Genomic DNA, 144,179 nt, shown 5'->3' with positions numbered 1-144,179 from the left:
TTGGTTCATTATTTGAGATAAAATTAACATAGAGTATTAAGATCATGCATGATTTTTATAACTAAATATGCCCATATCACCAAGGTATTTAGGGTTGCATGTACACAATAGGAGTGTTAGAATGCTCAAAACCCAACGGTGGTATTAGAGACTAGGCTTGTCTTCACTTATACTTGATGCAGACTTGTTTTTTCAAAGCTAAAACTGTCCAGACCATAAAACTCGACGAGTTTATGCAAAAAACTTGATGAGTTCCTCAAGGAACTCGATGAGTTTTGGGTGCTGACACCTTGCTGTTTGATGTTTTTGGATGGAATTGGACTAGGAACATAACCCTAAGCTGTTTTTGAACTTGTAAACCTGTTTTTTGATGTGGTAATGTTCATGCTAATCCAATTTCATATATAATTGTTAATAGATTCATGTTTTGTATTAGTTTAATGGTTAGGCTAATAACATGAAAAAGTTTGATATGAATTATCTTGTTCTTTTGAGTTTGCTTAGATTAATAGAAAAGTTATGTGATAATATGTTTTCAATCCAAATTGATCTAAATGGTGATCATAAAATGTTTTTTTGTAACTTGTCCTCAAGTTATATGAAAAGTCACATTTAAGATTCATAAAATTCATAAAGATTTCCATGAGTTATGAATAAGGAAGAGTCACATTCTTTTAATGGTTTGAAGTCTTCCATAACTTGTTCTCAAGTTATGGAACTTGAAGAGTTTTTAATTAAAACTACTTTAAACTCATAAGATATGGAATTGAAAAGTTTTTGAATAGTTCAAAACTTGCCCTCAAGTTTTGGAATTTATAAAGTTTCCCCTCATGAATACTTTAATTCCAAGTTAAGCTCTTAGAATTTTAAAAGTTAAAATTCAACCCTTATACTTTATAATATTATAAGTTAATTATATATACATACATATATATATATATATATATATATATATATATATGTATGTATGTATGTATGTATGTATGTATAAGAGTAAAGTCAGTTTACCATTAGTAGGCCTCATTTACGAAGTCGGTCTATAAAGTGGGTATAAGGTTACTGCCTATAAAATAACAATTTAATGGGTGTCGACTCTCACCCACCGCTTCCTTGACTGGTAGAGGGTTGTTAGACGAATAAGTAGGACAAGGATTATAATTCTCCCTTCATTAAAAGTATTAATGATAAATACTAAGTACCTAAACTCTTATTAATACCCAACCTTAGTTACTTACAAAAATGTGAATTTGGTGCTAACCCATGAAATTACACTTTGCAATTTGCTTAATTCGGTTAGTGGAGCGTGTCTGCTTAACTGACACACTAGCTAGATTTAACAAGGTAGGCAAAGGGTAACTTAATGTTTATCATAGTATCAGTGGAGTGCGTATGGTTACTGACACATCGATTGAGGGGTAAACATTAAGGGTACCAAGTATATTTGCATGGTTATTCACACCTTGTTTTGTGATCGTCAGCATCCCAGTCACAAAACATGAGATGGCACAATCGAGATTGAAACATGCCATTGAAAAGTTCAATGAATCTTAAAATATCTAGGAGTTTCAAATCCAATTAAAAACCCTATAACAAATTATTTCATTTTTCATGGTGGAAATTGGTGAATCGTCATTCACCTACCTTCAAATATTTTGTAGCTTGGATTACGGCATCCCTCTTCCATGTTATAAAATATTGTGTTGGGTCCTAGCCTGAATATTTCAAATTGGGTATTATATTAAGGATTTAAATCAACTAACTTGAATTTCACCCATTGTAGATGTCTGGTTCAGAAAACAATGATCTTCCCAAATCTTATGGAACAAGCTTTCCTAATGAAAATGACTTCCTGAGTTTGGCTCATGGAAATCATACTTCTCTTCCTCCTCCTCCTCCAATTATTCTCCCTGACCTACAAGCTCAAATACTTGAAAAGTTCAAGATCACTCAAGCCCTGCTAACAATGAAACATAGAGATGGAAGACATGTTTGCACTCATGTCTTAAGAATGAAGTAACACATTGATAGGTTAAGAATGTTAGGTGTCATTGTCCTAAGGAAGTTGGCTATTGATTGGGTCCATCAGTAACTTCCTGAGTCATATAGTAAGTTTATTAAAGACTATTATGTGACAAATCACGACATGACCCTAATAGATCTTTCTTATTTACTTATCGCTGCTGAATCAAAAATGATTTGGTGCACTAGTCAAGAAAATATGGGTGGAAAGTCTATTTCTCAAACTGTCATGGATATAGACAATGGTAGTCCAGAAAAGCTTTCTCTTCCCAATGGAAATGGATCGGCCTTGGTCAACCCGGTTGACCGGAAGGTAAAGAGAAAGTTTAAGTCTAGAATAGCCTTTTGTACCATTCCTGAAGAGTCTATATGTTTTTGTTGGATAAGGTGTCTAAGTCCATAACTATTTCTGGTATGCACTTGACCCGACCCGACATGGTCCATTTGGGTTGCATGGCACCATGCAATTGGATAGACTAAATGAGAGAAATAACACTTGGAGATTATTAATATATTATAAGTTCTAATATATTAATAATATTATTTGATTAGTTTGATCAAGAATTAATTTAAAATTAATTATGTGATCAAAAGATAACTAATTAAATATATGGGTTGATTATGTAAATCATCCATATCTTGTATAGTGGGCTAAAAGGCTCCATGGACTATCAAGTTGGGTTCCACCCATAGGATGCTCCATGGATGCTCCATGGGAGTTACAAACCCATGGATCATGGAAATGAAGAGTCATGACACATTAGGGTTTAACCCTAGATGTGTCAACACTATATAAGTAACATGTTCTCCACCTAAAATCGGCTACACTAAGAAACAAGAGGGCTTGGCCGATTTTGAGAAGTGTGTGTTCTCTCATAAGTTCTTCCAAGAGCATTTGGTGTTGTGTGAAGCATTTGAGGCATCACACTTGGGGTGCTAGGCTCACAAGGTTTCAAGGAACACAAACAACAACAAGGTAAGTTATTCTATCTATACTTTAAGTTAAAATTGTTCCCCATGTATGCTAGATAGGAATATAACCTTGGAATTCAACTTTGCATGATAATTAGACAAACATAGATCCAAGGTTATTAGGGTTGCATGTACACTTAGGAAGTGTTAGAATGCTCAAAACCCATCAGTGGTATCAGAGCCTAGGCTTGTTTGCTCTTATTTGTGCTTAAAAGTTGAAAACAGAATCGGAAATCTTGCTGTCTGCGAATGGACTCGTCGAGTCTATAGGGGGGACTCGTCGAGTTCATGAGTATCTTCAACCAACTCGATGAGTGAGTTCATGCACTCGGCGAGTAGGGTCGACTGATTGCAGAATTTCGATTTAGTTGCTGGAAATGAATTAGAAACATTACCCTAAACTGTTTTGGTAATTGAAAACTTGTTTTTGGTGGTGTAATGGCTTTGCTAATTCATTTACAAACAACTAGTTATCAAAATTACAAAGTTTTAAATGTAATTTTTGATTGTGTTCATATTCAAGTTCTTGTTCTTATGATGTTTTAGATGATCATAGGAATTATTTGTAACCTATTTGGTAGATTAATTCTTGATCATAATGTGTTTTAATGGAGTCCATAACTTATCCTTAAGTTATGGAAAACCAAGAGTCACACTTGAGTTAAAACCATTAAAACAAATACAAGAGTTAGAAAAATGAAGAGTCTTCATTTTATTACTCTATTAAACTCATAAGTTACAAGAAATGAAAAGTTTTGAAAGTTACAAAACTTGCCCTCAAGTTTTGGAACAAGTAAAGTTAAGTTAAAACTTTAAGTTCCAACCCCTAGAATTTTAAAAGTTAAAATTCAACCCCTATACTTATATTATGATGATTTAATAATTCTATATATATGTATAAGAATAAAGTCGTCTTACCGCTAGTACGCCTCATTCACGAAGCCGGTCTATAAGGTGGGTATAAGGTAGTTGCCTATAAAATGGTGACTTAATGGGTGTATATTCTCACCCACCGCTTGCTTGACTGGTGGAGGGTCGTTAGCCGAACGGGTAAGACAAGGACTTATAAATTCTCATTCAAAGTATGATGAATATAATAAAGTAACTAAATGTTTATTAAATTCCCAATCTTAGTTACTTTAGGAAAAATGTGAATAAGGTGCTAATCCATGAAATTACACTTTACACTTTGTCTAAGTCGTTGGTGGAGCGTGTGTGGTTAACCGGCACACTAACTTGGACTTAACAAGGTAGGTAAAGGGTGACTTAAGGTTTATTATAGTATTGGTGGAGCGTGTGTGGTTTACCGGCACATCGATTGAGTGATAAACTTTAAGGGTACTAAGTGATTTGCATGGTTACTTCACACCTCGTTTTGTGATCCTCGGCATCCCAGTCACAAAACTTGGAGGGCACTCTCGAGATTGAAACATGCCTTTGAAAAGTTCATTGGATCTCAAAGAATCTACGAATTTCTAAAACCAATAAAAACTAAATATCTAATATTTCGGTTTTCGTGGTGGAAATTGGTGAATCGTCATTCACCTACCTTTCAAATATGGTATAGCTTAGATTACGGCATACCTCTTCTAAGTTATATTATATTGTGATTGGATCCTAGCCTTAATATTACATTTGGGTGTTTTATTAAGGACTCTCTTAAATCTAAACTAAAGTTGTTCTTCTCTTTCAGATGTCTTCAAATAATGCTTCTGGCTCGAATCCTAATGGCTCCTTTACTCTTATGAGTTTGTGTGGGAAAGTCACCTTTGATGGATCCAACTTCAATAAATGGATCAGAAACATCAGGATGATTACCCGCTACGAGGACAAAGAATATGTCCTTGACAAGGAGCTTAAGGAAATTGATGAGTCCACTGCAACTCCCCAGGAGATCGCTGACTTTCATACTCATGAAAGAGATGCAACCAAGGTGGCTTGCATCATGTTGGCCACAATGACAGCTGAACTCCAAAAGTCTTATGAAGATTTCTACCCTTATGAAATGCACCAAGATTTGATGGAAAGATACCATCAAAGTGCACGACAAGAGAGGTACGAAGTCATCTGCTCCATGATAACAACCATGATGAAGGACGGAGAGTCCGTCACGAGCCACATGCAGAAAATGCAAAGGTATGTGGATCGTTTGCTGAAGCTCAATGTGAACTTCCCTGAGGAGCTTGCAATAGATATCATTTTGCACTCCTTACCATCGTGCTATGATCAATTCCGCATGACATATCACATGAACAAGGAAGAGGTCACCCTCAGCAAACTTCAGGGACTTCTCAAGACCGCAGAAACAGGTCTTAAGGGGAAGTCGGTTGCTATCACTCCTACTCCAGACTCAACTCCGGTTTTGGAAATCGGGCAAAGTCGAGGGAGGAAGAGAAAGAGATCTTCGAAAGGTACCAAGGCCCGGACCCTTGATGGCTCTTCTTCAAGTGGAACCAAGAAAGGTTTCATTACTCCTTCTTCTGACCCAAAAGAGGCTGAATGCTTCTATTGCCATGAAAAAGCTCATTGGAAGCGGAACTGCCCAAAGTACCAGCAGGATGTGAAGGATGGGAAAGTCAAACCCAACCATGCAGGTATTTACACTGTCATTTCTAATAACTCACCCCATTCGAAATCTTGGGTCCTTGATACCGGTTGTGGTATTCATATTTGTTGTGACTTGCAGGGACTAGGAAGAAGTGAGAATGTGGAGCAAGGAAGAATAAACTTAATCATGGGGAATAGGAAAGTTACACCTGTCACCAAGATTGGAGTTTATACTTTATCGCTAAGTAGTGGGTTAAATTTAGATTTGAATAAATGTTGTTATTCGCTAGAAATGGCTAGAAATATTATTTCCTTTCATGCATTGTACAAACAAGGTTTCACCTTTTCGTTTGATAATGAAGTTGGTTCGATTAATGCTTTCTTTAATAATGTACTTTATTTTAAAGCATTACCTTGTGATGGTGTGTATGAAGCTGTATCTGTTGTAGATAACTTAGGAAATAATGTTTTGTGTATTGATTCTACTACTAATAATAACTTGGATAAAGCATCATTATGGCATTGTCGTCTTGGACATATAAGCAAGAAACGCATAGGCCAACTCCAAAAGGATGGAGTCTTGGAGTCGTTTGACCTAAAGTCAAATGATAGTTGCGAATCATGCTTACTTGGAAAAATAACAAAGTCACCCTTCACAGGCTCGTGTGAAAGGGGTGAAGGTTTGTTGGACCTTATACACACGGATGTGTGGGGGCCATTCAAACATGCCACAAGGGATGCTAATCGTTATTATTTGACTTTTACTGATGATTACAGTAGATATGGATATGTCTACTTAATCAAGCATAAGTCAGAGACTTTCGAGAAGTTTAAGGAATTTAAACGGGAAGTCGAGAATCAATTGGGCAGGAACATTAAGATGCTTCGATCCGATCGGGGTGGTGAGTATCTTAGTTCAGAGTTCCTCGACTATCTAAGGAAATGTGGGATTGTCTTACAATTGACACCTCCCAGGACACCGCAGTTGAATGGTGTGGCTGAGAGGCGTAATCGAACCTTGTTGGACATGGTTCGTTCCATGATGAGTCGAGCTTCGCTACCAATCTCATTCTGGGGGTATGCCTTAGAGACTGCCGCCCATATCCTTAATCTAGTCCCTACAAAGAAAGTTGCCAAAACTCCTCACGAGATGTGGACTGGTAAAGTACCTAAACTAGACCACATCAAGATTTGGGGTTGTGAGGCTTTCGTGAGACGCGAGACTCATGATAAGCTCGAACCCCGAAGCGAGAGGTGTATTTTCATCGGCTACCCACAACAATCCTTTGGTTACCTCTTCTACAGACCTAGTGACAATGTGGTCTTTGTAGCAAGAAGAGGAGTCTTTCGAGAAAGAGAGTTTATAAGCCAAGGAGACAGTGGGAGGCAACTTGATCTTGAAGAAATTCAAGAGTCAAGTGGTGAAGGAACTTCAAACTCTAGCCCTCAACTTGAGGAGGAAACTCCTGTTGAGCCAATTGACGAATCTGTACCTCTGAGGCGTTCCACGAGAGTTGGGAGTGCACCTGAGCATTACTATGGATTCCATATTACTGCAGAAGGTGAGACACTTATTAGTGATGAGACACTAGTAAGTCAAGATGACCCTAACAGCTACGAGGAAGCCATGGCAGGCCCCGAGTCTGCTAAATGGAAAGAGGCTATGGATAGCGAGATACAATCCATGTATGACAATCAAGTTTGGAACTTGGTTGAGAATGTACCAGGTCGAAAGACTGTAGGGTGCAAATGGGTATTCAAGAAGAAGACCGACATGGATGGTAAAGTACACACTTATAAGGCTAGACTGGTTGCAAAGGGCTTCTCTCAAATTCCTGGAGTGGATTATGATGAGACCTTTTCTCCGGTAGCCAAGATTAAGTCTATTCGGATTCTGTTAGCCATAGCCGCATTTCATGACTATGAAATTTGGCAAATGGATGTCAAAACCGCTTTCCTTAATGGAAAGTTGGCTGAAGATGTTTACATGAGTCAGCCAGAGGGTTTTGTCAGCAACGAGTACCCTAATAGAGTGTGTAAGCTTGAGAAGTCCATTTATGGATTAAAACAAGCACCTCGCAGATGGAATCTTTGCTTTGATGAAAAGGTCAAGGAATTTGGCTTTTCTAGGAGTGAAGATGAATCTTGTGTATATGTCAAGGCTAGTGGGAGTATAGTTAGCTTTTTGGTATTGTATGTGGATGACATACTACTCATAGGAAACGACATTCCAACCCTGCAGGAAGTAAAGTCCTGGCTTGGAAAGTGTTTCGCTATGAAGGACCTTGGTGAAGCTGCCTATAATTTGGGGATAAGGATCTTGAGAGATCGGAGTAAAAGACTAATTGGTCTTAGTCAAAGTACCTACTTGGAGAAGGTGCTGAAGAGATTCAGAATGCAAGACTCCAAGAAAGGAGAGTTGCCCATCCAGAGTAACGCCAAACTGAGTAAGACACAAAGCCCTAGCACTGAGGCTGAGATAGCACAAATGAGTCGAGTACCTTATGCTTCGGCTGTAGGATCGATCATGTATGCTATGACGTGTACTCGACCTGATGTAGCTTTTGCGCTGAGCATGGTTAGCAGGTTTCAGGGGAACCCTGGCAAGGCACACTGGACTGCGGTAAAGAATATTCTCAAGTACCTACGAAGGACTAAGGACTGGGTCCTTACCCTCAGTGGGAGTGATGACTTGAGAGTTGTAGGGTATAGTGATGCTAGCTTCCAGACTGATAGGGATAACTTCCGCTCTCAGTCGGGCTGGGTCTTTACTCTAAATGGAGGAGCAATTTCTTGGAAGAGTTCCAAGCAAGAGACAGTGGCAGATTCTACTTGTGAATCAGAGTATATTGCAGCTAGCGAGGCGGCAAAGGACGCGTTATGGCTGAGGAACTTCATTGGAGACCTTGGAGTTGTACCAGCTATTAAAGAGCCAATGGAAATTTTCTGTGATAGTGAAAGTGCTGTTGCCTTAGCCAAGGAACCAAGGGATCACGGGAGATCCAGACACATCGACAGAAAATACCATTTCATCAGACATCGGATCGAAGAAGGACTCCTCGTGGCAAAGAGGGTATCATCAGATGAGAATCCGGCAGATCCCCTCACGAAGGGACTGACTCGGGTTAAGCATCTCCAGCATGCTCGGAGCATAGGGCTGAAGGATGATATTAGATTTAGTAGTTAGATAACCTCGAAATTTGTAAAGTGTAATTGACATTTGATGATGAATAAAAGTGTTTTATTTATGAGTAAAGTGTTACTATCTCTTGTTGATCGTTTACTATATTTCTTTTGCATGTTTTGACTTCCAGAATAATTTTGTTTGGTATAACATATTATTCAAACCTCCACAGTCGGTCATATGTCGGAAGTAGGTATGAATCAAGACTGTCATGTTTGGTTGTAGAGGTCTTGGACAAGGCTACAACACTCATGAGTGCTCATAAGTTCTGAGCATTGGACTCAACCCACGCTCACTGGAATCACTTCATGGAATTCTATCTCAAGTGATCGTGAGACGGTAATATCATATAAGTCTTTAAATCTAGAGATATGATTTGTTACTTACAAGTTGGTTATGCATTGATTGTACGAAAAATGCATTGGTAACTCGATGTTATAAATCGCGCTCTTGTGTGTAATTCAATGAGTAGTAGAACAAACATATGAGTCGAAGTTTATCTGTTCTTTCTTGGATTAGAAGCTGATATCTGGGCCCCTCGATGATTTTGTTTTGACCTATGTACCGGGCCCGGTCAAAACTAAAATTGATGTGTTCATTGAAGTTCTTTGTCAAACAAATCGGAAATCGGGAAACAAATTGTTGGACAATAAGTAAGACATTGTTCCATGTATTTGTCCGACTGATATCTAGAACAGAGGATTATATGATCACTTATCTTAAATGGCGTACCATCATCTTCTCAGTTTCGAGAAACCTTGAAAAGAGCTACGATTGTCGATCGGTTCCTGAAGTCATACTTGCAGTAATAGTTATTAGACTTATCCAAGTGGGAGACTGTTGGATAAGGTGTCTAAGTCCATAACTATTTCTGGTATGCACTTGACCCGACCCGGCATGGTCCATTTGGGTTGCATGGCACCATGCAATTGGATAGACTAAATGAGAGAAATAATACTTGGAGATTATTAATATATTATAAGTTCTAATATATTAATAATATTATTTGATTAGTTTGATCAAGAATTAATTTAGAATTAATTATGTGATCAAAAGATAACTAATTAAATATATGGGTTGATTATGTAAATCATCCATATCTTGTATAGTGGGCTAAAAGGCTCCATGGACTATCAAGTTGGGTTCCACCCATAGGATGCTCCATGGATGCTCCATTGGAGTTACAAACCCATGGATCATGGAAATGAAGAGTCATGACACATTAGGGTTTAACCCTAGATGTGTCAACACTATATAAATAACATGTTCTCCACCTAAAATCGGCTACACTAAGAAACAAGAGGGCTTGGCCGATTTTGAGAAGTGTGTGTTCTCTCATAAGTTCTTCCAAGAGCATTTGATGTTGTGTGAAGCATTTGAGGCATCACACTTGGGGTGCTAGGCTCACAAGGTTTCAAGGAACACAAACAACAACAAGGTAAGTTATTCTATCTATACTTTAAGTTAAAATTGTTCCCCATGTTTGCTAGATAGGAATATAACCTTGGAATTCAACTTTGCATGATAATTAGACAAACATAGATCCAAGGTTATTAGGGTTGCATGTACACTTAGGAAGTGTTAGAATGCTCAAAACCCATCAGTTTTCACTGTGAAGAAAAAGGGCATTGGAAGCGAAGCTGCCGTAGCTACTAGAAGGATCTAAAAGGAAGAAGAATCAAAAAGTTTGACTCTGATTCAGGTAAGTCCACTATCTAACTCTGTTAGGTTCCTAATTGTTGATTATTAATACATGATGTGACTAAGTCACTTTTTGATGTTTGGCATGATCAAGCAAAGGGGAGGAAACTTAAAGAAAGAGTATGTTGAATCTCATCGCAAAGATGGATTTCTATCGCATAGTTAAAGATTAGATTTTTGAGCTACTACTTAGGGGTTATGATAGATTGCTAGGAAACATGTAATAACATAGTTTTCATTTCAAGTTACATTGTAAGGAAAAGTTTTCCGTATTCTATAAATAAATAAATTTTTTTTATTTTAGTTAATATCACCTTGCAATGGCTTTTATTGAAAATTGATATTTGTATGTTTCTAGCAATAATGGAAATGTGAATTTGATTCTTTCATTTGTGGTAGTGTCTAAATTTACCAAATAAGGAAAGATTCTCATCACCCAAGTTCTTAATTGGACTGAAACTTGGAATCATGCAAGTTGTATAGTATGATGAATTAGAATCTTTGGAAAATTAAGACTATTTCCTTGTTCACATGTATATGTGACTCAAGTGAAAGACTAAGGGATCAGGTACACATTCTTGTCCACTAGTCAAAGTCCACCACAAAAGATCAATACAACTATTCTTCATGAATTAATAAAGTTTAGTAAATATGGTTATACTTACAAGTTTAAGTATAATATTGAGATATTGGAAAAGTTTCAATGTATGGCAGAACGAATGAGAAGAATCAAATTTAGCAGAAGGATAAAAGTTTCTCAAATCTGAAAAGATGGGAGAGCACTTTAAGTATCATGTGTTGTGATCATCTTAATGATTATGATACCTTATCACAATTCATCCTCTAAGTGCATTCTTGTGACTAAGAAGAGGAGTCATGAATTGTTGAAATGGTTAAATCAAGAAGGTGAGTCACACTTCATTCCAAAAACAATTCTTAGAGTCATAGTCCAATATTGTAACTTGAGTGACACATCTTAAAGAAAGTTTATAACACATGTCAAATGTAAGAGTAAACTGTGTTTCTACTCTTGTACATTTAAAATTGGTAAGTTGTGATGTTTTGGATAAAACAAAGGCCAATTAAGGCCAATTGTGTGAAGTGTTTGTCTTGATACAGAATCCGCACTAACTCTTGAATATTTGGCAAGTGAGTCTTATATGTCAAGAGGACAGTGGGAGTCTTAAAGATCGTGAAAAAAGTTTCAAAAACTAATTAAGAACAAAAACCTGTAGTTTATCTCTAGCACACGACCAGAGGTTTATAACCTATCATGTTGACATTTATGTGCCCATTCCAATTAAAGTTGGCTTTGCATAGGAGTTCTGAGAGTTCTCAATTGATTGCAAAACTACTTGGAAGCAATGGTAGGACCTTGTGCTGCCAGGTGGCAAGAATTTAAGATTGCGCAAGTTCAATCCATATGAGTTTGGGTTTGTCATTTACCTTGTTCTGTGATAAAGGTTTTGACAAATTCATATGGATAGGAACTCATATACCATAAAATCTAAGTGTCATAAGGTTTCTCTCCGATTCATGAAAATGATGGTGAGGAAACATTTTCACTAAGTAGATTTTAAGTAGATAACAATTGTGATCTTTGCATTTCTCAAAGTCGTTAGTGGAGCGTGCATGGTTAACCGACACACTAACATGGACTTATTAGAAATGACAAAGGTCTGAACAATTGAGACTATGATTATGACATCCCTTTTCATAGCTCTCTAAAAATTGTTTAGATACACATGTGTGCTATCTAAGGAAAGGTGTATGATTTTGATAAAGTTTTATCAAAGCATCTCGTATCAGAAATCTGAACTTTGGTAAGAATGTCAATAAAGTATTGATTTCTAGAAGTCCAGCTGATTTCTGGATACATGTCAAAGCTAGTGGGAGCATAAGTGTTATGATAATAATCATCATGTCAATGGGAGCATGATAATTATGATAAGTGTTGCAAGTTAGCAATGTTAATTATAGAAAAAAAAAAGTTCAATTGGGAAAAGTTGTTTTTCTATAATTAAGGGAGATGAAATTATGGTTCATTTCAATTCTAAAAGCTTAGATTGAGGTTTTAATCATCTTCAGTCAAGGATATATAATATATATATATATATATATATATATATATATATATATATATATATATATATATATATATATATAATGTTGGAATGGATCAACATAAGGAAATTCTATATATGGGTCCATTATTTGCGTTCTAAAATTCGATTATGATTACAACATCCCTTTTCATAATCTAAACTTTGAGAACTTTGTGAGACATCATGAATCGTGTCCCATATGCTTCGGATATAGGATCGATTACATGTGCTATAATATTCATATGTTCTAATTTTTTCCAAATGCCTAGAGCATTAAGAGGGAAAAGTACTAGAACTGGATATGACTAATTTGATTAAGCAATTGTCGAGGACAATCTAAGGTTTACGAAAAATTGGTTGCTCATGGATAGTTGGAAGTATAATGTAAATTTTAGAAGAAGACCATGTTGACATATTCTGAAAAAAGGCAACTCTTTTCAGAAGTAATAGTCAAAATGGGAAAAATGGAGATGTCTCCATAGATGGAAGTTATTCAATTTGTGTAAGATTAGAAAACTTAATTCAAAAAGAATGTTCAAAGCATGTACTTTGAATATGAGAATTCGTTTCCATAGAGTTGATCTTCATTGGAATAATCTGTAATGGCTGTTCACAAGTCTTTGCAACTTTGTGCATAATCATTACGAGAGGATCAGTGCATATAAGATTAAAAATCTAATAGATTTTGGTAAATGGTAGGAATTTGGAATTCTTACATTTACGATAAGGATTTAGGATTGTGAAATGAGTATCATTGGAATTATGTTCAATCGATCTATTTCACAAAGTAAATAACATAGACAAACTTAGTGTGCATAATTGGTATATGGCATAACTAAAGTTTAGAAAAACATAGTGTGCATACTTGGTGTATGGCATGACTAGTGGTTAGAAAACATAGTGTACATGCTTGGAGCATGGGACAACTAGTGTTCTAATTCAAGTATAAAATTGATAATTTGAAACAGTATGCAATGAATAATGTGTAATCAATATGGTGATAAATAAAAGTTGTTCTATTTATATTCATAAGTTCTGAGAGCATATTGGATTCGATTATTCTTGTGTTTCACTTTGCATATTTTAACTTCCGGAATAACTAGGTCGTTCTTCTCGAATGACTAAGTTATTTAAACCATCCACAATCGATAATATGTTGAACATAGGTATTAAGGCAAGACTGTCATGAAGCTGGTTTGTAGATGTCCAAGGTAGTGGACATAACACAAGTTGCTACAACATTCATGAGTGCTCATAAGTTCTGAGTATTGGATTCAACCCATGCTCATTTTATTCACTTCATGGAGTTTATCATAAGTTATCATGAGATGATAATATCTTATATTCTTCAAACCTAGAGATATGAGTTGTTGCTTATGAGTTGGTTATACATTGATTGCACGAAAGCGCATTTTGTAACTCGGGGTTATAAAACGTGCCTTTGTGTATGATTCAACAAGTAGTAGAAATATCCATATGAGTCAAAGTTTATCCATTCCTTTTACCCATAAAGGGTTAAAAGCGATATATGTGGGCCCCTCAATGATATAGTGATGACACATGTGACTGCTTGGCCAAGCCAAGACTGATTTGATCTGTTCAATCAGTCAATCATCATAAATCAGAAATCAGGAAACAACAAATGGACAGAGAGAATGATTGTAATCCATGTCTCAGTGCATATGAAATCTAGAATGGAGGAATATATGACCCTTATCTAATGGACAAGTCATTGAAAAGGTCAGAGTCCGACAACAACTTTGTTCAGAGTTCGATATCAGCTTTTAAGAGCTACAATTGCCAGTTAAGTTTTGAAGTCACACTCAATAATAGTTTTAGACTTATCCAAATGGGAGATTGTTGGATTAATGTCTAAGTTCATAACTATAATTGGTATGTACTTGACCTGACTTGACATGGTCCATTCGGGTTGCAAGGCATCGGAACAATTGGATAGATAAGATGGAAAAAAGGATACTAGTGATTTATATTAATATATTATAAGTTCTAATATATTAATAAGAAATCATATTATTTAATTATTATTGATGAAGTATTAACTTGGAATTATTTTAGTGATCAAAAAGAGACTAATTAAAAAATGGGGATTGATTGTATGTGGACTTATGATCCAAGATTCCTTATGTTGGGTTTAACCCATGTGGTGACCCATAGATACTTCATGGAGGTTAAAACGCATGGATCATAAGGAATGGGTAAATTCATGGGTTACATGGTGTAACCCTAATGTGCACACTATATAATGACCCCATTGGTTGGTGAAATTGGACTAGTATATATAATTTAGGGCAAGGCCGATTTCCAAGTGAGAACCTAAGTATCCTTATTCTCAAGGTTATTCCAAGTGTTAATGGTGATGTGTGAACCATTTCAGGTGTCAAACTTGAGGGACTAGACTCTTGAGCTCCATGGAATCAAGCTACATCAAAAGGTATGTATTTATCTAGTTTTTGTTATCCTAGTACATATGATTGTATGCTAGTTAGGGTAATACCTTGGAAACTTCAAGATTGCATGTATAATAGAGAATACATAGATCCAAGGTATTTAGGGTTGCATGTACACCATAGGAGTGTTAGAATGCTCAAAACCCAACATATATATCCTTATACCTTGTATTTTATCATCTTTTGTTACAAACAATGAGTTAGTGTTGTTGGATATAGTGTCTAAGTCCACAACTATATTTGGTATGTACTTGACCCGACCCGGCATGGTCCATTTGGGTTGCACTTCACCCGAACAGATTATGGATAATATTTGAGAATAGTACAAGTTATGATTTATTAATATATTATAAGTTCTAATATATTAATATAAGATCATATTATTTAATTAGTAGTGATCTATAATTAATCTAGGATTAATTTAGAGATCAAAGATATTACTAATTAAATATGGGCTTCTATATTTATATAGTGTGGGCTTGTGCTTCTTTGGAATGGGCTAGGCTTGCATGGAAAAGTCCATGGATACTCCATGGAGCTTTAACCCATGGATCTCATGGAAATGAAGAGACATGGGTATTAGGGTTTACATGGATGTAACCTTAATCCACCACATTATATAAAGGAGGTCTTGGTTCTTGAAATGACACTAGTTGACACTTGTTGAGGTGAGGGAAATTTCAAGATAGTAGTTACTATTCTCTCAAAGTTCCAAGTTTGTGGTGATTTGTGACTTTCATTTGAGGCATCCACACTATTGGTGCTAGGATATAAAACTCCAAGCAATCAAATACAACTACAAGGTAAGTATTTCCTCTAGCTTTATTTGATTCATGTTCCCCATGCCATGCTAGTTAGGATATGAACCTTGGAAAATTAATTATTTGCATGTATCTTAGAAAAACATAGATCCAAGGTTTATTAGGGTTGCATGCACACTTAGGAAGTGTTAGAATGCTCAAAAACCCATCAAGTGCTACGTTCCCTTCCTAAGTTACTAGGAATGTAAAGTATAAATTTGTGAATCATGATTTGTTCTTCTGTTCTAGAATATAGTATGTTCCTTCCTGTTCTTGTTATAGTATTTTCCTCCCTATCCTAGTTATTATTGGATAATGTGTCTAAGTCCATAACTATTTCTGATAAATACTTGACCCGACCCGGCATGGTCCATTTGGGTTGCATGGCACCATGCAATTGGATAAACTAAATGAGAGAAATAACACATATGGTTTATTAATATATTATAAGTTATAATATATTAATAATATTATTTAATTAGTTTTGATCAAGAATTAATTTAGAATTAACTAAGTGATCAAAAGAATAACTAATTAAATATATGGGTAGATTATGTAAATCTTCCATATCTTATATAGTGGGCTAAAAGGCTCCATGGATTATCAAGTTGGGTTCCACCCATAGGATGCTCCATGGAGTTAACCCATGGATTGAGAAATGAAGAGTCATGTTACATTAGGGTTTTACCTAATGCAACACACTATATAAGGACCATGTCTCTCCCCAAAATCGGCTACACAAGAGAAATAAGAGGGCTTGGCTGATTTTGAGTGTGTTAGAGTATTCTCTCAAGTTTATACTTTGCATTTGCTGTTGTGTGAAGCATTTGAGGCATCAACTTGAGGTGCTAGGCTCACAAGGTTTCAAGGAACACTAACAACAACAAGGTATATAGTTCTATCTATTACTCAAGTTAAAATTGTTCCCCCCCCCCCCATGTATTCTAGAGAGGATCATAGCCTTGTAAATCAACTTTGCATGATAATTAGACAAACATAGATCCAAGGTTATTAGGGTTGCATTTACACTTAGGAAGTGTTAGAATGCTCAAAACCCAACAGTGGTATCAGAGCCTAGGCTTGTTTGTTTGTTATTTGTGCCAAATAGTTGAAAAACGTCGATATTGTGCAATCTGCCTGATGAACTAGCTGAGCCCATGGGGGGACTCGCCGAGTTCATGTGTATCTTCAACCTACTCGCCGAGTAGGTGCATGCACTCGGCGAGTAGGAGCCTCAGATTGCAGTTTTTCGACTTTAGTTGCTGGAAATGGACTAGAAACATTACCCTAAACTGTTTTGGTACTTGAAAACCTGTTTTAGATGGTGTAATGTCTTTGCTAATCCATTTACAACAACAAGTTATCAAAATTAGAAAGTTTTAAATGTAATTTTTGTTTCATGAAAGTGTTCATATTCATGTTCTTGATCTTATGATGTTTAGATGATCATAGGAATTATTTGTAACCTATGTGGTAGATTCATGATCATTATGTGTTTTAATGGAGTCCATAACTTGTCCTCAAGTTATGGAAAACAAAAAGTCACTTTGCTTTAAAACCATTAAAAGAACACATGGGCTATAAAAATGAAGAGTCTTCATTTTTAATACCCTAATAAACTCTTAAGTTACAAGAAATGAAAATTTTGAAAGTATACAAAACTTTCCCTCAAGTTTTGGAACAAGTAAAGTCTTGATTAAAACTTTAGTTCCAACCCTTAGAATTTTAAAAGTTAAAATTCAACCCTTATACTTATAATATTATAAGTTAATATATATATATATATATATATATATATATATATATATATATATATATATATATATATATATATATATGTATAAGATCAAAGTTGTCTTACCGCTAGTACGCCTCATTCACGAAGCCGGTCTATAAGGTGGGTATAAGGTCGTTGCCTATAAAATGGCAACTTAATGGGTGTCCACTCTCACCCACCGCATGCTTGACTGGTGGAGGGTCGTTACCCGAACGGGTAAGACAAGGACTTATAAATTCTCATTAAAAGTATGATGAATATTATAAAGTAACTAAATGTTTTATTAAATTCCCAATCTTAGTTACTTTAGGAAAAATGTGAATAAGGTGTTAATCCATAAAATTACACTTTACACTTTGTCTAAGTCGTTAGTGGAGCGTGTGTGGTTAACCGGCACACTAACTTGGACTTAACAAGGTAGGTAAAGGGTGACTTAATATTTATCATAGTATCGATGGAGCGTGTGTGGTTAACCGGCACATCGATTGAGGGGTAATTTATTAAGGGTACCAAGTAATTTGCATGGTTACATCACACATCGTTTTGTGATCCTCGACATCCCAGTCACAAAACTTGGAGGGCACACTCGAGATTGAAACATGCCTTTGAAAAGTTCATTGAATCTCAAAAGAATCTAGGAGTTTCTAAGAACCAAATTAAATATTTTTAAGATTTCGACTTTGGTGGAAATTGGTGAATCGTCATTCACCTACCTTTCAAATATGTTATTACTTAGATTACGACATATCTCTTCTAAGTATAATATATTCTGATTGGGTCCTAGCCTTAATACTACATTTGGGTATTTTATTAAGGACTATCTTTATTTCTAAACTAAAATTTTCTTCTTTTCAGATGTCTGCAAACACTGCTGCTTTTGGCTCTAATCCTAATGGCTACTTTTCTCTTATCAACTTGTGTGGGAAAGTCACTTTTGATGGATCCAACTTTAATGAATGGATCAGAAACATCCGAATGATTACCCGATATGAGGACAAAGAATATGTCCTCGATAAGGAGCTTAAGGAGATTGATGAGACAGTTGCTACTCCTCAAGAGATCACTGACTTTAGGGCACATGAAAGGGATGCCACCAAGGTGGCATGCATCATGATGGCCATTATGACAGCCGATCTCCAAAATTCCTCCGAGGACTACTACCCTTTTGAAATGCACCAAGATTTGATGGAAAGATACCATAAAAGTGCATGACAAGAGAGGTATGAAATCATCTCCTCCATGATAACAACCCGAATGAAGGATGGAGAACCCATCACGGGCCACATGCAGAAAATGCAACGATTTGTGGACCGCTTGCTGAAGCTTAATGTGAACTTCCCCGAGGAGCTAGCAATAGATATTATTTTGCACTCCTTACCTTCATGTTATGATCAATTCCGCATGACATACCACATGAACAAGGAAGAGGTCATTCTCAGCAAACTTCAAGGACTCTTAAAGACCGCAAAAAGTGGTCTTAAGGGTAAGGCGGTTGTTACTACTCCTACTCCTACCAACTTTACCCTTGTCTTGGCAATCGGGAAAGGACTAGGGAAGAAGAGAAAGAGTTCTTCGAAGGGTAACAAGGTTAGGACCCTTGATGGCTCTTCTTCGAGTGGAACCAAGAAAGGTTTCATTACTCCTTCTTACCTAAAGGAGGCTGAATGATTCTATTGCCATGAAAAGGCACATTGGAAGCGGAACTGCCCAAAGTACCAGCAAGATGTGAAGGATGGGAAAGTTAAACCCAACCATGCAGGTATTTACACTATCTTATCTAATAACTCACTCCATTCTAACTCATGGGTCCTTGATACCGGTTGTGGTATTCATATATGTTCTGATTTGCAGGGACTAAGAAGAAGTGAGAATGTGGAGCAAGGAAGGATAAACTTGATCATGGGAAATAGGAAAGCTTCACCTGTCACCAAGATTGGAGTTTATACTTTATCGCTAAGTAGTGGGTTTAGTTTAGATTTGAATAAATGTTGTTATTCGCCAGAAATGGAAAGAAATATTATTTCCTTTCATGCATTGTATAAACAAGGTTTCACCTTTTATTTTGATAATGAAGTTGGTTCGATTAATGCTTTCCTTAATAATGTTCTTTATTTTAAAGCAGTACCTTGTGATGGCGTGTATGAAACTGTATTTGTGGTTGATAACTTAGGAAATAATGTATTGTGTGTTGATTCTGTTAATAATAATAACTTAGATAAAGCATCACTATGGCATTGTCATCTTGGACATATAAGCAAGAAACGCATAGGCCAACTCCAAAAGGATGGAGTCTTGGAGTCATTTGACCTAAAGTCTGATGATAGTTGCGAATCATGCTTACTTGGAAAAATGACAAAGTCACCCTTCACAGGTTCTTGTGAGAGGGGTGAAGGTTTGTTGGATCTTGTGCACACGGATGTGTGTGGACCATTCAAACATGCCACAAAGGATGCTAATCATTATTATTTGACTTTTACTGATGATTACAGTAGATATGGATATGTCTACTTAATCAAGAATAAGTCAAAGACATTCGAAAGGTTTAAGGAATTTAAACAGGAAGTCGAGAATCAATTGGGTAGGAACATTAAGATGCTTCGATCCGATCAAGGTGGTGAGTATCTTAGTTCAGAGTTCCTCGACTATCTTAGGGAATGTGGGATTGTCTCACAATTGACACCTCCCAGGACACCACAGTTGAATGGTGTGGCTGAGAGGCGTAATCAAACCTTGTTGGATATGGTTCGTTCCATGATGAGTCGAGCTTCGCTACCAATCTCATTCTAGGGGTATGCCTCAGAGACTGCTGCCCATATTCTTAATCTATTCCCTACAAAGAAAGTTTCCAAAACTCCTCATGAGATATGGACTGGTAAAGTACCTAAACTAGACCACATCAAGATTTGGGGTTGCGAGGATTTTGTGAGGCGTGAGTCTCATGATAAGCTAGAACCGCGAAGCGAGATGTGTATTTTCATCGGCTACCCACAAAGATCCTTTGGTTACCTCTTCTACAGACCTAGTGATAATGTGGTCTTTGTAGCAAGAAGAGGAATCTTTTGAGCGAGAGAATTTATAAGCCAAGGAGACAGTGGGAGGCAATTGACCTTGAAGAACTTCAAGAGTCAAGCGGTGAAGGAACTTCAAACCCTAGCCCTCAACTTGAGGAGGAAACTCCTGTTGAGCCAATTGTCGAATCTGTACCTCTGAGGCGTTCCACGAGAGTTAGGAATGCACCTGAGCATTACTATGGTTTCCATATTACTGCGGAAGTTGAGACACTTATTAGTGATGAGACACTAGTAGGTCTGGATGAACCTAACAGCTACACGGAAGCCATGGCAGACCCTGAGTCTGCTAAATGGAAAGAGGCTATGGATAGCGAGATATAATCCATGTATGTCAATCAAGTTTGGAACTTGGTTGAGAATGTACCACGTTGTAAGACTGTAGGGTGCAAATGGATCTTCAAGAAGAAGACCGACATGGATGGTAATGTACACACTTATAAGGCTCGACTGGTTGCAAAGGGCTTCTCTCAAATTCCTGGAGTGGATTATGATGAGACTTTTTCTCCAGTAGCCAAGAGTAAGTCTGTTAGGGTTATGTTAGCCATAGCTGCATTTCATGACTATGAAATTTAGCAAATGGATGTCAAAACCGCTTTCCTTAATGGAAAGTTGACTGAAGATGTTAACATGAGTCAGCCAGAAGGATTTGTCAGCAACGAGTACCCTAATAGAGTGTGTAAGCTTGAGAAATCCATTTATGGATTAAAGCAAGCACCTCGCAGATGGAATCTTTGCTTTGATGAAAAGGTCAAGGAATTTGGCTTTTCTAGGAGTGAAGATGAATGTGTTTATGTCAAGGCTAGTGGGAGTATAGTTATCTTCTTGGTATTGTATGTGGATGACATACTACTCATAGGAAATGACATCCCAGCTCTGCAGGAAGTTAAGTCCTGGCTTGGGAAGTGTTTCTCTATGAAGGACCTAGGAGAAGCTGCCTATATTCTAGGGATAAGGATTTTGAGAAACCGGAGTAAAAGACTAATTGGACTTAGTCAAAGTACATACTTGGACAAGGTGCTGAAGAGATTCAGCATGCAGAACTCCAAGAAAGGAGAGTTACCCATCCAGAGTAATGCCAGATTGAGTAAGACACAAAGCCCAAGTACCGAGACTGAGATAGCAGAAATGAGTCAAGTACCTTATGCTTCAGCAGTAGGCTCGATCATGTATGTTATGACGTGTACTCGACCTGATGTAGCTTTTGCCTTGAGCATGGTTAGCAGGTATTAAGGGAATCCTGGCAAGCCACACTGGACTGCAGTAAAGAATATCCTCAAGTACCTACGGAGGACTAAGGACAGGGTCCTTACCCTCGGTGGGATTAATGACCTGAGAGTTGTAGGGTATAGTGATGCTAGCTTCCAGACTGATAGGGATAATTTCCGCTCTCAGGAGACAGTGGCTGATTCCACTTGTGAATCAAAGTATATAGTAGCGAGCGAGGCAACAAAGGAGGCAATATGGCTAAAGAACTTCATTGGAGACCTTGGAGTTGTACCAGCTATAAAGGAGCCCATGGAAATTTTCTGTGATAGTGAAAGTGCTATTACCTTAGCCAAGGAACCAAGGGATCACGGAAGATCCAGACACATCAACAGAAAATATCATTTTATCAAACATCGCATAAAAGAAGGAATCCTCGTGGCAAAGAGGGTATCATCGGATGAGAACCCAACAGATCCTCTCACGAAGGGACTGAGTAGGGTTAAGCATCTCCAGCATGCTCGCAGCATAGGGCTGAAGGATGATATGAGTTTTAGTAGTTAGATAAATTGTGAAATTTGTAAAGTGTAATTGACAATTAATGAGGAATAAAAGTTGTGTTTATTTATGAGTAAAGTGTTACTATCTTTTTTCAATCGTTTACTATAATTTCTTTTGCATGTTTTGACTTGCAGAATAGTATGTTGTGGTTTCACATATTATTCAATTTTTCCACAGTCAGTCATATGTTGGAAGTAGATATGAAGTAAGACTGTCATGAAGTTGGTTGTAGGTGTCATATATAAGACAACACTTCATGAGTGGTCATAAGTTCTGAGTATTGTAATCAACCCACGCTCACTGGAATCACTTCGTGGAATTTTATCTCGAGTGATCGTGAGATAGTAATATCATATAAGTCATCAAACCTAGAGATATGATTTGTTACTTACGAGTTGGTTATGCTTTGATTGAACAAAAACGCAGTGGTAACTCGGTGATATAAAACGTGCTTTTGTGTGTAATTCAATGAGTGGTAGAACAAACATACGAGTCGAAGTTTATATGTTCCTTCTTGGATTAGAAGTTGATATATGGGCCCCTCGATGATTTTGTTTTGACCTATGTACCGGGCCCGGTTTAGAACTAAGTTGATGTGTTCAATTAAGTTCTTTGTCAAACAAATCGAAAATCAGGAAACAAACTGCTAGAAAATAAGTAAGACATTGTTCCATATATTTATCCGGCTGATATCTACAACAGAGAGACCTTAAAAGAGCTACGATTGCCGATCGGTTCCTGAAGTATTGCAATTATAGTTATTAGACTTATCCAAGTGGGATACTGTTGGATAATGTGTCTAAGTCCATAACTATTTCTGGTAAATACTTGACCCTACCCGGCATGGTCCATTTCGGTTGCATGGCACCATGCAATTGGATAAACTAAATGAGATAAATAACACATATGGTTTATTAATATATTATAAGTTCTAATATATTAATAATATTATTTAATTAGTTTTGATCAAGAATTAATTAAGTGATCAAAAGAATAACTAATTAAATATATGGGTAGATTATGTAAATCTTCCATATCTTATATAGTGGGCTAAAAGGCTCCATAGATTATCAAGTTGGGTTCCACCCATAGGATGCTCCATGGAGTTAACCCATGGATTCAGAAATGAAGATTCATGTTAAATTAGGGTTTTACCTAATGCAACACACTATATAAGGACCATGTCTCTCCCCAAAATAGGCTACACAAGAGAAACAAGAGGGCTTGGCCGATTTTGAGTGTGTTAGAGTATTATCTCAAGTTTATACTTTGCATTTGGTGTTGTGTGAAGCATTTGAGGCATCACACTTGAGGTGCTAGGCTCACAAGGTTTCTGGTTCGGGTGCAGCCTTCTGATCTCGAGCTAATACTTCAAAACACTCAATCCATAAGTGTACTAGGCTTAGAACTTATTAGAATGTCCCTTAACAAGGCTAAAAGGCAATAGAATTTACTGGTTGTCACATCATCTCCCCGTTAGATGGAATTTCATCCCGAAATTAGCTTTCCTAGCAGCACTCCTGGGGTTGTGCTTCTCTGAATGGAAGAATACCCACTCATAGACCTGGTCAACATTTCCCTAATGCTCATGATAAGATTCATACTTGGTGTCACACCCCCAAACCAAGGATGGCGGAAACGTCTGGGGGTGGAGGACTTCATGTACAGTATCACAACAACGTGTATAATAGTGCTCAAAGTAAAAACAACCACCATAAATATAATTGCAAAAGTTACACCAAAGTATATGTTTACATGTTTCAAAAGCAATTACATTATGATGACAAAATAAATTGTTGACGGTTTAGCGTCCCATCCTCAAAGCGATGAAGTTTTCCTGTTTCACTGATTTCCTGAGAATACAAGTAGTTTTAAAGAGTGTCAACACAAAGGTTGGTGAGTTCATAAGAGTTTTGTTTGAAGTAGAAACCGTTTTTCCTTGTAAAATCGATTTAGTTTGATTTCCAGAAAATCCAATATTTTCTTAGTTAAGTATGAATAGAAATAATCCTACATGATGCTGTAATGAACCCTAGAGTAATCCGTAGAGTTCCTCTATAATCGTCCAACATATAAAGTTATATAAGACTTAACTTAGATAAAACGTTGAATATAGTGGGTCTACCCTAGGTCCACAACCCAACGAGGAACAGGAGATGAGGCGGGCACCACCAATTCTAGGCCAATCAAGACTAAATTCTTATATGACTCAACATATACGCTCAGCGACTATAGTTGAAGTCTAACAATTTTAGAGGATGTGTAGTTTTAATATCATAATAGCTTTGTATAGAGACCCGGTACTTCGTATTTGTACCCATAGAGATAAAAGGTGATTTTAAATCGACATAAAACTCATTTAGGTTTTAAAAATAAAATCCCGTAAACTTATGGATTGTTCCCTATGTGAGCCGTTATAATCATACTATGACTATGTGAACCTGCCACGACGTTCTCAGTGTCGCGAAAAATGAAATGACATTTGTCACCCGTAGACCTGCAGGTCCAACTGTAGCTAGCAGAAAGGTGTGGGGTGTCAAACCCAATATAGATCTATATACAAGTATCACGTTCTCCCTCCAGGAGATTCTGATTATAACTACCAGGAATTATATCCCGCACTCGGACGTACGGGGAGAGATAGAGAAACTCACAATATAGGATAACAAGTTTACGTTAAATGTTTGTGAATATAAATATTTCTTGTATGAATGTACCCTTCTTGTACGAGTGCGTAGAGTGATGTATCATAAACTATACCTATTATAGTTTATCTAAAATGTATGTACTATGTATGAACTCTTTTATGGAAAAGTATTAGTGTTGTGAATTTATCGAACCATAGATTAATAAATTTACGTGAAATGTGTGCGAATAGAAATCTTTCTTGTATGAATGTACCCTTCTTGTACGAGTGCGTAGAGTGATGTACCATAAACTATACCTGTTATAGTTTATCTAAAAATGTATGGAATATGTATGAACTCTTTTATGGAAATGTATTAGTGTTGTGAATTTATCCAAACTATACTTTTTATAGTTAAATAATACGTGTTCCAAAATGAATGGGTAATATTTAATATGATTGTCTTAGTTTCAGTTCATAATGATAAACTAACTAGGAAACACATTCAAACATTAAAACTTATGATTATACACTTTGCTCAACATAATACAAAGTGTTATGATATTTACATGTTGTTGGTAAAATTTAGCAATTCTGCCCTGTTTTGGAAAAATCATAGAAAAATCATACGAAGTCGAAAACTAGATCCGTAAATTCTGAGAGTTCACAAAATGTGTCTAGTTTGCTCATAAATTTTATCTCAATTTATAATGACCTCTAACTTGGGTGAAAAAGTCCAAGATCACAGACTGGTCCGGATTGTTGTTTGAAATGATAGGCAGTTTTGTAAAAATCGTCATAAATTGTAGAAAAATCGTATGGAGATGTGCAAGTAGCCATTTTAAAGCTAAAAACTTGAACTATTTGCACCTTGTACAGTTTTGAAAACAAAAATGTGTAAGATGCCCAAAACAGTCCGTGAATGGAGTTGAACTTTTCTGATGAAGGCTGTTAGAAAAATCTAGTTATGTTCTTAGTGTTTTAACTTGTATTCCCCCCCTGAAAACTTGAGAAAACATGAAAATGTAGGGGTATGAACTCACCTTGAGTGATTTCAGTAGATGATTGTTGAAGAATGGAAGTGTTTAATTCAAGCACACTTGGAGATGCCTTGAAGGTTTTCGAGAATCTAACATCATAGTTAGGGAGTTTGTGTAAGCAACCAAAGATTTGAGTAGAATGAAGTGAAATAATAATAGGGAGGATGAATTTTTACTTACTAAGTGTGGAAGAACACTTGAATCCAGCCTTGGATCTCGAAAATTTGAGTAGAAGAGTTTGAGAGAAAAAGTGATGTTTGTTACTTAGTGGAATGAGAGAAATGAGAGAAAAATGAGGAGTGTGGTTGATTGTTCCAGCTCAAAAACGTGGGAGTGAGTGAAATTTGAGTGTAAGGGAACATTGAAGTGACATAGGTAAGGTGGGGAGGTATGGCTGGTCATAGAGTGGGTGTGGGGTGGTTGCTTGTGATCATACATCTTTGGACTCAAAAGTCAAGAACAATGTCTTATAATAGTCTATATCCCATTTTTAGTTTAATTTTCTAAATATATGTGTGGTTGTCTATGTGTGTGCATCTCTTTAAAAATTCTGCAATTTCATCATTATATGACCCCCATTTGCGAAGTTGAGTATTTATTTCCAAAAATGCGAAACTCCAGGGACAATATTTGAAATCTTCTGTTTTCTTCCCCAATTCGCATTCTACTGTGAAATACTTCGCATCTTCATTCTTACACCCTTCGCATCCCTTCGCATTAATCACCTTCGCATTTTCATTCTTACACCCTTCGCATCCCTTCGCATTAATCACATTCGCATTTTCATTCTTACACCCTTCGCATCCCTTCGCATTAATCACCTTCGCATTTTCATTCTTACACCCTTCGCATCCCTTCGCATTTATCACCTTCGCATTTTCATTCTTACACCCTTCGCATCCCTTCGCATTTATCACCTTCGCATTTTCATTCTTACACCCTTCGCATCCCTTCGCATTTATCACCTTCGCATTTTCATTCTTACACCCTTCGCATCCCTTCGCATTTATCACCTTCGCATTTTCATTCTTACACCCTTCGCATCCCTTCGCATTTTAACCTAATTGACTTCAAATTGATTCATAGATGCGAACACTCGATTGTTTTACTTTCGCAAAATGAGCATCAACAACTCCACAATCGAGTTTTTAAATTCTTGCAACCAACAATTTCATAGTCCTTGACTTCGCGTTTTTCTTCACGAATCATCCCTCAATCATCAATCCAAATGCGAATCAAAAACTCATATGTTCTTGCTTTATCGATTCATCGACCTAATACACAAGGTTAGTTGAGCTGACCGGTTTGACTCGTTGACTTTATTTGACTTTGAATTGACCAGAATTTGACGGTTGTCACATCATCCCCCCGTTAAAGGGAATTTCGTCCCGAAATTTGCACTTCGAATGGGGATCCAGGAATTTAGAGGAAAGATGGGGATGACTTTTCGTAGTACCAGAATTTGATTATGGCGAGGAATAACTCGCCCGATGTCACATGATTACTACTATGCATGCTTTAATCGATGCTAGATTTATCATATAAAGAAATTCGGGATTTAAATGTCGATGTTAGAAACACGTACTGATATTTGCGGGCAGTTCCGGAGTGGTTTCTCCCTCGGTGATTGCAAACACCCTCCCGCCACCACCAGCATCTCTTGTTCTTGGGCATTCCCTTTTAAAGTGTCCCGTTTCTCCACACTCGTAACAGGTTGGGCTTGCTCCAGAGTCGGGTACCTGGTTGATGGGTCGTGCTGGTGCCTTACAGAAACGAGCAGTGTGCCCCTCTCTGTCGCAGTTGTTGCAATGCAACTTTCGGCAAGCCCCAGTGTGATGGAAGTTACACTTGTTGCATTTTGGAAGTGTTCCTACGTATGGTTTCATGGGAGTTGGTGTGGTGAGGGTTGTGGCAGCATGAACAGCAAGGATCTGTTGCTTCTTAGCGAGGCCTTGGGTTGATTGATCTTTCTTGTTGTCCCAAAACTTTCTTTCGTTGTTCCCTCCTCTTGCTTGGGTATGGGTGGTTGCCATAGTGTCATGGTGGGCATGATGGTCAATGAGTTGTTGTGCTAACTCCTTGGCGCTGTCGAAGGTAGTTGGTCTTGAGGCGAGCACGCTATCTTGAATTTCGGGGGACAATCCCCAGAGGTAACGCTCCAACTTTTTGTCTTCCGGGGTGACCATAGCGGGACAAAGGAGTGCTAGATCACAAAATCGGTTGGTGTAAGTTGTAAGGTCGGAGCCTGCCATTCGGAGATTCCATAGCTCTTGCTCCAGCTTTTGCACTTCACCTCTTGGGCAATATTCCTTCAACATCATCTTCTTTAGGTCCTCCCAACTTAACGAGTTAGCCACTGCAAGCGTAAGCGACTTAACTTTGCCGTTCCACCAAGTGAGAGCTCTTCCGATGAAGGTGAATGTCGCGTACTTGACTTTGCTCGCTTCGGGGCAAGCACAAATCTCAAAGATTGCTTCGGTCCTTTCGAACCATTGAATTAGTGCGAGGACACCCCCTCTTCCATCAAAGGAATCGGGTTTGCCATTTGTGAAGTCCTTGTAAGTGCATTCCCTTGTGCGTCCTGCACTATCCCCGTGGTTAGGGTTTGTGGCTCCAGATCCAGCACCACCAGTGCTATTTGTGCCAATTTGTGACATTGCAGCTACCACGGCTGCTGTCACTGCAGCTTGGAACATTTCAGGATCAAACTGGGGAGGTGGCGTTGGAGGTGGTGGCGCTGTGCTGCCCGAAGGTCTGGGTCTTTTCCTTGGTGGCATCGTTCTGTCATGAGTTTGCAAAAAGGAAAACTGATCAGATGGTAAGCTCCTACTAGTAAGGACAAGTCAGTTGTTATAGAATTTGATTTTTCCTGCATTTTTCTTCGATTTAAGAATTCCTTATATATAGTTCATAAAGGAAGTCCATATGAATGAACTTCACGAGTTAGTGGGTTTTGTGGTCTCTCTTAGATTTTTCACGAGTGTGCTCAAGGCGATTGGTGCGGATCGTATGTATTCTCGTTATTTGCATCAACCTCTGCGATACTATGGAGAGTTGTTCTACCCTGAATCTCGTTTCGGGCAACTCTATAGACTAGGATTGGAAAAATTTTATCTGCTGAGTTTCCTTCGTTTATGTTGTAGAAGCTTCGTTCTCTATTAAACGACATATGTTGGTTTTGTTCTTTGCTCCAGGTTTCCAAGCACTCTACCCAAGGAGGCATCGGGCCTTGAAAGCCGGCCAAGGGTTGGGATTCGGAACAAGAGTCATCGGGGTTAAATTCTCCACTTCAGGGTCGGAGTCAGAACCATCAGCATAGTCTTCAGCTTGGTGACCATCTACAGGGGTTGGGTAATCATTCTCTGGCTCCTCTCCGAGCCGTTTGGTATTGTAGTGGTTAGGGTAGTACGGGTCATCGTGTGGATGGAACTCCAGCCATGATATCTTCGCGAGAAATGGGGATATAAGAAATAATTAAGCAAAAGTACTAATTGGCTAATTATACGATGATCTTTATCAGGTACTTCAACAAATTGTTTAGTGCATACTAATTATATGTATTCGGGACAGGATAGACCTTCGAATAAGCGACCCTAACTCTAAATCCCCAATCCAACGAGAACAGGAAGTAGAGCAAAGATCCACAGATTTTAAGTCTATGACGTCCTGGATACATAAAATTTTAATGTATCCACTAAGCAACTATTGACCTATTGATAAAGATCTACTTAGTTCTTGCAGATGTAATTTTTTTTTATAATGCCAAAATACCCCTATGGTATTTCATTGTGGTAGTGTTGGTAAGTTTTTAGACTTGTTGCCACATCACAACCATTCTTGGGCATATGCTAATCACTCCTCGGACCAGCATAGTTGATCAGGCTATGCTATTCCCAAGACTGATCATACATCCCCAGGCTTAACTGTGATATCCAACAATCATTACTTTTGTTTTGTCCTAAAATGATGCTGACCTTAGTATGTATGCATGCATGTATACTTTTAACAAAAGTTATTTATTCTTAAAGGTATAGTGGTTTTGAAATCTTAAAATCAGAGACCTTAGTCCCAATGCATTTATAGTTTGTATATCTTATGTGGTTCGATATACTTAGTTCACTATAAACAATGCTCTGATACCAATCTGTCACACCCCCAAACCAAGGATGGCGGAAACGTCTGGGGGTGGAGGACTTCATGTACAGTATCACAACAACGTGTATAATAGTGCTCAAAGTAAAAACAACCACCATAAATATAATTGCAAAGGTTACACCAAAGTATATGTTTACATGTTTCAAAAGCAATTACATTATGATGACAAAATAAATTGTTGACGGTTTAGCGTCCCATCCTCAAAGCGATGAAGTTTTCCTGTTTCACTGATTTCCTGAGAATACAAGTAGTTTTAAAGAGTGTCAACACAAAGGTTGGTGAGTTCATAAGAGTTTTGTTTGAAGTAGAAACCGTTTTTCCTTGTAAAATCGATTTAGTTTGATTTCCAGAAAATCCAATATTTTCTTAGTTAAGTATGAATAGAAATAATCCTACATGATGCTGTAATGAACCCTAGAGTAATCCGTAGAGTTCCTCTATAATCGTCCAACATATAAAGTTATATAAGACTTAACTTAGATAAAACGTTGAATATAGTGGGTCTGCCCTAGGTCCACAACCCAACGAGGAACAGGAGATGAGGCGGGCACCACCAATTCTAGGCCAATCAAGACTAAATTCTTATATGACTCAACATATACGCTCAGCGACTATAGTTGAAGTCTAACAATTTTAGAGGATGTGTAGTTTTAATATCATAATAGCTTTGTATAGAGACCCGGTACTTCGTATTTGTACCCATAGAGATAAAAGGTGATTTTAAATCGACATAAAACTCATTTAGGTTTTAAAAATAAAATCCCGTAAACTTATGGATTGTTCCCTATGTGAGCCGTTATAATCATACTATGACTATGTGAACCTGCCACGACGTTCTCAGTGTCGCGAAAAATGAAATGACATTTGTCACCCGTAGACCTGCAGGTCCAACTGTAGCTAGCAGAAAGGTGTGGGGTGTCAAACCCAATATAGATCTATATACAAGTATCACGTTCTCCCTCCAGGAGATTCTGATTATAACTACCAGGAATTATATCCCGCACTCGGACGTACGGGGAGAGATAGAGAAACTCACAATATAGGATAACAAGTTTACGTTAAATGTTTGTGAATATAAATATTTCTTGTATGAATGTACCCTTCTTGTACGAGTGCGTAGAGTGATGTATCATAAACTATACCTATTATAGTTTATCTAAAATGTATGTACTATGTATGAACTCTTTTATGGAAAAGTATTAGTGTTGTGAATTTATCGAACCATAGATTAATAAATTTACGTGAAATGTGTGCGAATAGAAATCTTTCTTGTATGAATGTACCCTTCTTGTACGAGTGCGTAGAGTGATGTACCATAAACTATACCTGTTATAGTTTATCTAAAAATGTATGGAATATGTATGAACTCTTTTATGGAAATGTATTAGTGTTGTGAATTTATCCAAACTATACTTTTTATAGTTAAATAATACGTGTTCCAAAATGAATGGGTAATATTTAATATGATTGTCTTAGTTTCAGTTCATAATGATAAACTAACTAGGAAACACATTCAAACATTAAAACTTATGATTATACACTTTGCTCAACATAATACAAAGTGTTATGATATTTACATGTTGTTGGTAAAATTTAGCAATTCTGCCCTGTTTTGGAAAAATCATAGAAAAATCATACGAAGTCGAAAACTAGATCCGTAAATTCTGAGAGTTCACAAAATGTGTCTAGTTTGCTCATAAATTTTATCTCAATTTATAATGACCTCTAACTTGGGTGAAAAAGTCCAAGATCACAGACTGGTCCGGATTGTTGTTTGAAATGATAGGCAGTTTTGTAAAAATCGTCATAAATTGTAGAAAAATCGTATGGAGATGTGCAAGTAGCCATTTTAAAGCTAAAAACTTGAACTATTTGCACCTTGTACAGTTTTGAAAACAAAAATGTGTAAGATGCCCAAAACAGTCCGTGAATGGAGTTGAACTTTTCTGATGAAGGCTGTTAGAAAAATCTAGTTATGTTCTTAGTGTTTTAACTTGTATTCCCCCCCTGAAAACTTGAGAAAACATGAAAATGTAGGGGTATGAACTCACCTTGAGTGATTTCAGTAGATGATTGTTGAAGAATGGAAGTGTTTAATTCAAGCACACTTGGAGATGCCTTGAAGGTTTTCGAGAATCTAACATCATAGTTAGGGAGTTTGTGTAAGCAACCAAAGATTTGAGTAGAATGAAGTGAAATAATAATAGGGAGGATGAATTTTTACTTACTAAGTGTGGAAGAACACTTGAATCCAGCCTTGGATCTCGAAAATTTGAGTAGAAGAGTTTGAGAGAAAAAGTGATGTTTGTTACTTAGTGGAATGAGAGAAATGAGAGAAAAATGAGGAGTGTGGTTGATTGTTCCAGCTCAAAAACGTGGGAGTGAGTGAAATTTGAGTGTAAGGGAACATTGAAGTGACATAGGTAAGGTGGGGAGGTATGGCTGGTCATAGAGTGGGTGTGGGGTGGTTGCTTGTGATCATACATCTTTGGACTCAAAAGTCAAGAACAATGTCTTATAATAGTCTATATCCCATTTTTAGTTTAATTTTCTAAATATATGTGTGGTTGTCTATGTGTGTGCATCTCTTTAAAAATTCTGCAATTTCATCATTATATGACCCCCATTTGCGAAGTTGAGTATTTATTTCCAAAAATGCGAAACTCCAGGGACAATATTTGAAATCTTCTGTTTTCTTCCCCAATTCGCATTCTACTGTGAAATACTTCGCATCTTCATTCTTACACCCTTCGCATCCCTTCGCATTAATCACCTTCGCATTTTCATTCTTACACCCTTCGCATCCCTTCGCATTAATCACATTCGCATTTTCATTCTTACACCCTTCGCATCCCTTCGCATTAATCACCTTCGCATTTTCATTCTTACACCCTTCGCATCCCTTCGCATTTATCACCTTCGCATTTTCATTCTTACACCCTTCGCATCCCTTCGCATTTATCACCTTCGCATTTTCATTCTTACACCCTTCGCATCCCTTCGCATTTATCACCTTCGCATTTTCATTCTTACACCCTTCGCATCCCTTCGCATTTTAACCTAATTGACTTCAAATTGATTCATAGATGCGAACACTCGATTGTTTTACTTTCGCAAAATGAGCATCAACAACTCCACAATCGAGTTTTTAAATTCTTGCAACCAACAATTTCATAGTCCTTGACTTCGCGTTTTTCTTCACGAATCATCCCTCAATCATCAATCCAAATGCGAATCAAAAACTCATATGTTCTTGCTTTATCGATTCATCGACCTAATACACAAGGTTAGTTGAGCTGACCGGTTTGACTCGTTGACTTTATTTGACTTTGAATTGACCAGAATTTGACGGTTGTCACACTTGGTCCATCTATCTTCACCTTGTGTATACAAGTCGTATATAATTAAGATTAGTAAGACGGTCGAATGTGTGACTCTGCCCTAGGTCCACAACCAAACAAGGAATAGGAGATAGGGCGGAAACACACATACTAAATATGCATAATCATAATTATATATCACTCTCGCGTATACACTTAATAGTGATAGGTGGGCTGTATTCGTCCTTAGCCTCTATGCTTAAACATGATCTGTTGGGTGAGTGGTAGTTCGGGAAGTTCTGCTGAGTTTACGGTGGCAAGGTTTCGAAGGGCAAGGTACTCCTCGCATGAGTACTTTGGGGTTTAGAAGATAAAAGACAATACTAAGGTCTAGGTCGTGTTGTCCTTATGAATGACGAGGGTTTCATTAAATTGTCAGTTAAGGCGTTGGGTTTTTTGAAACACATTAACTTGCTAAGGTGAGGACCACACCAACCCATGACGAATGATGACAACAGACTTTTTTACAGAAACAAATGTTATGCCGATTTGAAAGAAATGTTTGTTATACGATGCTGTATCTCGAGTGCACTCGACAATGTACTCTGTGTAGACTTTCTATTGCTTTAAGTTTTCTCCCTGATATTACCACTACCACAAATAGTACCACGATGAGCGGGTACTAACAGTGCAAGTGTTTTGATAACTAGTGTTGATACTCTATATTATGATCCTCCTCGGCACCTCTATGATCGCCTGGCATATACAAGTTATGTATAATTAAGATGAATAAGACGGTCGACTGTGTGACTCTGCCCTAAATCTACAACCAAACAAGAAACATTAATTAAGTCGGAATCACTCACTCTAATTCTGCAAAATCTTAGCTATGCACAACCCTGATGTACATACTAACCCATTATAGCTCACCTGTACGGATCTTTAGTTCTCGTGTGAATGTTGTGACTTGTTCATACGAGTGAGTTATTTTAATTACTTTTAAATGTTTCCCTAAGTTTTAATCTTATATAAATATAAATTAAATTTTAAAGTAATTCTAATTTTGAAGACGTGTCGCTGGTTTCTGGAGACTCCGAGGTAGTTTCTCCTGCAGTGATCATCAGAATTCGTCCATCCACTCCTAAGTTCTTCGTTATCGGGCAGTCCCGCTTGTAGTGCCCTATCTCACCATAGCCATAGAAGGTCTGATTTACTTACACTCCAGGGACTTAGGATTGGTTGTGTCGGTTCCCTACAAAATCGGGCAGTGTGCCCCTTCCTGTGGCAATTCCAGCATTGCATTTCCCGACATACTCCAGTGTGGTGGTAGTTACACCCATCACACTTTGGGAGAGTTCCAACATATCGAGTGGCAGGTGCAGGAGTAGCAGGTCTTGTGGTGGCGTATATAGTAACCACTTGTGTTTCCTGCGGGGTTTCTTGTGTTGTTCGCTCCTTCCTCTTGTTCCCTGACTTTCGTTTATAGTCCCCTGCCTTTGATGGCCCGGGAACTGGGACCACCCATCCATGGCAGACTCTATGGTCAATGAGTCATTGAGACAGGTGTTTGACACTATTGAATGTAGTTGGATTAAAAGATAGTACATCCCTTGAATTAGGGTAGATAAACCCCAGATGTACCTTTTTATCTTCTTACTCTCCGGGGTAACCATCTCAGGGCATATTGCTGCCAGGTCGCTAAACTTGTCAGTGTAGGTCACTATGTCTGAGCCGACCATGGTGTGCTCCCATAGTTCTTGTTCTAGTTTTTGAACTTCTCTTCTTTGGCAGTATTCTTCCAACATAATCTCTTTTAGGTTCTCCCAACCTATGGAGTTAGCCACTGATAGGGTCAGTGACTTAACATGGCTATTCCACCATGTTAGGGCTCTGTTGGAGTAAGTGCAGGCAACAAACTTAACTTTGCTCCCTTCTGGGCACAGACAGATTGCAAAGACCGAATCTTTTTTCTCGAACCATCGCATCAAAGCAATGAATCCTCCATTTCCATTAAAGGATTTGGGTTTGTAGTTCATGAAGTCCTTGTACGAACACTCTCGTGGGTGTCCGTGGGTAACTCTGGGGTTGGTTGTGTGGGTACACTACCAGTTTCGTTGGTACCACTTTTGCTGATGTGAGTTAGAGCAACTGTTACTGCGGCGGCTATCGTTGCTTGGAGAGCAGTAGGATTGAATTGTGGTGGGGGATTCTCTGTTGCATTATTCACTCCACGCCCTATAGGTCTACCGCGATGCATCTTGTGCTAAAAAGAATACAAAGATGAGACGGTAATAAGTCTATAGCAGTGGTTATAAGCTGAAAGTTGAATGACAAAGTTATCCTAGTTCTGGGTGTATTTGGTTCTGACTTTCATAGGGTCCTGGAAATAATTCGTAAATGGATTCTATATAAAATAAACTTTATGAATCAGTAATGGCTATTCTCGAATGAATTTCTGTGAATTGAATAACAGACACTGATCGCATGAAAAGAAATAATCCTAACACATAGTGTGAGTAGTGAAATAATTAGCTCACTATGTCAATTAAGGTTATTATTTATTAGTGTGCGGCATAAGACGTTTTAGTTTCTCCGGATGATCACTTCTTGGAAAACTCTTTTTGAATCTCTTTTTGTTTCTCTCTGACTTCTCGGCTGACTGCTCTGATGGAGTGGTTACATCTATCAGGGTTTGTTGTACGAGAATGGAAATGTCTAAAGAATCTATGAGATTAAGGGAAACATTATGGGGTGACCCTTACCAGGTCCTCCTATAATTATGCAATTTATACAAGTTGTATATAATCTAATATTAAATAAACCTTCGAATAAGTGATCCTACTCCATGTCCACAACCAAACAAGGAACAAGAAGTGAAGCATAGATCACAAATTCTAAGTCTATAAAATCTTAATTATATAAAACCTTGGAAGTATACACTCCGGAATCATAGACCTACCAGGAGGGTCTTTTAAGTTCTCACATAAGTTATTTATAGTGCCTAAAATACCCCTATAGTATTTTAATGTAATGAACTTGGTATGTTTTAAACTTGTTGTTGTCTTATAGTATCATAAAATACTCCTATAGTATTTTAACTTTATGTTCTAATCTAGAAATCCCTTGAATAGAATTTGGTAAGTTTCAAGACTGTTGCAACACCACATCACTCCCAAACATATGCCGGTCACATCTCAAATGAATATAGTTGAACAGGCTATAATGATCCCAAATATGATTACATAACTATCCAGGTTTGACCGCAGTGTTCAACCTTTAAATACTTTTGTTTTGTCCTTCTTGTGATATTTGTTCTAGTATGTATATATGTATAAGCATGTATGTATACTTTTATAAAATATTGTTATATTTGTAAAATATACTTTTAGTCAGAGCACTTCGACCCCATTGCATTTACAGTTGTATATCTTTTATAGGTTGATATACTTAGTTCACTATAAACAATGCTCTGATACCAATCTGTCACACCCCCAAACTGGAATGGCGGAAACGTTCGCGGGGCGGAGAACGTCATGTTTAGTATCATAAAACTTGCATCATAGTAATCAAAGTAACAAACAACCATTGAATTAATATGAAAGTTTTTACAAAGTGTGTGGTTCACATAAGATTGGCTCCAAAAGTAAATAGCAAACCAAGACATGAACCTACTATACTCCATCTTCTGAATCCCAGTGCGCGTACCTGTCTACTAGTTTCCTGAGAATCATGTTATTTTGAAAGTGTAGATCAGCATTTAAGCTGGTGAGTTCATAAGTATTTAAGTGATGAAAAGTAAGTTGTAAGTTCTTTTTAGAAAAGTCCGCCTTTTCCTCCAGAAAATCCTATATTTTTTGATATGATGATTGAAAGTAAAAATGACTCTACAATTCCTTCTTTGAGTACTCAATGGATACAAGTTATATACAATTTAGAGTAAACAGACAATCAATTGTGTGAATATGCCCTAAGCCCACAACCAAATAAGGAACATGGAATGAGGCGGAAGTCACCCGTCCCATTGTTTGTTAGATCTTCACTGTATATGACCCCGACGTATTCATTTGGTACTTACAAAGTTAACTGTAATAGTTCTTTATATTTGATGAAAACATTCTTTAAGAAAATCATATATTTACTTTAGTAAAAATGGTAACCACAATAGTTCCTTCTGTAATCACTTAGTTTATATGTCACAACTGGCAATTCAGCTAGGATATTCTATGCTTTGGAAACATTAACAATGACAACAATGGTAACCCCAACTTGATGATTCATATGATGTATTTCAATAACAACAAACTTCTATTAAAATCCAATTGTAACGCCCAAAACTTCATGTAGAACATTATAAACAGTCAAATAAAGATTTGGAAACCCTACAAATCCTGGTTTAAGTCCATTATGGACTTGGATTTCCTTATCGGGCTTAATGGACCAATAAGTTTCCAATTTAACTATTTTGGGCTTGGAACGCTTCAATAGGCTCTAATTGGACCCACTTTCATGAAACTTAACATCTTTGGGTCACGTGGGCCTCAAATAATCCATCTTATCTCTAATGGGCCTGTTGGGCCATAAAAGATTTCATTTGCCCTAATGGGCCGTAAACTCTTTAATTGGGCTTCATTGGGCCGAGAACCTTAACAAGGGGCCCAATGGGCCAAAAAAATTCTTAAACTTCATAAAAATCGATCAAAGCCAAGATTGATCCCAAATCACTTCAACTCCTTTCTCCTAGCCCAAATTCTCAGCCTAAGATGTTTATCAGACAAAAAAAATGAAAAATTATGTGTAAGTGCCACCTTAATATTGCATGGTGGTCACCCATGCACCAAAACCCCACATACAACAAGGTAAGATCTCATGTATCTAGGCAAGTCTTCTCTCTCCCTCTCCCCTCTTCAAAACTCACGACCATAAGGCCTCGTCACGATTTTTTTTTACTTTCTCAAACACTCACGAGAAGTCTCTTATGAACTCTCCTACATTTTCCCTCTAAATTTTCGAGTTTTGGTGTGGTTTCAAGAGGAGTTTTCATCAAAGATCATCATCCTTGGTAATATCTCACCAACTAAGTTGATTTACTACATCTTTAAACTCAAATCACTCCACTAACACCATATTTTTGTGGATCATGATTCTTAGAACCATCCAAGTTTGAAAACCTCTTCAAGAGGCTTGCTAAATCGATATCTCCTTCAATCTCTTCATCAAACCGAATCCAAACCCCAAAGGTGATTTCATACCCCCTTGTTTTTGGTTTTTACTTGTTTTTTTTTTTTGGAGGGGGGGGGGGTGGGGGGAATACAAGTATTATGTGATGATCTATGTGTGTTTGCATGCTATATGTGATTTCTTTAGTTGTTGGTTGTGATAATGTGTAAAATTTGTTAAGTTTCGAGATCTATAGCAAAAAGGATAAAAGAATCATAAACAAAAAAATAATAATAAACAACATACATCATAGATCTAAGAGTCTTTAAGTTTAAAAAGAGAAAAACAAAACCAAAAGAACCTTACAAGTGTCATATTTGCAAAAAAAAATAACAAAGATTGGGTATAAATTGTAATTTGTTGGTTTTATGAGGGTTATAAGTTGGTTATCTGTATAAAAACTGATTTTTATAAAAATAACACCTTCCAAAGGGTCAAAAACATAAATTTTAGCTTGATGGGCTTAAAAATGGGACTAATAGGTTTTGGGCCCAAGTTTGCGAAAAATGGGGTTTTAAGGGGCTAAATTGGAAAAACTCAACAAACTATGGGTCCAAAGTGTAAATAAACTTTTTCAGGGATTAAAAATGAGTTTATTACCAAGTTTGGACAAAAAATGCAAAGTTTTTGATTTTGGGGTCAAAATTGTAAAACTTACGGAAATTGGGCTAAAAATGTAAACTTCTTACAAATAAAGGCTGGAAATGACATATACAATAGTTTTGGGTTGAAATTACCATTTAAACAAAGTTTGGGTCAAAATGGTCAAGAAAAATGGTTTAAGGACCAAAAATGTCAATTTTAATAAAAAATGACTAAAAGTGCCATTTTTATAGAAAAAGGGGCTAAAATGATCAAACTTAATGTTTTTGGACAAAATAAATAATTATAAATTTTTGGTTTAAAAATATCAAGTTTAGAACGCACGGTTATATATATATATATATATATATATATATATATATATATATATATATATATATATATATATATATATATATATATATATATATATATAAAGATTCGTTATAAATCAAATGTTAAGATATTTTTGTTTTATCATTGTAAATAAGCAATTAACATACAACAAATACCAACACTACGAACTTAAACTCGACAAACCATAAACGATTCAATGATTGGGCTCAAATATCTCTTACTCGTGCTATTGGGCCTTATGACCCAATATCATGATTTCTTGGGCCCAATATAATCACACATGTTTATTGAGCTTCCAGTGACCCAATAGCATGCCTAACGGACCCCCAATGGCTTTTACATGTTGTCGGGCCTTAGTGGCCCAATTGCATTGCTAGTATGGTCCAAAAATCAATCATATGCGTGATAGGCTAACGCGACCGTCGCACACTCGATAGCCTATAATAACATACATGATTAGTGGGCCTCTGTTTCCCTCTTCTCTTCGAATGTTAGACTTACCTTTTGGTTCAAGTAAACATAAATCGGGTTGTTAAACAAGGTTATTCATATTCAGTTGGATTTAGTGGGAAATAACAGGTGACACCAATGAGTGTCGGTCGTAGTCTGTAGTTATAACCAGAGTCTCCTGGAGCGAGAGCGAGAGTTTGTGTATAGATCTATACGGGGGTGACTCCCCCACACCTAAGTTGTTCGCTACATTTAGACTCGGCCAGTCTAGGGTGACAAAATCTTAATTCAATATCAGTATTCGCAAGAATGCCAAGACAGACGAATTAGTAATTATTATGCATGGTTATAGCGACTCACAAAGAGATCCAACACCATCTAAGTAATCATGGGGAATCATATTCATTCGATTGTGACGATACAATAATACAAAAGATCATACTATTTTAGTCGAAAAACATCGGGTTTTCCTGGGGAACAACATTATTAACTTTTACTTTCAACAACGATAATACAAGAATTTATTATGGGAAACGTATCACTTTTACACATTTGAAATCATTCATGCATATACTTATGGATCATCGCACTTATTTCGTAAACAATTGTTGTTTCAGAAAATATCGGATTTTATGGGTTTTACAAACAATACAAACTATTTTTATATCAAACTTGCTTATGAACTCACCAGCATTATATATGTTGACCGTTTTAAAAATAACTTGTATTCTCAGGTAACCATTAGAATGAAGAATCATCAAGTGTGTTTTTGAAATTTCTTTTGTGAGATGTCAGTCATCAAACCATTTATGCTATGGATGTGTAATATTTAAACAATGTACTTGATGTGAACAATTACAGTTGTACTATGTAATGTTGGTGATGTATGTGTTTGTTTCATCTATAATCATTGTGATGATATTTCAATTTAAGTCACACGAACCCTCGGACGTTTCCGCCGTCCGTTCGAGGGTGTGACATTATACAAGCTATATATAATCTAATATCGAACAGACAGTTAAATGGGTGAATCTGCCCTAAGCCCACAAACATTCAAGGAATAGGAAGTAATGCGGAAAGCACACATCCAACTGCCTATCGGATATTAATTATATATAACCCTGATGTATAAACTAAGGTATTATAGAATTAACCACTAAAGGTCCTTTAAGTTATACTGGTTTAATAAAAATGTATTAAACCCTTTTACTGATAAGTTTCTAGTTTAGCGTAGCAAATGTTCTATCTGAAAAGTATGTTTTTGTACTAGAAAACGGTATATTAAATTCGTATGCTATGACCTAACCCATACCTGGTACTCCTTATGATTACTATAAACTAACATCTTTTTAAAAGAGCTTTTTGAATTAATTTGATCACTTATAAAAGTATAAGTATTCCTTTAATGTGATGGTTATCACAGATAAATATATACACAATATCATTGTGTTCAACTTGTATCACCCCCCCCCCCTCCCCCTCCTTAAAAGCATTTAAAACATTTAACAGATTGGTTATAGGGATATGAAGTCTCCTTATGTGGGTGATTCAACTGAAGATTCGAGTAAGGATGAGAAGCTCCACGAATGAAGTCCCGAGGCACAAACAAGTCCTAAATGACATATATATATACATATATATATATATATATATATATATATATATATATATATATATATAGTGTCAAGAACAACTATCATGAAGGGAAACAACCTTAGGAACTAGGAAACACTCTTAATGGAGTGTTAGAATCACATGTGATTGATCACAAGGAGTTCACGGCCAAACTCCATGAGTTTGCGGCCTTGGGAGGAGGGTTCACAGTCATACAATGGTTCACGGCCCAAGATCTTTTGAAGGGTTTATGGCCCTTATGAAGGGTTTACGGTCGTAAACCCTTCAAGATCTTGAAGATGGTGATGAAAGGTGATGAATCAAGGCTAGAATAAAGGGGTTGTTAAGCATAAACAAGTAAAGGATGAGATGCTTAAGTTTTGGGAGTGAAATGAGAGCTTTCACTTGATGATACTTAAGAGAGAGAGAGAGAGAGAGAGAGAGGGTAGTTCACGGCCAAGAGGAGAAGAAGTGAAGGAAAAGTGACAAAATTTCATATATATGCATGATGTTCACGACTAGAAGAGTGTTCACGGCCATGAACATGGTTTACGGCCGTGAACCTCAAGTGTTGGTTTTTCTGGTTCAGGTGCAGCCTTCTGATCTTAGGCTAATACTTCAAAACACTCAATCTGTAAGTGTACTGGGCTTAGAAATCATTAGAATGACCCTTAACAAGGCTAAAAGGCAATAAAATTAAGTCTGACTTTTGGTTGATTGGATTGACTTTACAAGATAGAACTTACGGGTTGTCACAAAATCTTTCTAAAGTTTAGGTTGGTACATGTACCGTTGTCATGTCTATGATACCATTAATATTTGAAGCTCATGTACCATCTTTTAGGACTGACATAAAAACAATGTACTTAGAAGTTGCTTTGGATGGAAATCATGAACCCATTCTCGTAGCAATTGGTTTAAGAACTATAGAGTGTGACGAGTCTTAGGCATGGTTCATGAGGAGGTTGAAAGAATGTATAAGGGACAGTACAAACATTGGTTTCATAAGTCATATATCTGATTCAATAGACTAGGCCCTTCACGTGGTATTACCTGATTCATACCATGAGTATTGTTGGAAGAATTTATTTGAGAAAATATGGTCTCTACGGGAAGTAATACTGTTGTGGAACAGTTGTTCTAGGATACATGCAAAACATATAGTGTGTCTAACTTTTACATGTGTTCGGAGAGGTTACAAAATGAGGTTAATGGGAATGAAAATTTTTGACTTGACAATATTGTCATTGCAAAATAGGCACGAGCCTTTTCTCCTAAAGTACGTTACAATGTGAAACTAATTGATATTCCTGGTGTCGTGAATTGGTTAAGAATAAACAGGCATGAGCTACCAATAACGTCGGTCGTTGAGATTGTCCATCACTCCATTGCACATGTGTATATACAAAGAGGTGAACTTAGAGGTAATAAGTATATGTTATATTACTTTATCAAATATCATGTACTCTATGTAGTTCATTTAATTTAATAGGGGGGGGGGGGGCATTTATGGGGATTTGACCACTTATGCTGAGAAGGTGGTTCAAAGAATAATAAATCATGCTCAAAGTTAGGAGGCTAGACATATTTCCGAACTTGACGTTGCCACCATTTGCAAGCGATCTGTACTCCCTAAGCTCTTCTTTCCTTCCTGTCATGTGACGTGAGCAGCCACTATCAATGTACCATTCTTCGTCGAACTGCTCGTCACTTATAATCTGCAAAATTTAGAGAGATTTAGGAACCCAAAGTTTCTTGGGTCCACGTGAGCTTTGCATGAAAACGGGAGCAATAATAGAGATATCAACAAGATAAGTTCTTTTTACTAGAGTTGTTTTATCTTTCCTTTTAATGGTGTACACTTTTATTTTGTTAAGATTAGTAGAGTTAGATTCGGTCTTTGATGTGGATTTATCGACTTTCTGCTTCCACTTTTGCTCAGTTGATGAATGAGATTTAGAACAAGATTGATATGAAACTGAGGATGAAGAAGAATTGGAAGAATGAAAAGAATCAGACTTAGAAGGAGACTTTAGGTGACCCTTTTGTTTTTGATCATTGGAGTGACCGACCTTAGAGTTTTGAACTCTTTTGTCTTCAGAACCGAACCTTTGTGTTTGGTTCGAGCCACTTTTGGAACAGAACCTTTGGTTCTGGTTGATATCCTTTTCAGAACCGAACTTCTGCTTTCGGTTGTTGTCCTTTTGTGAACCGAACCTCGGCTTTCGGTTTTTGGGACTTTCATGCTTTTCTTCAGGAATGTCTTCATACTTTAGATTCTTGTTTTGATGAGTGAAGTATGCATTCTGGGAACGCCAAAATTGTTTCCTTTCCGAAAGGTTCTTCCGGTATCTGATGTTCCTTTCTATCTTCCTGTTCCGCATCTGAGATGGTTGATGATGAACATTTGCTTTTGTTTTTGCTGACCCCTTGATTGATTCCATTTGAACTGCGGTGGAATTACTTTGAGCTGAAGAAGCCGAAGGAATGGTTTCTGTTGGTGAGTGAACATCCTTCTGAGGAGTATCTTTTGTACCACTAGTGCTCGGCTCACTGAAGTTGTTTGGCTTATTCAAAGGTTCGGGTATATATCTTCCTTTGCTCTTCCATGAAGTTCGTTCAGATAAACCAATGGTTTCGTCTGCATTATCAATAGGAGCTTCCCAGAAGTATTCATCACAGCCATCAGCATTGTCTTTGTCTACAATGGCTGCAAGTTCGACTGTTTGATGTTCAGTTACTCCTGTTACCTTGTATACTTGATTTGGAGTAGTCCTGACCTTTTGATACACAACAGCTTTCTCAACTAATTTTGGGGATTTTTGATGGGACAACCGAGCGAACTCTACCGAATTTTCAGAAATAAGATTCTTGTGATTTTCTGGCTCGGTTTTAATAAATTCTGAGCAGTCAACCGTGTCCTCTACAGAAATTTCACTCATATTGTCATCCTCATCAAGCTCAGATGCATTTTCAACATCAATTTTGTTTTCTGAGCTTACTTTGGTGTTTAAAGAGTCAAATTTTTGCATGGTTTCGGTCCTCAGTTTAAGTCTGTCATTTTCATCCAAAAGATTTTTAAGCATGAGCTTGTGGTCTTTAGATTTAATGAAGGACTCAATTTTTTCCAGTCCATACATGTAGGTGGGATTTATGTTATTAGATGATATCACACTTTCACAGTTATAAGCTTCGGCATCGATTTCATCTTCCTTAAATTCCAGGAAGGGCAAAATCATGCGGTGAATTCTTTGGCCTATTTCACAATCCAAGTGGAGCTGAGTAATATTAGAATACAGACGTTTAGCAATTAAACAAAAAACATTTCGTTGTTTTAACAATTTCAAATTGTCTCTTTGCAAATAAATGTTTTCATCTTTAACTCTGACTAATTCCGATTCCTTTAACTCTATCCACATTCTCCGCTCCTCACTCTTCGACGCTGCCCTGCTCAATTGATCAGTTAGGTTAGAATTTGTGACCCGAGTTTGAGTTAAGCTACTATCTAGATGAGATATTCTTGTATTAACACCTTTTAGTTCTTTCTCATAAGAGGATGATGGTATTTTACATGAAACAAAAACAGATTGTACCTTCTTTATCAGTTCATCAAGCTCATTGAACTGCTGGCTGAGTGGTTTGGCTGTGAAGCACATATCCTCTTTTGCATTCTGTCCATCATTGCCTCCATCGGTGTTGTATCCCCTCAATTGAGATACGTCAGAAACCATAAGGCATTTACCACCACTGCCTTCTTCCTTAGACACGAACGCCTTTCCATGAGTAGGCTGCCTCACTTCCTCGTCTTCTGAGTCAGTAGACCAAACTTCCGTGCTACCGAACTCATCACCTGGAACAGAACCCTGCACAATAAGGGCATTACAAGGCGGGTTAGCAGCAGACTTCTTCTTTCTCAACTCATCTAGCCTTTTCTGCAACACAGCTTCCTCATCGTTTCCATCATCTTTCTCAGCCATTTTCTTGAGGACACAGTCCTTAGCATAATGGTTTTTCCCACCACAGTAAAAGCAGCTCACTACAGAGTCGCCGTCAACCTTTGGTTCCTTCTTGTGCTCCTCAACTTTCGGTTCATTAACCACCTTTTCTGAGCTGTAACTTCCCTGCCAGTTTCGGTTTTTGTTGTTGGGAAATTTCTTCTTTATGAACCTTTTGGGATTGAATACCATCAAGGCATAATCTTCTGATGTGAGATCATATTCTTCCAGGCTGAGGTCTTCATCCTCCATAACGGCTTTACTTTTTGACAAGAGAGCCAACGAACCGAGACCAGAAATGACATTCTTTTCTTGCACCACGTTTTTCTCTTGAGACTTGAGAATTCCCACCAGTTTCGCCAAAGAGTATGATTTAAATTGCTCATGGGCTTTAACTGTGGAAACTACTGCTCTCCACTCAGACCTTAGACCATTCAGGAATGTAACTTTCTGTTCGATGAGCTTCCTTTCGATATCATGTTTGATCATCTTGCTGAGAAGATGATTGAAGCGATCGAATGTCTGGGTTACAGATTCTTCAGCCCCTTGTCTAAATTCACCAAACTCAGATAGAAGCAGAGTTTGAATAGAATGTTCGAGATCTTCGTCTGTAGAATACAATTCACGAAGTCTGTCCCATACATCCTTCGCCGTCGTGCAAGAGCTAACCAATCTGAATGTATCGGACTGAAGGGCAAACCGGATCAATCTTAATGCTTTGATATTGCATTGGAACTTGTCTTTTTCATCTTGTGCAATGTCTTTCACGTCCTTAAGCAGATCATTGTATTCTTTTTGAGTTTTAATGACTCTGGACGTTGCAGAATGAGAAAACGGTCCGTTGGTGATGGCTTCCCAAATCAAATACCCATTTTCCTCCGACCCAATAACGTAGTCTTCGAAATGATGTGCCCATACTTCATAATCGTTGGTGTATAAGATCGGAATCCTTGTCGTCGAACCAATGCTGTTTGAAATATTGATAACGTTTGATTGTGTCGCGTCCATTATGATCGTAAAAACCTGTTCAAAGATCAGACTTGTAATAAAGCAGATTAGGGCAAAGTAATAAATATCGAGATACGTCAATAAAGAGATGACGGCTCAATAAATATTAATGATTGCGGAAAAACCCTAATGGAAATCTTTTTCACAGAAAAGATGTGTATCAATTACACAGCCTCCTGCTCTGATACCAATTGATGAGATTATAGAGTCTTTTAATCTATAAAGATCGATTAGATCTTGAACAAGTAACTAAACAATGACGATATGAACATAATAAAAGAACAAGACAAGATTGAATCAAACGTGTCGAATGATTAAACAAAATCCTCAGAAGAGCTCGATTAAGAACATCAACTGTAGAGGATTGGAAGGTTACAAGAACGATCAAAGAAACCTGTTGTCGTCTAGATGTATCGCTGTTTTCAGATCTCTAAAACCTTGACCTAATATGCATGCAAGCATAAGCTTATATACAAAGCATAAAAGACATACGGTTGGACAGGCCCAAACCGTAATACAAAGAAATAAAAACTAACGAGCCCAAAAGACGCAATCTTCTAAGCCCAACATGATGTATGGGGGGTTATATAAACTAATAATTTCCCTCATTTTTCTTTAGGTAATAAACACTATATAACCCTTCTATCAATTGGACTCATAGCTTGACTCAAAACTTCGTTTCCTCTCTCGCCTAGACTCGATTTCTCACTTCATCAACCTTGACTCTAGACCCTCACATGCATCCTTACACTCAAACTGAAAAGATCAAAAACAAATACCAAGTAATAATAAAAATAAATCAAAATAAAAATCCTAAATTATCCCTAAATACTAGAAGTTTAGAAAGAAAAAGAAAAGCAAACTCTAATGACGGGTTGCCTCCCGCAAGCGCTTCTTTTTGTGCGAGTCTTTAGCTGGACTCCCAACCTAATAAACTTCCAATAAACTCAATGCCAATCCATCCGTTGCATTAAATATTTTCTTTGGACCAATTTGTAAAATTTGGCTCTTTTCTTCTAAAATTGGCCAAACGAGCTTGAATTCATAAAACCCAAGAATATTGACAAGGGTTGGAACCGATTGGATACTAATCAAAAATGGATCGTGCCTCAGAACTTTATCCAAAGTTGGAATCGTCACCCCATGCTTCGAAACACAAACCAAAAATACAGGGGGCCATGTCGTGGTAATGGTCAAACCACAGCTTGGTTCCTGCATTTCAGCTTGTTCTTGTTCTTCATCTGACCCTCCTGCTAGCAATCTTTCCAGCTCCTCCAAGTCTCTTTCTGGATTAAATTCTTCATCTTGTAACTCAGATGTCCCTTCTGTGTTGGGCAAGATGTTATCTAACCATCTTCCAAACTTCTGCAAATCTTCATCTGAGTCATACTCCTCATCTCCTTGCTCAATTTCCTGTACTACTTCCTCAAGAAAAGCATCAAAAGCATCGAGATTTGGAAAATACATAATAAATAAAAATAAAAATAAAAAATTAAACTAAATAAAAAAAATTAATCAACAAATAAAATAAAAAAATGATAACAATTAGCAAATAAAATTAACTATTTAGAACCGTTCCCCGGCAACGGCGCCAAAAACTTGATGTGTATGAAACAAACTAGTTTTAATCCTACTAACTTAGACACAAAATAAACACACGAAAGGCAGTGTACCTATCGATTAGTAATATAGTTCAAGCAAGTAGGGTATCGAACACAGGGAACGGTAAACAATTAAAATAAATGCTAATATTATCTAAATAAAACAAATAACAAAAAGGGGGTTTTCTCTAGTTTTACAAGACTAGAAACTTAAACAATTAACTAAAACTTAAACGAAGAAACTAAGAGCTAAGCAAATAAAAATCAACTAAATTCAATAATAAAGAGGACTTCTGTTTAGGTTCGACTCATTTGTTCTCATGGATGATTTCGATGTATCGGATTAATTCTTCATTGGCTACCGACTAAGATGATTAGTTTCACGTTTGCTATTACTAATCCTTAGGAAACAAATTAACTCAAGCAGTGGCCAGTTGTCTAAATTAACGAATTTCCTAGTTATTGATTCGGGTTAAATAAGACTTGTAATGGTTAATTAAATTGGCCCTTCAATTAACCTCTTGCTGATGTTCATCAAACAATCTCACACATTAACTTACCTATCTTCTAGTTAATTCTAGTTTCACATTCGTTATTCCTAGACATACAACTATGTGGTCACAATAAATCATATGAAATTAATAACTAAGAGATGTTCATACAACTTAATTACTGATTTATTAACAGAAGAATAGTTATTGTTAACACATAAGGTTCTTTAACAAGCTTAATAAAACATAATCACCAATTAAAATTAATCCTACTCAAATAATTAATCCATGTTCACAAAATTGTCTACCCAAACAGAAGTTATGAGTTTTTAGCTCATGATTACAGCAGAAACAAGCACAAAAACGAAATCAATTGGTAAAAACATAGTTCAAACAAGAGATTAGGTAAGAGTAAACTTGATTTTGACTTGATTCTCCTTAAAATTGAATGTAGGGTTGATTCCCTTGCTTCCCACGCTCCAACAGCACCTTTAGTCGACAATTGGCCTCCAAGGGTTCATCTATATCCTAGGGTATCGATCTGAAAGTCCCTTTATATAGATTTTCACAAAACAGGGGCTACTCGGCGAGTCCATTGACCTACTCGGCGAGTCCATCACTTAAAACCCGTGTACGGCAAGTCAGCGCGTCCAAAATTGCGAAACTTCAGACCAACTCGGCGAGTAATCGACCCTACTCACCGAGTACGTTTGGAATCAGCATTTTCTCAAAACACGAAAGTCATCCGAAATTGTGTCTAGTTTTCAGAACATTTTGAATCTCGTCAATCGGAGTTACGGTTCATGAGATATGTCCAAAACACTGAAGAGGGGTCAAACTGTCCAGCAACATCCTTCTTTCTTCAAAATCCAAGATCCAAGCTTCCAATAGCTAGTTCCGCTTCCTTTTCCATCCGAGCATGTCTTTGTTACTGAAAATGAAATATTCAAGCTAATTAAGCACCTTTGGTTCATTATTTGAGATAAAATTAACATAGAGTATTAAGATCATGCATGATTTTTATAACTAAATATGCTCATATCAAAATACCCTACACTTGACTTTTGCTTGCCCCCAAGCAAAACTGAATTTTAGTATACTAATATTACATAAGACAATCCCAATCAAACCCAGCCATTATGCCAAGACCGCAACGCATGCATTTGTGTCTAAAATTTTCCTAATAACCCCCCATACTCCAAATACTCACAATCCTCATAAACATTCGCCCACTTTTTCCGAACAATGCTCATTTTATGCATCCCTCCGAATCCATCCTCAGAAAACCTCTTAACCTCAAGGTATTTTTGGTTGAGCAACCCAAGCATACATAATCTAGAAAATTACAATTTATGATACCACTATGGAGCTCTTTGGAATTCTTCATTTCTTTGACATTCGATCTTTAATTTCTTTGAATTCACCACCTTTGTTGTTTGATTTTTGGTATCTTCAACTTTTTGAATTTCTTCGGAATTTTCAATCTTCTAATTTCATACTTAACTTTGATGCTCCAAAAATTCTTCAAACTTTTTTTGTAATTCTCTCTCTCTTTTTAACATGTAACTTACTTTTTTTTCACACAAAACCCTACATGCTTAAGCAGGGGCGCTCAACTTCAACCTTTATTGGTTAATGATAATAATTTTCCTGGATACATTTCTGGTACACGATGCTAAACATATTGCATCCTTCAAACTAAGCGAGGTTGTGTTTTTGTCCCATGATTTCACTAGAATAAGGAAGCCACAAATGCACTAGAACGTATATAAGCTCAACTAAACATTTGGGTCTTCATGCAATCATCAAATATAATACTAGCATAATCCCTAATTGCTTTACCAAAATTTTCTAAATTAATCCTAGCAAATTTTACGCAAAAATTTCAAAATTTAACTAAAATTTCAAGATTTTCGAATTTTAACTAATTTAACCAACCCCCTACCCCACACTTAATTTATGCAATGTCCCCATTGCATATCATGCATGATACAGAACAATAAAAATAAGGAGAGAATTGGAACAAACTTTCCTGGGATAGTAGTTGTGAGGTTGATATCTATCTATTCAGCTCCATCTCGAATTGACTTTAGACATGGGAACAACTCATCCATGTCTTGGGTGTCAAAATCTCGTGTGGTACAGTCCTTATAAAAGCTCCAAACATAAGGGAAAAACTCTTCGAAATGCTCGGAAAATGATCTTCAAAGAATAGAACCAATGCCCATATCAAATGTCATCAAATCTTCAGCTCAAAAGTAAGAAGAATGAGCGACTCGTTGAGTAAGCATGTAGACTCGCCGGGTTGAAGCATAAATGGCAGAAGAATCGTGAATTTTCACATGGACTCGGCGAATAGACCGTTGGGTGACAAAACTTTTATTCTGCCCAAGTCCGTTTATGATGTGATGAGATTATAGAGTCTTTTAATCTATAAAGATCGATTAGATCTTGAACAAGTAACTAAACAATGACGATATGAACATAATAAAAGAACAAGACAAGATTGAATCAAACGTGTCGAATGATTAAACAAAATCCTCAGAAGAGCTCGATTAAGAACATCAACTGTAGAGGATTGGAAGGTTACAAGAACGATCACAGAAACCTGTTGTCGTCTAGATGTATCGCTGTTTTCAGATCTCTAAAACCTTGACCTAATATGCATGCAAGCATAAGCTTATATACAAAGCATAAAAGACATACGGTTGGACAGGCCCAAACCGTAATACAAAGAAATAAAAACTAACGAGCCCAAAAGACGCAATCTTCTAAGCCCAACAATCTCCCCCTTTGCGTCAATTTGGGGCGAGATCTTCACTCTGTCTTCAAAGCAGATGGCTTCTTTACTGTTTGAAAAATTTTCGGTATCAAAGCTAGAATATGATGCCTGAAGGTAATATACCAACGAAGCATATCTGTAAAGTTCTTCTTATCTGCTGTTGTATTCTGTTTGCATCGGTGAATGATATTGATGATGTGCTCCAGACACTCTGTAGAGAATAGATGCTTGTCTACCAACGCAAACAGAAACTTGTGCTTATCCCCCCTTGTGAACATAACTGTCAGATTGGAAGAATCAATCTGCCCCAACTTCATTTTATGGATATCTCCGGTTTTGGAAGTGGGCTTGACAGTCGGTTTCTTATTCATCACCTTTGCTATTTCCTGATCCATAGTGGCCAGCTCATGGACATAGGAAGCCAACATTCTTTTAAGATGAGAAAGAATTGGTTCATATTCTCTCTGGTTGGAGAGAAGAATGTTGTATAGCAAGATCCAATCGTGGGGGTTCAGACTGGGAAGATCTGCCAGAGAAATAAGATGTTCGGTGTTGGCAGTTCCTCTGTTGATTTTGAAATTGACGTTTACAAATTTCCCAGCCTGGGTTGGTTTCAGTACCTTGACTCTTATAATTTTCTGGGCACTCCAAGTCAAGTACTGAGGTTGACCGAATTTCAGATAGAAATCGATAAGCTCCCTGTCAACCTTCGGGTTCGGATGAGGGACGTTTGCAGTGACATCAAAGCAGTGAAAAGTGAAGGCTTTACGCGTAATGGGCATGTCGAACTGCGAGTCTTTGGAGTTTTCACACTCAAAAGATGCAATCGGTTCCAACCAATAAATAGAAGGAAACTCAATTGCTTGAGTGATGAGTGTGTCTCTGTCCCAATCTGGGAACAGAGTCTTTTTAGCTTGAATTGCCTCCTCATTCTCCCGGATTTTCCTTTCTCTGGCTTCTGCCTCACGAGCTATCTTCAATGTTTCATCAAGCTCTCTGTCCCGTTTCTTGCGTTGAAGAGCTTCAGTAATGGTTTCATCTGATTCTGATTCGCTCTCAACTAGGACATGTTTACCAGAACCCGAAGCTACATTACCCTTCGGTTCTTGTTTGGACATACCTTCCTCTCCCCCTTGTCTCGGAAGAACATGCTTCTCCGAGACACCCTTCATTTCACTTAGGATAGTGATCGCCGGAAGGAGTTTCGCCTGGAGATGCTGACGAATAGTGAGGGTTAGGAAGGGATCATGGGAGTCAAGAACACCGGTTAACATATTTTTAACGTCACCAGCGCAACTCTGAAGAACTGCCCGTTGAGTTTGAAGTAAAGTGATTTCTTGTTGTGCCTGGGCCAGTTGAACTTTCTGTAAGTCAATAGTTGCCTGGTGCTTGATAACTTCTTCCTTCAGGGTGCTCTCGGCTGCTAAAGAGGCAAAACGTGAATCCAAAGATTTGAGAATTGAAGTGGATTCAGTTTTGAGGTCAGCACGCAGAGCCTCAAATTTCCTGGTTTCTCCCTGAAGGGTGGCTGCGAACGAGTCTACTGACGCTTGAAATTTGGAAGCATTTGAATCAGCATGAGCCTTGAGAGAATCAAGAAAGATCTGAGTTGTATGAACAACCTCAGAAACTTCCTTAGTGGCTTTGGAGCATGAGGCTGCTGAATTGTCTACAGCGTCAGTAGAGCGATCCAAGGCTTCGGTGTAAGTCTGGATTGCTGACTCGATGAAAGCCTTCAGCACAGCACCCCCATATGCTTTACTGTCAGCCAGCAGACTGTCGAGTTTTGCGTGAATCTCTTGAAGTTGCTGACTTGACACAGGGGTATCTGTATCGGTGTCGGTAGGGATCCGGTAAGGGCTGTAATAGATGGAATCAAATTCATCATCATCACCCCCTAGGGTAGCACCGGAGTTGGAAGATGGAGAAGGGGAGGATTGAGGGTTGATGACCGGGGTTTCAACCACAGAAGCAGCCCCCGTATCAGATACGTTGACCGTTACTGGTGGTTGGTTTGTGGTTATGGTGATAGATTCTGTGATAATAGGTTGGGAGATAGAAGATAAAGGTTGAGAAATGGTGAAAGGAATAGTGGTTTCGGTTGTGGTTTGGGAAATTGATGTTGGAACAGAACATGAGATGTTCTGTTTGGGTGATTGGGTTGGGGTTGAAAATTTTGGGGAAGTAGGAAGAGAAGGAGATTTGGTAATTTGGGGAGATTTAGGTGGGGTAGGTGAGTTTTGTGGAGACGAAACGGGTGCAGTTTCGGGTTGAGGATTAACATCTGGTGGGGTAGGTGAGTTATGTGGAGACGAAACGGGTGCAGTTTCGGGTTGAGGATCAACATCTTGTGTTTCGGATGGTGCATTCTGTTTTGATTCAGAAGGAGATCCTTTGGCTCTTTTAGCCATCTTCTTGATCTTTTTCGATCTCGGCTGAGAAGGTGCCTCTGCCTCGGATTTGCGTTTGGAGGACCTTCTCTTTTTCTCCGTTTGGGGTGCGGGTTCCTTCATCTCAGCCTTCTCCTTTTTGCTCACTCTTTTGCCCCGGTTAGCAGGCTGATCCAGAGCCTCAAGAGCTGCACGTTGTTCCTCGGAAAGAACCCTAGGAGGCAGGGGGGTTCTGGAGCTGTAGTCCGCCATAATCTTGCTGTGGGGCGTGACACATCTGTACATGGACTCAGGGATTAGTCCATAGTGGAGGAACTTACTTGGATCTGAGAGAATGATTTTCTTGGTGTGGTATGTGGCAATTGAAGCCATAAGAACATCCTTCATGACAGGGATGTCAAGAGAATCAATGGCTCTCCTGGTGATGAGGGTCCAAAACCTGGCGCATGAAATTTCTGAGTGCCTTGCGGTAGAGTTGAGACTCTGAACCACTTGAGACCAGAGAATCGACCCATAGTCCAGATTGATCCCGTTGTAAAGCCCATACAGCATTGTGAGAAATCCTTTGCTAGTGGTGTCGGAACCACCACATCGCTCCGCTAAACCCTTAATTAAAAGGGTAAGCAATCCATTCCACTGAGATGGAAGACATGATTTCTTGACTTTGCCAACAGATGTTAGAACATTGTATACCCCATCTCGTACATCATCTTAAAGATTTGGGCGGTTGTGATGAAGTCTGGTGAAATAACAGAAGCATCTACGGCAAGCCCTAGAAGAGAGCAAAACCATGCTTTGGAAACGGAAGTCTTCTTGTCGTGAATAGAGAAGTAGATACGGTCTTTGTGTTTGTCATAGCTTGCTGTGGAGTAGACTTGAGATAGCAGGGTCATAGGAACTGCCTCCACCTGCGTTAATGCCAATACCAATGGGGAATATGTGAGGCATTCCACCACGTAGAGCATATATGAGTCATAGACGTATGGAGACAACTCTATGATCATGTTCTGATTTGGTTTGATTGCAAGAAAAGAAGAAGAAGCAGACTGATCGTGAGTGGAAGAAGAAGTCTCCATTGTTGAGTTTTTGGAAGAAGATTAACAGGGGCAACTTTTTCAGAGAGATAATGCTTTGAGAGGTAACTGCCAAAGAACACGATCACGTCTTATTTATACCGTTCTCAGGAGAGAGAAAATCGTGATGATTAGGAACCCAAAACGTCGCCTGAAAAAGCGCGATTAGAAGTTATGGTGTATTCAATGAAGACGTCAGCACACGTGGGGCTGAAACGAATCCTTTGCACGCGCCCAAATCTTTTTCGTACCGTTTGAAATCCCTTGTGCCCTTGTTTGGTTACAATTGAGACTTAGAACCATGTGCCAAACAGTAATTAGAATGTGGGAAAATAATTCCGTGCATAAGAGTGTGAAAGACAAGGAAATAAATCGAATGTGTTTGGTAGTGCGTGTTGTCTAAATAAAAGACAGAAGGCAGAAGATTCCGGGCAAGAATCGCTTCCTTCAGAGTCAAGAGAGACCTGAAGTGTTTGGGTGGTTTCCCGAGAAATACGATCAGTTGTTTTTAGAGAAACAATGAAAGGCGTCTTCTGATGATGGCTAAGAGGTGGCTGAACTCAATCCAAACATTAAGTCTTGACATAAAACTTAAGTGTTGGTAGAGTTACCTGTGAGACCGATGTGATCTGTTGAACAGGTAGGTGGGAGGTATTCTGTGATGGGAATGATATAGACAGAAATCTCAAAATAAATTAAACTGGATCTCTTCGGGAAGAAATGTCTTAGGACGAGACAGTTTCATAAAAGATCACTCATAAAGAAGATTTCCAAGTAAAAGCTTGAGTTAATAACTCACCGTCAATTCTATTTAGGTGTTGGATTTTGGGTTTCACTCAGAACGTGGTAATCGAATCTAAGATCATGAACTCAGATGTTGTGCAACCATAAGCCTCAGTGGTAAAGACTGAGAGCATCAAGGGTTACTTTGGGGAGCGAATGTAAGTGAAGAAATTGAAGAGATGGTTAAGAGACCGAACGTACCTTCTGCTACATAAATTGGACAAAGCAGAGCAACTCATGTTTCAGATGAGTAAAAGAAGGTAGCTCTAGACCGAATATGAGAGAATAGCCTGATTCGGAAGAAACGATAGGTATTGATCGAATCATTAAGGCATGCTCGAGGTCATAGAGGCTTGGGACAACATACAGCAGCATGCTTCTAGGGACGTCTAACTAGTCTTATAAGAGAAAAACATACCTGGATGAACGTTCCATAAGGCCATACTTGTATTCACTTGAGCAAGAAGTACATATAAAATATTTTTGAAATTTTGAAATTTACTTAGAGATAAATAAATACTGAAAGACAAAATATTTTTGTTAATTTTTTAATTTTCTGAAAAAGAAATAAAAACAGAAAGATAAAATATTTTTGTTAAATTTTTAATTTTCTGAAAAAGAAATAAAAACAGAAAGATAAAATATTTTTGTTAAATTTGAAGTTTCTGAAAAAGAAAAAAAAACAGAAAGACAAAATTTAGACAAGGAAAAGAAGTAGAGATTAGGAAGAACCGAGCGGTTTGATTGAATGAGTGCCTATCTTGTAGAGACAGAGAGAGACCGAGCGATCTGGTTGATTTGGTTCCGTTATGTTACTAGAGCAGAGAGCAACAGAGCGCTCTGCTAGGTTCGGTTCTTTGATTTTGCCAGAGCAGAGAGTAACCGAGCGGTCTGGTTGATTCGGTTCCTTGATTGTACCAGAGCAGAGAGCAACCGAGCGGTCTGTTAGGTTCGCTTCTTGAATTTGACCAGAACAGAGAGTAACCGAGCGGTCTGTTAGGTTCGGTTCTTGAATTTGACCAGAACAGAGAGTGACAGAGCGGTCTGTTAGGTTCGGTTCTTGAATTTTACCAGAACAGAGAGCAACCGAGCGGTCTGTTAGGTTCGGTTCTTGAATTTGACCAGAACAGAGAGTGACCGAGCGGTCTGTTAGGTTCGGTTCTTGAATTTGACCAGAACAGAGAGTGACCGAGCGGTCTGTTAGGTTCGGTTCCTTTTTTTTTTTTTTTTTTTTTTAAATAGAGACATGAGGATTTGGGACCGATTCTGCAACCATCATGCCTAAGCCTTGCAATATCTGATTGAATGATGCTTCAGGAAGAGCTTTTGTAAAGATGTCAGCCAGCTGATCAGTGGTTCTTACGAAGTGAACTTCGACATTTCCATCTTCCACATGATCTTTGATGAAGTGATACCTTAGTGCTATGTGTTTGGTTTTGGAGTGTTGCACTGGGTTATGACAAATCCTAATTGCACTTTCGGAGTCACAATATAGTGGGATCTTCTTCATATTGAGTCCATAGTCTCGAAGTTGACTTTGGATCCAAATCACTTGTGATGTGCATGATGCGGCTGCAATGTATTCTGCTTCGGCTGTAGATAGCGACACGCATGTCTGTTTCTTGGATTGCCAGCTAACTAACTTCCCGTCAAGAAATTGACATCCACCAGTCGTGCTTTTTCGGTCGAGTCCACATCCTCCAAGGTCAGAATCAGAATAGGCTTGAACGAAGAAGCCTGAGTTGGATGGATACCAAAGACCTAAGGAGGTGGTTCGCTTGAGATATCGGAGGATGTTCTTCACTGCAAGCATGTGAGGTTCACGGGGGTTTGCCTGAAATCGAGCACAATAACACACAGAAAACATGATATCAGGTCTGCTAGCAGTAAGATACATTAATGATCCAATCATTTGACGATAGAGCGTGATATCGACAGCTGGTTTGTCTAGAGATGGGGTAAGCTTAGTGCCGAATGCCATTGGGACTTTGACTTTTGAGTCTCCCATCATACCGAACTTTGCTAGGAGAGTCTTTGTGTAAGCTTCCTGATTAATAAAGATGCCTTCGGGTCCCTGTCTTATGTTTAAACCAAGGAAAAAGTTAATAGGACCCATTGAGCTCATTTCAAACTTAGTCTCCATCAGCTTTCTGAATTCAGCCGTTAAGCTTGGATTTGTGGAGCCAAAGATGATATCATCGACATAAATTTGAACTATCATAAGGTGGTTACCTTCCTTTTTGCGAAAGAAGGTTGGGTCAACCGAACCTTGTTTGAATTTAGACATCTTTAAAAATTTTGTAAGCGTTTCATACCAGGCTCTCGGAGCTTGTTTAAGGCCGTACACAGCTTTATCCAGAATATAGCAATGATTTGGATGCTTTTCGTTCACGAATCCAGGAGGTTGCTCTACGTACACCGTCTCTTCAAGTTCTCCATTGAGAAATGCACACTTGACGTCCATTTGGAAAACTTCAAAGTTCTTGTGAGCAGCATAACCTAGGAATATTCTAACAGATTCTAGCCGAGCTACTGGAGCGAAAGTCTCTTCGTAGTCTATCCCTTCCTCTTGACAATATCCCTTGACCACCAGACGAGCCTTGTTCCGTATAACATTACCTTCCTTGTCCATTTTGTTCCTAAAGACCCATTTGAGACCAACAACCGAAGCATCTGGAGGAGTTGGAATTAGGCGCCAGACTTTGTTTCTTTCAAATTCGTTCAACTCGTCTTGCATTGCTTGAACCCAATCAGAGTGGTCGAGAGCAGTGTTAACTGTCTTTGGTTCAACTTTTGATACGAATGAATTAAACATGCAAAACTCTACCTTTGAAAATAAGGAAGTCTGTTTTGCCTTCAGTTGTGATCGGGTCAGAACCTTTTCAGATACATCCCCAACTACCTGAGAGACAGGATGATCTCTGGTCCATTTGATAAGAGGAGGGTAATTTGGATCAACGGTTGGGTCTAAGTCGGCATTGATTATTTCTTCTAGTTCAGATTGGCTATCATAACCGAGTGTCACATCGTCATGTTCTACCTCAGTTGGTGTACTTTGGAAGATATGAGGTTCGTGTGATTCTAGTGGACCTGAGCTTGCTGGTGTTGAGACCTCTTCGGTTGAAGTTGTGGAATTTGGCTCCCCCTGGACTTGAGCATTTGGCTCCCCCTCGATTTGAGTACATGGCTCCCCCTCGACTTGAGCTTCGTTGGAAGGAGAGTCGTTACTGATTGATTCTTCTCCATACATTCTCCTTGCAGCATCTTCAACAATCTGCTCCATATGATCAACTTTGTTATCTGCTGCACCAACTTCAGAAAGTGAAGCATTCTCTGGTTCGTCAAAGAGCTCCAGAAATGTCTCGAATAGATTAGCAACCAAGACTGTAACCATGCCATTTGGAGGAAAGATTTCCCCAGTGATATTTTCTTTAGCCTGCAGCTTCTTGACATAGTTGTCGTCAAAGGTCACATAATACGTCTCTTCAATTTTTCTTGAACGCTTGTTTAGGACCCTGTATGCCTTGGATGTGAGAGAGTAACCCAGGAAAATTCCTTCGTCGGCTTTGACATCAAACTTGTTGCGGTGTTCTTTAGAGTTGAAGATGAAACACCTTGAGCCGAACACATGAAAAAATTTCACATTTGGCTTCCTGTTGTTCAATATCTCATATGGGGTGAGTGCGAACCTTTTGTTGAGATATGACCTGTTCTGTGTAAAACAAGCAGCACAAATAGCATCAGCCCAAAAATCAAGAGGTAAAGAAGCGAAACTTAGCATAGTTCGGGCAGCTTCACATAAGGATCGGTTTCGTCTTTCGACTATTCCGTTCTGTTGTGGTGTGTAGGGAGCTGAGAAATTATGACTAATTCCCTTCTCTGCAAGAAACTCTTCAAACTCCCTGTTCTTGAATTCGAGACCATTGTCGCTTCGGATGTTGCGAACAACCTTTTTGAGTTGTACTTCAATTTGCGTAATAAACGTTTTCAGCTTTTGAGTCGCTTCAGATTTGAGCTTTAGAAAGAACACCCATGTAAATCGAGAAAAGTCATCAACGATAACAAGAATATACTTGCTACCACCGATGCTTTCGATAGATGAAGGACCACACAAATCAATATGAATTAATTCGAGTGGTTCAACAACTTTTGTATTGATAATAGATGGATGACTTTGACGACTCTGCTTTCCCATTTCGCATGCAGCACATAGATGATCCCTGTCGAACTTGAGTAATGGAAGTCCCCTTACATGACCCCCTGTAACAAGACGATTGATATCTTTGAAGTTAAGATGAGATAATCTTCGGTGCCACAACCAGCTTTCATTGGATTGCGCTTTTGACAATAAGCATACAACTGGATTTCCTTTGATGGGTTTCATGTTTAAGGGAAACATTTCACCCTTTCGCTCTGACTTGAGAATTATTTTATTTGACTTTTTCTCTATAATCTCTGAACCTTCATCATCGAATGAGACTTTGAGACCTGTACCTCCAACCAGTTGAGATACACTAATGAGGTTGTGTTGGAGTCCTTCCACATATGCCACCTTCCTTATTGAGAAATCCCCATTGGTTATCATTCCGTATCCCTTTATGGTGCCGAAAGAATTGTTTCCGAACTTGACGTTGCCACCATTTGCAAGCGATCTGTACTCCCTAAGCTCTTCTTTCCTTCCTGTCATGTGACGTGAGCAGCCACTATCAATGTACCATTCTTCGTCGAACTGCTCGTCACTTATAATCTGCAAAATTTAGAGAGATTTAGGAACCCAAAGTTTCTTGGGTCCACGTGAGCTTTGCATGAAAACGGGAGCAATAATAGAGATATCAACAAGATAAGTTCTTTTTACTAGAGTTGTTTTATCTTTCCTTTTAATGGTGTACACTTTTATTTTGTTAAGATTAGTAGAGTTAGATTCGGTCTTTGATGTGGATTTATCGACTTTCTGCTTCCACTTTTGCTCAGTTGATGAATGAGATTTAGAACGAGATTGATATGAAACTGAGGATGAAGAAGAATTGGAAGAATGAAAAGAATCAGACTTAGAAGGAGACTTTAGGTGACCCTTTTGTTTTTGATCATTGGAGTGACCGACCTTAGAGTTTTGAACTCTTTTGTCTTCAGAACCGAACCTTTGTGTTTGGTTCGAGCCACTTTTGGAACAGAACCTTTGGTTCTGGTTGATATCCTTTTCAGAACCGAACTTCTGCTTTCGGTTGTTGTCCTTTTGTGAACCGAACCTCGGCTTTCGGTTTTTGGGACTTTCATGCTTTTCTTCAGGAATGTCTTCATACTTTAGATTCTTGTTTTGATGAGTGAAGTATGCATTCTGGGAACGCCAAAATTGTTTCCTTTCCGAAAGGTTCTTCCGGTATCTGATGTTCCTTTCTATCTTCCTGTTCCGCATCTGAGATGGTTGATGATGAACATTTGCTTTTGTTTTTGCTGACCCCTTGATTGATTCCATTTGAACTGCGGTGGAATTACTTTGAGCTGAAGAAGCCGAAGGAATGGTTTCTGTTGGTGAGTGAACATCCTTCTGAGGAGTATCTTTTGTACCACTAGTGCTCGGCTCACTGAAGTTGTTTGGCTTATTCAAAGGTTCGGGTATATATCTTCCTTTGCTCTTCCATGAAGTTCGTTCAGATAAACCAATGGTTTCGTCTGCATTATCAATAGGAGCTTCCCAGAAGTATTCATCACAGCCATCAGCATTGTCTTTGTCTACAATGGCTGCAAGTTCGGCTGTTTGATGTTCAGTTACTCCTGTTACCTTGTATACTTGATTTGGAGTAGTCCTGACCTTTTGATACACAACAGCTTTCTCAACTAATTTTGGGGATTTTTGATGGGACAACCGAGCGAACTCTACCGAATTTTCAGAAATAAGATTCTTGTGATTTTCTGGCTCGGTTTTAATAAATTCTGAGCAGTCAACCGTGTCCTCTACAGAAATTTCACTCATATTGTCATCCTCATCAAGCTCAGATGCATTTTCAACATCAATTTTGTTTTCTGAGCTTACTTTGGTGTTTAAAGAGTCAAATTTTTGCATGGTTTCGGTCCTCAGTTTAAGTCTGTCATTTTCATCCAAAAGATTTTTAAGCATGAGCTTGTGGTCTTTAGATTTAATGAAGGACTCAATTTTTTCCAGTCCATACATGTAGGTGGGATTTATGTTATTAGATGATATCACACTTTCACAGTTATAAGCTTCGGCATCGATTTCATCTTCCTTAAATTCCAGGAAGGGCAAAATCATGCGGTGAATTCTTTGGCCTATTTCACAATCCAAGTGGAGCTGAGTAATATTAGAATACAGACGTTTAGCAATTAAACAAAAAACATTTCGTTGTTTTAACAATTTCAAATTGTCTCTTTGCAAATAAATGTTTTCATCTTTAACTCTGACTAATTCCGATTCCTTTAACTCTATCCACATTCTCCGCTCCTCACTCTTCGACGCTGCCCTGCTCAATTGATCAGTTAGGTTAGAATTTGTGACCCGAGTTTGAGTTAAGCTACTATCTAGATGAGATATTCTTGTATTAACACCTTTTAGTTCTTTCTCATAAGAGGATGATGGTATTTTACATGAAACAAAAACAGATTGTACCTTCTTTATCAGTTCATCAAGCTCATTGAACTGCTGGCTGAGTGGTTTGGCTGTGAAGCACATATCCTCTTTTGCATTCTGTCCATCATTGCCTCCATCGGTGTTGTATCCCCTCAATTGAGATACGTCAGAAACCATAAGGCATTTACCACCACTGCCTTCTTCCTTAGACACGAACGCCTTTCCATGAGTAGGCTGCCTCACTTCCTCGTCTTCTGAGTCAGTAGACCAAACTTCCGTGCTACCGAACTCATCACCTGGAACAGAACCCTGCACAATAAGGGCATTACAAGGCGGGTTAGCAGCAGACTTCTTCTTTCTCAACTCATCTAGCCTTTTCTGCAACACAGCTTCCTCATCGTTTCCATCATCTTTCTCAGCCATTTTCTTGAGGACACAGTCCTTAGCATAATGGTTTTTCCCACCACAGTAAAAGCAGCTCACTACAGAGTCGCCGTCAACCTTTGGTTCCTTCTTGTGCTCCTCAACTTTCGGTTCATTAACCACCTTTTCTGAGCTGTAACTTCCCTGCCAGTTTCGGTTTTTGTTGTTGGGAAATTTCTTCTTTATGAACCTTTTGGGATTGAATACCATCAAGGCATAATCTTCTGATGTGAGATCATATTCTTCCAGGCTGAGGTCTTCATCCTCCATAACGGCTTTACTTTTTGACAAGAGAGCCAACGAACCGAGACCAGAAACGACATTCTTTTCTTGCACCACGTTTTTCTCTTGAGACTTGAGAATTCCCACCAGTTTCGCCAAAGAGTATGATTTAAATTGCTCATGGGCTTTAACTGTGGAAACTACTGCTCTCCACTCAGACCTTAGACCATTCAGGAATGTAACTTTCTGTTCGATGAGCTTCCTTTCGATATCATGTTTGATCATCTTGCTGAGAAGATGATTGAAGCGATCGAATGTCTGGGTTACAGATTCTTCAGCCCCTTGTCTAAATTCACCAAACTCAGATAGAAGCAGAGTTTGAATAGAATGTTCGAGATCTTCGTCTGTAGAATACAATTCACGAAGTCTGTCCCATACATCCTTCGCCGTCGTGAAAGAGCTAACCAATCTGAATGTATCGGACTGAAGGGCAAACCGGATCAATCTTAATGCTTTGATATTGCATTGGAACTTGTCTTTTTCATCTTGTGCAATGTCTTTCACGTCCTTAAGCAGATCATTGTATTCTTTTTGAGTTTTAATGACTCTGGACGTTGCAGAATGAGAAAACGGTCCGTTGGTGATGGCTTCCCAAATCAAATACCCATTTTCCTCCGACCCAATAACGTAGTCTTCGAAATGATGTGCCCATACTTCATAATCGTTGGTGTATAAGATCGGAATCCTTGTCGTCGAACCAATGCTGTTTGAAATATTGATAACGTTTGATTGTGTCGCGTCCATTATGATCGTAAAAACCTGTTCAAAGATCAGACTTGTAATAAAGCAGATTAGGGCAAAGTAATAAATATCGAGATACGTCAATAAAGAGATGACGGCTCAATAAATATTAATGATTGCGGAAAAACCCTAATGGAAATCTTTTTCACAGAAAAGATGTGTATCAATTACACAGCCTCCTGCTCTGATACCAATTGATGAGATTATAGAGTCTTTTAATCTATAAAGATCGATTAGATCTTGAACAAGTAACTAAACAATGACGATATGAACATAATAAAAGAACAAGACAAGATTGAATCAAACGTGTCGAATGATTAAACAAAATCCTCAGAAGAGCTCGATTAAGAACATCAACTGTAGAGGATTGGAAGGTTACAAGAACGATCAAAGAAACCTGTTGTCGTCTAGATGTATCGCTGTTTTCAGATCTCTAAAACCTTGACCTAATATGCATGCAAGCATAAGCTTATATACAAAGCATAAAAGACATACGGTTGGACAGGCCCAAACCGTAATACAAAGAAATAAAAACTAACGAGCCCAAAAGACGCAATCTTCTAAGCCCAACATGATGTATGGGGGGTTATATAAACTAATAATTTCCCTCATTTTTCTTTAGGTAATAAACACTATATAACCCTTCTATCAATTGGACTCATAGCTTGACTCAAAACTTCGTTTCCTCTCTCGCCTAGACTCGATTTCTCACTTCATCAACCTTGACTCTAGACCCTCACATGCATCCTTACACTCAAACTGAAAAGATCAAAAACAAATACCAAGTAATAATAAAAATAAATCAAAATAAAAATCCTAAATTATCCCTAAATACTAGAAGTTTAGAAAGAAAAAGAAAAGCAAACTCTAATGACGGGTTGCCTCCCGCAAGCGCTTCTTTTTGTGCGAGTCTTTAGCTGGACTCCCAACCTAATAAACTTCCAATAAACTCAATGCCAATCCATCCGTTGCATTAAATATTTTCTTTGGACCAATTTGTAAAATTTGGCTCTTTTCTTCTAAAATTGGCCAAACGAGCTTGAATTCATAAAACCCAAGAATATTGACAAGGGTTGGAACCGATTGGATACTAATCAAAAATGGATCGTGCCTCAGAACTTTCTCCAAAGTTGGAATCGTCACCCCATGCTTCGAAACACAAACCAAAAATACAGGGGGCCATGTCGTGGTAATGGTCAAACCACAGCTTGGTTCCTGCATTTCAGCTTGTTCTTGTTCTTCATCTGACCCTCCTGCTAGTAATCTTTCCAGCTCCTCCAAGTCTCTTTCTGGATTAAATTCTTCATCTTGTAACTCAGATGTCCCTTCTGTGTTGGGCAAGATGTTATCTAACCATCTTCCAAACTTCTGCAAATCTTCATCTGAGTCATACTCCTCATCTCCTTGCTCAATTTCCTGTACTACTTCCTCAAGAAAAGCATCAAAAGCATCGAGATTTGGAAAATACATAATAAATAAAAATAAAAATAAAAAATTAAACTAAATAAAAAAAATTAATCAACAAATAAAATAAAAAAATGATAACAATTAGCAAATAAAATTAACTATTTAGAACCGTTCCCCGGCAACGGCGCCAAAAACTTGATGTGTATGAAACAAACTAGTTTTAATCCTACTAACTTAGACACAAAATAAACACACGAAAGGCAGTGTACCTATCGATTAGTAATATAGTTCAAGCAAGTAGGGTATCGAACACAGGGAACGGTAAACAATTAAAATAAATGCTAATATTATCTAAATAAAACAAATAACAAAAAGGGGGTTTTCTCTAGTTTTACAAGACTAGAAACTTAAACAATTAACTAAAACTTAAACGAAGAAACTAAGAGCTAAGCAAATAAAAATCAACTAAATTCAATAATAAAGAGGACTTCTGTTTAGGTTCGACTCATTTGTTCTCATGGATGATTTCGATGTATCGGATTAATTCTTCATTGGCTACCGACTAAGATGATTAGTTTCACGTTTGCTATTACTAATCCTTAGGAAACAAATTAACTCAAGCAGTGGCCAGTTGTCTAAATTAACGAATTTCCTAGTTATTGATTCGGGTTAAATAAGACTTGTAATGGTTAATTAAATTGGCCCTTCAATTAACCTCTTGCTGATGTTCATCAAACAATCTCACACATTAACTTACCTATCTTCTAGTTAATTCTAGTTTCACATTCGTTATTCCTAGACATACAACTATGTGGTCACAATAAATCATATGAAATTAATAACTAAGAGATGTTCATACAACTTAATTACTGATTTATTAACAGAAGAATAGTTATTGTTAACACATAAGGTTCTTTAACAAGCTTAATAAAACATAATCACCAATTAAAATTAATCCTACTCAAATAATTAATCCATGTTCACAAAATTGTCTACCCAAACAGAAGTTATGAGTTTTTAGCTCATGATTACAGCAGAAACAAGCACAAAAACGAAATCAATTGGTAAAAACATAGTTCAAACAAGAGATTAGGTAAGAGTAAACTTGATTTTGACTTGATTCTCCTTAAAATTGAATGTAGGGTTGATTCCCTTGCTTCCCACGCTCCAACAGCACCTTTAGTCGACAATTGGCCTCCAAGGGTTCATCTATATCCTAGGGTATCGATCTGAAAGTCCCTTTATATAGATTTTCACAAAACAGGGGCTACTCGGCGAGTCCATTGACCTACTCGGCGAGTCCATCACTTAAAACCCGTGTACGGCAAGTCAGCGCGTCCAAAATCGCGAAACTTCAGACCAACTCGGCGAGTAATCGACCCTACTCACCGAGTACGTTTGGAATCAGCATTTTCTCAAAACACGAAAGTCATCCGAAATTGTGTCTAGTTTTCAGAACATTTTGAATCTCGTCAATCGGAGTTACGGTTCATGAGATATGTCCAAAACACTGAAGAGGGGTCAAACTGTCCAGCAACATCCTTCTTTCTTCAAAATCCAAGATCCAAGCTTCCAATAGCTAGTTCCGCTTCCTTTTCCATCCGAGCATGTCTTTGTTACTGAAAATGAAATATTCAAGCTAATTAAGCACCTTTGGTTCATTATTTGAGATAAAATTAACATAGAGTATTAAGATCATGCATGATTTTTATAACTAAATATGCTCATATCATCTGCCAAACAACAAATCATTCCGAAAACGCCAAATATACCACCAAGTCACCAAAAAACACCCTCTAGGACCTCCTTAGCCTGCTTCCATATCCGTAAAGCATCAAACCAGCACAATCATTCCGTATAGGACATAAGAATCGAGATCGGGATATCCCACCATCTTAACACCAGAGAGATCAAATTCGAGGCTATGTGACAAGAGAAATGTAATAGCCCGGAATTTCCATGTATTTGTTATTGGCTTATTTTTGGAAATTGTGAGTGGACTTGGCGAGTTGGAGCTCCAACTCGGCGAGTCCACGCTGTGTAATGAAACCCTAATTCCCGGGGTTTGAGACCTATTTAAAGGGCCTTATGGCCGTCATTTGTGCTCACTAATCCATTGAGAGAAACCCTAGAGTGCTTGAGCGTTTTGAGAGAGAAAGGAAGCCATTCTTGACCTTTGTTGTGTTATTTAGCAAGGAGAATGAGGTCATAACCAAGAGGAAGCATAGGACATTGCTATACTGTGGATTTGAAGCTCAGATCTTTGAACTTGAGGTATTATTTCAGCTCATCTTCTGTTTTATGAAGTATATTTGGATTTAGGGTTTCTTGTGGCCTTTGTTGGGTTGATTTGATGCCAAATAGTCCCTTTCTAATGTTGAGGCTTTGGATCTGGATCCATAGAGGTCCAGAGAGCCTCACTCATCAAGCTTTATGAAGAGCAATGGAGATTATGACCTTGAGTTGTGGTATTTGGGACTAAATCATCATATATGGTCATATAGATGTTGTATGTACATCAAGATAGTGACTTTACATGCTAAATAAGCTTGGAAGGACTGGATCTATGAGTTAGTGGATCGGATCTGACCTTAGGAGCGAGTTTGAGGCATTGCATGGCATGGACTCGCCGAGTCCGAAGAACAGACTCGGCGAGTAGCATGAATATTGCCCAGCACCACACAGCGAGTGATCTTGCCGAGTTGAGGGTTTGACTCAGTGAGTCAGGGAGAGTCAGAGTGGGTTGACAGGTGGACTGAGTCAAGTTGGGACTTGCCGAGTTGTTCTTGAGACTCAGCGAGTTGAGTCGTGGTGGCCCCACAACTCATGCCAGGTGGAACTTGTCGAGTTAGGAGAATACTCGAGGTCTCAAGAGAGGATCCCAGGGAAATCAGTGTATACGCTTAGACTCGCCGAGTCGCTATAGTGCACTCGCCGAGTCCGGTCAAAGTTGACCGTTGACCATTGACCAGTGTTGACCTATGTTGACTTGTTAAGGGATAGTCAACCTTAGTTGGGAAAGTGTTAATTATAGATGTATTGTGTTATAGGAGGATTATAGCTTGGTAGATCGAGCACTAGTGATTTCAGGGATTTACGAATTACTGAGATACGCTAGGTGAGTCTTCTCACTATACTTTACCTTGAGTAGGTAACCAGAGTTATGTGACAGAGTATTTGTATGTTATGTATGTTATGTGTTGTATTGTATTATTTCTATGTGATTTATGTTGTGCATGTTTACAGAGTTAGAACCGGAAGGTTCACAGAGTTAGAACCTGAGGGCTCACAGAGTTTGGGTGCACGGACCCACAGAGTTATAGCCTCGAGTGGCTAATATGTGTTATATGTGGTATTTTGGGGAACTCACTAAGCTTTGTGCTTACAGTGTTTGATGTTATTTGTTTCAGGTACTAGTGACGACCATAGAAAGGCGCCGGCATGATCAGTACACACACATGGGATTTATGATTTTGAGATCTTGGGATTTTGTATTACTTAGATTGAATTATTAAATATGGTTGTTTTCTGAATATTAAATTAATTATGTTTTATAAAAATTTGAAAATTTTGTTTTGAAATTTACGGTGTTATAATTTGGTATCAGAGCCTTGGTTTGAGGGATTCGGGTACACCTTCGGGAGTATTTGAACTCAAACTGAGGATTTGGAAAATATTTTCAAAAAGAAAAACAAAATTTTCTAAAAGTAAAAGATTTCTAGAGAAACGTGTGTACGATCAGTCAGCGCCCGAACGGTGATTTCCCAAAATACTCTTATATTATATGCTTATGAGATTGTTATAATTTATTCTCTTGCTAAAGTAGGCTAGGTATTCCTATTAGGAGTAGAGTGCCCTGATTTGTGATGCCTTAGCCTAGGGAGAGGTGAGCTGCTATGAGATGTTTGAGAGAGAATAAGTAGCAGCGAGGAGCTTATGAGACATCTGTTAGAAAGTAATAAAGTACTTGGAAATTGGGATTCAAAGAGGAGGATTTTGGGTGTATACTGAAACGGTGTGGACAGTAGTATTGAGCCCGTACTACTGAAAGCATCGGGCGGTGTACGGTTCGAGTAAGAATCTTCGAAATGCCAAGGATCAAGGAGGGATGAGTTGTCGAGTATGAGTATGCTCGAGCGGATTCTAATTTATCATATGTTTTATTTTAGAGGTTGATCATGGTGAGGACACGTCATATACCGGAGGGTGTCGGGGCTAGTGATGAGGAGATCCGACAGATCATTCATGAGGAGGTGGTTGCGGTCATCAGGGCAGAGATACCAGAGATGTTCGGGTCTATTAAGACCACGCTGATTGAGACTTTCGACAAGCGTTATGTTGCTCTTTCTAAGGCTGTTGTTGCGGCGGCCACCGCAGCTGTTGCTATTGCTAGGCCGCAGGGTGGTGACGCATTGCTGTTCCGGGAGTTCAGCAACACGAAACCACCAGAGTTTGATGGGACCCAGGACCCGGTGGTGGCTATGAGATGGATTTATGACATAGAGGGGTGTTTCTTCACTTGCTCATCTCCTGAGCATTTGAGAGTACGGTTCGCCCTGAACCAGCTTCGCTTAGGAGCAAAGGACTGGTGGAAGTTTGTGACAACACACTTTTTGCCTGCTGAGCTTGCGGCAGTGACCTGGGAGAGGTTCATTACCATGTTCCGAGATGAGTACGCTCCCCAAGTGGAGAGGGAGCGTTTGGCCCAGGAGTTTCTGACCCTCAAGCAAGGCACTGAGTCCGTTACGGTGATTACCAGGATGTTTCACGAGAGGGCGATGTTCTGCCCTGAGCACGTGTCCACTGAGCAGGCACGTATGAGCTGGTATTTGAGTATCTTGAGGCGAGACATTTGGGAGTTCGTGGCGAACTCCTCATACTGGACATTTGCTAAGCTTCAGGCAAATGCCCGGAAGAGGGAGATCGAGCTGGAGACTCAGGCTAGGGAGGAGGCTGAGTCTCAGGGGAGGTATCGGCGATCGGCACAATTCTAGCCGGCAGCCAAGCGGGCCAAGCCCGCTGATCCCAAATCAGGGAGCCAGAAGGGACGCACTTGTGGAAAGTGCGGCAAGGGTCATGATGGAGCGTGTAGAGCTGGATCTTGCTACAAATGTGGCAAGGAGGGGCATATGGCCAAGGACTGCCCCAAGGGGTTTGCAGTATGTTTTCACTGCAACCAGACCGAACACCGGAAGGCGGAATGTCCACAGCTGTGGGGATCAGCCCAGGGAGCACTTCAGGGATCTGCCCCTGCCGCCATCAGAGCTACTGGGAGTCGGCCAATGAAGGCTGAGGCGCCGAGGGCACGTGGGAGAGCGTTTCAGTTGACCGCGGAGGAGGTCCGCGCAGCGCCCGATGTCGTGGATGGTATGTATTCTTTCGTGTATTTATTGTAATGTTGAAATATTATGCTTATATTATGTTATGCGTAGATACTTTTCTTGTGAATTCTGTACCTGCCTTGGTATTATTTGACTCGGGTGCGAGTCGGTCTTTTGTATCTTTGGCCTTTAGTCAGCACATCAGTGTTAGTCGCGAGGTGCTGAGTCGGCCTCTGAGAGTTTTCATAGCTGACGAGAAGGCGATATATGCCACAGAGGTGATCCGTGGGTGCGTACTCGAGATTTTCGGCGTTGAGTTCCCAATTGATTTGGTTCCTATTGCCATGGGGGATGTTTGTGTCATTGTGGGCATGGACTGGTTGAGCAGGTTCGGTGCGGTTATCGACTGCGAGCGACAGCTAGTAACCATACGAGACCCTAGTGGGGGAGTTGTTACAGTGTACGGCGAGGGTACCCGTTTTGGATCAACATTTTGTTCGGCCGCTAGGGTGAGACAGTGTCTACAGCAGGGCTGTAAGGGTTTTGTGGTGTACGTGTCGGATTCGCGGGTTGATTCCACGAGGCCGAGGTCAGTGGAGGAGGTTCCTATAGTGCGAGAGTTCCCGGATGTCTTTCCAGAGGAGTTTCCAGGTGTGCCTCCCGTGAGGTAAGTAGAGTTCGGTATTGATTTGGTCCCAGGGTCCGCGCCTATCGCTAAGGTGCCTTATCGTCTTGCACCTCCAGAGATGCAACAGTTATCCTCACAGCTTCAGGAGCTGCTGGGGAAAGGGTTTATTCGACCGAGCAGCTCGCCGTGGGGAGCGCCTATTCTGTTTGTCAAGAAGAAGGATGGTTCACACCGGATGTGCATTGATTACCGGGAGTTGAACAAGCTGACGATCAAGAACCGTTACCCGTTGCCGAGGATCGACGATTTGTTCAACCAGTTGCAGGGAGCATCTTGGTTCTCCAAGATCGATTTGAGGTCTGGATACCATCGGGTGAGGTGCGAGATGAGGATGTCCAGAAGACAGCGTTTAGGACGCGTTATGGCATCATGAGTTTGTGGTGATACCTTTCGGACTCACCAATGCTCCGGCAGTGTTCATGGATCTCATGAACCGGTTGTGCAGACCGATGTTGGATCGGTCGGTGATTGTATTTATTGATGACATTTTGGTATATTCGAGATCTAGAGAGCAGCATGAGGAGCATTTGAGGGAGATCCTCGGAGTTCTGAGATCAGAGAGGCTTTATGCCAAATTCTCCAAGTGTGATTTCTAGTTACGAGAGGTCCAGTTCCTAGGACATCTTGTTAACCAGGATGGGATATTGGTCGATCCGGCCAAAGTGGAGGCAGTGATGAGTTGGGAGGTGCCGAGATCACCCTCTGAAATCAGGAGTTTTCTAGGGCTGGCCGGTTATTATCGGAGATTTATCAGGGACTTCTCTAAGATCCCAGTGCCACTCACTAGGTTGACCCGGAAGGGTGTCGCTTTTTCATGGGACCCCGAGCAGCAGGCCTCCTTTGAGACGCTTCGCCAAAGGTTATGTGAGGCCCCGGTGTTAGCCCTCCCGGAGGGAATGGAGGACTTTGTTGTATACTGTGATGCATCGATCTTGGGGTTGGGAGCGGTGCTGATGCAGAGAGGGCATGTGATAGCGTATGCATCGAGGCAGTTGAAGCCTCATGAGACGAGGTATCCCACCCATGACCTAGAGTTGGGGGCAGTGGTGTTCGCCCTCAAGATTTGGTGCCACTATTTGTATGGGGTTCGGTGTACGATATACACGGACCATAAAAGTCTGAAGTATTTGATGGATCAGCCCAACCTAAATATGCGGTAGAGGAGGTGGTTAGATGTAGTTAAGGATTACGATTGTGAGATCATGTACCATCCGGGCAAGGCTAATGTGGTAGCCGACGCCCTGAGTCGCAGGGCGGAGAGCGCTTCGTTGCGAGATGTATGTTTGCGATTGACCGTGATGACTCCGGTGTTGGACACCATTCGAGGAGCACAGGCTGAGGCAGTGAGGTCGGAAAACCAAAAGAGAGAGCGAGTTGTTGGGTTGGTATCGGAGTTCGTTACCGATGGTCGGGGGCTTATGACTTTTTAGGGGCGTATTTGGGTACCGTTTGTGGGAGGTACGCATGTCATTTTGATGGAAGAGGCTCATCGGTCGAAATTCTCGATCCATCATGGGGCCACTAAGATGTATTTGATTTGAGGAGGGAGTATTGGTGGCCCTGTATGAAGAGTGATGTTGCGTGGTTCGTTGAGAGGTGCTTAACGTGCCGTAAGGTTAAGGCCGAACATCAGAGATCGCATGGTAAGTTGCAGCCATTGGAGGTTCCCGAATGGAAGTGGGAACAAATCACCATGGATTTCATCACCAAATTGCCAAGGACTGCTCGAGGATTTGATGCAATTTGGGTGATTGTGGACAGGTTGACGAAGAGCGCTAACTTCCTTGCTATCAGCGAGAGTTCTTCCGCATAAAAGTTAGCAGAGATATATGTGAGGGAAGTGGTATCTCGGCATGGGGTGCCGATCTCGATTATTTCAGACCGGGATGTGCGTTTCACTTCCAGATTCTGGAAGAAGTTTCATGAGGAGTTGGGTACTAGGCTGCATTTTAGTACCGTATATCACCCCCAAACAGATGGACAGAGTGAGCAGGACGATTCAGACACTCGAGGACATGCTCCGAGCATGTGTATTGGATTTCGGGGGAAGTTGGGATACGTATTTGCCATTGGCCGAGTTTTCTTACAACAACAGCCATCATTCGAGCATCGGTATGCCATCCTTTGAGCTGTTGTACGGGAGGAGGTGTCGGACCCCCATTTGCTAGGGAGAAGTCGGGCAACGCGTTATGGGTAATACTGAGATAGTGCTTCAGACGACAGAGCAGATCCAGCAGGTCAGACAGAGGTTACTGACTGCTCAGAGTCGACAGAAGAGTTATGCGGACAGACGCCGATCCGAACTTGAGTTCCAGGTTGGCGATTTTGTGCTCCTAAAGGTCTCTCCTTGGAAGGGAGTGATCCGATTCAATAAGAAGGGCAAGTTGGGGCCCCGATATATCGGACCATTTCGAGTAGTCGCGAGGGTAGGCAGGGTAGCCTATCGGTTGGATTTGCCAGCAGAGTTGGGGCAGATCCACGACACTTTCCATGTGTCGCAATTGCAGAAGTGTATAGCCGATGAGTCGGTACTAGTTCCAATAGAGGATATTCAGGTGGATGCGAGCCTGAATTATGCTGAGAGACCAGTGGCCATCAGAGATCGGAAAATCAAAGTTCTAAGGAACAAGGAGGTACCTTTGGTTTTGGTTCAGTGGCAACATCGGAAGGGGTCCGAGATGACGTGGGAACCGGAGCGTGAGATGCGAGAGCAGCATCCGGAGTTATTTGCAGAGTGAGACTTCGAGGGCGAAGTCTAGTTCTAGTGGGGCAAAATTGTAACAGCCCGGAATTTCCAGGTATTTATTATTGGCTTATTTTTGGAAATTGTGAGTGGACTCGGCGAGTTGGAGCTCAAACTCGCTGAGTAGGATCGCGATTTTAGGCACGGGTTTGTGTCTGGACTCGGCGAGTCCATGCTGTGTAATGAAACCCTAATTCCCGGGGTTTGAGACCTATTTAAAGGGCCTTGTGGCCGTCATTTGTGCTCACCAATCCATAGAGAGAAACCCTAGAGTGCTTGAGCGTTTTGAGAGAGAAAGGAAGCCATTCTTGACCTTTGTGGTGTTATTTAGCAAGGAGAAGGAGGTCATAACCAAGAGGAAGCATAGGAGATTGCTATACTGTGGATTTGAAGCTCAGATCTTCGAACTTAAGGTATTATTTCATCTCATCTTCTGTTTTATGAAGTATATTTGGATTTAGGGTTTCTTGTGGCCTTTGTTGGGTTGATTTGATGCCAAATAGTCCCTTTCTAATGTTGAGGCTTTGGATCTGGATCCATAGAGGTCCAGAGAGCCTCACTCATCAAGCTTTATGAAGAGCAATGGAGATTATGACCTTGAGTTGTGGTATTTGGGACTAAATCATCATATATGGTCATATAAATGTTGTATGTACATCAAGATAGTGACTTTACATGCTAAATAAGCTTGGAAGGACTGCATCTATGAGTTAGTGGATCGTATCTGACCTTAGGAGCGAGTTTGAGGCATTGCATGGCATGGACTCGCCGAGTCCGAAGAACAGACTCGACGAGTAGCATGAATATTGCCTAGCACCACACAGCGAGTGGTCTTGCCGAGTTGAGGGTTTGACTCAGTGATTCAGGGAGAGTCAGAGTGGGTTGACAGGTGGACTGAGTCAAGATGGGACTTACCGAGTTGTTCTTGAGACTCGGCGAGTTGAGTCGTGGTGGCCCCACAACTCATGCCAGGTGGAACTTGTCGAGTTAGGAGAATACTCGAGGTCTCAAGAGAGGATCCCAGGGAAATCAGTGTATACGCTTAGACTCGCCGAGTCGCTATAGCGCACTCGCCGAGTTCGGTCAAAGTTGACCGTTGACCATTGACCAATGTTGACCTATGTTGACTTGTTAAGGGATAGTCAACCTTAGTTGGGAAAGTGTTAATTAGAGATGTATTGTGTTATAGGAGGATTATAGCTCGGGAGATCGAGCACTAGTGATTTCAAGGATTTACGAATTACCGAGATACGCGAGGTGAGTCTTCTCACTATACTTTACCTTGAGTAGGTAACCAGAGTTATGTGACAGAGTATTTGTATGCTATGTATGTTATGTGTTGTACTGTATTATTTCTATGTGATTTATGTTGTGCATGTTTATAGAGTTAGAACCGGAAGGTTCACAGAGTTAGAACCTGAGGGCTCACAGAGTTTGGGTGCACGGACCCACAGAGTTATAGCCTCGAGTGGCTAATATGTGTTATATGTGGTATTTTGGGGAACTCACTAAGCTTTGTGCTTACAGTGTTTGATGTTATTTGTTTCAGGTACTAGTGACGACCGCGGAAAGACACCGGCTTGATCAGTACACACGCATGAGATTTATGATTTTGAGATCTTGGGATTTTGTATTACTTGGATTGAATGATTAAATATGGTTGTTTTCTGAATATTAAATTAATTATGTTTTATAAAAATTTGAAAATTTTGTTTTGAAATTTACGGTCTTACATGAAAAAAAAATATGTGAAGCCAATTCCAAACCATTGTCGCAAAGAGAACACATAATATTAGGAACATCAATACCTGAGAGGTCAAAGTAATCATGTGCACCCGCATCATGAAGATATATATGAACATCATCATCACCAACCTACATATAATTTTGGGGTTTACATTTTCAGCAACACTATGATATTGAAGTATACTTGGAGTTATAAAAGTACATATTGAGTTCTTGCTCCCTTTTCCATTAGATACCTTAACTACATATGCTTTTCCTTTATCGGCGACTATGTTACCCCAAGCACCTTCTTCAACCACCATATACACAGACACAGATTTACACCCAATGATATTTATAACCTTGATCAATCTTTCTAATATCACAATCATCAACAATATCACGATAATACAATTGCTCAGGATGATGATAAGGCAAACTGACTTTTGATTTATCGAGAATACCAATCTTACTTTTCACCAAATGAACAAATCCAATGAATGTAGTGGTCTAGTAAAATTTATCACCGTAACAAAACATTCTCGAAAGGTATCCCGGTTGCCATACATATGATAGTTTGGAATTAAAACTCTCATCTTCCATTAGTGATAAGCAATATGAAATACTCAAAACTCATGCTATGATTTTTGAGTGAAAAAAAAAAGATCAAGAAAAAACACACTAACTTTTACTCTAAAAAAGATATTTCTTGAAATATATATTAGATACGAAATAGTAGTCAAAATGCATGAAGTAGTTGTCAACTTCTAGCAAATAGTAGTCAAATACGAAATAATAATAATAATAATAATAATAATAATAATCGTATATCATTTTAAGGTCTACGGTTTAGGAAACAGTAAACCTTCGAGAGAAAACAGTAGACCATTTTAAGATTATAAAGGGATCAAACGAAAGCATCACCATTTGTTTAATAATGTTCTATTGAAAAGTTGAATTTCAGGATGAAATTTTTTTCAACGGGTAGATAATATAATAATCGGTAAAATAGGTCGATGATTTGTTGGTCAACCGTCGTGAACATTTCTATATTTTGGACCTATTGCACGATACATCAATGTTTATTAAGCAAAATCATAGACCATTTAGGCGCAATAATAGATCACTTTACACAACTACGGCCAGTTTAGTAAGGAAAATAGACTAGTTTAGTAATTTCCTCTAAAAACTATTTAATAACAAAACATATATATATTATATTATGGACATAATAGATTACACTCTAAGTTGTTGACCATTTATTTCTAAAACTAAGCTGATAACACTAATTGGATAAAACATGTCTCATACTTACTTGACATACGAAGTCACAAAACATGTCTCTTCACCTTTTGGAGCTTTCATTTTTATGCATTATTGCGTTTTTTTTTTTTTACCCAATGTTAATGCACATATTCCAAAATTTGGAGGTATTTGTGTGATATGTCCAAAAATAATCATTGAGAAGAGGTGTACAAATCTTGTCGAATAATTATGTGAAGTCATTTAATCCTACTAATTTAGGCAAAATTAAATCAAAGAATAAATTATACAAATGGTCCTTGTGTTTTGGTGAATTCTAACAATTTAAAGTTCATGTTTTTTTTCCTTGCACCACTGCTCCTTTAGCTACGTTTTTCTTATACTGTTGGCCCTCTTTTTAACACCTTTGGAAATCTGCTGTTAAGTGTTGGGAAAAAAAAAATTACCCCTTTTTTTTTTTTTTTTTTCTTTTTGTGAGATTATGTTTTTTTTTTTTTTTTTTTAAATTTATAGTCAATAATTATACCAACCCCACCCCACCACATAATCTCTCCCACCTAATTATGACTGTCTCTCTGTTTTCCATTCCACTTCCATCTGACTTCTCCGACGACACTACTTGTCAGCACCTAGAAAAAAAAAGAACCCAATCATCATGATGGTAACTCTACAATGAGAATTATAACGTTTGCAATTTCAGGATAAACAATTAAGATATAATAAGTGATAAAAAAATATTTTAAAAAAATATTACTAAGGATAAATAATCTTAATGAAAATCATATTAGTCGTAAAACCCAGAGTTATCTTTTATTAGGACTATTTATTTATAATCTAAAATTGCTACATAATTGATGGATAAGTGAGTATATAGATGGATCCCTACTATAATCCACCTTGAAATAACAAAGGAAATATGAATAAAGTCATATATAACTACAAATCCAAGCACTTAGGGACAGAGGAACCGGGTGATCTTTATGAGTAATAAACAGTCCAAAGCCCACCACTTTCGGTTAGAGAATCGACTATAATTTGAAGCTCGCATAGCACCAAAAATGAAACCGATAATAAAATCTTTCTTTTTCTTTTAGGTGGGTTTCTCATAGGAAGTATAAATTTCATTTGAATTGGAATTTATGGGGTGTGTGGGAAACATCATACCGACCCCCTTTGAAAGCTATGGTATCCTTGTCACAGGTTATGATTTCATCATCCGGGAAAAACAAACTTATTCCTCAAATATAATACTTTATTCATAAAATATGTATTGTAGTGGGTGTAGTATAACATCTACCAATTATATGGAGTGCGAGAAAAATAATATAACAGACTAAATGTGTGGTAAGGTGAGCGACAACATCCACCGGCCTTAACAATTCAAATGATTTTCGTAAAAAAAAATTATGCTAAGTAATGAGTAGTTCAAGAAAAAAAAAATCTTGGACTTAAATTGTTAGATTCTCCAAACCACAAAGAACATTTGTGTAATTTAGTCTTTTTATTATTTGAGCTTTGTTTGGATTTGATAAATCTTATGTGTATAAACTTGGTTGTGAAAATATCTCTGAAAAAATTGACCTCATCTTTATATTTTGTCATAACTTTGCATAAAATTGGGTATTCTCTTAATTTGCGACGATTTCTTAAAAAAACAATAATAAATAGTCAGTATAAACAGCATCATATCAATAAAATTGGAAAAAAATAATGAATTTTAAATCTATATCTAAAGATATATTATAAGTTATAATTACAAAAAATACTATTATTAAAAAAAACTTCAATAATTATTATCTTCTTATATTAAGATCAATTTTTTTAAACAGTTATACGAACACTTTTTGAAGTAAAGAAGTGGTTAAAATATATATTTTTTTCAGTAAAATTAAAGTTTAGGTTATTTTTGTTCACTTAATTTTTGGTTTTATGTTTATTTGGTAACTTAATTCTTTTTAAGTTTTAAAAGGTAATCAAACTTTTGGTTTTATGCTCATTTGGTTACTTAATTTTGGTTTGATCATATTTAGTCACCTAACTTTTAAAATTATGCTCATTTAGTCACTAAACTTTTAAATTTTTTAAAAGTTTAGTGACTAAACAAGCATAATTTTAAAAATTCGATGACTAATGAGCACAAATCTAAAAGTTAAATGACCAAACCAAAAGTTAAATGACTAAATAAGTCCAAAGTTAAAAGTTTGATAACCTTTTAAAATTTAAAAATAATTAAGTGACCAAATGAACATAAAACCAAAAATTAAATAACCAAAAATCACTTAAACCTAATAAATTACATAAAAAAAAATCAACAAACTTATGCTAAACTTCAATATCTTCGACTTTAACAACTAAATTTTATATAAAACCAATAAAATTTTCTTTTAGTTTTTAAGCTAAATCAAATTTATTATTATAACTATCTGTGGATATTAAGGCTATAATCGCGTTTTCTGTTAAATATGTATTTATACTTGTCAAATTATCGAATATATTATAACTTATGTCTAATATTTGTTAAAGGTGTAACAAGTATTAAACAATTTTTTTTACTAATGCGATGAATCAAACTTACCCTTTATAATCACGAAAATAATTAATTTTATTATTACAAAAAAGAAATATGAAAACCAAAATTTTGTCTCGACTTTTCCCCTTCACCGAGAAGTGAGTAAAGTCGCCATCTTGGGGTGTTTTTGTCGTTTAGGAGCCACACACAGCGAGCGTGTAAGTATGTGAGAGAGGAAGTATTTGCCAGCCACACTCTATGAAACATCTGGTTAGGGTTTCAGGTCATGGAAATTATACAAACCATCTCTCTCTACACCCTATGAAACTTAAAACAATTTAAAATATTAAAATATAATATTTGATTAAAAACAGACGAAATGTTCGAACCAAAAGTTCGAGTTCGTGAAGGATAATAAGATAATTATTTTTAAAGCGGAACAAAATAATATGCATAATAATAACAATTTAACTAAAACAGGATATTGAGATTTTCATTTTTTTTATTATAAACATTAACAAGTGGTCACAATACAATAAGTGAGAAGGCAAATAGACAACAAATTAATTCGTTAAACTTGTTTGTATGATAAAATCAATTTTTTTGAATACTACATCCACAGATGTAGGGGACATAACATTATTACGCATAATTTGTTGTATTTTATTAATAAGTTTCACCACATCCTTTGCAATCAAATCAAACGTATCAAACGCGAATGATATGAATAATGTGGATTCTCTACATACGTATGTTTCCCTCTAACACATACAAAAACCAAAACATTGGCCGGTCTAAGGGTTAACATTCTTTCTGTCGGGTTAGTTAATAAATTCACAAGTGCCTATTTCTCAGCGGAAACCACGATGCGCTTAAATATATTAAACAAAACATTTGTAACCATATTGTGTCGGTACTTAAACCACGATAGTTCTTTACAATGAACTGCATGTTTTCCAAAGGAGTCCAAATATGTCTTGCGACACACTAGACATATCTTATCAGCTGAGAATATTAGGATGATGAGCCAATATTTAACGATAGTACAATATTCTACATGAGACATATGTTGGCTAAGTCCATCTGTAGGGATAACTAGAAGAAAATTTTGAGCATGTGGTGTTCATAAACACTCGAAAACTGCATTCTGCTAAACCGTTATGTCGAAATGCACTTCCATGCTTAAATTTTAATATATTAAACTTAAACTAAACTAGAATATTCACAAAACCTTTGAGAACCACTTATTAGATTATCAGGTGTGGGACGGAAACGGCGTGGCGAAGCCTACGTGTCACATCCAAAACATCATTAAGGAGGAAGAAACACTGTTAACATGTTGCTGTTGACGTATTAAGCAAATAAAATTTATCACTGTTGGTTGCACTAAAAATGTAGCATAGGGAAGAATGGTCGAATCCTCAGGGACACAACCTAAAAGTCAATGTCTTTTTGCATCAGATACATTCTACTCATAACAAAAGTTATTAAGAATGGGTTTTTTTTTAATTAAACTAAAAACTAAAGTTTCAGTGAAAATAAACTAAACGAAAATCAATATTAAAAACGATTTCAGCTCTGCTGCCACTTTCCTAATCATGCAATCAGTTCAGATCTGGTTATTCAAAATAAGTTCTATCTAAGTTGGTACTGAGAAAAGCTAACAAGCTCTAGGATAATCTCTTTTACCTAAACTAGTTAACCAAAACAAGCTCTTTCATTTAACCCTAACTTTTTATTGTTCAATTAAACAAGCTCTTAATTAAATCATAAAAATTTCATTAAGTTTTGTGTAAAATTCCTAGCAATACCTAATAATTCTCACAAGTTTAAAAGCGTAAATGTATGATTTTTGTAGTTTCTACTAGAATTAAATCCCAAACAAGGAACCAATCTGATACATGTTACTTTTACCAGTTGACAAGAACAATTATGGATTCTATTAATTGATTAACTGGAATGATAAAAACCCTAGCTAGGTTATCAGACTAACAAGAATTAAAAATCAAATATTCATTAAGCGCAAAAATGAAAGATCTAGATAGAAACACAAAACAAAAACCAGATCTGAAAACTAATCACATGAAAAGTACTAGTCTATGTAGAACTGAAAACTAAGGTTTATCCAAACATGGCTAAAAACGAATCTAAAATAGATAAAAGAAACATTAACTGAATAATATACTAAATTAAATGAATAAGATGATTCACAACCTTTAGATCTTCAGAAATCGCTAAAAGGTATCAGAAATCGTCTTCAGAAGGGTATTTTGCCATCTGGAATCATCTAACCTCCGAATATGATAATGAGGGTCGTATTTATATGCGAGATGGAAACTTCCGGAGAAAGAAACCGAAAAATGAGATCGCATGTTGGTCATATGCGATTGCAGGGTTTTTTTAATTTTTTCCAGATTTGCCCCTAAATGATGCAGGATGTTATTTTTAATATTTATAGAACTTTGGGCCATTTATGCGATCACAGGTATGTTGTATGTGATTGCAGGTTTTTGAAAGTCGTCCGAAATTTTGTCTAGTTTTCAGAGCATTTTGAATGTCGTCAATCGGAGTTACGTTTCATTAGATATAGTCAAAATATTGACAGGGGTCAAAGTTGCCAGCAACATCCTTTAGCTTTAGATTATAGCAATCTATCTTCGTATGATCAATTCAATCAAATGTTTCTTAACCAAAACATCTTCCAAGCATTCCTCAACATCCTCCTTCAGTTCCAACTTCATTTAGGCTCCAAATATGCATTAAGCTGCTCCCAAAGTATTGCTCCACTCGAACTTTCTGAAATTAACACAAAAATGCTAGCAGTACGGGAATTCTAATAAAATACATGAGCTAAACATTATTTAAAGAAATGAAAGGCTAATGTAAAAATTATGATGCTAAATTATAATAAAAACTACCCTAAAAGATGCATAAAATGGCATCTATCAAACACCATCCCCAAATCTCATTGTGTTATACCTCATTACCACCACAACGCCCCTCAACAATACCTTCTTCTTTCTTTCTTCACCTACTTTTCTCCATTTCAATGTCATTCATTTTCGAATACCATCTCCCAATCTTGTTTCTTAATAATGGTGGAGAGAATATGGTGATGTGGAAGCGTTGTGGATAGATATGGGTGTGACCCATACCCACCAGTTGTGATGATTTGTATCACTAATATCATTTAACTATAATGGGATTAACTTGTTAACTAATGTAATCTAGATAAATATTGAGCAAGTAAGGTTCGTGTGGAGTGCACACTTATTTGATTTTATTTAGACTAAAAGTACACTACTATTTAGCGGCTTCGCCGCTGAACCACCGAGGTTCGGGGGCTGCGCCCCTAGTAGTGTGGTCTAAGGGGTAGAGCCGGTTTTAAGGTAGTTTAATGGCGATTTTGTGTCAGTTTTCAGACATGAAGTTATTTCCTGTAACTATCAATTTGTCAGTTTTACAACAGGAGGTTATTTTTTTCCTATTAATCGGTCATTCTTGTTTTTTATTGGTAAACACAAGAATCATAACCTTCTTCATTCTTTGTGTCTTATCACTAAATTTTATCTAATTGAGATTTCATTTGTACTATCAAAATACTTCAATTTGAAAGTGTATCACGACTTTCAGTGGAATCTAAGCAATCAAAATACCCCATATTTTTATCAAAAATTGAAGTATTCTGTGAAAATAGCGTATGGAGAAGATATGAAGGACATGGAAAGCAAGTTTAACAAGTTGGTCAAGTTTGAAAGGCGATATTTTCATAGATGGGAAAATAAGATGCATTTGCTCCTTAGTACATTGAAAGTGGTGTATGTTTTGAGTATACCAATGCCTGAATATGCTTAAGATGAACCCTTGGAGGAAACTAGGAGGAGATCGAGGTGGGATAACAATGAATACATCTATCATAGCCACCTCCTTAATGGTATGTCTGACTCTCTATTTGATGTTTATCAAAATGTCGAATATGCAAAGGAATTATAGGATTATAGAATCCAAGTACATGGTATAAGATACTTCTAGTAAGAAGTTTATGGTTGGTAACTTTATAGGTTATAAGATGGTTGATACCAAGCCTATCATGGAACAATTCCATGAATTGTTAAGGATTTCGGGATAGTTTGTCCAACATAATCTGAAAATAGATGAAGCCATTTATGTGTTTATCATCATTGACAAACTGCCTCCTTTTTGGAGTAAGTTTAAACATACTCTAAAACATAACAAGGAAGAGTTAACTTTGGTTCAACTAGAAAATCACTTAAGGATTAAAGAGTATTTAAGGACTCCAGAACTTGACAAAAATCCTAAGGGTAATCATCAAGTTGGCTCTTTCTTTTATGAATATGGTAGAAGGTGATGGATCAAAGAATTATAACGAGTCTAAAGGCAAAAGGAAGTACAAAGGAAAAGATGATAAATCTTCTAACAAAAGGTCTAAATTGGTGTGTTGGAACTGTAGCAAACCTAGTGATTTCAAGGAAGATTGTCGTCTTCACAAAGTGAACACAAATGTTGGTCCAAATGGGTCTAAGGATAAAAAAAGCAATAAGGTCAAACTTATGATTTAATGCAAAACTTTAGTTTTGTTCACAGTTATGTTTCTATGATTTTTTAGTCATTTTATGTATAGGATGATGATGTTTCTTGGTGAGTTGATTTCGGTGCAACAATTCATCATTACAAGAATCCTCATTAAGAGGTTGTGAGGGTTTTGATCATGTTGATTTCCAGTAGATCGTTTGAGGCTCACGTTGCGGTTTGACGTGATTTTCTCACTACATTTTATGGATATTGTACATCCTTTACTTTAGCTCGTGTGTGCTTTTAGGATGTATGTGTGTAGTAATAGGTTGTATTAGTGTTTACTAGGTGTACAATATAGATTCCACGTACCAAGGGATATGCTTACAGTATTCGCCCAACATACCGAGAAATATGAGTATGATATTGGCTCGGAAAATTGAGAAATATAGGAGGTCTCAACTGTCACACCCCAAAACCGATAACGGCGGAATACGTTTCGGGGTGGATGACGTAGTGTACAGTATCATCGCAATTGTATAATAGTAAAAGCAAGAAACATACAACCATTTCATTTATATAGTAAGTGTATTTACAAGTGTGTTTTGTAATGTTTGACAAACACCAAAAGTAAACAAAAATAAGAGATGGGTCTTGTATCCTCCATCTTCTCCAAAAATGTTGCTGCTGTACCTGTCTATCTTTGACCTGAAGATACAAGTTATTTTGAAAAGAATATCAGCATAAAGCTGGTGAGTTCATAAGAGTTTTTAGTGTGAGTACTTATATAAAAGTATTAGAGTCATTAGTATGAAAACTGAAGTTTGAAATCATAAATAGTGGTAAAACCTAGAAAATCCCATATTTTCCAGAACTATATAGTAAGTGAAAATCTTTAAGAAATATGTTGTTTCTATCCTTGAATGTCATTTATCAAAGAAGTGTAATAGTGACTCACCATTATGTAATGTAATATAGTGAGTTATTCTTAGAGTATATAATAGTGGTGCAGCATCCTTTAGTATTAGATACTTGTTTACTTCGGGATATTACTTCATCTTTCTTTTAGTATTTTAGTGCGGTTATAGTGTCTTTCTTAGTATATTCCCAATAGTGTGAGTAATAGCGAACTCCCATGACCTTCCCAGTCATGCATAGTGTAGTAGAGTAAAAGCATCCCTGGGCCTGAGCGGCTCGGACTGAAGTTATCAGTCGGGATGTAATAGCATCTGCCCTGTATAGATCTATACATATAGTGTCGTCTTCCTGTCAGAAAACTTCGGGCATAGTGAATAGCGTATAGAGTATCCCGTAGTGGATTAGTGAGTTATCTCATGATTAGTGCATTCTCTTGTATTATAGTGTAGTAATCTTTCGTATAACTTGTATTGTATTCTCTTATTAGTGTATTGCTTCATAATATAGAGAATTATAGTAGTGTAGAGTAATAGTGGAAACTAGGGATAGAGTCCTTAACTATACCCATTATAGTTAATTTAGTGTATGTGGTTCTAGTCAATTAGCAATTCAGGTAATTAATGAATTAAGAAGTACTCATAATCTGTACTAATATATGAGATATATAATTAAGAAATCAATGACAGTCGGATGGATAACTACTGCCCTAAGTCCACAATCAAACAAGAAACAGGAAATAAGGCGAGCTATCGGTCCTAAGTCTTTCAAGTCTTACTTATATAAATATATTAGTATGATTACATTCTCATAAAGAGTTTTATTTAACAAAAGTATTGTACGAAAGGAACATTTAAAACTTGTTTGTTAATCCAAAGTAGTTTTGAAAACAATTGACTTGTTTATAAAGCATAGTGATAAATCACATGTGATTTGAACTACAGATTGGGAATCACATGTGATTAACTCTGAAATCTGAAAAATAGTTTTGTATAACTTTTCATAAACATGTATATTCAACTTGTATCTCCCCCCTAAAACATATAAAACATTTGAAAGGTTCATTAAGGGGTATGAACTCACCTGAAATCGCGGAAATCGGGTGAATCGGGTAAATCGGGTAAAAGTGTCGATAGAGCGTTTGGTACCCAATAACCTCTTGAGCACCTCTTAGGACCCTAATGTCATATGAAATATGTATTTTACAAGAAGTTAATCATATTATGCTTTTCATTATAGTATTTGGACATTCTAGCATCGTTTTCGGGGTTTTAAGGCCTAGAAGGGGTTCCCGGGAGTGGTACAAAGTCATGAATGATTTACGGGAGGGTTCACGAGCTCACTCCTTTGGAGTTTATGGCCCAAAAGCCATCCTTTGGGAGTTTACGGCCGTAAACCCCCTAGGTTTGGCCGTAAACTCTTGTGGTACTCCAAAGTGTATGTTTAAGGTCTTATTTCACTTCCTTGATTTAGTGGTATGTGTCTTTGACTATTTTAAGGGATTAAACATCATAATTTGTGACATTTTTAGGGAGTTTATGGCCAAGACTTGTTCTTGGGCCGTAAACTCTTGTAAACCCTTCAAGATGTATGTTTTATTGGTACAACAAAGTCTCATACACCTTAGATAAATCCTAGAAGGCCATATAGTGAGTTTGGGACAATTTGGCATATATTTTTGGGGAGTTTACGGCCCAAGAACACCCTTGGCCGTAAACTCTTCATTTTGTGTCCAAATGTGAAGTTAAATGGTACAACACACTTCCAAAGGCCTTAGCTAAAATCCTTACATGCATTTGAGGGGTTTTGGGACTTGTTTGACACAAAAATATGGGTGTTTACGGCCCAAGCTTAGCCTTGGCCGTAAACTCCTCTTTTTGCCATCAAATGATGTTGTTTGATGCATTTAAGCCTTCCTTGTTGTCAAGTCTAAATTGCCAAACACCCTAGATGAGTTTTTGGGACATTAAACAAGTGTTTTTGGGGTGTTTGAGGTGTTTACGGCCTAAGCACATGCTTGGGCCGTAAACTCCTTTTTGCATGTCTAATCCATGTGTTTTAGTGTCCAAGCCCTTCTAGATACATGCCTTAATTAGTATACTAGCTTAACATGAGGAAAAACTTGATCTTTGGCATGATTTTGGGGGTTTACAGCCTAAGGAGCTTCTTAGGCCGTAAACTCCTTTATGGTCCTTGATTCTCATGATTTTGGACTCTAAAAGTAGTAAAGTATGATTAGATTAAGTTAGGGGTTACGTTTGGAAGTCGGAAATTCGCGGATTTGGAGTCGATTTCGGGTCTAGAGAGAGAAAGTAGTGAGAGAGAGGTGTAATTGTGGTAAAAGAGTCCAATTGAAGTGTTCAAGTGTTTTTATATGTCTCGGGTATTGTACCCGATACACGGCTACCCGATGCTAAAGTTTAACGGGGTTAAAACTTTTTACCCGGGTGAAGTGGTTGAAACGGTAATACAACTCTATTAGGTTAACTAGATTAACACGTATAAGTTATATTACTTATAATGATATTAGGACATGCATATAATTAGATATTCGGATATTAACGATTCCAAATATTACATAAAATAACGTACGTTAACGTATTCCGTTAGTGAAAATGGGATTTGTAACGGGAATAGATTTAGGGTTGTCACATCATCCCCCCGTTAGGGGAATTTCGTCCCGAAATTTTAGAATTCATACATATAAGAGTTATAGTACACTACGCGAAGAGATGGGGGGATTTGAGTTTCATTTGGTCTTCGCGTTCCCAAGTGAATTCCGGTCCTTGTTTGGCGTTCCACCAAACTTTCACAATTGGGATACGGCTTTGCTTCGTTCGTTTTACCTCTCGATCCATAATCTCAACAGGTTCTTCCACGAAGTTGAGGCTCTCATTGACCTCAATCTCGTCAAGGGGAATTACGAGTGTCTCGTCTGACAGGCATTTCTTCAAGTTAGAGACGTGAAAGGTAGGGTGTATGTTGCTTAGTTCGTGAGGTAGGTTTAGTTTATAAGCTACGGGGCCGATTCTAGCGAGAATCTCAAAAGGCCCTATGTACCTTGGGTTCAACTTTCCACGCCTTCCAAAGCGTATCGTGCCCTTCCAGGGTGAGACCTTCAACATGACTCGATCTCCCACCTGGAATTCCAAGGGTTTTCTTCGTTTATCGGCGTAGCTTTTCTGTCGATCCCTAGCGGCTTTAAGTCGTTCGCGTATCTGTACAATCTTCTCGGTCGTTTCTCGAATGATCTCCGGACCAGTGAGAGAGCTGTCAGGAACTCTTCCTTTAGCTAGTTGAGTGTCACCCACCTCAGCCCAGCACAGAGGGGATCTACACTTGCGGCCGTAGAGGGCTTCGAACGGGGCTGCCTTGATGCTCGTGTGATAACTATTATTATAAGAAAATTCCACAAGAGGTAAGTGTGTGTCCCATGACTTACCGAAGTCAATTACACAAGCTCGCAGCATATCCTCTAAGGTTTGAATTGTTCTCTCACTCTGTCTGTCGGTCTGCGGATGGTAGGCTGTACTCATGTCCAGCCTCGTCCCTAGTGCTTCTTGCAACGATTGCCAGAACCTAGAGGTGAATCTACTATCTCTGTCTGAGATAATAGAGATAGGGACGCCATGTATTCGTACTATTTCTTTAATGTATGTTCTAGTGAGTTTCTCCATCTTGTCCGTTTCCTTGATGGGTAGGAAATGTGCGGACTTAGTCAACCTATCGACAATGACCCAAATAGTATCTAATCCACCCGTCGTCTTGGGAAGTTTGGTTATAAAGTCCATTGTGATCCGCTCGCACTTCCATTCTGGTATCTCGGGTTGTTGAAGGAGTCCTGAAGGCTTTTGATATTCAACCTTGACCTTCGCACAAGTGAGGCACTTACTCACAAATGTGGCGATTTCTGCTTTCATGTTTGGCCACCAGTATAGCTTTTTGAGATCCAGATACATCTTATCTGAACCTGGGTGGATGGAGTAGCGAGTGTTATGCGCTTCCCTCATAACCAAATTTCTAAAACCTCCATGGCGTGGAGTCCAGATCCGGTCCATGAAGTAGTAGGCTCCGTCACCCTTAACCTCCAGAATTTTATCCATTCCGCGCAGAGATTCTCCCAACAGGTTCTCGGGCTTTAAGGCTTCCAGCTGAGCCTCTTTGATCTGTGTGGAGAGATGCGAATGGATAGTCATCGTCAACGACTTGGTCTTTCGACCAGTATACTCCTTCCTGCTCAGTGCATCTGCTACTACATTGGCTTTTCCCGGGTGATATCTAATTTCACAGTCGTAATCGTTAAGTAGCTCGACCCATCGACGCTGCCTCATGTTGAGTTCTTTTTGGTTCATTATGTGTTGGAGGCTTTTATGATCAGTGTATACCACACTCTTCGTCCCATATAAGTAGTGTCTCCAGATTTTTAGTGCAAAAACAACCGCTCCTAACTCGAGGTCGTGCGTAGTGTAGTTCGCCTCATGGGTCTTTAGCTGTCTCGAGGCATATGCGATAACCTTACCCCGTTGCATCAAGACACAACCGAGCCCCTGGTTGGATGCATCACAGTATACGACGAAATCTTCTGTCCCTTCGGGAAGGGATAATACTGGTGCGGTGCATAGGGCTCGCTTCAGGGTTTGGAATGCCTTCTCCTGTCTTTCTTCCCAGTCGAACGGTACTCCTTTCTGTGTCAGCATAGTGAGAGGTTTCGCAATCCGAGAAAAGTTTTGAATGAATCTACGGTAGTAGCCAGCGAGGCCTAGAAATTGACGAATTTCCGTAGGCGTCTTCGGTGCTGACCAGTTCTCAATAGCTTTAATCTTGGAGGGATCCACATGAATTCCTTCTTCACTAACCACGTGACCTAAGAATTCGACTCTTCGGATCCAGAACTCGCACTTAGAGAACTTCGCATATAACTTTTCGGATCGCAATGTTTCCAAGACTTGTCGTAGGTGATCCTTGTGTTCTTCCTCGTTCCGAGAGTAAACGAGGATATCGTCAATGAAGACGATGACGAACTGATCCAGGTATGGACGGCACACTCTATTCATCAAGTCCATGAATACTGCGGGGGCGTTGGTCAGTCCAAAGGGCATCACTACGAACTCAAAGTGTCCGTAGCGGGTTCGGAAAGCTGTCTTCGGAACATCTTCCTCGAGTACCCGTAACTGATGATACCCAGATCTAAGGTCAATCTTGGAGAAGTAACTTGCTCCTTGTAGTTGATTAAACAGATCGTCGATACGAGGGAGAGGGTAGCGATTTTTAACCGTGAATTTATTGAGTTCTCTATAATCGATGCACATCCGAAACGATCCGTCTTTCTTTTTCACGAACAAGACTGGAGCTCCCCAAGGTGAGAAACTCGGTCTTATAAAGCCCTTGCTAAGCAGTTCGTTGAGTTGGCCAGATAGTTCTTGCATTTCGGCGGGTGCTAGACGGTAGGGCGACTTAGCTACGGGGGTAGCTCCTGGAATTAGGTCGATTCTGAACTCAATCTGACGTTTGGGAGGTAGGCCGGGAAGATCCTCCGGAAAGACATCAGGGAAGTCGCATACTACGGGCAAGAAAGGCGCGATACTCCTTGCATAAGTATTTCTGAGCCTGAACACTGGAGATGATACGAAGGCTCGTACTCGGCTTATCTCCATATATCAAGAGGGTTTCGTGATTTGGAAGGTTCAGACGAATGGCTTTGTCGGAACATAGGATATCGGCGTAATGGAGACTTAACCAATCCATACCAACAATGACATAGAAATTTTTTATTGAGACTGGCATAAGATCGATTGGGAATGAGTGATCATCTAACATGAGAGTGCACCCTATGTAGATTTCGCTAGAGCTTTCTGTTTTCCCATTAGCCATTTCTACGACGAATGTTTCTTTTAGTGGTTGAGGGATTTGTTTGAGTAAGTGTTTAAAGTTATGATTTACGAAGCTTCTTTCTGCACCACTATCAAATAAGACACAGGCATAGGAGTTGTTGAGAAGAAACGTACCCGTGACTACTGTGGGATCTGCTACCGCTTCATTGTGACCGATAGCGAGTAGCCTTCCAGTTCCTCCAGCATGTGTGGTCTTTTGGACAGTTTCTCTTAAAATGACCCGCCTCTCCACAGCCATAACAAGTTGGGGTCACTCCCGTACCAGGAACCTGCGTGATAGGTTTGGGAGGGGCCTTACAAAATCGGACAGTATGGCCTTTTCGACCGCAGTTGGAACACTGCAGTTCACGGCAGGGGCCGTTGTGGTGGAAAGGGCACTTGGGACACTTGGGCAAGTTTCCACTGTAAGCTTTTGGCGGGGCTGGAGCAACTGGAGTAGTCGGGGTGATGGCAGCATGGACCGCCACAATTTGTTGGTCCCTTGAGGAGGTTTGAGTTTTCTTGCCTTTCATCTTATCCCATCGCTTCCTCTTTCTGTCAGATGAAGCGGGCGGTGCAGTGGTTGTTGTGGTTGTTGTCGCCGGAGTGGAGGGGATTTCGTGGTTGATCAGACTCTGGGCCAATTCCTTGGCGCTGTCAAAAGTTGTAGGGCGTGAAGCTAGAACATTTCCTTGATACGGGGGCACTAAACCCCAGATGTACCGTTCAATCTTCTTGTTCTCTGTAGGGATCATATTGGGGCACATAGCTGCCAAGTCGCAAAACCTGGCCGTATAAGCTGTTATATCGGTCCCCTTCATCTTGAGGTTCCAGAGTTCTTCCTCAAGTTTCTGAATTTTGCCCCTAGGGCAGTACTCTCCTCTCATGAGGTCCTTCAGAGTGTCCCAGCCCATAGCATTGGCTGTGACCAAGGAAAGTGAACTAACATGGCCGTTCCACTATGTCAAGGCCCTGTTGGTAAGGGTAGCGGTACCGAACTTGATTTTGCTCTCCTCGGGACAAGAGCACATCTCAAACACCGCTTCGGTTCTTTCGAACCATCGAGATAATGTCAGAATTCCTCCAGTACCATCGAAGAAGGTGGGTTTACAGTTCATGAAATCCTTATAAGTACATCCCTGCACTCGATGATGGACTTCACCGAACCTGGAGTTACCACCGCTCGCATCCCCAGAATTCATTTGGGCCATGGCTGCTGTCACGGCCGCAGTTACCGCTGTTTGAAATAACACCGGATCGATATGTGGAGGAGGGGGTGGTGGAGTAGGGGTTTGAGTTGCAGGTCTTCCTCTGGCGGGACGCTTTCGTGGAGGCATCCTTTACTGGAAGAAGTATAGAAATGATAGCAATAGTAAGGGTCTATTGCGAATATAAATAGAGTGTTTTGTGGACTAAATCAACATAATCCAAGATCAAGATGAGAGTTATAGCAATAGAGAAATCAACTGCCAATATATTGGTATCCATGATGCAACACAAGTTCATGAAAATTTGACCTAGCAATAGATCTTACATCATACCATAGAGAAAAGGTTTGGCAGTTTAGAGGTTTGACTAGAGTACTTTCAAGCTAGGAATGTTTACAGATAATAGATCTACGGAACATAGAGTGGATAGGTTAATCCATTAAACAAAAGATAGAGGTAACTAGACGTCTTCTACTGGCGACGGTTACTTGTTGGGTGAATCCTCAGTTCTGCTAGCTGACGCATAACTTCTTGAAGGTGTCGATCATGAGTCCTTTGGTGTGCACGGAGTTCTCTAACTTCAGCTCGGGATGCAGCCAGCTGGTGCTGCAGAGCCTCGTTAGTCCTCCTTTTCATGTCCATGGCTTCTTCGAGTTGGCGGATGCGAACTGTGTTGAGATTTGAGTTGGCATCCACTTTCACAACTCGACCTATTGCAGCTTGACCTTGCTCGACATTCCTAGCAATCCTTCGGATCATGATGGGCAGAACCTGATCTGCTGGTCCACCTTCGTTTATGTTGTAGAAACTTCGGTCTCCATTGTATGGCGTGGGCTGACCCTGCTCTTCGCTCCATCTGTGCAAGGATATGGCCCACATAGGGGTGGGGACCTAAAATGTCGGACGGGGGTTGGGGTTTGGGACTCCAGGGGGTAGGTTATTAACTTCTGGCTCAGAGTCGGAGTTATCCGGAAAGCCTTCTGCTCGGTGGTCATCCAAGGGGATTGGGTGATCATCGTCCGACTCTTCACTGAGCCATCCCCCATTACCTTGGTTTGGGTAGTACGGGTCGCCTGGAGGGTGGAAACCAGCCATGGTATCTATGTGAGAAAAGGGGAAAAGAAGGTTAATAGGCGTACTAACCTAAATTACTTATAAGACGGTCGTCACGAGTTGGACCAATACTTGCATAATGCATACTAATTACATGTGATTAGGGCAGGATAGTCCGTCGAATAAGCGACCCTAACTCTAAATCCACAACCAAACAAGGAACAGGAAGTAAAGCAAAGATCACAGATTCTAAGTCTATAACGCCCTAGTCACATGTAACCGGAAAGTATCCATTTAGCAACTATTGCTGCATCAGTAACGCCCCTTTTTAGTTCTCACAGATGTATGTTTTTAGAGGTACAGAATACTCCTATAGTATTCTAATGTTAACGTTATTGTGGTAGTGTTGGTAAGTTTTAGACTTGTTGCAATACCACAACCAAACTTAGGCACATGCTAGTCACTCCCAGGAAAACGTAGTTGATCAGGCTACATCCCCCTAAATGTAACTATATGTCTCTAAGCTCAATTGTGCTATCCAACAATCTTAATACTTTTGTTTGGTTCTAGGACGATACTGACTTCTGTGTTTTATAGTGATGTGTGTATATATACTTAGTTAAATCTTTTAGATACTTAACAGTATATATTCTTGGTCAGAGTGTTTTAGTCCCGAAGTGTTTATAGTTCGTATATCTTTTATAGGTTGATATACTTGATTCACTATAAACAATGCTCTGATACCAATCTGTCACACCCCAAAACCGATAACGGCGGAATACGTTTCGGGATGGATGACATAGTGTACAGTATCATCACAATTGTATAATAGTAAAAGCAAGAAACATACAACCATTTCATTTATATAGTAAGTGTATTTACAAGTGTGTTTTGTAATGTTTGACAAACACCAAAAGTAAACAAAAATAAGAGATGGGTCTTGTATCCTCCATCTTCTCCAAAAATGTTGCTGCTGTACCTGTCTATCTTTGACCTGAAGATACAAGTTATTTTGAAAAGAATATCAGCATAAAGCTGGTGAGTTCATAAGAGTTTTTAGTGTGAGTACTTATATAAAAGTATTAGAGTCATTAGTATGAAAACTGAAGTTTGAAATCATAAATAGTGGTAAAACCTAGAAAATCCCATATTTTCCAGAACTATATAGTAAGTGAAAATCTTTAAGAAATATGTTGTTTCTATCCTTGAATGTCATTTATCAAAGAAGTGTAATAGTGACTCACCATTATGTAATGTAATATAGTGAGTTATTCTTAGAGTATATAATAGTGGTGCAGCATCCTTTAGTATTAGATACTTGTTTACTTCGGGATATTACTTCATCTTTCTTTTAGTATTTTAGTGCGGTTATAGTGTCTTTCTTAGTATATTCCCAATAGTGTGAGTAATAGCGAACTCCCATGACCTTCCCAGTCATGCATAGTGTAGTAGAGTAAAAGCATCCCTGGGCCTGAGCGGCTCGGACTGAAGTTATCAGTCGGGATGTAATAGCATCTGCCCTGTATAGATCTATACATATAGTGTCGTCTTCCTGTCAGAAAACTTCGGGCATAGTGAATAGCGTATAGAGTATCCCGTAGTGGATTAGTGAGTTATCTCATGATTAGTGCATTCTCTTGTATTATAGTGTAGTAATCTTTCGTATAACTTGTATTGTATTCTCTTATTAGTGTATTGCTTCATAATATAGAGAATTATAGTAGTGTAGAGTAATAGTGGAAACTAGGGATAGAGTCCTTAACTATACCCATTATAGTTAATTTAGTGTATGTGGTTCTAGTCAATTAGCGATTCAGGTAATTAATGAATTAAGAAGTACTCATAATCTGTACTAATATATGAGATATATAATTAAGAAATCAATGACAGTCGGATGGATAACTACTGCCCTAAGTCCACAATCAAACAAGAAACAGGAAATAAGGCGAGCTATCGGTCCTAAGTCTTTCAAGTCTTACTTATATAAATATATTAGTATGATTACATTCTCATAAAGAGTTTTATTTAACAAAAGTATTGTACGAAAGGAACATTTAAAACTTGTTTGTTAATCCAAAGTAGTTTTGAAAACAATTGACTTGTTTATAAAGCATAGTGATAAATCACATGTGATTTGAACTACAGATTGGGAATCACATGTGATTAACTCTGAAATCTGAAAAATAGTTTTGTATAACTTTTCATAAACATGTATATTCAACTTGTATCTCCCCCCTAAAACATATAAAACATTTGAAAGGTTCATTAAGGGGTATGAACTCACCTGAAATCGCGGAAATCGGGTGAATCGGGTAAATCGGGTAAAAGTGTCGATAGAGCGTTTGGTACCCAATAACCTCTTGAGCACCTCTTAGGACCCTAATGTCATATGAAATATGTATTTTACAAGAAGTTAATCATATTATGCTTTTCATTATAGTATTTGGACATTCTAGCATCGTTTTCGGGGTTTTAAGGCCTAGAAGGGGTTCCCGGGAGTGGTACAAAGTCATGAATGATTTACGGGAGGGTTCACGAGCTCACTCCTTTGGAGTTTATGGCCCAAAAGCCATCCTTTGGGAGTTTACGGCCGTAAACCCCCTAGGTTTGGCCGTAAACTCTTGTGGTACTCCAAAGTGTATGTTTAAGGTCTTATTTCACTTCCTTGATTTAGTGGTATGTGTCTTTGACTATTTTAAGGGATTAAACATCATAATTTGTGACATTTTTGGGGAGTTTACGGCCAAGACTTGTTCTTGGGCCGTAAACTCTTGTAAACCCTTCAAGATGTATGTTTTATTGGTACAACAAAGTCTCATACACCTTAGATAAATCCTAGAAGGCCATATAGTGAGTTTGGGACAATTTGGCATATATTTTTGGGGAGTTTACGGCCCAAGAACACCCTTGGCCGTAAACTCTTCATTTTGTGTCCAAATGTGAAGTTAAATGGTACAACACACTTCCAAAGGCCTTAGCTAAAATCCTTACATGCATTTGAGGGGTTTTGGGACTTGTTTGACACAAAAATATGGGTGTTTACGGCCCAAGCTTAGCCTTGGCCGTAAACTCCTCTTTTTGCCATCAAATGATGTTGTTTGATGCATTTAAGCCTTCCTTGTTGTCAAGTCTAAATTGCCAAACACCCTAGATGAGTTTTTGGGACATTAAACAAGTGTTTTTGGGGTGTTTGAGGTGTTTACGGCCTAAGCACATGCTTGGGCCGTAAACTCCTTTTTGCATGTCTAATCCATGTGTTTTAGTGTCCAAGCCCTTCTAGATACATGCCTTAATTAGTATACTAGCTTAACATGAGGAAAAACTTGATCTTTGGCATGATTTTGGGGGTTTACGGCCTAAGGAGCTTCTTAGGCCGTAAACTCCTTTATGGTCCTTGATTCTCATGATTTTGGACTCTAAAAGCAGTAAAGTATGATTAGATTAAGTTAGGTGGTGAATCCTTACGTTTGGAAGTCGGAAATTCGTGGATTTGGAGTCGATTTCGGGTCTAGAGAGAGAAAGTAGTGAGAGAGAGGTGTAATTGTGGTAAAAGAGTCCAATTGAAGTGTTCAAGTGTTTTTATATGTCTCGGGTATTGTACCCGATACACGGCTACCCGATGCTAAAGTTTAACGGGGTTAAAACTTTTTACCCGGGTGAAGTGGTTGAAACGGTAATACAACTCTATTAGGTTAACTAGATTAACACGTATGAGTTATATTACTTATAATGATATTAGGACATGCATATAATTAGATATTCGGATATTAACGATTCCAAATATTACATAAAATAACGTACGTTAACGTATTCCGTTAGTGAAAATGGGATTTGTAACGGGAATAGATTTAGGGTTGTCACATCTCAACGTACTTAGTAGAGGGGTCGTCTTTAGCCAACATTTCCCAAGATAGTGTATGTTTGTTTCTGATTTTTTTCTTAGACTTGCATGTGTGGTTATGTGGTTATATGCTAATTTTATACTTATGATAGGGGTAGAGCATGTGTGATATTTATATTGTGTATGTTTTGAAGTTCACTAAGTTTTGTCTAACCTTTTCCTATGAAAGCTATTGTTTCAGGATCGTCGGGTATAAAGGATGGCAAGGTGTGACTGTACACACTAGCTCAAATTAGTTATGTTGAAGTTTTGATAACACATTTGATTCATGCTTTTGTTTAATTTTGGGATTTATAACTTACAAATGAGTTTTAAAGATTTATGTTGATATGGGAGTAGTTATGGAACCTTTTAATAATAAAGTTACTGACTTGGTTTTAATATATATTGTTTTAAAAAGTTTTAATTTATTGAAAATTTTGGGACGATGCAAAACATATGGGGCATATGTGAGGACATAAACATCTTTGTATAGATGGCAAACATGGTGTTAAGGGTGATGAACAACACTCGGGGATGCATATAGACATCTATAAAAAGATCACCACTGAGGAAATATTTTTTAATATCTATTTAGTTTAACGACTAATGATATTCCTCATAAATGCCTATTGAACTATAAATAGAAATGACACGAGCAACCAAAACAAGAGGTATCCTAATAATCAATGTCATATATTTTAATAACACCTTTAGCCATAATATATGTCTTATATCTGTAAATTTCACCATAATCTCAGCTTTTCAATTTATATAACTATTTGGAACTAATAATACACTTTCATGGAAACAGTGGAACTATATCCCAATTCAAAGCCTTCTTAAATGTATTAAGATTTTCTTGCATGGCATTGTGTCATAATGGGTTATGAATCGCTTCCTTGTAAGAAATTGGTCCATGAATGGCCAAGAAGGTAGTATAAAATTGACAATCTCAAACCAGAAAATGAACATCTTATGTTATCAGAACACCACATTTCTTGTGGTGGACTATTGTGTATATTCAAATATTGAAAAAAATGTCCGTTAATAGGTATTAAAGGTATAGATGATTGTCAATTTGATACCTGAAGTATGTAAAGAAGAATTAGGTGAGTGTGATACATAATCATGGAAGTTGTGTCCGTGTGAGTCTAAAGAACCCAAAACACAATAGATTAAAGGTGATTATGCATGAAACTTGGAGATGAATGATAACATTTTATCTTCCACAAATGTGACATGATAGGAGTATCAAATACGTTTTCAGAAAGGGTCCTAACATCAATACCATTTTTGCTTATTACATATTAAAGGAGACAACAAAGAATAGAATGAGGATCAAGTTTTGAATGTTCATAATGGTTTCAACTGAACAAAACATACATATATCTAAATATAAACTTAAATTGGATGTCAGTAGAATTATTTGTAGAAGTTATATAGTTCCGTGTTTTTCAGGGGAAACTAGATATGGTGTAAAAAAGTAGGGGTGAGCAAAACCGAACCTAGAAAATAAAAAAAAATGATAAAAATCATCAAAACCGAAATCGAAGGTTTGGTATGGGTTTTTCAAAAAACAATTAAAGAATTCAGTTTGGGTTCGATTTTGGAAATATAAGAAATCGAGAAAAACTGAATTGAAGTTTATAATACATATAAAAAAATATTTGTATACATATTATATATAAATCAAAGTAAATAAGTCACGAGTATCAACTTGATTGGGTTGGAAAAGTGTTAGGCATTGATACCATAGGTCTCTTGTTCACATCTTTATGGACGCCCATTTTCCCCATCTTCATTTTTATATGATAGCCACTAGAGTCGTCCTACATTGTTTATTACACACAACTTCCACCCTCTAAAACTCTTATATGGTGTTTTAGGAATTCCACGTCAACCATTGCATAATAGCAAACAAGCAACAACATCATCCATTGCATTAATAATATAATTTAATACAAGTGTGTTCTATATAGTTATAAGACACCAAAAATATGAATCAAAATAAGAGATGAGTCTTGAACGCTCCTTCTTCTCAAAGTCTGGCCTCGGTAACCTGTCTACTGATGACCTGAGAATACAAGTTATTTTGAAAAAGTTTATCAGCTTTAAAGCTGGTGAGTTCATAAGCATTTTAGTGTCATTGTTTGTATGAAAATGTTTGTAAGTGTTTGATGTATAACTTTGTAGTAAATGTTTGTATCTCCTAGAAAATCCATTATTTTCTACTAAACGTAGCCTTCTACCAAGGCATCAAATTTTATGTATGTTTGTTTCTTGTAAAAGTGTTCATTTTTCCCAAGTGTGACTATCATTAACAAAATATAGTTTTTACATTACCATTTATGTGCGAAAATCTCAATGTGAATGCAATGGGAAAATAATAAAGTACTGTAGTTTTTATATAGTAACTACTGTTGTACTAACTACCTTAAACCGATTGTTAATTAAGGTATAATGTGATATAATTGTAACCATACTTGATCGACTAGTAAAACTCGATGCTCGAAGACGTCGAAATGGTATGAAATTCTTTACCCGTAGACCTGCAGGTCCCACTGTAGCTAGCAGCAAGGTGTAGGACGGTCAGTCCCGTATTGATCAATCCAAAAATTCACGCTCTCCCTCCAGGAGACTTTGGTTAAAAAACGATCCATAACAGTGATGTCATGCCTCGAAGTAGTGGCTCACATTTATGTTATAGTATTCTTGTATATGTATTGTATGTACTAGTGTAGTGTAGGTTCTCTCTGTCTAGTATGTAGTATGTTCTCTTTGTTTCTCATCATAGTACATTCTCTTGTATAGTGTATAGTATGTATTGTTTCTCATTATAGTATTCTCTATCTGTTTCTCTTTATAGTAAGTATTGATTCTCGTTATAGTATTCTCTATTTGTTTCTCTTTATAGTGAATATTGTTTCTTGTTATAGTATATATTGACTCATGTATGAACTGACTCGTTGTATGTTTCATTGTACTAGAAATAGTGAGTAGTGACTTCCTAAAATATACCTATTATAGTTTACTAGAAGAGTTGCTTGTATGATTGAGTGTGTTGAACTGAGATAAAAGCTTTTATGTCTATACATATATACATAATATATAACTAAGGATCAAATGATACTCGGACAAACAATAGGGTACTCTAAGTCCACAACTAAACAAGGAACAAGATATAAAGTGAGTTATCAGTCCTACGTCCTTCCAACCTTACTTATATAACTATATATGTATTAGACATGGTTTTGACAATATATAAGTTTGAAAGAGTTAAAATAAAAGGTTTGGCATATAAGAACAAGTTTGATAAAGAGGTTAGCATGTAAAAGAGTTTGATAAACATTTTGAAGTAGTTTGTTTGATAAAACAGTTAAAAGTATAGTAAATCCATTTGTTTGATAGTTATTAATCACATGTGATTGATATAATAACTATAATGTTTCAACTTGTATCCCCCCCTAAAAGCATTTAAAATCATTTAAAAGGTAGATTAAGCGGTATGAACTCACCTGTAGTGAGTGGTTTGGATGAACGAGTGGTATAGGATGCGAAGTGCCAAGTGAAGACTTGAGCACACACACGGATCCTATTTATCATATAATGATACATATATGTATACAATTAGTGTTTAAACAACTAATTATGTAAGGAAAGACACCCTAGGTCATAGAAAACACTTAGATTCAAGTGCTAGAAGTACTAAGGGTTGCATACAATGGGTGTATGGCCACGCATTAGTGTTTACGGCCAAGAGGTTGTGTTTCATGTGTGTGTATGGCCAGATTATATGGCCCAAGTGAGTGTATGGTCATACACTCATGGTGAAACATGCCATTTAGTGATTTAAAGTCCTCTTAAGCATCTATGGAGTGTGTCTTGACGAATACTTAACCTTATTGAAAGTTAAATGCCATTTTGGACCCTAAAAAGGGTGTGTATGGCCATACAAGGAGTCTACAGTCGTACACCCTTGATAATCATGTAAAAATTGTCAAAAGTATATTCCAAGTATCTATCTTGCATCCCTTAAGTGTTCTTGATCAAATGTTAGCATAGAACATGAGTTTTAAGGCCATTTTGCACTAAATAAAGGGGTGTACGGCCACATGGGGTGTGCACGGCTGTACACTCCTTATTGATCATGTTTTGGATGGTTTCTAAGGAGTATAACTAGTAAATAACAAGCACAAGGAGTGGTACTTACGATATAGAAGCCTTTAGGGGTGTTTGAGGTCCAAAACTTAGTAGGTGTGCTTGGTGTTCTTGGTGTTCTTGGAGAACACTTGAAAATCTAAACAAAATGAGTAACTTCATGGATGAAATGATAGATCCTTACTAGATAGTGTAATGAGTCATCAAGTTGAAGGAAGAAACACTTACAACTTGAAGATGTAGAAGCAAAATCGGATGATACTTGAGAGAGAAGTCGATTTTCAGCTTAAGGGTGTGAAAAGAGGTGAATGGAGGCTAACACTCTCATTTACACCTGAGAGTGTACGGCCAGAAGGGGGTGTACGACCGTACACTCGTTAAGTTGGAGTGTTTGGCTGATTTTTGAAGTGTTGAACTTGTGAGACTCAATTCTAAACCCTAACTTTGAAGGTACAAGGCTTAGAACACTCTAATTGACTCTAAACAATGCAAGAAGATAGCAAAAACGAGTCTGAACTTCATTGATTTGAATAAGTGTACAAGATAGAAATTTCAGGTTGTCACACATTGCATGCAACATCAACCCACCTCACCTCATTATACTCAGTCCATACATAATGACTTGTCAGACTTATAACTTAGTATGTGATTGGGTTTGGGTTTAAGTATGATATCAAATCTGGAAAACCGAAAACCAAACTTGTCGGTTTGGGTGTAGGGTTTTAAATAATGGAAATTGAAACTATGTGTTTGGATTCAATTTTGGGTCGAAACCGACCTAGACCCATGCTCACCCTTATAAGAAGGCATGAAGGTCGTTACACCCTAAAAACATTAAAGTATTTAAGAAGATATTAGAAGTTTTTGAATCATGTCGAGGGTGTGTTGATGTTTCCTTTCACTGTTTTTTCATGAAATTCCAAAAAATTAGTATTAAGATGTAAAAAAGACATAATAAAAAACCTCTTTGTACTCTGTATGACTCTTCGTATTTCAGTGCATTATCACTAAGAAATATATTATAGGTTTGGAAAACTGTGTTTGAACTATTCGAGCAAAAGTGATGTAAATATTTGATAGTTTACAAGTGTTTTTCATGAGGTAAATCCAAATGAAATGTGTACAATCATTAATGAACTTAAAAAAATATCGATCACCTTCCATAGTAGAGAGTGAGGTGCCAACCCAAAACATCAAAATAAACTACATCAAAGTTCAAAAAAAATCTTTCATTTCAGAAAAATATGATGTTTTCCAACTTGACAAGACAAACAAGAGATAAATACATTATTTATAGTTTAAGTAAACTAGATTAAGCAAGCAATTTATATCTAGATTGAAAAACATGATTGATATGTGCATATTTAACTATGTATTTAATGCATATCCCTAATACTTTTAGCTACAGTTATGTTTGTTTTGGGACAAAAATGTACTTATTATATCTAAAATATGTTTTATAGCTGCAAAGACATGGTTGGGACAAAAAGGAAGGAAACAAGGAGTTGGAAGCGGGAATGGATGAGCTAATATGGGAATGAAGAAAAAGAATATTTAAATATAGAAGACCACGGCGTGGTGATATCCAACACGACTTGGTGAAAAGAAGATTTGCGACCATCAATGCCGACTTGGAGAATACGACATACACTTGAGGATCACGTCGTGGTGGCGATTAACCACAACATGGTGATTAGATTTTGGAAACTATAATGTCGCGGACAATAGGTCGAATCTGGGGGAATGCAATCAGGTTTCTAAGGAGAATTACGACTAAAAACCATTGGAAACTTAGGAGGGGATTGAGAATCAAGTGAAGCTCAAGGATTGAAGAACGTTTAAAAGAATTCCACATTGATCTAGTTGGTTTGCTAATCATTATTTATGTCTAGCTTAATTTACATGGATCTTATGTGTTTTTCTACTACAATGAGAGGCTAAAACCCTTTTACTTCTTTTTGGTGAAGATGAACCTAATCCATACTTGTTGATTTCAATTATTGGATGTTTTATATTTGATTTTACTTGTGTTTGATAGTCAAAACCCTAGCATGTTTCAGTTCTAGTTTATATTGCTTATAACTCAGATGATGTGTGTTAGTTGATCATTATAATTGGATGAATTTGTCTCCTAATTGTTTATGATCATTAAATATCTAAAGCTAGGATTAATCACATCTAAGATTAAGTAATTAATAGTTAGAACAAGGATTAATCACATCTTAGATTAAGCAATTAAAGATAGTAACTTTTAGTATGTTAGAGATCATTATTAATCTTAATTTGTGCTCGGTTGCTTAAATTTATCATAGGAAAGTAACTACTATCAGTGCAATTTGTGCTTATTATAGATTTGGTGTTTAACTTGTACATGATCATTGTTTGGTAATTCATAAATTGGTAAGGCCTATACATTTGACAATAATAGCTAGTTAACAAATTGGTAATCAATATAATCCATCGATTAGAAATCAACCATAGGAGAATGTGAAATCGGATAAGCAGAAGTATTCTTTTAATTCTTTAAGTTAATTTGTTTTATTTATTTGCTTGCTTGTGAGTTGATAATAAGTTCTCATGACCTTGCAAAATCAATAACCCCCCTCCCCAATCAAAGTTTGTTTCTTAGTTAAATTAGAAGTAGTTAATTTATTTAATTGAGTTATGTTCCCTATGATCGACACCTGACTTACCTTTTACCGAGAAAGAGTATGAAGACTGTAAAGCCCATGTTTCTAGGCTAAGCATTAGTGTGATAATGTAATAGTTAGGATCAACAATTGTAACCTATTTTGAAGTAATAAAGAGGAATTACTTGAATATTATATGAATTATGTGGTTTTATGTGCATTGTACTTATTTATAAGATATAATAAATTAAGAATTAAAACAAGCATCAAAAATAAAATAATAGATAAACCCAATATCTATGAAGAAAGTTGTAGTGGTTGTGACAAGGATTTCGGTGATATAAAGAACGCCGAAATTCGAGTTATAACGAAGAAGTTATGACTTGTCAAAGTTTCGCAATAAAACCGGCATGACGTTGTGTGACGTAAAAAGTGAGTTTACGATAAAGTACTTTTTATCCTTAGCAATCTAAACAAAAGTCATAGTGTACATTATGATTTTTCTAAGATTTGGCACAGTAGTATGCAGTCCGGAATTCGAATATTAGATTGACCAATTTTTTGCCGACAGAACCTAAACGAGAATCGAATATCTTATTAATAGGAGCTCAACGATGAAAAGATAGACGAAAACGGACATCGGATGGCAAAGTTATGAATTTTTAACAAACTTTTCCTATCCCGGTCTGTTAAAATATAACTTTAAAATTAAATTCAAAATTATTCAACAGAGTCTAAGGTGATATTTGTTTTTTTTTAAGCAAAAATTCCTTAAAGTCTGAGGACCACCTCTGCAACCCACTAAAGTAGAACAGATGGACCAAACGGCTGCAGACTGTAATAAGAAGTGTGTTTGTTTTTTTAACATCTGAATGCTACTGCAGATATTAAAAAATTAAAATAAACTGAATTTATAATTCGAAAATAGTTTTTTAATACCGAAAATTTAATAATATTTCGGCAAGAATTTATAATATTTCAGCAAAAATAATAATATTTTAACAAAAAATAAAGATATTTTAGCATAAAATAATGATATTTCTTCAACAAATTATTATTATTCAATATAAAATATCAATAAGAATAAACAAAAAAAACGAAATAAAATTTCAGCAATATATAATCAATATTTTAGCAGAAAAAAAAAGAACAAGATGTTGGAAAACGTATGAAGAGGCAAAAAAAGTGTTGCGTCAAGAAGAACACGTGCAAAGGTGTTTTTAATATGAAGACTTCTTAAAATCAAACAGTTGCGAGATGAAAAGTGTTGCGCCACACAACAATAAGAGGTTTTTTTTCCAAAACACAAACAACACCTATATGAAAGTTGTAGATTATGTATCTACCTACGTGTGGATATAAATAACATCGAAAACGGAGCTCGTATGTGAGAGTTACAAATTTTAGAAGTCGGGAGTGTGAAATGCGAAGCTATTCAAGGAACGCCCCGTGTAGAACGAACGCCCCGCACTCTCGCAAAGACTAGGTATCAGATTTTCCACGCCGCCCCATCCAGCTTCGGAAACGTACCTCTCTTGAAGGTGTTGCGTACAAAGGAGCGCTATGTGCACCCAAAACACGTTGCGCTCCTCCGAGGAATTCCTTGTGCATCAAGGGTCAACTCCACTATAAAAGGAGGTGCGAGGGTCTCCATATTTCCCACACCAAAAACCCATTCTCTCTCTTTGTCTGTCTGTCTGTCTGTCTCTCTCTCTAACTTCTCTCTAAGCCCTCCCAAAGCCCTAGTAACCTCAAGGTTCTAGAAGAAAGCTCTGGAGGGCCAGAAGGCTCCGAGAAAAAGAACTTTTCGGCTCGGAAAGTTCCACCTCCGCAGAGTCTGGTTTCTAGCAAACGTCTCGATAAGTGAGTTATGATTACCTTACTTTAAATATAGCTTAGGTTTAAATTTATTATCATTATTATAAACTTATAAACAATATATATTATAAAATATAGTATATAAAGTGTTATTATAATATTTTTTAACTACTTGCGGTATGAGGAATCTAGTTTGAAGGGCCGGATACGGTTGTTGGATTTCAGAAGTGCTATAATGAAAAATGGTCCTGCCCTCTGGTGTTTCATGTCTGGCCCCGGTCTGTACATAGTGGTTGAAAAGTATTGTTTAACACTTATAAAATAATAACGCTCGTAGTTAGTTGCAGTAAATATTAGACTAAAATATAGTGGTAATAAAACTAGGTTTCGTTGAAGGAAATTGTATTGTTAAGAAGCGAAGCGTTGTCCAATTTGGAATCACCACTTTATCAAGTGAGTGCATAGTTACTTTCATCTTACACATAGATATGAAGTATTTAATATAAATTACGTGCTATGTGTGCAAATTATTTGTGTTCTAAATATCTATGCTGGAAGAATGATTTACACATGTTTTAAATGATTTAAATTGTATATGTAATTTATATCTAAGAAAATGTTGGGCAAAACATGTATAGATGAAATAGTTGATGTGTGATAAAATGATGAGAGGCCTCGATGTTTACGATGATCCAGTCATCTAGCGGAGTATAGATGATGACCACAGACTATTCTAGATAGTCCAGTGGAATGCTAGCAGGCTTGCAACCTATAAGTGTTTATTTGAACTACGTGTTCACCAAGTATACTCCATCCCCCTCATGGTTGCCTTATTTGACATGTATTTCAGAGAAATCCCCTAAGCAATGTTGTTCACGCCGATGAAAATCCTTAGGCTAGGTCCCTCATAGTAGATGCCTTATGGACGTAAGGTGAGGATAATGGGAATGGGTAATCGGGTTGAATGATTTAACAAAATTAATGAACTTAATTATTATGAGTTGAAAATCTATGTGCTCACCAGGCTACCAAGCCTGACCCACTTAGTTTATTGCATTACAGGTAGTGGTAAGAGATCACATGAGTGATGATCTGATGAGAGATCATTGGATTATAGGCCACTATAATAAATAGATGTTGTAAGGCCTATGTTGTTTCTGTTTATGCTTTTGATTTGTATTGACAATGACATCTCGAGGTTTTTAATATAATGAAAATACATTTCTTCGAAAATGCTTTGATAAATTCTTTATCATATTTTTTGGAACAAATTCCACAACATATTTCTTTAAAAAGTTACTCTGATTTTCAAATAAAGCATAAAAAAAATCAGTCTTTTCTAGCCGTGAAATTAGGGATGTCACAAAGATGCATTCAAGCATATTGATGAATTAAAGGACATTGAAAACTACTTCAATGTTCCAAATGTTCCAAGAGAATTCGAGTTACTTAGGATGCTTCCGGTGACATTTATCGGTGAACCCATGGTATGGTTGAAGTCATTTGCGCCCGGATCCATTCCTACGTGGGCAAATGATCATGATGCTTTTATTGAGCAATTTAGTCCACCTTCGAAGATCTTAAAGCTCAAGAAAAAATTGATAATTTTCAAGAAGAGGTTGGGGAGTCCTTATATGAAGCATGGTAGAGATACAAGGGTTTGCTTAGGAGTTGTCCTCAACATTATCTAAATGTCCAACAAGAAGTGTTCATTTTTATGATGAAATGAATGTCATAACTAGACAACTTCTTGACTCTCAGGGACTAATGAAGAAGAAGGTAATTGCCACTATTAAAGATTTGATTGAAGAGTTCGCGAAGCACTCACGTGAGTATCACAAGCCACGAGAGGATGTCACTATAGGAAAAGGAGATAGAGGGAACGAGAAGATGGTTGCGGTTTTGGAAAAGTTAGAGAATATGGACTCGAGGATGACAAAGATGGATCAATCTATCCATACAATATGAGTTGGTTGTGATAATTGTGGCAAGACACATTTGACTAAGGATTGTGATCTAGATGAGAATGGTAACCGAAAAGCACAAGTCTTCTACTCGAGTGGTGATCGATATGATGAGGATTGGAGGAAGCCCAGAAAGGAGTGGTTTCCTTGTAAAGAGTACAAGAAACAAAATGATGAAAAGTTTAGACAAACCGAATGAGGTTTCTACCAAAAAGAGAAACCACCACCCAAAAAGAAGATGGATTTTGAGTCGATACTTCATAGGTTTATGGAAGCCTATAAAAACAAGGCATGATGCTCCTGATGCTAATGTGAGAAATCATCAAGCTTCCATGAAGAACATAGAGACTCAACTGCAACAATTAACAACACTTGTTAATGAGAGATTACCAACTCGAAATCAAGAAAAAAAAATTACAACCTCATGTAATGGTGATATACACTGAAGAAGAAGGTCATTCCGAGCCATTTATCATCCATGAAACAACTACTATGCATCCCAGTTCATATTTAGAAGAAAGGAAGTTCGGAGCTAAAAGAGAAAAAAGTGAGTCGTATAATGATGATTCACCATGTCGTGGTGACTCGAGCACGTCATAGTCACGGGAAAATCAAAATTCTTCACTTTTAAATTCATATAATCCTGCTTTTCCATTTGCATCTCGAGCAATCAAGCATTTTATGGAGCCGGAACAGAAGAAGTTTATGGAACAAGTGCTCTCACTCTCAATAAGCACCTCATTCCTCAAATCCATGGCTAAACTTCCAAAGATTACAAATTATGTTATGACTAATAAGAAGAATTTGGAAAAGGCATCAACCATAGTGTTAAATATGTTATGTTTAGTTGTGGTCATCATTGGGATACCAATCAAAATGGGAGATCCAAGCCAACTTACTTTGCATTGTGAATTTGGCAATTATACTTCTATAAATACTTTAGTCGATTCAAGGGAAATCATTAATCTAATTCCATATTCTTTCTATAAGAAGCTCGGTTTAGCAAGGTTCCATGATATTAATATGAAACTTAGAATGGCATATCACATAATTACTAACCCACGTGGAATAGTTGAAGATTTTTTGGTGAAGGTGGGAAAGTTTTTTTTTCCATTTGATTTTATGCTCATCAACATGAAGGAAGATGAAGACCTTCCCATTATTTTGGGAAGACCATCTTTGAGTACCGCTTGAGCTCATGTTGACATTTAAGACTTAAATCTTACACTACATGTAGAAGATGAAGAAATTACTTTTGATATGAGTCCAAAAGCAAGTCATAAAAAGCCAAGAAATGAAATGTCAAAGATGGATGATATGGAAAAAGATCTTGATGAGCTAGTTGAAAATGAAAAGATGATGGAAGAAGATTTAAAGATTTGAGAGAAGCCCCATGGTGAAAAATTCAAATGTTCTAAACCAAGAGCCTCGGTTTCTATGATAATTAAGATTAACGCATTTACAACACCTAAGGCTCAAAAGGAAGAAGCAATAGATGATTTAAATGATGACTTATACGAAGAAATTGAGATAATTGTTGAAGACATGGGTGGGGAGTCATATGAGACCACAATGGTCAAGATGGAGTTAGACATGGAAGGTCCTAAAGAAGATGAGCAGAAGAGTACAAAGGTGAAAGGAAAGAACAAAGGGGTGAAGCACGCACATAAAGAAGGCGCTACTCGAAAGATGAAAGAAAATTCAAAAAAGGCATACATTCGAAGGGTTCAAGCATACAAATTCAAGTGGAAAGATCAAAAGGAGAAAAGATAGATCCCACTCCCAACCGCAACAACGAAGAGTGGGAAGGAGTCCAACTCATGACACCTTAAAATGAAGCGATTTTTGGTAAGCAACCCGATGTTCTAGAGTTTGCATTTTCTTTTCCTTTTGATTTCTTTTTCTTTTTCATTTTTATTTTTACTGTTTATGTTAGTTTAAACAAATGATCATGTGTTTCTCTAGTCTTTTGAATTTATTTCGTAGTGTTAAAAAAATACACATGAAGCAGTGAAGGAGCGTAATGGATGAAGAAGTCATGCAATTTGTGAAGATCATAATTGAAGACCATGTTTTTGAATAAGGTGTGGGGCTCCCACTTAATAAAAAGAAAATTTTTGAAGAATTTTATAAAAAGAAGACGTTGGTAATGATCCTCAGCCATTGAAAAGAAACGATACATTACTTTGAATCTTAAAGATGCTTTGAGAAGACACCACGACATGGCATCTATAGACCACGTCGTGGCATTCGTATTTTTCCTGACTGCATTTCATCAAGCCTATCACCACGATGTGGCATCCCTATACCACATCGTGACGGTCTTATTTTGTTTGATCATTATGAATTGAAACTCAACACGACGATGTGACATTGCTTTCCCACATCATGTCAAATGATCAACACACTTTTTGAAGATGGTTCTTTGATTTATTTTGATTTTTCACATTTGCATTCACGAAAAAAAGAGCCTAGAAGTACTGATTCAATCCATTATACAAGAAGTCCAAGCCTTACCACACAAATTTCAAAATCCAATCTCTCCACTACTACCCAAGGGGAGTCTGTTCCAGTTCTTCCTCTTTATTTTTATGTTCTTTAATTGTTTTAGCACGCAATGGGGACATTACATTATCTAAGTGTGGGGTAGGGAGTTGAATTTAGGAATAGAAGCATTCTGATCAAAAAAATTGAAAAATGACTACAATTTTTTTTAAATTATTAGAAAGATTTTAAACAATAATCTAAAATTGAATGTAGTTAAAAATGTTATGTTGAGATCTAGGTTGCCAGTGTTGTGTGGGACGATCTGATGCGAGTTTCAATGTTTATTTGAGCCAATATATGTTATAGTATATTTGTGGCTTCCATTTCCTTGTGAAATCATGGAACAAAAACACGACCTTGCTTAGTTTGAGGGTCATAATATGTTTATCATCGTGTACTATAAATGTATCCAGGAGAAAAGAAAACAAAAATAATAATAATAATAATTGCAAAAGTTTGAGAATAAGAGTCTACAAAGCTATGAAGATCAAGAAACATCATGAAGAAAAGTTCAAGAAAGTAAAAAATCGAATACTGAAGAATAAGGTGAAATTTGCCAAGTTATTATTATTTATTGTAATTTTTATTTCTAGGTTATTTTTCCATATGTATATGCTTGGGAGTTTAACCAAAAATTACCCTAAGGTTAAGAAGATTTATGAGCATATATTCAGAGGGATGCATAAAATGAATGTTGTTCAAAAGAAGTAGGGAAGTGTATATGAAGATTGTGAGTATTTAGGATTGGGGAAGTTCTTAGGAAACATTAGACACAAATACATTCATTGTGGTCTTAGAGTAATGGAGAGGCTCAAAATGGATTGTCTTGTGCGATGTTGTTAGCTACAGTCTTGATATGATTATAATAAAATCAATTTTTCTTAAAGGCAAGCAAAAGCCAAGTGTGGGGTATTTTGATATGTTCATATTTAACTATGTATTTAATGCATATTTCTAATACTTTTAGCTACAATTATATTTATTTTGGGACAAAAGGTACTTATTATATTTAAAATATGATTTGTAGCTTCAAAGACATGATTGGGACAAAAGGAAGGAAACACTCGAGGGCCACGTCGTGGTGGCAGTTAACCACGATGTGGTGATCTGATTTTGGCAACTATAAAATCTTGAACATTTGGTCGAATATGGGGGAATGTAATCAGTTTTCAGAGAAGTACGACTGAAAACCATTGGAAACTCAGGAGAAGATCAAGAATCAAATGAAGCTCGAGGATTTAGGAAGATTTAGAAGAATTCCACATTGATCTACTTGGTTTGCTAATCATTACTTATGTATAGTTTAATTTATGTTGATCTTATGTGTTTTTATGCTACAATGAGAGACTAAAACCCTTTTACTTTTATTCGGTGAAGATGAACCTAATATATATGTGTTGATTTCAATTATTGGATGTTTCATATTTTATTCTACTTGTGTTTGATATTTTAAAGCGTAACATGTTTCAGCTATAGTTAATATTGCTTATAAAACAAATTTTGTGTTAGTTGATCATTCTAATTGCATGAATTTGTACACTAATTGTTTATGATCATTAAATAGTTAGAGCTAGGATTAATCACATCTTAGATTAAATCATTAAAGCTAGTAACTTTAACTGTGTTAGAGAGCATAATTAATCGTGATTTGTGCTTGGTTTCTTAACTTTATCATAGGAAAGTAACTACTATCATTCATAGTCCAATTTGTGTTTATTATCAATTTGGTGTTTAACTTGTGCATGATCTTTGTTTGGTAATTCATAAATTGTTAAGGCCTAGATATTTGATCATAATAGCTAGTTAACAAATTGGTAATCAATATAATCCATCCTATAGAAATCAACCATAGGAGAATGTGAAATCGGATCTAAGCAAAAGTATTCTTTTAATTCTGGAAGTTAATTTGTTTGCTTTGTTTGCTTGCTTGTTAGTTGATAATAAGTTCTTCTAATCTTGCAACATTAGTAAAAACCCCTCCAATCAAAGTTTGTTTCTTAGTTTAATTAGAAGTAGTTAATTTATTTAACTGAATTATGTTCCCTGTAATCAATACCTGACTTACCTAAGCTACTTTATAATCTGACTAGGTATACCGCCTATAAGTGCATAGTTACCATATTAAGTTAGGTTATAAATTTAAGACTCATAAATATATTTATGCACATCAATGTCACTATCTAACATGTTAAGTATCAAACGATGATATTTGTAAATATAAAAGGAACAAAATATAAAGATGGTGATGGGAGACAAAGTTATACCACTTCAAACATCCTTTTAAGTTCATGGTTTATTCCAAGTATCTCACCGGTGTGCCGATTTTGGGTAATACAACCATAAGGAGATAAAAGAAAAGTTAGCCTAGAGTCACAAAATAATTGATATAATACCAACAGATAATTTGGGGACATGAACAATATCATGTAACTGTATATAACTATGGATACATGTCCTTAAAATGTAAAAGATATATGTGTCCCATAACTCGTACTCACATACATGAAGGTCTTAGATGAAATTATAGTATATATTTATAAGATACGGGGAGTGAAACAACCATGTCACCTAAGGATAATGGTTATTTAGTGGTTCCTATGGTTCCATATATAAGACAATTAACTGATGGGTTTCGAGCGATACATCATTCCTATGGTGTACATGCAAACCCTAATAGCTTTTGGATCTAGTTTGTCTAATGAACATGCAAATGAATATCCAAAGCCATAAACCCTAGATCTAACATATTATGAACTGAAATAAGGTTTAGAGATTACCTTTGATTGTTATATATCAATAACAATCTATTCCTTGGCTTCAGAAAGCTTAGTGCTTCAAGTGTTGCACCTCAAATGGAGTCACAAACACCAATAAGCAACTAGATGAAGAAGAAGGAAAGAGGAGGCACCAAAAACAACTAGAAACCCTAAAGCATTCCTTCCACACGTTTTTGGGACCTTAGAGGTATTTATATACTTAGGCTATTAAAGTTTTGAACTTAGGAAACCCTAATTTGACTGTTCAGGCCCTAAGCAGTCCATGGACTCCTTTAATTATATTGATGAGATTAAAGTTTCTTTTAATCTATGAAGATCGAAAAGATCTTGAACAAGTTATGAAAACAATGACGATATAAACACAGTAAAATTATAGAACAAGAATGAATCAAACGTGTCGAATGATTAAAACAAAATCCTCAGAAGAGCTCGATCAAGAACATCAACTGTAGAGGATTGGAAGGTTACAAGTGTTATCAAATAAACCTTTAGTCGTCTGGAAAATATCGTATTCTCAGATCTCTCAAAAACCTTAACCTAATATGCATGCAAGCATAAGCTTATATACAATGCATAAATGACATACGGTTGGACAGGCCCAAACCGTAATACAAAGAATTATAAACAAACGAGCCCAAAAGACGCAATCTTCTAAGCCCAACAATCTCCCCCTTTGCGTCAATTTGGGGCGAGATCTTCACTCTGTCTTCAAAGCAGATGGCTTCTTTACCGTTTGAAAAATTTTCGGTATCAAAGCTAGAATATGATGCCTGAAGGTAATATACCAACGAAGCATATCTGTAAAGTTCTTCTTATCTGCTGTTGTATTCTGTTTGCATCGGTGAATGATATTGATAATGTGCTCCAGACACTCTGTAGAGAACAGATGCTTGTCTACCAACGCAAACAGAAACTTGTGCTTATCCCCCCTTGTGAACATAACTGTCAGATTGGAAGAATCAATCTGCCCCAACTTCATTTTATGGACATCTCCGGTTTTGGAAGTGGGCTTGACAGTCGGTTTCTTATTCATCACCTTTGCTATTTCCTGATCCATAGTGGCCAGCTCATGGACATAGGAAGCCAACATTCTTTTAAGATGAGAAAGAATTGGTTCATATTCTCTCTGGTTGGAGAGAAGAATGTTGTATAGCAAGATCCAATCGTGGGGGTTCAGACTGGGAAGATCTGCCAAAGAAATAAGATGTTCGGTGTTGGCAGTTCCTCTGTTGATTTTGAAATTGACGTTTACAAATTTCCCAGCCTGGGTTGGTTTCAGTACCTTGACTTTTATAATTTTCTGGGCGCTCCAAGTCAAGTACTGAGGTTGACCGAATTTCAGATAGAAATCGATAAGCTCCCTGTCAACCTTCGGGTTCGGATGAGGGACGTTTGCAGTGACATCAAAGCAGTGAAAAGTGAAGGCTTTATACGTAATGGGCATGTCGAACTGCGAGTCTTTGGAGTTTTCACACTCAAAAGATGCAATCGGTTCCAACCAATAAATAGAAGGAAACTCAATTGCTTGAGTGATGAGTGTGTCTCTGTCCCAATCTGGGAACAGAGTCTTTTTGGCTTGAGTTGCCTCCTCATCCTCTCGGATTTTCCTTTCTCTGGCTTCTGCCTCACGAGCTATCTTCAATGTTTCATCAAGCTCTCTGTCCCGTTTCTTGCGTTGAAGAGCTTCAGTAATGGTTTCATCTGATTCTGATTCGCTCTCAACTAGGACATGTTTACCAGAACCCGAAGCTACATTACCCTTCGGTTCTTGTTTGGACATACCTTCCTCTCCCCCTTGTCTCGGAAGAACATGCTTCTCCGAGACACCCTTCATTTCACTTAGGATAGTGATCGCCGGAAGGAGTTTCGCCTGGAGATGCTGACGAATAGTGAGGGTTAGGAAGGGATCATGGGAGTCAAGAACACCGGTTAACATATTTTTAACGTCACCAGCGCAACTCTGAAGAACTGCCCGTTGAGTTTGAAGTAAAGTAATTTCTTGTTGTGCCTGGGCCAGTTGAACTTTCTGTAAATCAATAGTTGCCTGGTGCTTGATAACTTCTTCCTTCAGGGTGCTCTCGGCTGCTAAAGAGGCAAAACGTGAATCCAAAGATTTGAGAATTGAAGTGGATTCAGTTTTGAGGTCAGCACGCAGAGCCTCAAATTTCCTGGTTTCTCCCTGAAGGGTGGCTGCGAACGAGTCTACTGACGCTTGAAATTTGGAAGCATTTGAATCAGCATGAGCCTTGAGAGAATCAAGAAAGATCTGAGTTGTATGAACAACCTCAGAAACTTCCTTAGTGGCTTTGGAGCATGAGGCTGCTGAATTGTCTACAGCGTCAGTAGAGCGATCCAAGGCTTCGGTGTAAGTCTGGATTGCTGACTCGATGAAAGCCTTCAGCACAGCACCCCCATATGCTTTACTGTCAGCCAGCAGACTGTCGAGTTTTGCGTGAATCTCTTGAAGTTGCTGACTTGACACAGGGGTATCTGTATCGGTGTCGGTTGGGATCCGGTAAGGGCTGTAATAGATGGAATCAAATTCATCATCATCACCCCCTAGGGTAGCACCGGAGTTGGAAGATGGAGAAGGGGAGGATTGAGGGTTGATGACCGGGGTTTCAACCACAGAAGCAGCCCCCGTATCAGATACGTTGACCGTTACTGGTGGTTGGGTTGTGGTTATGGTGATAGATTCTGTGATAATAGGTTGGGAGATAGAAGATAAAGGTTGAGAAATGGTGAAAGGAATAGTGGTTTCGGTTGAGGTTTGCGAAATTGATGTTGGAACAGAACTTGAGATGTTCTGTTTGGGTGATTCGGTTGGGGTTGAAAATTTTGGGGAAGTAGGAGGAGAAGGAGATTTGGTAATTTGGGGAGATTTAGGTGGGGTAGGTGAGTTTTGTGGAGACGAAACGGGTGCAGTTTCGGGTTGAGGATTAATATCTGGTGGGGTAGGTGAGTTTTGTGGAGACGAAACGGGTGCAGTTTCGGGTTGAGGATCAACATCTTCTGTTTCAGATGGTGCATTCTGTTTTGATTCAGAAGGAGATCCTTTGGCTCTTTTAGCCATCTTCTTGACCTTTTTCGAACTCGGCTGAGAAGGTGCCTCTGCCTCGGATTTGCGTTTGGAGGACCTTCTCTTTTTCTCCTTTTGGGGTGCGGGTTCCTTCATCTCAGCCTTCTTCTTTTTGCTCGCTCTTTTGCCTCGATTAGCAGGCTGATCCAGAGCCTCAAGAGCTGCACGTTGTTCCTCGGAAAGAACCCTAGGAGGCAGGGGGGTTCTGGAGCTGTAGTCCGCCATAATCTTGCTGTGGGGCGTGACACATCTGTACATGGACTCAGGGATTAGTCCATAGTGGAGGAACTTACTTGGATCTGAGAGAATGATTTTCTTGGTGTGGTATGTGGCAATTGAAGCCATAAGAACATCCTTCATGACAGGGATGTCAAGAGAATCAATGGCTCTCCTGGTGATGAGGGTCCAAAACCTGGCGCATGAAATTTCTGAGTGCCTTGCGGTAGAGTTGAGACTCTGAACCACTTGAGACCAGAGAATCGACCCATAGTCCAGATTGATCCCGTTGTAAAGCCCATACAGCATTGTGAGAAATCCTTTGCTAGTGGTGTCGGAACCACCACATCGCTCAGCTAAACCCTTAATTAAAAGGGTAAGCAATCCATTCCACTGAGATGGAAGACATGATTTCTTGACTTTGCCAACAGATGTTAGAACATCTGTATACCCCATCTCGTACATCATCTTAAAAATCTGGGCGGTTGTGATGAAGTCTGGTGAAATAACAGAAGCATCTACGGCAAGCCCTAGAAGAGAGCAAAACCGTGCTTTGGAAACGGAAGTCTTCTTGTCGTGAATAGAGAAATAGATACGGTCTTTTTGTTTGTCATAGCTTGCTGTGGAGTAGACTTGAGATAGCAGGGACATTGGAACTGCCTCCACCTTCGTTAATGCCACTACCAATGGGGAATATGTGAGGCATTCCACCACGTAGAGCATATATGAATCATAGACGTATGGAGACAATTCTATGATCATGTTCTGATTTGGTTTGATTGCTAGAAAAGAAGAAGAAGCAGACTGATCGTGAGTGGAAGATGAAGTCGCCATTGATGAGTTTTGGGAAGAAGATGAACAGGGGCAACTTTTTCAGAGAGAGAATGCTTTGTGAGGTAACTGCCAAAGAACACGATCACGTCTTATTTATACCGTTCCCAGGAGAGAGAAAATCGTGATGATTAGGAACCCAAAACGTCGCCTGAAAAAGCGCGATTAGAAGTTATGGTGTATTCAATGAAGACGTCAGCACACGTGGGGCTGAAACGAATCCTTTGCACGCGCCCAAATCTTTTTCGTACCTTTTGAAATCCCTTGTGCCCTTGTTTGGTTACAATTGAGACTTAGAACCATGTGCCAAACAGTAATTAGAATGTGGGAAAACAATTCCGTGCATAAGAGTGTGAAAGACAAGGAAATAAATTTAATGTGTTTGGTAGTGCGTGTTGTCTAAATAAAAGACAGAAGGCAGAAGATTCCGGGCAAGAATCGCTTCCTTCAGAGTCAAGAGAGATCTGAAGTGTTTGTGTGGTTTCCCGTGAAATACGATCAGTTGTTTTTAGAGAAACAATGAAAGGCGTCTTCTGATGATGGTTAAAAGGTGGCTGAACTCAATCCAAACATTTAGTCTTGACATAAAACGTAAGTGTTGGTAGAGTTACCTGTGAGACCGATGTGATCTGTTGAACAGGTAGGTGGGAAGTATTCTGTGATGGGAATAATATAGACAGAAATCTCAAAATAAATTAAACTGGATCCCTTTGGGAAGAAATGTCTTAGGACGAGACAGTTTCATAAAGGATCGCTCATAAAGAAGATTTCCAAGTAAAAGCTTGAGTTAATAACTCACCGTCAATTCTATTCAGGTGTTGGATTTTGGGTTTCACTCAGAACGTGGTAATCGAATCTAAGATCATGAACTCAGATGTTGTGCAACCATAAGCCTCAGTGGTAAAGACCGAGAGCATCAAGGGTTACTTTGGGAAGCGAATGTAAGTGAAGAAGTTGAAGAGATGGTTAAGGGACCGAAAGTACCTTCTGCTACATAATTGGGACAAAGCAGAGCAACTCATGTTTCAGATGAGTAAAAGAAGGTAGCTCTAGACCGAATATGAGAGAATAGCCTGATTGGGAAGAAACGATAGGTATTGATCGAATCATTAAGGCATGTTCGAGGTCATAGAGGCTTGGGGCAACATACAGCAGCATGCTTCTAGGGACGTCTAACTAGTCTTATAAGAAAAAAACATACCCGGATGAACGTTTCATGAGGCCATACTTGTAGTTATTTGAGCAAGAAGTACATATAGAATATTTTTGAAATTAGGAAGAACCGAGCGGGTTGATTGAATGAGGCGTATCTTGTAGAGACAGAGAGAGACCGAGCGATCTGGTTGATTTGGTTCCGTGACGTTACTAGAGCAGAGAGCACCAGAGCGTTCTGCTAGGTTCGGTTCTTTGATTTTGCCAGAGCAGAGAGTAACCGAGCGATCTGGTGGATTCGGTTCCTTGATTGTACCAGAGCAGAGAGTAACAGAGCGGTCTGTTAGGTTCGGTTCTTGAATTTTACTAGAGCAGAGAATACCCGAGCGTTCTGTTGGGTTCGGTTGTTGAATTTGACCTGAACAGAGAGTGACCGAGCGGTCTGGTGGATTCGGTTCCTTGATTGTACCAGAGCAGAGAGTAACAGAGCGGTCTGTTAGGTTCGGTTCTTGAATTTTACTAGAGCAGAGAATACCCGAGCGTTCTGTTGGGTTCGGTTGTTGAATTTGACCTGAACAGAGAGTGACCGAGCGGTCTGGTAGGTTCGGTTCTTGAATTTTTTTTTATTTTTTTATTTTTTTTATTTTTTTATTTTTTTATTTTTTTTTTTTTTTTTTTTTTTTTATTTTTTTTTTTTTTTTTTTTTTTTTTAAATAGAGACATGAGGATTTGGGACCGATTCTGCAACCATCATGCCTAAGCCTTGCAATATCTGATTGAACGATGCTTCAGGAAGAGCTTTTGTAAAGATGTCAGCCAGCTGATCAGTGGTTCTTACGAAGTGAACTTCGACATTTCCATCTTCCACATGATCTTTGATGAAGTGATACCTTAGTGCTATATGTTTGGTTTTGGAGTGTTGCACTGGGTTATGACAAATCCTAATTGCACTTTCGGAGTCACAATATAGTGGGATCTTCTTCATATTGATTCCATAGTCTCGAAGTTGACTTTGGATCCAAATCACTTGTGATGTGCATGATGCGGCTGCAATGTATTCTGCTTCGGCTGTAGATAGCGACACGCATGTCTGTTTCTTGGATTGCCAGCTAACTAACTTCCCGTCAAGAAATTGACATCCACCGGTCGTGCTTTTTCGGTCGAGTCCACATCCTCCAAGGTCAGCATCAGAATAGGCTTGAACGAAGAAGCCTGAGTTGGATGGATACCAAAGACCTAAGGAGGTGGTTCGCTTGAGATATCGGAGGATGTTCTTCACTGCAAGCATGTGAGGTTCACGGGGGTTTGCCTGAAATCGAGCACAATAACACACAGAAAACATGATATCAGGTCTGCTAGCAGTAAGATACATTAACGATCCAATCATTTGACGATAGAGCGTGATATCAACAGCTGGTTTGTCTAGAGATGGGGTAAGCTTAGTGCCGAATGCCATTGGGACTTTGACTTTTGAGTCTCCCATCATACCGAACTTTGCTAGGAGAGTCTTCGTGTAAGCTTCCTGATTAATAAAGATGCCTTCAGGTCCCTGTCTTATGTTTAAACCAAGGAAAAAGTTAATAGGACCCATTGAGCTCATTTCAAACTTAGTCTCCATCAGCTTTCTGAATTCAGCCGTTAAGCTTGGATTCGTGGAGCCAAAGATGATATCATCGACATAAATTTGAACTATCATAAGGTGGTTACCTTCCTTTTTGCGAAAGAAGGTTGGGTCAACCAAACCTTGTTTGAATTTAGACATCTTTAAAAATTTTGTAAGCGTTTCATACCAGGCTCTCGGAGCTTGTTTAAGGCCGTACACAGCTTTATCCAGAATATAGCAATGATTTGGATGCTTTTCGTTCACAAATCCAGGAGGTTGCTCTACGTACACCGTCTCTTCAAGTTCTCCATTGAGAAATGCACACTTGACGTCCATTTGGAAAACCTCAAAGTTCTTGTGAGCAGCATAAGCTAGAAATATTCTGACAGATTCTAGCCGAGCTACTGGAGCGAAAGTCTCTTCGTAGTCTATCCCTTCCTCCTGACAATATCCCTTTACCACCAGACGAGCCTTGTTCCGTATAACATTACCTTCCTTGTCCATTTTGTTCCTAAAGACCCATTTGAGACCAACGACCGAAGCATCTGGAGGAGTTGGAATTAGGCGCCAGACTTTGTTTCTTTCAAATTCGTTCAACTCGTCTTGCATTGCTTGAACCCAATCAGAGTGGTCGAGAGCAGTGTTAACTGTCTTTGGTTCAACTTTTGATACGAATGAATTGAACATGCAAAACTCTACCTTTGAAAATAAGGAAGTCTGTTTTGCCTTCTGTTTTGCATTGCTGGTTTGTCAATTCCGGTCCCTATACTTTTCATGCCTTGGCAGTTTTGGACCATTTGCAGATTTTGTTACATATAAAAGGGTTTGTTGATGCTGAATTACCATTCCAGCCCCTGTCTTTCAGAAAGTGACAGTTTCGGCCCAATTTTCAGAAAAATTACTACATTGAGGGCCGGTGAACAGTTTTGGATTCTTTAACGCTCATATTTTTTTTTGTGAACAGCAAAATAATGATTCCATCAAGTCTTGGCGGTTCGGAAGGTCGTTTTTCGTGATATCATCAAATTTTTCACGACTTTTTCGGATTTTATACTTCATTGTGTATATCGTTTTGTCGCGGGGGAGCTTAGTAATTTTTTTTATCCATTCAAGATCATTCTCATGACCATTTGAAGGCTTTATAATCATGTTTTTGATTATAAATCGGGGGAGAATTTGGTATGGCCATTCGAAATTGGATTTGTGACTTTTCAAAGTCGAAGATTTTTGATAAAGCTTGTGGGAAAATTATGAAGGTAGCTTTTTTACAGAAGTTCTTCATCGAGCTCTACTAAGGTTTTTACAGAGAAGTATCCTTTACAGCAAGAGTTCTTCATCGAGCTCTGCTAAGGACTTGTTATATCTCCGACTTCTTGTATTTTCTCGATCAAGTGGCGTTACGAATCTTAAAGTTTGGATTGTTACATGATATTTTTTGATGGCTTATATCATTAGCTTATTTGAAGATCGTTGTGACTTGGAGGGGGAGCTCTTCAAAGACAAGAAGTGATTCAGTTTCTTTGTTCTGAGATGGGTTTTATGGCGGGTTTGGTTTTCATGAAGATTCTTTGGGATTACATTCGAAAATGAAGTTTAAAGACATTACTTCAGTGCTTGATTTATATATCCTAGAGCCCGTGTTTGAAGACTATTGAAGAATCAAGATTCGAGGATTGCTTCATATATTCCTCGTTGCAGATCTTTTTATTTGCTAGATGCTTGTTTTGGAAGTTAAAGCATTGTCATCCATTCCATACTTTGAGGGGGAGATTGTAGGGTTTCAAAGCACTCCATGGATGATGGCAATGGGCCCCTTTGATGAATTCTAGGTTAAAAGCCCAAGACTTGTCTTTTCCCTATAAATAGTCATGTATTATTCATTATTAGGGTTAAGAGAAAGGCAAAATGTAGCCGCCACGTTGTGAGGTTTCTTGTAGAGTTAGATTATTATTTCTTAAGTGTAATTTGTTCCTCACATTTCAATAAATCGAGTGATCATTCGACATAATCTTCATTATTGTGTTTGTTCTTATTTTCCGCATCTTGTTCATCAAATCACAATTAGGGTTTTAATCCCAACATATATCCCTTGGACGAATTCCTTATGGGCTTCCCATAGAATTCGTCCAACCTATATTATTAGGTGATCCATAGCCTAATTGTAATTATCTTATAATTACAAATTCAGTCCCCTAAGTTTAATTAATATCTTTTAGCCATAAAATTAATTCTTAATTAATTATTGACTAATATTAATTAAACTATATGATTTCTCCTTTAATATATTATTCTCATAATATATTTATAAATCATAATTAAATCTTTCTCTCCTTAATACATCCTACATATTGCTACAGTGAAGGCAACCCAAAAGGACCATGCTCATAATCGGGTCAAGTACATACCAAAATAGTTATGGAATTAGACACTAATCCAATAGTCTCCTGTTGTCAACACTGATCTTATCAGATACGCGTGTCCTTTAGATAAAGGATAATATATTGCTCCATTCTAGATATCGTATAGACTGAGACATGGATTTTAATCATTCTCTCTATATTGTTTCCTGACATCCGATTTATGACGACTGACAACATACTATAATTGAACACATCAACTTAGTCCCGGCTTAGCCAAGCGCTTAGGTGTCATCACTAAATCATCGAGGGGCTCACAGATATTGCTTTTATCCCACTTTTGGTAAAAGGAATGGATAAACTTTGACTCAAACGCTCACTTTCTCTTACTCATCAAATCACACACAACAATATGTTTATAACACCAAGTTACTGATGCGTTTATATATTATCAATGTGCAACCGAATTGTAATTACAACTCACACGTCTTGGTTTCAAGAATATACAATATTATCGTCTCACAATCACTCGTGATAAAAACCATGAAGTGATTCAAGTGAGCGTGGGTTTAATCCAATACTCTAATCTTATCAAATCACTCATGAACTTTGCAGCAAACTTGTGTTATGTGTAAACACTCTAGACAATCTATAGACAAATTCATGACAGTCTTGCTTCATACTTAATTCCAATGTATGACCGACTATGGAGGTTCGAATAACCCAGTTATTCTGGAAGTCAAAAACATGCAAATTGAAAAACAACAATAATACTTAGTCTTATATGGCCTCAAAACTTTTGAGCATAAATAAAACACATTTTTATTTAAACACCATATTGATTACTCATTATTGATTTTTAATGTTTCGGATTGATCTATTTTGTGAAATAGATCAATTGAAAACTTTTGCAATGATGCTCATTTAACTATTCCTAATCCTCATTATTAGTGTAAGAATACAAAATTCTTGCCACTATCAGAATACATTAGATTCCAACATTTTATGCAACGATCCTTTAGTAATGTCATAGCACGAAGTCACCAAGACTTGGCCAATGAAATTACAAGGTTTACTATTAGAAATTGTTACAAAACAATTCTATAGATATGATGTCTCTCACTCAAATAACATTCCTTTGAACATCCTTTTTGCATAAAATTTTCTAATCTATACATCAATTCTTAATTTCCAACTTCCAAATATTGAAACATTCCATATTTTCCATATGAAAACTTATTCTAAATAGAATCTTATCTGTTCATAATAATGTCGATAGGATTCATCCAGTACTATACTTCCAACTACTGACAAGCGACCAACCCTCAGCGAACTTTGGATCGTCCTTTGATAGTTGTTTACTTATTTTAGTTAAAACCGATTCTAGTCCCTTTTCCCTCTAAATGCACTGGGCATTTGGAAAAAAAAATTAGAATGGTCAAATATTACAGCATATGCAATCGATCCTATACCCGAAACGTATTGGACACGATGCATAATGTTCCACATAAGGGCATATGATACTTTATCATCCTTCTTCCATTATGTATCCTTGACTAAATTTATTAACATTTCTCAATCTAAGCTTTATATTTTGAAACGAAGTATAATATTCTTTCCCTTAATTATAACAAAACAACTTTTCAACCCTTGCGACTTTGCAAAATATAACTCTTGTTTTCTATAATTAATATTGCTAACTTGCAATACTCACCATAATAATCATGCTCCCACTAACATGGTGACTATTTCCTTATTAGCATAACACTTATGCTCCCACTAGCTTTGACATGTATTCAGAAAATAGCTAAACTTCTAGAAATTGATGTTTATTGAATTCCTTAAGTTCATATTTCTAATACCTAATGCTTTGATAAGCCTTTATCTAAGCTTCTTAAATTCATACACATTCGCCTTAGAAGACTCACATGTGTGTCTAACGAAATTCAGAGCTTATGTTACTAAGTCCCAAATGTTTAGACTAATTGACAAATCTTACAATTCAAATTATGAAGAGGGATTCCCTAATGATAATCGAATTTGAGAATTCAATTTACACAACTGGTATCTGTTGGATTAATGTCTAAGTCCATAACTATAATTGGTAAGACTTGACCCGACCCAACATGGTCCATTTGGGTTGCATACCATCATGCACTTGGATAGACTAAATGAGAGAAATAAGACACTTATGGTTATTAATATATTATAAGTTCTAGTATATTAGTAATAAGAATAATGAGATTATTTAATTAGTATTGATCAAGAATTAATCTAGCATTAATTGAGTGATCAAAAGAAGACTAATTAAATATATGGGTTGATTGTGTAAATCATCCATACTTGTATAGTGGGCTAATGCTCCATGGATTATCTAGTTGGGCCAAAACCCATATGATGCTCCATGGTGTATTTGAACCCATGGATCCAAGGAAATGGAAAGTCATGACAATTAGGGTTTACCCTAATTGTATAACTATATAAGCATCTTATTCTTGAGGAAAATCGGCCACTAGTGAGACTAAGAAAGGGTTAGCCGATTTCAAGAAGTGTAGAATTCTCTCTAAGTTATTCTAAGTGTTTTGATGATTGTGAACCATTTAAGGTGTCACACTTGGGGCACTAGGCACTCAAGCTTCATGAAGACAAGCACCATCAAAGAGGTATGTATTCTATCTTGTTATATTAATAGTTTTGTATGCTAGTTTAGGATAATACCTTGGATATTCATATTTGCATGTATAATAGAGAAAACATAGATCCAAGGTATTTAGGGTTGCATGTACACTTAGGAGTGTTAGAATGCTCATAACCCAACAGTGGTATTAGAGCCTAGGCTTGTTTTCTTGTTATACCTGCAATAGAAGCTGAAAAATCGAAATTGGTGCTGTCAGCCCAGCAGACTCGCCGAGTCCATGAAGGTACTCGATGAGTCCAAGGCAAAATTCATCCAACTCGCCGAATTATGTTCATGCACTCGACGAGTTGGACCCCATACAGCATATTTTCGAGGTTTTTGGCTAGAAATGGACTAGGAACATTACCCTAAGTTGTTTTTGAACTTATAAACTTGTTTTTTTAATGTGGTAATGTTCATGCTAATCCATTTTCAAAGATAATTGTCAATAGATTCATGTTTTGTATTAGTTTAAAGACTAATTACATGAAAAAGTTTGATTTGAATTATCTTGTTCTTATGAGTTGCTTAGATTAATAGAAAAGTTGAGTGAAAAAGTTGTTTTCAATCCATTTTAATCTAAGAGTTGAGTATAAAATGTGTTTGTGTAACTTGTCCTCAAGTTACATGAAGAGTCACATCAAAGACTCATAAAACTCATAAAATTGGCAAAGGTTACAAAAATGAAGAGTCTAGTTCTAATTAATTGGAGTTATGACTCCATAATTTGTCCTCAAGTTATGGAGGACCAAGAGTCTCTTCATTAAATAAATAAAAAAAATAATGTAACCTTAATTAATTTCATAAGTTATAAAATAAAGAAAAGTTAATTCTTTATTAGTTTAAAGTCTTCCATAATTTGTCCTCAAGTTATGGAACTTGAAGAGTTTTTGGATTAAAACTACTTTAAATACATAAGTTATGGAATTAATTAGTTTTGAATAGTTTCAAAACTTGCCCTCAAGTTTTGGAATTTGTAAAGTTTTCTCATATGAATACTTTAATTCCAAGTTAGCCCTTAGAATTTTAAAAGTTAACATTCAACCCTTATACTTTATAATACTATAAGTTAATAATATATATATGTATAAGAGTAAAGTCGGTCTTACCGCTAGTACGCCTCATTCACGAAGCCGGTCTATAAGGTGGGTATAAGGTTGTTTCCTATAAAATGGCAGCTTAATGGGTGTCCACTCTCACCCACCGCTTGCTTGACTGGTGGAGGGTCGTTAGCCGAACGGGTTTGACATGACTATAATTCTCCCTTCGTTAAAAGTATTAATGATAAATACTAAGTAACTAAACTCTTAATAATTCCCAATCTTAGTTACTTAGGAAAATGTGAATAAGGTGCTAATCCATGAAATTACACTTTACACTTTGTCTAAGTCGTTAGTGGAGCGTGTGTGGTTAACCGGCACACTAACTTGGACTTAACAAGGTAGGTAAAGGGTGACTTAATATTTATCATAGTATCGATGGAGCGTGTGTGGTTAACCAGCACATCGATTGAGGGGTAAACACTTAAGGGTACCAAGTAATTTGCATGGTTACTTCACACCTTGTTTTGTGATCCTCGGCATCCCAGTCACAAAACCTGAAGGGCACACTCGAGATTGAAACATGCCATTGAACAGTTCAATGAATCTCAAAGATCTAGGAGTTTCAAAACCAATTAAAACCTAATAATACATTTCGTTTATCTTGGTGGAAATTGGTGAATCGTCATTCACCTACCTTCAAATTGTTTTATAGCTTGGATTACGGCATACCTCTTCTAAGTTATAAAATAGTTTGTTGGGTCCTAGCCTTAATATTTCATATTGGGTGTCATATTAAGGACTATAAATCAACTATCTTGAATATCTCCCATAACATGTCTGGTTTAGACATTTATGATCTTCCCAAATCTCTTGAAACAAGCTTTCCTAAATGAAGATGATGTTCCAATGGAAATCATACTTCTTTCACCTCCTCAAATTATTCTCCCAACCCACAAGTTCAAAGTCACTCAAGCCCTATTGGCAAGGCAAGATCTAGGTGTGATCACATCTTTGAGATGTAGTCACATATTGACAAGCCGGGAGAGTTGGGTGTTAAAGTCTTGAGAAAGTTGGTTCAATCACTTTCTAAGTCATATAGTGAGTTCCTTTGGAACACCTATGAAACAGACTATGACAAGACCCTTAATGATCTTATCTATTTGCTAAGATCAACTTCCTAAAACTTTATGGACATTGACAATGGTGACACAGGAAATCCAGAAAACATTCTCTTCCTAATGGAAAGGGATCGGCCATAGTCAATTCGGTTGACCAAATGGTAAAGAGAAAAGCTAAGTCTGTGATAGTCCCGTGTACCATTATCAAAGGGTCCATATGTCTATATTGCCAAAGAAAGGGTTATTAGTTGCGAAGCTGCCAAATTTACCTAAGGATGTTAAAGTCAATAAGTTTGACTCTACTTCAGGTAAAGTCCACTATCTAACTCTGCTAAGTTTCTACTCTGAGATTCTTATTACATGATGTGACTGGATCACATGTTGATGTTTTAAGAATCAAAGAAAAGTGAAGAAACTTAAAGAAAGAATATGCTAAATCTGATCGCATAGATGGATTTCTATCGCGTAGTTTGAAGATCGGATTCCTGAGCTACTTCTTAGGAGTTATGAGATATTGCTTAGGAATAGATAACAACAAGTTTTCATATGGATTGTAAGGATAAGATTTTCCGCAAAGTTTTAAAATAAAAGAAAATTTTTGATTTTATTTATTTAAAAAAAAATCCTTACAATGGCATTTGAGGAAAACTTGTTGCTTATATGATTCCATTAATAGCAAGAGTGGAAATATGAAATTGATTCCTTCATTTGTGGTAATGTCTAAATTTACCAAATAAGGAAAGATTCTCATCATCCAAAGTCTCAATTGGACCGGGACTTGGAATCATGCAAGTAGTATAGCATGATGAATGAGAACTTTCAAGTATTGGAAAAAATTAAGACAAATTACTTGTTCACATGGATGTGTGAGTCAAGTAATGGACTAAGGGATCGAGTACATAGTCATGTGCACTGATTAAGTCCACCACAAAAGATATAAGGCTATTCGTCATAGTTTACTAAAGCTCAGTAAATATGATTATACTTACAAGCTTAAGTGTAACTTTGAGACATTGGAAAAGGTTTTAATGCATGGCAGAGCGAATAAGAAGAATCAAATTAGGCAAGAGGATAAAAGTTTCTCAAATCTGAAAAGATGGGAGAGTACTTTAGTATCAGTTTTGTGATCATCTTAATGATTAAGAAACCATATCAAAATTAGTTCTCTAAGGAAGTCTTAGTGCATTCTTATGACTAAGAAGAAGGGATCTTGAATTGTTGAAATGGTGAAATTAAGAAGATGAGTCATACTTCGTTCCAATACAAGTCTTAGAGTCATACTCCAAGATTGTAATTTGAGTGACATGTCTTTAAGAAAGTTTGAAAACACTTATCAAATGTAAGAGTAAAAGTTTTCTACTTTTGTACATTTGAAATTGGTAAGTTGTGATGTTTTGGATAAAACAAAGACCAACTAAGGCCAATTGTGTGAAGTGTTTGTCTTGATTAGAATCCGCACTATCTCTTGGATGTTTGACAAGGGAGTCTTATAGGTCAAGAGGACAGTGGGAGTCTTAAAGCTCTTTAAAGTCTCAAGAACTAATCAAGAATGAAACCTGAAGTTCCTCACTAGCACACAACTTGAGGTTTATAACCTATCGTGTTGACATATTATGTGCTCATTCCAGTTAAATTTGGTTTTGCATATGAGTTCTTAGAGTTCTTAATGTGTTGCACAACAACTTGGAAGCAATGGCAGGCCCTTGAGCTGCCAGGTGGCAAGAAATTAAGATTGAGTTCAGTCCATATGAGTTCAGATTTGTCATTATCCTTGTCTTGTGACTATGGCTTTGAAAATTCACATGGATAAGAACACATACACCATTAAATCTAAGTGTCATAAGGTTTCTCTCCGATTCATGAAAATGATGGTGAGGAAACACTTTCACTAAGTAGATTTTAGATAGATAGCAATTGTGATATTTGCATTCTCAAGTCGTTAGTGGAGCGTGTGTGGTTTACCGGCACACTAACCTGGACTTGTGGGAAGTGGCAAAAAGGTCTAACCATTATGATTACGGCATCCCTCTTCATAATTGTTTAGACACACAAGTGTGCTATCTAAGGTAAGGTGTATGATTTTGATAAAGTTTTATCAAAACAATCTAGTATCAGAAATCTAAACTTTGGTAAGAAAGTCAGCTGATTTCTGAGTACATGTCAAAGCTAGTGGGAGCATAAGTGTTATGCTAATAATCATCATGTTAGTGGGAGCATGATAATTATGATAAAGATTGCAAGTTAGCATTGTTAATTATAGAAAACAAAAGGTTTCAATTGGGAAAAAGTTGTTTTGCTATAATTAAGGGAGAGGAAATTATACTTCATCTCAAATCTATAAGCTTAGATCGTGAGGCTTTAATCATTTAGTCAAGGAGATGTATATGAATTTTATGTTGGAATGGTTCAACATAAGGAAATTCTGTATATGGGTCCATTATTTGCGTTCTAAAATTCGATTATGATTACGGCATCCCTTTTCATAATCTGAATTATGAGAACTTGGCAAATAGAAATGGAAATGTTATAGCAAAATACTGGTTTAGTCTTTATGTGAGACATCATGAATCGTGTCCCATATGCTTCAGATATAGGATCGATTACATGTGCTATATTCATCCTTTCTAAAATTTTCCAAATGCCTGGGGCGTTAAGAATGGAAAAGGTTTAGAACTGGATATGACTAAAAGGATTAAACAATTGTCGAGGACAATGTAAGGTTTACCAAAGAATGGTTGCTTAAGGACAGTTGGAAGTATAGTGATAATTCTGGAAGGACCATATTGACATAATCTGTAAGGAGGCAACTCTTGTTCAGAAGTGATAGTCGAAATGGAATCTGGAAATGTTTCATAGTTAGAATTTTCAATCTGTGTAAGATTAAGGAAACTTAATGCAAGAAGGATGGTTCCAAGGAGTTGATCTCCTTTGGAATGCTCTGTAATGATTGTTGTCAAGTCTTTCTGACTTTGTGCATAACCATTACAAGAGGATCAATGCATATAAGTTTAGAATCTAACAGATTTCAGTAAATGACATGAATTTGGAATTCTTGCATTTGCAGTAAGGATTTGGGAGTGTGAAAAGAGAATCATTGAAGTTATGTTCAATTGATCTAGTTCACAAAGTAAAGATCATAGACAAACATAGTATGCATACTTGGTGTGTGGCATGACTAGTGTTTAGAAAAACATAGTGTACATGCTTGGAGCATGGGACAAGTATTGTTTTTTAAATTCAAGAATAAAGTTGATAGCTGAAATAGTATACAATAAATAATGTGTAATCATATGGTGATAAATAAAAGGTGTTTTATTTATGTTCATAGGTTTTGATACCATATTGGATTCAATTATTATTGTGTTTCACTTTGCATGTTTTGACTTCCCGAATAAACTAGGTTATTCTTCCGGAATGACTAAGTTATTCAAACCATCCACAGTCGGTCATATGTTGGAAGTAGATATGAATTAAGACTGTCATGGGTTGGCTTGTAGAGGTCTAAGGTGTTGGACAAAGGGCTACAACACTCATGAGTGCTCATAAGTTCTGAGTATTGGATTCAACCCGCGCTCATTGGAATCATTTCATGGATTTTATCACGAGTGATCATGAGACGATAATATCTTATATTCTTCAAACCTAGAGATATGAGTTGTTACTATGAGTTGGTTGTACATTGATTGCACGAAACTGCATTTGGTAACTCGGTGCTATAAAACGTGCCTTTGTGTATGATTCAACAAGTAGTAGAACAAGCCATATGAGTCGAAGTTTATCCATTTCTTTTACCTTCGGGATAAAAGCGATATCTGTGGGCCCCTCGATGATTTGATGATGACAAATGGAAGTGCTCGGCCGGGCCAAGACTGATTTGATTTGTTCAATTAGTCAGTCGTCATAAATTGGAAATCGGGAAACAACAAATGGACAGAGAGAATGATTATAATCCATGTCTCAGTCCATATGATATCTAGAATGGAGGAATATATGATCCCTTATCTAATGGACAAGTCATTAACAAAGGTCAGAGTTCATCTACAAGGTCAGAGTTCGACAGAAGCTTTTGAGAGCTACGATTTCTAGTTGGTTCCTGAAGTCATACGCAATAATAGTTTTAGACTTATCCACGTGGGAGACTGTTGGATTAATGTCTAAGTCTATAACTATAATTGGTAAGACTTGACCCGACCCGGCATGGTCCATTTGGGTTGCATACCATCATGCACTTGGATAGACTAAATGAGAGAAATAAGACACTTATGGTTATTAATATATTATAAGTTCTAGTATATTAATAATAAGAATAATGAGATTATTTAATTAGTATTGATCAAGAATTAATCTAGCATTAATTGAGTGATCAAAAGAAGACTAATTAAATATATGGGTTGATTGTGTAAATCATCCATACTTGTATAGTGGGCTAATGCTCCATGGATTATCTAGTTGGGCCAAAACCCATATGATGCTCCATGGATGCTCCATGGTGTATTTGAACCCATGGATCCAAGGAAATGGAAAGTCATGACAATTAGGGTTTACCCTAATTGTGTAACTATATAAGCATCTTATTCTTGAGGAAAATCGGCCACTAGTGAGACTAAGAAAGGGCTAGCCGATTTCAAGAAGTGTAGAATTCTCTCTAAGTTATTCTAAGTGTTTTGATGATTGTGAACCATTTGAGGTGTCACACTTGGGGCACTAGGCACTCAAGCTCCATGAAGACAAGCACCATCAAAGAGGCATGTATTCTATCTTGTTATATTGATAGTTTTGTATGCTAGTTTAGGATAATACCTTGGATATTCATATTTGCATGTATAATAGAGAAAACATAGATCCAAGGTATTTAGGGTTGCATGTACACTTAGGAGTGTTAGAATGCTCATAACCCAACAGTATCTCCTTAAAATCTCTCTTAGTGAAAGCATTTCCTCACAATCATTTTCATGAAGGAGGGAAACCTTATGTTACTTAGATTTTATAGTATATGTGTTCCTATCCATATGAATTTTGCCAAAACCAAGGTTTGTGACAAATTCAAGCTCATATGGAATGTACTTGTTCAATTTTTTGATTCCTTGCCTCATGGTAGCATGAATGCCCACCATGTCTTCCAAGCAACTCACCACGACATATCAATGTACTTTCCATTGATCAAGGTGCATTGTCTTTATGTCTTCAAATGTGAACTCATAGAACTCACATGTACAATTAACTCAACTGGAATGACATAGAAATAAGAGTATGACAGGTTATAAACCTCAAGTCATGTGCTAGTGATGATCAACTAGGTTTACTCTTGATTTGTTCCTGGACCTTTTCAAGACCATTAAGACTCCCACTGACTCCTTATCCTATAAGATTCTCTTGTCAAGAAACATTCCTTGACAAAACAAATATTCAAGAGTTAGTGTAGCTTCTTATCAAGTTTAACACTTCACTCAATTGGTCTTAGTTGGTCTTTGTCTTATCCAAGACATCACAACTTACCAATTTCAAATGTACAAGAATAAGAAACTTTCTTATTCTATATTTGATAAGTGTTACAAACCTACTTAAGATTTTGTCACTCAAGTCACAATCTTGGAGTTTGACTCTAAGACTTGATTTTGGAATGAAGTATGATTGACTTATTGATGCAGCGTACAAATGACCCAATATCAAAACTATTGATTCTAAAAGAATACCCAGGATAATCTTGCCCAAACCATGTTGATTCAATGAATACCGTGGGATTGGCTTCACAATTCGGTAAACACACACGAAATTTTGAGAGAAAAATGAAATTTCTTTAAACTGATAAATGACCATCCAAATTACATTAGAAAGACTTAAATAAGAAGCAGAATTTTAAAAGAAACGCTAAAGAGACATGGGCCAAACACAAACCCAAAAACAAAGTCCAATATTTATGAAAAAAACACAAAAATGTCCATAAGTCCAATTTAAAAAACGATTTTTTGACTAAAAAACGGGTAAGTCCCCTTAAGGCACTTATCTAGATGTGCTCCTTGCTTCAAGCTTTGATTTGACTGGTCCTAGGCCCAAAACGGAGATCCGTAGCCAAAGTTATGGCTATTTTCATGAAGTCCCTTTAGTCACACGATCGTGGGCCTCTAGGAACGCATGGGACCAATCCTCCACACTAGGGCCTACATCATCCCCTCCTGGGTAGATAAAATTCAACCTCGAATGTGTAATGGGATCATCATCGGAATAATCTTCATGAAAAGGAAGTAAATTTTTCACATTGAAAACATCAAAACATCGAATGTGACTTGGCAACTTCAAACGATAAGCATTGGAATTGATGTTCTCCACGATCTCCACGAGTCCAATCTTCTTGGCTGATAGCTTGTTGTAATCACCAATCGAAAAATGATCTTTAGTCAAAACAGCCCAAACAAAGTCACCCTCCTTAAAATCAACTTGCCTACATTTTTTATATGCATCTTGCTTGTACTTGGAGTTGGCTCGAATCAAGTTTTCATGAACAACCTTATGAACATCATGTAGACCTTTAACAAAATACTTCACTTTCTTTGGAACAACACCAGAAATAGGAAGCAACATCAAATCAAGTGGTCCCCGAGGTTGAGCAGAATAGACCACTTGAAATGGACTAAATCCAGTACTTCGATTGATTGCATGATTATGAGCAAACTCAGCTTGATATAGTTTCTGATCCCAACTCTTCACATGATCACCCACCAAACACCGCAAAATATTACCAAGGGACCGATTGACAACTTCTGTTTGCCCATTTGTTTGAGGATGATAAGCACTACTAAAGCTAAGCTGAGTGTTCACCATTTTCCACAAGCTATGCCAGAAATGACTCAAAAACCTAGTGCCTCGATGAGAAACAACAGAAGATGGCAAGCCATGCAAACGGTATATGTCTCAAAAGAATAATTGAGCCACATTAACTGCATCCGTCGTCTTTTTACAAAGGGATAAAGTGCACCATCTTTGAAAAACGATCAACAACCACGAAGATTGAATCATTGCCTCGTTGAGTCTGTGGTAACCCCAACACAAAATCCATGCTTTTATCCACCCAAGGTTGAGACGGAACATGTAAAGGCATACAGAGTCCAACATTGGTAGCCGTGCCCTTCGAAACCTGGAAAATTCTACACCGTTTAACATATTGATCCATCTCCTTGCGCATAGTAGGCCAAAAGTAAGATGATTGCACCAACTGTAAAGTGCGATCTCGCCCAACATGCCCCTCACCATGCAACTCCTTGATGATTTGAAGACGAAGACTAGAATCGGGGACATCAAACTGATTCCCTTTGAAAAGGAAACCGTCATGAACTAGAAAATCAGATAACCGCCCAGATTATATATCCTGCAGAATAACAGAAAAGTAAGGATCAACAGCCAACTGCTCCACGAGGACATCCAACCGTGGCACACCAACCCTCATGGAAACTAGCAAATTACTCTTCTGCTCAAAGCATCTGCCACCCGATTCGACACTCAAGACTTGTGCTTCACAACAAAAGTGAACTTTTCCAAGAATACCATCCACCGCCCATGCTTATGAGAACCCTTATCTTGACTTCAAATGTACTTTAGAGAATCATGATCTGTAAACAAAACAAACTCTTTATGAAACAGGTAGTGACGCCAATGCTTTATAGCTTGGACCATTGCATATAATTCAACATCATAAGTGCTATAACGCAGCTTTGGCCCCGTCAACTTCTCACTAAAATAGGCAACCGGTCGTCGCCCTTGCTTAGAACTACTCCAACCCCAACCTTTGAAGCATCCGTGTGTAATTCAAAAACTTGAGAAAAATCAGGTAATACAAGAATCGGTGCTGAAGTAAGCTTCTCTTTAATTAGTTGGAAAGTTGATTCTGCTACCTCTGTCCAAGTAAAGGTCTTCCCTTTCATACAATCGGTCACAGGTGCCATAAGAGAACTGAAGTTTGGAATAAAACGCCTATAGAATGAAGCAAGACCATGGAAGCTTCGTACTTCAGTGATGGTATTTGGAGTTGGCCATTGTCTGACTGCTGCCACTTTAGATTCGTCTACATGTATTCCTTCACCAGAAACAACATAACCCAAGAACATTACTTTTGGTGCCATGAACACACAATTCTTCACAACTGGATACAAACTATCCCTTCAAATTAAGGTAAAGACCTGCCGCACATGGCTGACATGCTCTCCAAAAGTAGCACTGTAAATAAGTATGTCATCAAAATAGACGACTACAAATTTACTAATAAAGGGCCTGAACAATTGGTTCATCACATGTATAAATGTACTAGGAGCATTTGATAAACCAAAAGGCATCACCAACCACTCATACAATCCTTCACGAGTCTTGAAGGAAGTTTTCCATTCATCACCCGGTCTAAGTCGAATATGGTAGTACCCACTCTTTAAGTGCGGTTTGGTAAAGATAGTGGCACCACTAATCTGGTCAAGCACATCATCAAGTCGAGGAATTGGAAATATGTACCTCACTGTGATCTTATTGATGGTATGACTATCAACACACATACGCCATGTACCATCCATTTTAGGAGTCAACAAAGAAGGAACAGCACACGGGCTCATGCTCTCTTGGACATGAGCTTTTGAAATCAAGTCCACCATCTGTCGTCGCAACTCCTCATGCTCTCTGGGACTTATTCTGTAATGTGTCCTATTAGGCAACTGAGCTCCTAGTTGTAAATCAGTATGATGTTGGATGTCACGTAAAGGTGGCAAGCCATCAGGTAATTCATTAGGGAAAACATCAGCAAATTCCTTGAGAAGAGAACCATAGCCTCAGGAATTTCAACCTCCTTATCCACTTCCTTCCCTAGCAACACAAAAATTTCACCTTCCGCCTCCAACTCGTCTTCAAACTGAGTAAGAGTCAATATAGTACCCGAAGGTTTATGAACTGGTTCCTTTGGCTTACTGGGAACCAATGTTATCTTCACACCACCAAACAAGAAACTGTAAGTATTAGTTAGTCCGTTATGATCTATGTTACGATCATACTCCCAAGGTCTTCATAACAACAAATGACAAGCATCCATAGCAACCACGTCACACTACACAACATCTTTATAAGTGGTACCAACTGAAAATTGAACAAGGACTCGTTTAGATATGGTGACCTCACCACCCTTCTTAAGCCACCGTAGCTTGTAAGGCTTAGGGCGGTTTTCTGTTTTTAAAAGAACTGCTTCTTCAAATATAAGTTTCTCACAACTTCCTGAATCAAGTACAAACCTTTCCTAAAATAGTACATGTCTACTGAAAGATGTTGTGTTTGAGCCAATCATCACCAACAACTTTTGGTGTAAAATCAGAGAGCCTTACCACCAAATTCACCCCCACATCTATAGTTACAACCTCCTCTTCTAATTGAAGCTCTTCGTCATACACAGGGGAATCTTCATAATTTTCACCAGCATCACTATTTTTCTAATCATCTTGCTCAGCAAACAAATGATGTTTTCCGACTTTCTTGCACTCTGATTGTCGGTGACCAGTCTCCCCACAACTAAAACACTTCAAGCTACTACTACTACCAATTGTCCTAGGAGTTGGTCCAACAATGTTAGATGTTGGTCTTTGTTGATTAGGCACAACACGGGGTACCACACCACCTGTCCTGGAACTTCCCCCAGCAATGGCAGTCGAAGACGAACCGCCCACCCGACAAATTTGTTTCCCAAAAGCCAATGCATGTTGGTGCGCTTCAAAAACAGACACTGAGTCAAACATATTTACGGAGTCCATGATTTGGACACGTAGACCCCCAATATATTGAGCAACGATATGTTCCTTTGTCTCCTGTATATCGTTTCAGGCAATCAATTGGTAGAACTCAGTTGTGTAGTCGTCAACAGACTTGGCACCCTACTTTAGATTTTGCAAGCGTTAGTACATCAACCTTTGAAAATTATGGGGTAGGAAGTTGGATCGTAAACACTTCTTCATCTTCCTCCAAGTCACGACCTTTGACTTTCCCAGCCTCTCTCGTGTCAGTTTTAATTGTTTCCACCATGCAAATTCACTACCATGTAGCCTAGTAGTAATCAACGACACTCTCTTGTTTTCGGGGACTTCTTTGAACTCAAAAACTTCCTCAACAGTAGCCAACCAGTCGATCAACCCCTCCGGATTCAAACTAACCCCATCAAATTATGGGATATCAATTCGCATTCCAGCCTCCCAACGCCTATTGTCACCCCCACGTTCACTCCTTGGCCGCCTTTCTAGATCGTCTTCAGAATACGAACCGTCACTGACGCCGAACGGGTTACCAAACGCACCATCTTCCACCTGCAAATGAGTTTGAGACCTTTGACCTCCTCGATTCATTAGTTCGACCATCCTGCCAGTCAATTGATCAACCATTTGATCCATCCTCTCCTCCATTCTTGCCATAATACGTTCTTCCAGTTCTTGCTCATGAACATTGGCGGGTGTCCTGTTTCTTCTCGGAGGCATTCTGAACCAGGAATTCGACTCTGATACCAACTGATGCAATGTACAAATGACCCAAGATCAAAACTATTGATTCTAAAAGAATACCCAGGATAACCTTCCCCAAACCACGTTGATTCAATGAATATCATGGGATTGGCTTCACAATTCGGTAAACACACACGAAATTTTGAGAGAAAAATGAAAGTTCTGTAAACTGATAAATGACCATCCAAATTACAATAGAAAGACTTAAATAAGAAGCAGAATGTTAAAAGAAACCCTAAAGAGACATGGGCCAAACACAAACCCAAAAACAAAGTCCAAAAACTATGAAAAAAACAAAAAAATATCCATAAGTCCAATTTAGAAAACGATTTTTGTAATTAAAAATGGGTAAGTCCCCTTCAGCAACTTAACTAGACGTGCTCCTTGCTTCAAGCTTCGATTTGACTGGTCGTAGGACCAAAACGGAGATCCGTAGCCAAAGTTATGGTCATTTTCGTGAAGCCCCTTTAGTCACACGATCGTGGGCCTTCGGTCGGCAACAGACCATAGATCCGATCAAATAATGGCATCATAAAGCATCACAAATCATTTAGTACATAAAGAAATTTAGGCATATTCCCTAAATGAGCTAGTGCTCATGTCTATTCTGGTGTACTTCCTAAATTATATTAGACACACTCTTCACGGTCATCGCTTAGCATTCTAAGTTTAAGTCTAGAAATAAATCTTTATTCCTAGTTCACTTAAACTAATGCTATGGTACCAACTGTGACATCCCCAAATTCACAGTCATTTTAAAAAATTTATTTATGCTTATTTGAAAATCATAGTATCCGTTTTTAAAGAATATTATTGCGGAATTTGTTCGCAGAAAAACATGATAAATACATTATCAAAGCATTTCCAAAGAAATGTATTTTATTTATTTTAAAACATTAGGATGTCATCGTCAATACATATACATAAGCATAAACAGACCTTACATTTAATTACACTAGGATTTAAATCTCCTTGAATCTCTCAGTGTAATGTAGCTTCGTATCGCTACCTGTGATACAAATAAACTGAGTGGGTCAGGTTGGAAAACAAGGTGAGTACATAGGGTTTTCAACCCACAATAATAAAGTTATTTTGTTCTATTATCAAACAATTAACCCAATTACCCATCCCCATTATCTTATTTATTCTTAAGGATCTATCCTAAGAATCATTTATTCTTTAATTCATTCATTTTTAAGGAATAGGCACGAAATCCAATGCTACCAGGGATCATCTAATAGGCACTAAGTCCATAGTCTTCGATGTTATATGTTAGGCACTAAGTCCATAGCTGCCAATATCCATTTATAGGGAACAAATCCATAGCTACCAACATTCATTTGTAAGGCACTAAGTCCATAGTTGTCGCGTTTATCTATTTGACACTAAGTCCATAGCTGCCAGGGTTGATCTATCAGGCCCTAAGTCCATAGCTGTCGGATTTATCTATTTGACACTAAGTCTATATAGCTGCTAGGGTTTATCTATTAGAAACTAAGTCAAGAGTTGCCAATGTTCATCTATATCATCTTTCATCTCTCATCATTCATCTCATCTTTAAGTTACCCATCTTTACCCGTCATAATTAGAGGTATAAAATATGTATACAATTTAAATCAAGTAAAACATGTATATTCTGTTCATCCAGCATAGATATCAAGAACACATATAATATACACACATAGCACATAATTTATATTAAATACTTCATATCTATGTGTAATATGAGAATAACCATGCATTCACTTGTTAAAGTGATGATTCCAAACTCGGGCAATGCTTCGCTTCTAACGATTGTATTTACCTTCGACGAAACCTAGCATTATTATCGCTAAGCTTTAGTCTAATCTTTATTGTGACTAATTATTAGTCTAGATTCACCATTAACTCAAAGTCTACTTTCATGATCTATTAAGTAAGGAACAACCAGGTAAGGTCCGTTTGGTATATGAAGTATACTGTTTGGAAATCCCACTTTAAACACCTCACTAAATCACAACCTACACATCGTCCCCATAAGTAGATCAACTAGTATAATGACTTGGAATCAATACTAAATCTTGTTTATAGGTTCATAATAACGATAATGAATTTAAACTTAAGTTATACTAAAAGTACGATAAGCATAACTCAACTTACAGGGGGTTTACCGAGGAACCGGGCTCTTCGAGGGCAGAACTTCCAAGCTGAAAAGCTCTTTTTTTCGGAGCCTTCAGGCGTTCCGGGGCTTTTCTTCTAGCACCTTGAGGTTACTAGGGCTTTGGGAGGGTTTTAGGAGGCTTAGAGAGAAGTTAGAGAGAGAGAGAGAGAGAGAGAGAGAATGGGTTTTTGGTGTGAAAAATGAAAGCACTATCGCATGCTATTTATAGGCGGAATTTTGGACCTACTCGTAGAGTTTGAGCCTCGAATTCGTCGAGTTGGTGCCACATGTCACCTTCTGGTGGCAAGGCTTGGGGAGAAAGCAATGGTCCAGATTAGGCCACGCCACCCCTTTCGTAGCAGCACCATTCCAACTTCTAAATTCCATAACTTTCGTATACAAGCTCCGTCTTTGACGTTCTTTATATCTACATGTCAGTGGAGACGTACTCTACAATGTTCGTTTTCAATATATCGGCTAATTCTCGACCGGTTTTAAATTTAACAGTATGAGAACATTACATTGTTAACGACCGTGAAAAATTCATAACTTTTACATATAGACTCCGTTTTCAATTGTCTTTTTATCATTGAAATCCTATTAATGAGATCTTCAATTCTCATTTAGGATATTTCGGCTAAAAATTGATCAATCTAAAATTCGAATTCAGGGTTGTGCACTACTATGCGAAATCTTAGAAAAATCATAACTTCCTCATACGAGGTCAGATTTTGACATTCTTTTTATGCACGCTCTCAGTTTAATGTATAATACAACTGTAACACCCCAATTCTAGTATGATATTTATATTGTTATTTATTGTTATATTTCTTCAAGTTTTAAGGGGAACTTGACGAGTCAGTAGCTGGACTCGTCGAGTAGGGTCGCGATTCCGAGCACGTTTAAGTTGGCGACTCGTCGAGTCCATATTCCGGACTTGGCGAGTCCGCCAGTCTGGATGAATCCTTAATTTCAAGGGTTTGCACCCTATTTAAACAACTTTTGGGGCCTCAAGTCAGCCCCCATCACCCCTCAGAGCATCATACTCGAAACCCTAGAGCCTTCTTTGCATTTTTGTGTGATTTTGGTGTGTTCTTTGAAGATTTTTAGAGATAAAGGAAGGTAGATCAAGAAGAGAAGAAGGAGATCCTAGATCCTTGAGGAACTTCAGAAGAAAGTAAGGTATATCTTGGCCCTTTCTGTTTCTATGCTTAAATCTCCTTTGTGAAGCCATTAAACCCATTCTTGAACCATTTCTTAGCTTAGTAGTAGCATAGAGGACTCATGGAGTTGATTAACCTTCAGATCTAGCTAGATTTGATTTCCAGGAGCTTAGATCTAGCACCTTTATGGATCCATTTTGCATGAAAGCTCTAGATCTACTATTATAGTGTGCTTTTAACCTTAAAACCTTCATTTGATGATATTTACACGTAAAGTTGGAAACTTTATGCGTAAATCAAGTCCCAGGAACCCAGATCTATTAATGGCATGGACTAGTTTCAAGAAGAATTGAGTGTATAGTATTTGCATGCATATGACTCGGCGAGTCGAGTTGCGAGTTCCCTGTGTTTCCTTTTTTGAGTTAAGCCGAGTGGAACCAGTGAGTGAGAGGTGGACTCGGTGAGCTAGAGGGGTTAAACTCATTCGTGGAAGAACTCGGCGAGTCAATGCCCTGACTCGGCGAGTCCGAGGCCATCTTCATACTTCAACAATAGACTCGACGAGTTGTTCATACAACTCGGCGAGTTACAGCTAGAATGACCATCTGATGAAGGAGAAATCGACGAGTTATTCATACAAGTCGGCGAGTCGGATGCAGATTGTCGGAGTGTTAGTAGCGAAGAGGAACTCGCCAAGTTTGTGCCAAAACTCGACGAGTAGTAGCGAGGGAATCAAGGAAGTAAGAGTAAGGACTCGACGAGTTGGCGGCCCAACTCGACGAGTCAGGTCAACTGAATGTTGACTTTGACAGTTAGGTTGATGTGGACCAGGGGTAGGAGAGCCATTTTACCCTCAATATTATTATTATAAGTATTTGATTTATGGTGCTCATGGATATTGTAGCCGGGGTGAAACCGGAGACGCAGCCGACAGATTCCAGAGCAGTCCTTTCAGCAGCTAGGCTACGAGGTGAGTTTCCTTCCAGTAGGAACGGGTCTAAGGCCACAATGTCGGCCCGTTTAGTTAGTAGTAGTTTCCGGACTTCGATTCGATGCAGTTGTTAGTATGTTTGATGCCTTCGTGGCTCAGACACGACTTATGTGTTATGTGTTCTGGGCTACGGCCTGACGTAGTATGCAGTATATGAGTTTATGATGATGTGTGTTATGCTAGTTGATATGTGTATATGTTATGCTGTGATCAGTTAGTTCCGGACTTCAGTCCGATGCACTAAGTTCCGGACTTTGGTCCGATGCAGCTAGTTCCGGACATCGGTCCAATGCAGGGGACAAGGTCCCACTCAGTTCCGAACTACGGTCCGATGCAGTTTCCGAACTTCGGTCTGATGCAGTGGGCAAGGCCCAGTACGTGTTTATATGTTATTGTATGGTATGTGGTAGTTTGGGGGAGCTCACTAAGCTTCGTGCTTACAGTTTCAGGTACTTCCGCAAGTAAGGGGAAGAGCTCGGGATGATAGCATCGCACACACCACAGCTTCAGTCTTTATCCTGGGAGTTTGTTTTGATTCGTAGTTTGTTTTGATACAGTTGTTTCAAGACATTTTATTATGAGTTGAGATATTTGACGTATGGTTTTTATAATATGACAATTAATACATGATTTTTATTACTATTTAAACAAAAAAATTTGGGTCGTATTTTGGGATGTTTCAACAACTTTCATTCAGATCTCTAATTCTAAAATGTAGTTTATCAAAAATTCACTTTTTACGTTACGCGGTGTTGTGCTGGTTTAACCGTAAAATATCGACGGGCGTAACTTCTTCGTTATAACTCAGATTTCAACGTTCTTTATATGTACGGAACCATTGTAATATATATTATAACCTGGTTAAGATTATTCCTTCTAAATAATCTTTCATCGAAATTTCATTTTTGATGCTTACTGTCTCTATATTGACTAACCCAAATATGCGAGTGTTACAATCAGACTCGTTAATAAAGTCCTTCTTTTAAGCTAAGTATGAATAGTCATACTTCAGATGTAAGATTTTATTATTCAAGAAATGAGATTTTGATTTGGAAACCTAGTTACGATATCTATCACTTTATTTATCCCAATTAAGGTTATTGAACAATTTATTTTTTACCTAAATTTTGCTGGTGTTGCACCATTCTCGGATCTGCTTAGTAGCTTAGACTACAAATATTATGCATGCATGTATTTTTAGGGTTAACGTTTTTTAACCCTAATTGTCATATGCTCTTACAGAGAAGTTCTTGAGAACTCTTTTAGAGTCATTTAATGTAAGTATTCAGCACACGTTTGATCTTTATTGTTCTTGTCTTTAATTCACATCATTATTATAAAATCTTTCGATCTTATTTATTGTTCTAACAATCATACATATCAATATTATATCCCTTAGATCTATGGATGCAGTCTTCAAAATAATTGGTTTTACCATACAAAAAGACTAAGCGACGCATCTTGTTGCATGTTGCCTTCTCACTTGTTGTATTGTGATAACTATGTTATAAAAAATTCACGGTTAAACTAAAGTGTATTTTTAGATTGATTATTTATTAGAAATTGATTTTAATAAATATTCAATAAACTCTTATAATTAATTGGAAATTATTTATTCCATGGAAATATTAAATTTCATTAGCAAGTAACATAATATATCATATGGTACGATTTATTAAGTCGTATACAACAGTTTGGACCATCATGACTTTTTGTTTTATATTAAAAGGTTAAGGTTTTTTATTTTATAAAAGAGGTTTATAAAATTTATAATGTTGTTTTCTTTTTTACTCTTAGAACCATAGGTTCCCGTTGGGACAAAGGGTATGGATTTTGCATTTATTTAATCACAATAACTCACTCTAAAGAAAGCATGCATGGACTACTTGATGGAGTATAGAACATTAGGGACATGGTAGGTCTTAAAGTGTTAAGACCTTCACGTTAATACCTTGGCTTTTGTACCATCTAAAAGGCTTTCATTTTGTGTTATTAATGATGAGAAAAATGTAGGTTTCTCTCTTCCTTTTCTCTCATCTCTTTCATGCAATAGCTTGGAGTTGTAGTTACTTGTAAATGCTCTTTTTAAGTTCATACTTTAGATATGAACTTAAAGCTTAAGAGCTTAAGAGTTTTACAAGACTAGCAGCTTAAATTAAGTTGGATTATTGTTGGTTTCTTAAAGGTTCATTCATTCTTTATCAACTTTCTAGCCTTTCCTTGAGGATTCAAAACTTCAAAGGTTGTTATGTTCTCCTTCTTCTTTGGTTGTTGTTTTCTTTCCAAATTTTGCAAGAAGATCCATGATAGGTATGAACTAGTTTTATGTTTATTCTAATTTTAAAGTCTCCCGTTCCTAAAATCTCTT

General features: G+C 37.7%; 1 non-coding gene across 1 annotated transcript; it reads right to left on the bottom strand.

Annotated features, from left to right (window-relative positions):
- Positions 1-107,229: 107,229 nt before the first annotated feature.
- Positions 107,230-107,334, bottom strand: LOC145044535 (small nucleolar RNA R71). Its single transcript, XR_013681484.1, has one exon. It is a non-coding gene; the product is annotated as a small nucleolar RNA R71 (small nucleolar RNA).
- Positions 107,335-144,179: the final 36,845 nt, after the last annotated feature.

Source organism: Lactuca saligna, chromosome 4 (genome assembly GCF_052625555.1).
Source record: "Lactuca saligna cultivar CGN05327 chromosome 4, ASM5262555v1, whole genome shotgun sequence".
NCBI lineage: Eukaryota > Viridiplantae > Streptophyta > Magnoliopsida > Asterales > Asteraceae > Lactuca > Lactuca saligna.
Note: the sequence above shows the minus strand (reverse complement) of the source record. Positions and strands in the feature narration are given on the sequence as shown.